The sequence below is a fragment of the Scardinius erythrophthalmus genome, assembly GCF_964197995.2.
Source record: "Scardinius erythrophthalmus genome assembly, chromosome: 22".
Classification (NCBI taxonomy): domain Eukaryota; kingdom Metazoa; phylum Chordata; class Actinopteri; order Cypriniformes; family Leuciscidae; genus Scardinius; species Scardinius erythrophthalmus.
This window is the reverse complement of record NC_138242.1, coordinates 5,646,643-5,790,821: the sequence shown is the minus strand read 5'-3', so window position 1 is coordinate 5,790,821 and position 144,179 is coordinate 5,646,643. Positions and strand designations below refer to the sequence as shown.

The window sequence follows — 144,179 nt, the reverse complement described above, 5'->3', positions numbered from 1 at the left end:
TGTGCTTCCCCCTAATATAGTCCCAAGTCAATATCTGCATAAGAAATCGCCTAGTGTTAATCTGCATCGCTATTTGTACTCGTTGTGAATACGCAGGCCACAAGTAGTAATTAGGTGGGTTTTTTAATTTTTTTATATCACTTTTACTCAGGACATGCTAGCTGGCAACAAAGGATTCCATTCATTATGCTAAGCTAAGCTAGCGCCGACCCTGTCAAACTAAAACAATGCATGCACTGAGACAAAAATGCATTTGCCCACCTATCTAAATGTAGGAAAGAAAGTGAATAAGCCCTATTTCAAAAAACGGTGGAGTGTTCCTTTAAGAGTTAACTGGTTTTAATCAGTGGGAGGAACTGTCCTGTAAAATAGTGATATTAATTTAGTTTATCTTGTTTTGCAGTAGATCCGAAGATGAGATTACAGTACAAGAGATGCAGTCTGTGGGTGGAGGAAGGAAAATTTCCTCTCACACTTTAATTCTCATTCTGTCCCAATTGCATGATTCAGCATCTCTGCGTTTCCTGTGAGGAAAGTAAGGAACTTTTTATGTGGGGATTAGGGTTTGATAGAAGCGGTTCTTATTCAAGCAAATCAAAAAAGTGTTGAGAGATAAAGACTGGCCGCCTCAACACTTTAGGGCCTGGTTTCACAAACAGGGCTCAGATTAAGCCAGGATTAGGCCTTAGTTCAATTAAGACACTTAAGTAGCTTTTATAAATGTGCCTCAGAAAAAGAAAGAAAAAAACTGCTGTGCAACTTGAGACAAAACAATGGCAGTGACATTTTTTTTAAGATGTGTCAGTGCAAGTTGCTTTTATAAAACAGCTCAGACATGCAGTTTAGTCTGGGACTATCTTAAGCCTTGTCTGTGGAACCGGGAGTAGATGTGTTATATTGCTTTGCCCTCACTGGCTGCATGCAATAACAAACACAGATCGCTACCAGTGTGCTCAAAAAGACTTGTTCATGTCAAACATGAAATAAACCAAGAACTGTGTGTTACTGTATGTGTACTTAGTTTCATGAGACTTGAATTTAGTTTCTTAAGTTTAGTTAGTTGCTCACATGACAATATGTAGTCAAAAATAACCACTACCGTTCAAATGTTCAGAGAGATTTTTAAGAAGTCTCTTACAGTATGTTCACCAAGGCTGCACAGTAAAAACAGTAATATTGTGAAATATTACCACTTAAAATAACCGTTTTCTATTGTATACAGTATTTTAAAATGCAATTTATTCCTGTGAATTTTCAGCATCAGAGTCCAGTCTTCAGCGTCGCATGATCCTTCAGAAATCATTCTAATATGATGATTTTCTGCTTAAGAATTTCAATTTTTTATTAATGTTGAAAACAGTTGTGCTGCTTAATATGTTTGTTTGTGGAAACGGTGACCCTTTTTCACCGTTTCATCGCAAGAGAACCATTAGCAATAGGTATCAAGGAGCAAAGTTTTGCACTGGATTTCCTTATAAAAAACGAATAACAGCTTACATTCAGTCTGTTTCTGTTACAAAGCTATACCATAGGAATATTGTGCACAAGATATTTTATGCTTTATGGTGCTTTGAGCTTCAGGTTTGGTTTTGACAGCCGCAAGATCATGAACGCTGTGAGTGTGTGTTAGAAATCAGGAATGATGAGAGAACATTGTGCTTGGTATGTTTTTCGTCAAACCCACCTTGGGTCTTCAGCCGACAAAGTTTAAATCCCGTCTGGCATTCGCGATTCCCATAATCTTTACGCATTAGGTCAGTAGGAGGAGAGCAGACGGTCTTTTGCGGCTGTTCGAACGCATTAGACACTAGCGTTTCCGACAACCTCAGGAAGAGTTTTAAAGTGGACAAGCTCAACCCTGTTTACACCTGTATTTAGCGTCGTCCACTTGTGAACTGATCGACCAAAATGCATCTCAATACCAGCTGTAAACTTGGCCAAAGAAGCACAACGACCAATCAGCAGCATTCGCATTCTTCAAAAGTCATAGGGGTTTTGGAATGAAGGTGAATGATGACAGAATTTTCACTTACGAGTGAAATTTTCCTTTAAATGATTTTGAACCGCAATCATTAAATTCCAAACGATTCCAAGTGAGCCCAGCGAGTCAGAGAAGGTCCGATCACCGGGGCTTCCACTCTTACGCAGTCAAAGTGATTCGACCTCAGTAGTCTGTGGGGGGAAACCGCAACCGCTCTGCATATCTGATCAGAATATTGCGAAGACTGGAGGAATGGAAAGCCTAGGAAATGTGTGCGTTCCTGTTACCTCAGCAATCCTCACTTTGCCTCTTGCCTCCAGTCATATTCACTCCAGCCAGACTGCAGGGTTCTGGATAACTGCAGGCGATATCTTAGCCTGTCTGGCCGTCCGCCCGTCTGAGACTGACGGCAGGAACTTTACCACGGGGCAAATCCACTTCAATCACCCCTGTCCATCTGCAGAATTAACGAGAGCATCACAAGCACAAAACCCTGTTTCTCTGCGACAGCCATCGCTGCTCTGGACGCCGAGCTCATCCTGGACAGTGTGTGGATGAACAGATGGAGCTGAAGCCAGAGGTGCAGGAAAGGTTGTTGCTGCATCCATGAACTTATATATAACCTAATGGTGATACAGTAGTTATTATCAAGCCTGTTAAAGGGATATGAAAATTCCATCATAATTTTCTCTCGAGTCTTTCTTTCATGGAATGCGAAATAAGATATTTAGCAGAACGTGCGGGATACCAATGTGAATGGATGGTGCTCCAAAAAATTACAAAATAAAAATAAAAATAAACAGGTCCTTTCAACTCCTGCATTATATTTTAAGCTTTCTGAAGTCATACGATAGTGTCAAAATGTATATTATATTATATTATATTATATTATATTATATTATATTATATTATATTATATTATATTATATTATATTATATTATATTATATTATATTATATTATATTACATTACATTACATTACATTACATTACATTACATTACATTATACTATATTATATATCAAATTATATATCCATTCTCCAAATTACATGTCCCATGTAGGGTAACATATATTATATTATATTATATTATATTATATTATATTATATTATATTATATTATATTATATTATATTATATTATATTATATTATATTATATTATATTATATTATATTATATTATATTATATTATATATCTATTCTCCAAATTATATGTCCCATGTAGGGTCACATTTATTATATTGTATTGTATTGTGTTGTGTTGTGTTGTGTTGTGTTGTGTTGTGTTGTGTTGTATTGTATTGTATTGTATTGTATTGTATTGTATTGTATTGTATTGTATTGTATTGTATTATATTATATTATATTATATTATTTACTACTACATTTAATCACTAAAATTTATTCACTTTATTTTCTATTATTATTTGCCTTAAGACCTAATTAATATTACATTTGTTTAACATTAATATTAATATGTTTAATGTTTAACAAATCTAATTAACATTGAAGCTATCTAAGAACAAAATTATTTAGTTTATATTATATGTGTTAATTCTGGTAATACTTTACAATAAAGCCTCATTAGTATTACATTAACTAACATTTGTTTTAGTATTTGTTAATCTTAATTAATCGATAAATATGCAATATTCATTTTTAGTTCATGTTAGCTCATGAAAAAATATTAGTGATACAACTTTTGATTTTAATATTTTTTTTAGTAAATCTAGAAATTAATATTCACCAAGATTAAAATGCTTAAAATATTTAAATGCTTTATCTTTATTTATTTAATACAAAAACACAAATAAACCATTAAATACCCATCATCACGAGAAAACTGCTTCAACCAAGCTGACTCTTCCTGGGAAGATGTAAATTGCGGTTATATTTTAGGTCTGTAAAAAAATAAGCATGGCTCCGTGAAACACCATGCAATTACCTTAAAGTGTCCTCCCTTCCTAAGCGGAATTGTTTCCCGTGGCAGTGTTGTTTGAGTAGGATGAGTGGGTTTGTTATGGCTCAGATACACCTGCTTTAGTGTATACTTAGACTGTCAGAGACCCGCCCTGGGACTGAGCGCTTCCACACACTCCTGTCAGATGAGAATTACGGCGCCTACACTGACATTTTTTTCAATATGTTTACTCCGGGCACGTCTGCAACGCTGCCTGTTGATCGTACGGTTATTGCCATACAATAGTGCATGCTAAATGTATGTTTTGTGGGCCCTAAGACTATGAATTTTAAATGAGACACTGTTTTTCTTGTTGGGTTCTTCTTGTAGGAGTTTGTTTCGCTGCTGAAAGGCTACATGAATGCATGAGGCTCTGTGTGTGGATGACCTCTGGGTCAAAGGTTACCATGGTAATCAGGTCAGAGGGGATGTGGCTTCAATTTTCCACGAGCAAAAGAGCTGAGGCAGTGTCCATCTGTCAGACAAACCATACACACATTCACACGGACACTACTATGCTCTCTCTCTCTCTCTCTCTCTCTCTCTCTCTCTCTCTCTCTCTCTCTCTCTCTCTCTCTCTCTCTCTCTCTCTCTCTCTCTCTCTCTCTCACACACACACACACACACACTGACCTGGTGACTTCCATTGAAAAGGGAAAAAAAACTAGTTTATCTGAGATTGTTTAAACCAAATTTATAAAATAAATAGATAATATTTAATATGAAGATAGATTTAAATTAAATAAGATAATAAGATAAGATATATAATTAAATAAAATTAAATACCATAGAATTTTATATAATTAATTTAATTATTTTAAATTTGACATAATATATAAAGTAAGATAAAGCTGCCAAAAAATAATGAAGTTTGGCAATTGTGATTAATAATGACAATAATAATTATTATTAATTCATCATTAGTTGAAATATTAATAACATATTAGATATAATAATATTTAGATTGCATATTTAATTAAATACAATACAAATTAATTAAATATGAAATATTATTAATTTAAATATTATTTTTTACATTTGACATGCTATATAAAGTAAGATAAATCCACCTAAAATGACTCAATACTATTTTAAATAAATAATAAAATATTAAATGTAATTAATTTTATATATTGTTTTACATATAATTCAAATTAAATGTAAATATATATATATATATATATTAGGGCTGTCAAAAGATTAATCGCGATTAATCGCATCCAAAATAAAAGTTTGTGTTTAAATAATATATGTGTGTGTGCTGTGCATAATTAAATTTGTATATATAAATACATACACATGCTTGTATATATTTAAGAAAAATGTGTCATTTATATATATAAAAAATTATATTTATATATAATATAAATTATATATAAATATATACAGTATATGTATGCAAATATTTCTTAAATATATACATGCATGTGTGTGTATTTATATATACAAAATAATTATACAGAGTACACACACATATATTATGTAAACACAAACTTTTATTTTTGGTGCGATTAATCGCGATTAATCTTTTGACAGCCCTAATATATATATATATATAAAATAATTATAAATAAAAATAATTAAATACTAGTTTAAATAAATAATTAAATATTAAATATTAAATATAATTAATTCAAATTTTATTTTATTTTTATTTATTTTTACATTTGGCATAAAGTAAGACAAATCCACCTAAAATATCTCGATACTAGTTTAAATAAATGTAAAATGTGAAAATATTATTAAATGAATTATATTTAATATCTGATTGTTTAATCTGTAAAAAAGGAATGACTTCCCACAATGTAACTTTATAATAATTGAGACAACTGATTAAAAATGAAATATAATTAATTTAATTATATATATATATATATATATATATATATATATATATATATATATATATATATATATATATATATATATAAATTGTCCCATAAAGTAACTTGGTAATAAATGATTCACCAATTAAATATTAAATATAAATAAATCAATAGAAAAACATAATAAGCTGCCTAAAATAACTTGATACTAATTGAAATAATTAATAAAATATGAATTATTATTTTAGCTCATTTTGAAGTTCACAGTTTCAAATTCCATTGTGTTTCAAGGTGAAAACCTATGCAACTACTTGTAATTCCGGGACCCAAGCATGTGCACCCAAACTGCATCGGAAACAGTCTGAAGTCCGAATGCATCCGCGCATACACTCTGTGGCATAATGTGAAATATAAGCTGATGTGGGAAAAGTGTTACGGTGACAGAGAGGGCTGTTTAGAATTGCTAATAGAACATCAGGCCATTTCAAAGGCTTGTCTGCATTCTCTTGCATCCCGTTCCATCACAGAATGAGCGCCCAATCAGATAGCAGAGCCCTGCTTGATTCTGCGGAGGAAACATTAGCGCTGAGGAACGATATGGATTTCTCTGAGTACCGGCGCCAGATAGGAGGCTGCTTTAATCTTCAACCTGGATTCAGATTTCTGTTACAGATGCCTCTCTCACGCTCACGCTCTCTGTCTCCCTATAGCTTCAGAGCTGAAGAGATCTGCAGGCTTGTGATTGGCTGAAAGTGCAGAGGTCAACAGTGGTCTCTCTCCAGAGGAACAAACACCTGTGTGTACCGCGCAGACGTCTTTCGCATTCTGAAACTAAAACCTCGAGCGTTTGTGAGTACACATAGGTGCTTCTACATCTACATGTAAAATGATCGCCAACAGTTTATCTCATTAACCTATAACCTTACAAAAAAAAAAAAAAAATGAACTGAACCTGTTGCTGCTTTCTGAACTACATTAATCACACATTTTGCTGTTTTAATAGCAGGAGATTGTGTGACATTATTATTTTACCAATGATAATATAACAATGATGGAGAACGGAGAACATCACCACCTGCCCCTAAACAAAATCTAAAGGTATAAAGTAGATCACCTCCATTATATTCAACTGAATTGTTTACTCATATCCTAACAATAACAATATTTATTTACTTACTTACTTATATTTTTAAATCATTCCTGACTGCTACATCCAATCCTGTTTGTAATGGCATAAAGACTCTGGTTCATTTTTACTTACAAACTGTAAAACTGTGAGTAAGACTCGTAAAAAAAATGACCTATAAGGCGTATCGGATGATTACACAATCATTTAGTGGCGGTTAGTTGGCTAGTCATTGGTGAATGTGGCTAACTTTGCTACACAAGTTTGTTGGCAACATGCTAATGAGCTTTGCCTAATTAGCAGTCATTTTTTTCAGATCATGAACATTTAAAAATGCCTATATTATATGCAGATGTTCTCATGGCTTTTAAAATGGTAGCTCAACGCTATTCCTCGTTGCACGAACGCCCTGATCAGTCTCTGTTGTTCTAGAGTTGAAAAGGCTCACTCGCTGAGACAAGGCCCAGTGAGGGTCATTGTGTTTGTGTGGATGGTGAGGAGCATGGTGGTCCTGGCCCACAGACAATGGGTCCCATCCTATTAGCGTTGTGTAAGGAGGCCTGCTGGGAGAGGACATGCTGAATTAGCCCCACCGTGTTCACCTCATCTGTCACTGCTGCCAGGCCATACGGCATTAGGACACAGTTGTAAAGTGACAATAGATATTACTAAAGTCTTTTGTTGACCACCAGAGATTGACAGGGGTGGCGGTGCGCTCCGTAGCCGTAGCCGTATGTTTGTTCAATGACGAATGAAAAAGTTTCAGATTGTAACAAACTGTTTCCAAAAGGTCTATACATCTGGTGCGCACGCATCTTTAATCCTCATCAAATTGTCTTTTTCATTCTGCATGCTAATAGTCAGTTAGCACAGTTTTTAAAAACGTCTTGCTAACATATAGTCAAACCAAAAATTAAGACACCATATATCATTTTTGATTTTTTTAGAAACTGTGACATATTATACCCAAAAATTCTTCATACAGTGACTACCAGTAAAATGTATAAAAATTTGGGACCAAATATTATTCACACACTTTGAGCTGACCATGTTTTGCTAAAGTGTTTTTTCTTTAATTGCTAATTGCCTTTTTACACACAGACTGAACGCAATTAAGCATTGCTTGGAAATTTGTTGACCTGAATTGGTGTTATCTAATTGTGTAGTTACATTTAACAGCTGACAGATATTCAACCTAATTCATTTGTGAGACAGTCTAACAGAAGGATTGCCAAAACCAGTGATATATCAACTGATTTGATATTGAGTACTTGTCATATGTTATTACCATTTTCTATATAGCGAATAAACTGTGATAATGTGAGAAATGTCTGAATACATTTTGGTTTGACTGTAAACTGCGTTGTGATGTGTATTAAGCTTATGATGGAATAGTCTGGAATTGGTCTTGTGGTGAGAGAGAGCAACGACGAGGCAACTGATATATACACATTCCAGGCAAAAACCACAAAATGGTTCCGATTTAGTGTTTGTTAAAAACCTAAATCCACCACAGTGATTTCACAGCTTGTTTGTGGTTCATACAATGCTAATCATGATCCATTGAGTCCAAACTGGGGTGCCAAAAGTATTCAGTCATTCACAGTCCAATAAATGTGTCTCCAGAGGTGGCAGTGTCAGAAAGGTGTCTTTTGAAGATTGTGTGATAATCATCCAATTATATATAATTGGTTATGTGTTCACCCTCTAAATTAGGTTCCTTAATAAGACGCCATGACTCGATTTTCAGGGCAACTATAAAAATAATGAAAACAATGTATTAGTCTATATCGGTGTTGCACACCGCCTGAAAGTCATGTAGATACAATCCCAATTAAGACAAAACATCAGGCATCTGAGTAAACACACACACACACACACACACACACACACACACACACACACACACACACACACACACACACCAGGGGGAGGTGAAGCTAAAAGTTCAGGGATCCAATGTTTGCTCTCCTGAGATTGAATATTTAACAAAGCGTGCGGTTAAACAGTAACATAATGCTCCCGCATTGACAGGCTTATTAATTTTTAACCTGTCGCGCTGAGATTCCACTGTGTTGTCTGAAATTGGTTTTGCATAAAGAATTAGAACATGACATGAAAGCTGGGAATTAAAAAAATTATCAAAAGTCCAAATGGACGTGTTGCTCATTTATGGTGTCATCTCTCCCTTCATCTCACACTTTCGGTAACAATGACATTTGCGACTACACTGTGTACTGGCTTGTTGTCTCTTTTGATGTCTTTTGTCGTTGTCCATGTCTCCTGGGCCAATACTGGGCACAAAGATCACCCATCAACCATCAACCAACCATTGATATGTTTCTATCTATGCTTTACCATATCTTTCTCTCTCTCTCTCTCTCTCTCTCTCTCTCTCTCTCTCTCTCTCTCTCTCTCTCTCTCTCTTTTCACATTCACACACATTCCTTTATTCACCAAGCACACTTATCAGACTGATTATATAAAGTGGATCCGGACATTGTTCCATACTATATCTTTGGATTTTCTATTACCAGACAGAGAGAGAACGGTTATATGAATCCATTCTCCAAACCACTTGTCCTATGAAGGGTCCTGGGGATACAGAGAAACCCCTTGGATTTCCCGCCACCCATTTACCTATCTTGCATGTCTTTGGATCAGGTGGGACACGAACCAGGGACCCACTAAGACACTGCACCACCCTTGTAACAGTAACTTGAAACTGAATTACAGGATTAAGGGATGTTCACACTGACAGCTATTTGCAAGCAACTGGAAGTGTCATTTTTAAATGCCATGAGCGACAACGGACATTGATGATGCAACCAACTTGAGCAGAGTTCAACTTGCAAATGAGCTGACGCGGTGACTACCAACAAGTGGAAAAACTGGAGCTCATGTGATCCGCCCCCTAATACAGTTGGATATTGCAGTCGAGTAGGAATACCTACTAGCAAACAACATTACAGGGACTTGGCAATGCCTTTAGGCTGAACTGTGAGTTGTGAGAGTACAGTAAAGCAAACATTTATGAGGTGTGCTTAGCTCAGCATTTTCAGTGGAGTGTGCAGATAACTTGTTTGGGAAGCAGTCCATGTCCAAAGCTGAAACATGGTCCTGGAGTTCATGTTTTTGGATTACTGTAGAAACTGAGATGAGGGGACTGTGCGATGATGTGTTCATATTGTATCTTGCCAACTAGGAGCTCAGCTGTATGCCCAACTTAGGGGAAAATCGGGTCCTTCGGAGACGTCCAATAGATTTCTTAGGAGCGCCAAAAGAACGCCACAGACACAGTGTAATCACCATGGGAAAATCTCAAAGTAGAACTGGGAGTTGTGATACTCAAAAATATGATACACTGGTGTTTTGCCAGATGATAAGTTTATCTTTGTATCATATTGTTACTATTTTAATTCATTTTATAACTGTACCATCTCTTTTAATATCTTTTAGAACTGTTTTAATTTTACCTTGCTTTTATTTTGTGATTATTTAAATCCCTAACTGTAAAGCACTTTGAATTGCCATAGTGTATGAAATGTGCTATATAAATAAACTTGCCTTGCCTTGCCTATGTGCTGAGGGGCCAGTGACCCTGGTGTCAAACTTGCGTTGGAGGCAGAGGACCCTAGGGACTTGGGTGTTCAGTTAAAACTGCACTCTCTGAGAGGACCCTATTTTATGCTTGAACTGTATGCAATTAGAGACCCAGGTGTTCTGATCATGGTGCATGCGTTGAGGGGCCAGGGGGCCCTAACATTCAACTTGAGGTGCACTGAGCTGTCAGGGGTCCCAAGTAGCCAGCTCGCATTGTGTGCAACAAGAAACCCAGTGCCCAAGCGGTCAGCTTGTCCTTTTTTTACCAAGGTGCCTAGGGGCCCTAATTATCATCTTTGGCCATATATGCTGATGTTTCCAGGGGTCTTAGTGGTCAACTTGTGCGTGCCAAAGGGGCCCTAGTAGTCAACTTGCGCTGTACGAGCCATGGGATCTGGGGGCCCTAGTGATTAACTTGTGTCATATGCGCTGAAGGGCCCGAGGTTGTCAGCTACATGGGCCAAGGGGCCTACAGGCCCCAGCAGTCAGCTTGTGATATATGTGCTGAAAGGCCAGTGGACTCATGTAGTCAACTTGCAATGTATGTGCCAAGGGGCCTATGGGCCCGAGTGGATAGTTTGCACTGCATGTGCTCAGGGGCCCAGTCTTCAGACGCACTATATGCACCAAGTTGCCCTTGGGCGGTCATCTTGCTTTGGATACACCAAAGGCATCGGTGGTCAGCTTCCTTTGGCACTCTCGGACCGCCTAAAGGTCCCTAGCTATCGAAAACCCTGGGGCACTAGCACCACTGCCCAGGTTCATACTCCAGCCCTTGCAATGGCAGACACACACAATAACACCCAATATCACAGTGTGCATTTATGTATTAAAGTGTGCACATTTCTGTCATCATGACATTCAGAATTTGAGAGACAGTCAAGCTGAGACATGAGAGGACAAATATTGATGTCCATCCCATCATCACCAGAGAACACATGATCAGAGACGGCCTCCATAGGCCTAGATACCAGCGCATACAGAAAAAAGAAAAAAAAACAACACCCTACAGAATTCAGGGAGCCAACACAAACAGAAAGCACAGGAACCACACCAATAAGGCAATATAAGACACTTCCCTGGGTTTTATGAAAGGAACTCTGTGAGTTTTTCCTTCTGTGGAGCCAGGTGGCCAGGCAGCCTCAAGAATTAAACCAACACTGTTTTCTTACTGGGCTAAAATCTTCAAGGTTTTAACAGACTGTCAGACCCTCAACCCAAACTAAATTATATCAGGGACACAAGAGGGAAGGCTTCTAAAGAAGTCATTTATTTCCACTAGAGCAAATGAGCTAGTGTACTTAGAGGGCCACATAATCATTAGCACCTGCAGACAACAATAGAAGAGGTTACAGGGAGGGTCAAAATAATGAGGCCGAACAGTATCCCCTAATTCTCTCCTTTCAGAAACAAAACACACATCTGCATCCTTGAGGTGCATTCTTAGCTACTGGAATACACACTGCATTGTGAGTTGTATTTGGGGAAAATGTACCTCTAAATACTCTGTTTTGTTCTAAATGACCCTTTAACATCCATAAACCTTTCCTTTGTCAGTGTGTCTGGCACTGTTGCAAACAAAGAAAGCTCCACCTTCCATACTAGACTTTTACATTTTTTGGAGACAACATGAACTGTCCTTGCCCATACGAAAAACACTGACATAATACTAGGATGTTGTTGAGGATAGTTGTCAGTAGGGAAAATGGCTTTGAAACGAATAACAAATTTTACCGAATAATAGAAAAAAATATTCTGCAGACCCATTCACTCCTCGTGTTTGCTGGATAACAGGTGAGCAAGGGGATAGCATAGCATGTATTATTGTCTACATAAACCACTAAAATCACTATGCAATAATGAGTGTGTGAAGTGAATGAGTGTAAACTTTATTAATGAAACGAGCGGAGCGCAATCGCAAATCTAATATTAATATGAATTAGTTGCCGTCTCTGGGTCTCTCAGAAATCAAAGCTTTGACAAGAGCGATATGAACTAATATAATACATCATACACATTTTCTGCTACTACTTGATGTATTTATTAAAATGTATTAAATTATTGTATGATATGATATGTTTTTCTGTCTTACTCTCTCCCTGAGACGGCAAGCATGTATTCTTTATAATATGTTCAAATTTGAATTTGTATGAAGTAAAAGTTGTTTTAGCTATTTTCTTTCAACTTCCATATTCAGCTGTTATATACTGTATAGAGTCCTCTTATTTGAGGTTGTGGATGATTGCCCAGACATAACACATGTTCCTCGGTATGTAAATTAATAATATTCCGGATTTATCAATACAGGTACAGATACAAAGAGTTTTGAGATTATTACAGATACAGATATTGGCCTCGCTGCACACCCCTAGTTGTTAGGGCATTGTTCTGGGGTTGCGAAGGTGTTCTGACTGTTTTTAGCATGTTGCTATGTGGTTGCTTTCCTGCTCATGTCAAAGAGCCCACAAGTCTCTATAATAATCTGGTCACTAGATATGGCTCAGATCCCTGCTCCAGTAATGTTGTATTGTTCACCTCTTAGACCCTCATTATCTGAAATGTTAATAATTTTTATTACATGGCTTGGTTGAATTCTAATGTAGAATGCGGTCTGTTATTTCTTGATAACAATCCGCTGCTAAGTATAACACACCGTTACCATGAAAAACAGAGCGTTGCTATGGATGCAGGATTCTAACCATAGAGACGGAACGGACTATTTTCTTTAGCGGAAGCAATACAATCGTTTTTAAATCAATAAACTCCTTTTTAAATCAATATTTTGTGTCAAATTATTGATTTATTTGGTAGGTAGGGTTGTATTCGCTATGACAACCGCCTCGCTCTACATTATCCCTTACATATAGCACACACATTTAAATTATACACCAATTTTAATACTTTCGGCCTGTTCACACCATATGTTCAGTGCGAAAATTTGGTGAAATAAGCATTTAAATTTGAATGAACGTTAATGTGACTGTTTAGGAAAACACAAACATTCACATGGCATTAATGTGATGAATTAATAGTTGCGCAAAGCTTCTTTGAGTTCAGCAGCTGGAGTATTTTAGCATTTCCATAAACGCCACCTACTGTCAGAGAGTGAATCTGCATTTTCATTCAGGCCTTTTGCTGTTTTTTTTTTATGCATTTAAAGGTACATTATGTAACTTGTTTTTGTTCTAAATTTACAACATTTATATAATCAAGAACATAATGATTCCATCTTCCAAACCATGTTTTTGTCTTACCTTGAATGACTATAATACGCCTATAATAAGTGTTTATATTCTGACTATTTTAGACTGAGCGGGACAACAAACCAGTTCCAGCGTAAATCATCATATACAATATACAAAAATATATAACAGAGAGAAGGAGCTGCGGCAACAATTTTCTTCTGCAAAATGCATGCAGTTTTGTTTATTAACAGCTAAAGCGCAAAGTATGAGCATCAATGAACTTTTTAGTGTACACTGTAAAAAGTTTAACTATTATTTACTCAATTTTATTGGTGAAACATTTTTACACTCAAAAAAATTGAGTAAATTTTAAAGCTGTGAAATCAATGAAATATACTGTATGAATTGAGTAAATGCAAGTAAAAAAATTAAGTAAATCTGAGTAACTGCATCTGGTACATTAACAAATAAAATTGAGTAGAAATAATTTAACATTTAAACATTAAAAAAACAATATTTATGAGTAATATTAACTGTTTTTATTAATGAGTAATATTAACTTTTTTATTTTCTCTAAACCTTTGTAAAATAGTACTCCAGACAACCACCATTATACATTACATTGGCCTTTATTTTCAATGAGTAATGTTACAGCAATACAGCACATTTTAGACTGTTTTTTCATGTATACAATATTGCCTGCATTTAAACTTATTTAACAAGTAAAAATGAAATATTTAAACATTCAGGTAGCCTAATTCAAGTGTAATCAACCACTCTGTTATCCAATATCCACCGAATCTGCGCTGGTCCTCGTGCCGGAGACAGACTCGCGCTCTGCGGGTGAACTTTGAACTTCATACCGCCGTCCTGCGTTTCACTCACAGTCACTGTCTGAGGCACAGCCGAAAGATACTGCGAGCGACTGACATAACCTGCCAATAAACAAAAAGTGATAGTTCTGAGGACATTTTATCATCCAAATGATAATAATTATATTCATTATCATTATGAAAGTCATGTGTTTATGCAAAGCGTTTCAATCACGCAAAAAAACAAACGCGGCTCTCGTCTCGTTTAGGTGTCGAATTACGCCTCTGTATGTTGTTTTGCATTAAATATGATTTAAAGCACAGTAATGATTTTATAGATAAAATAAAACATACACCAACCTGAATTTCACAGTGAAAATGCACCAAATCTGCGACGCTGAGAAGAGAGCTGTTGTTCTGGAGACTGGAGAGTTCAAACAGCCACGCTCACTCCAACCGTCGAGTTTTCGTCACGTCAGAGGGTGGGGGAGGGGGGGGCATTGTTTTAATTGAGTAAACTTACTCAATTTTAAGAGTGTGTTAAATATATTAATAATATTGATTTGAATTAAGTAATTTTTTTGTTTCTTGAAACAGATCAGTTTAATTAAAAATTCTCAAATATTTTGATAGAAATTTCACATATATATTAAGTATATTATAAAGAAATAATTGGTTAGTCAAATACTAAATTATTTTATTGAAAAAAACTTAAATATATCTGTAAATTTTAGATAAAATTAACTGTTGGATTTTTACTCAATTATTTTGGTATGTTTAACTCAAACAATCAAGTAAACGATATACAGAGATTTTATTAAGTTAATAAAGTTAAAAATTTCTGTAATATTTACTAAGCCACAGAATTATTTTTTACAGTGTACCTGTCAGTGGTGCTTGCTTGGTTTGAATTTGAACATGAAATTTGAATGTGAAATTAGTCTGAAATGTACACAAGTAGTGTGATATACACTCCTGGGCAAAAAAAAAAAAAAAAGGCCAACCCAAAGATGGCAAAAAATGTAGTGGTCTTTTAATGTTCTTAACCATTTTAATCACAAATCACTGGCCAGGAAATTAGAGAATTGCACAAATACTGTAGATTTTCTTTAAATGTTTAAGCCATATGAGTAAACTTGCAGAGAGCTTTTTACAGGAGAAGAAGAATCCGTGTTGTTCCACTCAATGTTAATGGCTTCAAACAGTTCATGAGTAGCTGAAAAATGTCTCTCAGTTAGTTTGAGTTTAATGTAAGACCAAATATTCACTATAAGGTTCAAATCTGCCAAAACATGAGTCTGATAGACTTGTTCTCAAGCCACTTCTTGGTTGTCTTTGCAGTTTGGGCAGGAGCATTGTCTTGTTGAAAAATGACATCTGATCATTCCTCTTTAGACAACAACTTTTTATTTGTGGGAAGCAAACCAATCTGCAATATTCCCCTGTACTCCAAAGCATTGAATGACTTTTCACAGTGAAGTAGCCCAGCAACTAAAATGCTCCCCACACAATGACAAAGTCTCTTGCTCCACGCTTCACTGTGGTAGAGATGCATTTATTAATATATTTCTCACCAGATTTCCAAAGACAGCACTCATGTTTCATTGTGAATCAAATCTGAATCAAACTCCCCATATTCTGCCAAAAGCTTCATTCACATCTTTGATGTTTTTTTCTGAGACAGCAATGGCTTTATAAGTAGTGCATTTGCTTATATTTTGCCAATTTCCTGACCAATAATTTGTGGTTAAAATGATTAAAAGCTTAAGGACAGATTTACTAAACAGGGCAAATTAGCGTGAGAGCGCAATTCCAAAAAAGCACAGATGGGAGTGGAAATTTCTGAAATTTCACTCGCAAATGAAAGAACACAGACACAGTCAGAACATTTCTATAATGACCAACGCAATCTAGCAAGAGCAGCGCAAATTAGCGTCTGGTTTAAAATGTTTTTTGGGGGGCGGTATACAATGGCGAAAATAGCAGTAAATTGACTAGCACAAACCTTAGTAAATCACTTTGATTGATTAATTTAAATAATGTCTTCCCATAAATTTTGCGTCTGAAAGGGAAACTCCTTCAAATGCATACGCAATAAGGTCAGCCGTAAAAAATAACCCTATTCGCGCCTTTTCAGCGCTAATTTCTCACTGCGTGTCTTTAGTTAATCCTGACAGTAGTTTTTTAACGCCGAAAGAGGGTTTGCGCTGACGCAAGCTGTTAGTGAATCTGACCCATAGCGTTTAGGCATTTTGGGCTTGTCCCATTGTTTTTTTGCTCATGAGTATACCGTATGGCCTGTTCTGGGGTGTGGCGGAAAGGGTCCGGATGTGTGAGACCTCCACAAAAGGGCACTGATATGTCTGTTCAATGAGGCATGGAGCAGAGGCGCTGGGAAACAGCTTCATGGTCACTCTCTGAAACTGGAGACCACCAGGAGATCCTTCAGAGAGACGAGACATGATACTACTTTCTTTCAATCCTGATACAGGCCAGCCAACAATGCAAAGGACGCTGGCTGCTCCTCTCACCTGTGTTTCTTTCTGCCAGGTCTGGGAACAAAATGGTGGCAGATGTTGTTCTGAATTGAAGGTGGGAGGTTAAAAATTACTGAAACTAATCCCTCAAATCAATGACTAGTTTCAATAGCATATCTGTCAGACACCTTTCCTCCCCTTCAAGCACGTTTAAAGGAATAGTTTAAACGTGTTTTTTAGACCGACTCGCCTTCATGTCTCTCCAAACAAGTTTGAAACAACATGAGGGTGAGTAAATAATGACAGACATTTCATGTCAGGGTGAACTATTACTTGAAAGTATCTCTCGCCTGCATCTCTTACCTATTCATACACACAAGTGGGTGACGGAAGTTTTCACTACTACCTTCCCAGTGTCTACAACCTACTTTCTGTGACAGGATGATGCCTGCAACACGGAATGTAGGTTACTAAAAATTATCTCTTATTACTCCCCATTAAATTGAAAGCCTGTCTGCAAACAGACGAAATTAAGTCAGACGGGAAGCTGCTGTTCCTAAAGTTTGCTGTAAACAAAATGAGATTACCAGGCAACTTCCGAATTTGATTTACTTAGGCTTAATATAAACAGGTTGTCAAACCACTAAAAACTGAGGGAAAACTGCATAAGTAAGAGAGGAATTAATCCGCGGGGTTAGTATTCAGTGGAATTCAGCTTCAAGAGGAATTTGTCAGGGGAACTGACAACTGCGAAGGAAGTGTAACCTTTTTTAGTGTTGTCTGAGATGTATTTATTAATAAAGTGCATAGTGTTGTGCTACGCTTTGACTGATTGCGGATTACAAAAAAAAAAAAGAAAAAAAAAAAGAAAAATTCCCCAGCTAAAAAATTACGAGGGCAAATCATTTAAACATGAGACGTTAAATAAATAAATATGAGCGTGTAGTCATAATTGTCTTGAAAGAGAATCTTGCAGCTCATTACGCACATATATTTTGACATGTTTGCATAATCCAAAAGCTAATCCGAACGCTGCGCCGTCTCCTCCGTAACGACAAAGATAACAAGCGGAAGACAGCATTACTTGTGAGAAGAAATGCTGATAAAGTTTTAGCAGCTGCATTATTTGATAAATAGAATTTTCTGAGTCTGTGGTTTAAGGCACTTTTCATCATACAGTTTTTCTTTTTTTTCTTTTAACATAGCTAAACTATTATATCTGAGCAACAATGAGTGAAAGACTCATCCTTTCACTGAAACTGCAGGAGGAAACTTTGCAGTGGCTCTTGAAAAGAAAGACACGCTAATTACATGTCAATAATTCAATGCTTAATTTTAATGGCCGGGAGAGGTTCGTTTACTGCTGAGTGAGTGATTATCTGCGGTGGGAGATAAAGGGAATAGAGTACAGGGAGAGAGAGGAAAGGGAAGATAAGGTAGAGTATTCTAGTGATGTCTCATCCTTCTCCCTCTCTCGGCTCTTCCGAGGTGGTAAAAGGTCTCATAAACCCCTGACTCGACAGATATGACTGCAATAGACCTGGAACTGTGAACAGAAATTTGTATATGAGCCTGGTTTCCCCCATGGTTCTTTTTTTCTCCAGTTCTGTCACCGATGGCGTTTGGGTTTCTTGCCACTGTCGCCTCTGACTTGCTTAGTTGGGAACACTTAATATTCTGCAGTATAATGCATTGACGCTATTGGATGAAAAATGAACTGAAATGAGTGTTAAAAATAAAAAGAAACCAATTTTAAAAGAAACTGATATAAAAAAAAAGATATAAAAAAATAAAAAAATTATCATATATATATATATATATATATATGTATATATGTATATATTGTATGTTATTTGATTTTTTTATAATTTATATTTGAATGTTATTTTAAAATAACTCTATAAGAAATAGATATTATGAAATATGATATTGATTAAATGTATAAAATGAGAGAGAGAGAGAGAGAGAGAGAGAGAGAGAGAAAGTGTGTGTGTGTGTGTGTGTGTGTGTGTGTGTGTGTGTGTGTGTGTGTGTGTGTGTGTGTGTGTGTGTGTGTGTGTGTGTGTGTGTGTGTGTGTGTGACAGAGAGAGAGCAAAAAAAAAAAAAAAATGAACTAAATGAAAAACCTAAAATTTACAAGCTAAATAAAAAATAAAGAGACTGATTTTATTTATTTTTATCCTTTTTAGTTTAGCTGCAGATACGTGGATATTTGAGGCACGCCGATTATTATTACAATAAAGTTTCCTTTTTAATTTCTCTCCTGACATGTCAGTTTAGGAAAGAGTTTCTATAGTTTTTGTCGAAGCATTATTTCTGAAATGCGTGAAAAAGCAGGAAGTTTCCTTAAGTAGGGAGCTGAAAAGCTCTGGAGAGGGTTTGGATTCTCCCCTGCCTGAGTTGTCCTAAATGAAGGCACGTCTGCATGCATTCCTTATGTCCCTGACAATGGGCCGACATCCTCTGTGCCTAATGGCTGCTGAGCTCTTGCCTTTGTCCCTTGATTAACTGCTCTATTCAGGGCTCAGCCTGCTAATTGCATAGCCTGTATAGCTCCTCTGCATTACTGTAAGAATTAATGAGACACAATTACTGCACCCAGTAAATCTCGGGCCAGTCAATCCCAAAGAGCCCCTCTAAACCCAGCCTGAGAGACTGTAGAGATGCATGAAAAAAAAAAAAACAGAGGTTGTTTCGTAAAATACATGTATTTATTTCAAGCTAGCTCATAATTAGGCCCTAGAGTGAGTGATGGACTGAGAGAGATTGAATTCTATAGTAAAAGAAACAGAGAAACGAAGAAATTACATTTATGATGAAACAGGAAATGAGAACTAGGCCAAACAGCACCATGATACTATAGGGCTTTCTGGAAACAACATACCATGCACTTAACAGTCAAAATTTGGACTCACTGACTTGTTTTGAACCTTTGATTTAAATGCTTCTGCTTAATTGTCTGAAATTAGTTTTGAAGCCAAAATAGTGAAGGAGAAACAGCCAACAAGTAATCAGCATACATGAGTATCCCTTTAAAAAACATTTTTTTGTAAATTTGGAGTGCTGTCAGTACAGAGAACAACAACAAAAATCGGTGTTGCCTACACCGTGTTATCCCCTTTTTAAAATTTGCACCCTGTTGACTTCAATGGGGCAAGTTTTAAACCTGCTTTTAGCCTCTTAACATCCTTGATGTGTCATTACAAGTGCACAGCTAATGTGAGTGATTCCTTCAGAGTGAACACGGGTGAATCTGACTGCAGTAGATGTGAAAGATATTAATAAAAGTGATGTTATTTCAGCCAGTGCTCATACCTGTATTTACATCCTGTTTTCGGTCGAAGTCCACAGTAATCGATTGTCGAGTTCACGCGCGTGATCATAGGTAACTAAGCAACCGTGGAGGCAAACATTACATGCTCCGAATTTGAGTCATAGTTAAATACAACCTATTCCGAAGTATCTCAGGTGGTAATAGTCCAAGCATAGTTAAAAATTGTAGGCCGTTGGATAGCATTGTTGACTGAACAAATCATGTTTAAAGGAGAACTCTGGTCAATTTTAACATTGAGCAATTTTTTTGTAAATTTGGAGTGCTGTCAGTACAGAGAACAACGACAAAAATCGGTGTTGCCTACACCGTGTTATCCTGTTTTTAAAATTTGCACCCTGTTGACTCGGTCGAAGTCCACAGTAGTCGATTGTCGAGTTCACACACGCAACCTATGCGCGTGAACTCGACAATCGACTACTGTGGACTTCGACCGAAAACAGGAAGTAAATACAGGTATGTGCGCTGGCTGAATTAACATCATTTTTATTCATATCTTTCACATCTACTGCAGTCAGATTCACCCGTGTTCACTCTGAAGGAATCACTCACATTAGCTGTGCACTTGTAATGACACATCAAGGATGTTAAGAGGCTAAAAGCTGGTTTAAAACTTGCCCCATTGAAGTCAACAGGGTGCAAATTTTAAAAAGAGGATAACACGGTGTAGGCAACACCGATTTTTGTCGTTGTTCTCTGTACTGACAGCACTCCAAATTTACAAAAAAAATGAGCTCAATGTTAAAATTGACCAGAGTTCTCCTTTAATACGGGTTAAAAAGCATCCCAGGATGCACCTCAAATAAATAAAACCTTTCATTTGTTGAGATATTTGATACATTCAGTTGATCAAAAATCACAGTAAAGATGATTTCCTCAAAAATAATGAGCAGCACAACTGTTTTCAACAGTACGAAAATTTCTTGAGCAGCAAATCGCCATATTAGACTGATTTCTGAAGGATCATGTGACACAGAAGACTGGAGAAATGATGCTGAAAATTCAGCTTTGATCTGATTTTTCCCTCTGATTTTAGGGATAACTTATAATTAAAAAAAATTGCATCTAAAGTTTTGCAAACGTAAAAGCGGTTATCATTATACTGACTGAGCGTTACATGACCAATAGCACACATTCCACTCAAAAGTTACAATCGCTGTATTCAAATTCGCCTACTTATACTATGCCCTAAAAGTACTGTTTTTGTGAGGAAAAAGTACATACTTTTGAGTGTGTATCAGAAGAGTAGGTAAGCTTTGGGACATACTACTTTGTCATAATTGCGTCTTTAACGGACCGCTCTGTCACCGTTTCAACTACCCTGTCAATCATCTTGTCACAGTTCAAATTCTCCACATTCAATTAAATTGAATTTCCTGCCGTATCGAAATAACATTATGTGAATAACATTGAAAAAATATTATTTCTTCAGGTTAGATACTGATTAATGATCACAAGTCAAACCCCTTAACCATCGGTCTCGCATATCCGCCATGTTTGTAGTTTTTTAACACTTTTTATTTGTGTTTGTAGTTCTAATCGAATCCTCATCCACCACGCAATGGGTTGTGGGCAATATCATCTGTTAGTGTGTGCTCGGATCTGCACTTCGGATTCTAACTGCTCATTTTAACACACTACGACTTGGGACACACTAATTCTAATTCTGAATACTATTTAGGACAGATAGTATGCGGATTGGGACGCAGCGTATGTATTTTACAGGCCGTGCCTATCTGGAAGTATAAACTCATTGCAAAGAACTAAAAGAACTAGCCATATGCCTCATCCTCAATATCCCAGGTCTGATTCACTGTGAACACGGAGATAGGTTCACTCTCAGCTCACTTACTCATTATAAACACCTTGTTTGTATATAAAAACACTTCCTTAACCACAGTCGACTTGATAACGTCACTCATAAGAACTAAAAAACATTATCACTCCAAAACAGCAGTGTGAACTTTATCAGCCTGACCCTCATTAACTCTCCAAGCGTGGCTAGCAGCACGCGACCGTTCCCGCTTCAGTGAGGTTTGATGAGGGATATCTTCCTGCAGGCGTTGCGGGTGTTACTGGTGTTACTGGAGCCACAGTATTCCACCTGTTCGCCTGTATAGCAGTCGAAAACTCATTCCTCAATGTAAGTTTGAGAAAGGTTCCTCGGGAACCATATGACTCACAGGCACAAACTCAATAGCTAATCTGTTTCTTTTGTGTAACTGGATATGTAGAAAGTAATCCGGGGTTTCTTTGACGACACTCTGAGCACAAAACAAACTACTACACGCAAACCCCAGATCATCTGTGCTTTTGAAAAATGCTCACCGCAGTTTGTGTCGCTCTGTGCTAACACTGTAAACATCAAGTTAGGGTGCAGAATGATGCTTTTGAGGCAAAGGTGTGTGTGTAACAGAGAGAGAGAGCAAGTGTGTGTGTGTGTGTGTGTGTGTGTGTGCGTGTGCGCGCGTGCGTGTGTGTGCGTGTTCGTTCTGCAATCCTACTTGGTGAAAGGGTGAATTGTATTGTGAATGGGAAGTGAATTAAACGTTAGCTTCTTGACACAAAAGAGGATTATTGCTGCTGCTTATGGCATATTTTCCATACTGTTTGCAATTTCTGGAATGTCTACTCGGATTTGGAGTGTTTACGCACCTGTCAATCACCTCCGTCACCCTTTTTCCGCAGCTGAAAAAGAAAGAAACCCTCTGCTCCATTCATCTTTGTCTTCAATGCTAACAATGCAAACTCTTGTACATTAGCCTCTTCGCCCTTCTTATCAGAGCGGGAGAGTGTCTCGCTCTGTACCTGAATGCTCTTTGTTTCTCCGTGACCCCTCTAGTGCAGGTCACCGCCTGCAGCCATTCCACACTGGATTTGGCCGTCATCAGGTTTCAGGCTCTCACACATAGAGCGGGTCAGGGGCCCCGAGTGGATCCGCCGTGTTCCACGTCAATCAACTTTCTATCGCTACGCTGATGGCTCGCGGGCCTGCGGTTTTGAACCTCACTTATAGCAAGTGTACATTGCTTTGTGATCGGAACTGATGAACCATTTTTTGTGGAAGTGTGGAGCAAATCTCATTAAACCCAAAGTGAAATGGATACTGAACGCTGTGCAGGATATACTGTGCGTACTATTCCTTAAAATAGTTAATGATTGTAATTTTAACAGTAAAAAATAATGCAATTAAACTTTGAGTTTAATTAATCCCAGTTTTGTTTTGTACGATTGTTCGCAGATATAAAGTATGTAAGACGTGACAATTGCAATATAAATATCGTTATTACAGCTAAATAAGGTAAAAGACACACCTAATGTAACTAATTTTGTTTATTATATGAATAAGTACCTTTATTTTCATATTAAACATCACAACAGGCATTTATTACTCAATTTAGTGCTTTCGAACATGACAATGTATATTATTTAAATTAACAATAATTTATATTTATATAAAATACGCATTGATGTACACATCTGTAATACATGAAAGTATGGTAGTTTATATTATATTTATTTACATAATTACAGTAGTGGCCAAAAGTGATGTCCGGGGGGATATTTCTTTTTAATAGCCCTACAAGTTTAACAATTAAAATATGAGAAAAATATAATATAAATATATAATAAAGTATTTTAAATATGAGACTTGGTTTCCAAACTTGGTTAAGGTATTTATCTGACAAAATTATTTGGCAAAACTACAGCTGGAGGTTTTATTTTACTTTGCAAAAAATAAATGCATAGAAAAACAAAAAGCTAACAGGAAAAACATTGACTACAGCATAATCAGTTATTAATATTTCGACCCTGTCAATCTGAACACAACATCTGAAATGAACTAACAGATAGTGGCAGAAGTAGAACTGGGTAAGTTGATTCTTAATGAGTAATGATTTTCCGATTCCAAATCCGCAAACTTTTGGTTTAGTAAATAAGCAAAAAATCACTGATTGAAAATCACAATGAGTGAGCCAAAACAGATTTAAAGTGCCCCTATTAGCTTTTTGGAATAGTACCTTTCACACAGTGTGTAATAACGTTGTTTGTGAAGGTAAAAGTCTGCAAAGTTTTAAAGTGCACAACCAATAAAGTTATTGTCTCATGTTGTGGACATGTCGAGAAGATGCTGCGAATCCACTTTGCATGCACTTTAAAAGTATGAGGACTCGCAACTCGAAAAACCGACGCCATCATTCGTATCACTGTGTGTCAAGTAGGGTGACCAGACGTCCTGAAAAATTCGGGACAGTCCCAAAATCCAAGCTGTTGTCCCGAATCCGGCCCTAATTGTCCCGAAAAATTATATTAAAGCAAAATCTTGAGTAGTTATTGTCTGATAAAACATTAAAACCTGTCCGTGGAGGTTGAGTCGTCCTGCAGACAGCCCCCGCCGGCTGCTCATTGGCTGCAGCATCTTTTTTTTTTTTCTTTTTTTTTTAAGTTCTACAAAGATACCGTAGGCGCGAATTTAGATATGCATTGATAAGCTAATTTTCATTCATTCGTTTCGTTGACATGGATGGTGTACCGGAACCCCAACACACAGCTAAAAATAGGCTACTTTGGCCTAATGTCTGGTGTCGGGTTACACAAAGCAAATCATCTACACAATTATTTAGTTTTCTTATTTAATGACCGACAATTTAGTTGTAATAATTTTGCCATAAGGCTTATTAGCGTTAGGCTCTAGAGAGGTCTGATTTACGCACTGTTACAACAGTCATTGTTTTAGTTTTTTCACAATGACATTTGAGTTCATGATTTTAATGTTGTTGTTTTTTAGGACTAAGGACTAATGACAGACTGTTGATCTTTGAATAAAAATATGTTTGGTTCAGGTTTGAAATTCATTATCTTTTATTATAGGCTATGTAGTCTAAAATCATAGGCATATATATATATATATAAGAAGAGCCATGAAATATCAAAAAATGTCACAAACGTCAAAAAAGTACATTTAGATGTTACCACATCAAGCTATTGTTTATGTTACCTGGCACTAATCATATTTAGAAAAAAAAAAAAAGAAAAAAAGACCCTCATCAATTTAGATTGGTCACTTTTTTGTGGTATTCAAATTTAGTATGGGCTTCGCACCAAACCGACTGCATACTGCCACTTTTCCAGTGGTTAACTGAAGTGGTTGTAAAATTGAATTCATTATTACCAATTAGCATTATTGATTTGAGGTTGAGACATTTTACCCTTCTCTTTCATTACTTATTGTAAAAATACTTTCCTGTTCCATGGTCAGGATTGAGGTTTATGTCGGCCATATACTGCCCTGTGTTGATCATGGCAAAGCTAAATGCTCTTATATGTATGTATATATGATTTAATAATGGGTGCAGAACTAAATGAAAAGAGAGGGTTGTGTAACTAGTGTAATTTTTTATTTGTTCTGGACATATATATGGAGATCTGATTAGATTGAGAAGACAAATGTGTCTTTTATGGCTGTTTTAGTGATACCAACAGTCTAAAACCGGGTTTGGACAGAAGAAAAAAACACTGAAACTTGGCTGAAAAGTGTATATATTGTGGTATATGTAAAGCTCTGTTATTATATAGGCTTAGAATTCTGTATTAAGTATCTTTCATGAGACAAAGTAGCCAGTTTGTGGGTTTAATTTGATTTTTTTTCTCTCACCGCAACCACAGCCACTGTTAATGCTAACAGGACGCTTCAAACAGACAATCTTGCCTTTAGTTCAAGTCAATAAATACACAAAGATATGACGTGTGACTGTTGAAGCCACATCGTATCTCTAAAAGATAAGATCTATTGTCTTAAACAAGTCATTTAGTACTCTCTCTGCTCTCATTTGATGAAATCACACCATATTAAAACACTCAAAGGAAGCCACTGTCATTTGCTAACCTAATTTAGCCAACGCCACACAAAACATAAACACCTCCTGTCGTTATGCAAATTGAAATGGCCTAATTATCATCTGCCAAATCACAATAGGGTGAAATTGAAGCAGCCTGCTTTAATCTAGTATGTTCTTATCTGTGTGTGCGTGTGTGTGTGTGTTTGTGTGTGTGTGTGTGTGTGTGTGTGTGTGTGTGTGTGTGTGTGTGTGTGTGTGTGTGTGTGTGTGTGTGTGTGTGTGTGTGTGTGTGTGTGTGTGTGTGTGTGTTTTGTACTTTCTCATGAAGGCAGTGCAGAGTTGTGGTGCGCTTCATTAATCTTGTATTATCACGCTGATACTGAAATGTAGCATTTATTAAAGAGTAAAAAAATAGCTTTCCCTGGGCTGTATTAGTTTCCCTGTGGTGGTTCATCAGGTCACATTCAGGGACATAACTACCATGGATATTGAGGGGGGGAAGCAACCCCCAATATTTACATTATATTTACAATATTTATATTTATATTACATCTCCACCATTAAAAGTAGTCCAAATGACAAGCATTTATGTTAAACTAAAATATACTTTAATATAATATCTATTGAAACTTGTGTAATATGTGACCCTGGACCACAAAACCAGTCACATTTTGAAATTTTGGGTCAGTGTTTTTGAAATTGAGATTTATACATCATATGAAAGCTGAATAAATAAGCTGTCCATTGATGTATGGTTTATGGTATGGTATGATGGTATGGTTAGGATAGGACAATATTTGGCCGAGATACAACTATTTGAACATCTTAGGGTGCAAAAAAATCGAAACATTGAGAAAATCTCCTTTAAAGTTCTACATTTATGTTCGTGATTTTGCTGCATTCACTCACAAAAAGAAATGTTTTATATATTTATGGTAGGAAATTTACTAAATATATTCATGGAACATGATCTTTACTTAATGTCCTAATGATTTTCGGCAAAAAAGAAAAATCGATAATTTTGACCCATACAATGTATTGTTGGCTATTGCCACAAATATACCCGTGCGACTTGTTACTGGTTTTGCGATCCAAGGGTCACATATGTTTAAAATATACAGAGTGTATATTATTACACATTAGTAATGATGAAGTTACAATTTATTACATTTAAAGTATATAAAATGTAATATCGAAAAACACATAATAGTTAAAATTATAATCAAGTACTTGTACTGTACATGTACTGTTGTAAAAGATTCAACACAATAGAATAATAATTATTTTTTAATACATAATGTTTTAAATTATAGTTTAAAGAAAACGTATTATTACTTTTCAAAAGTATATCTACGTGTGTTAGGCTGATCGATTTCTTTTAAAAATGTACTTTGGTCCCCAATCTTAAATATTTGGATGCATCCATTGTCAAATTGCATCATACTCAATTTAGTTATTGTAGGTGCACTGTTTCTTGAGAAATGGTTTGTGTTCAAAGACAAAATAGGCTCTGCTTTACCTTCTACCATTACATCTTAGCCAACACTCTAAAACATTTCTTTATTGGCATCTATTGTTGTAAAGAAGAACCTTTAACATCCAATGGAAACTCTCCATTGCACTGAAGCTTCTTTAGTGGAAAATGGTTCTTTAGATTATTAAAGAATAAGCAAAGTGGTTCTTTTATCTAAAATGTTCTTTGTGGAACTCAAAGTGGTTCAATGGCATCACTGCGAAAATCCCCTTTGAGAACCTTTACTTGATGACCAGATCATCGAGATCAAGACTCGATCTATGTGGGTTGAATTAGGACACATTTCTCTCTACAGGGAATGAATTTGTAAATGTAAAGCAATCTGTTTTGTTGGAAACTGGTTTTGAACCAATCATCCAAAGCTTGGCAGTGCATGACTGTCATGCTTACTGAACCTGAAGGTCAATGATCTTTATTGGTCTTACTGTTCAAAGGTCGAGAAATACACCTGAAGTTGTAAACTTTCTCTGCTCTGGCAACTTTTATTCCTCCATTTCTTCCTCCTTTCACACCTTTACTCAGTAACCCTCGCTCACCCAGCGATAACGTAGAGTAAATCTATAACGTTTCTTTTCTTATCTCATAAGTACCCGTACTGTAAGACGCAACTACTGGCAATTAGCAAAAGATGAGAGTGAGGCAGTCATATCAACAATAGTTGAACAGGTCTTTGTGCTAGTCATTATCCAGGCAATGTATTATTCAAAAGATGCCAGATCCATCAACAAGCTTCCACTTGAGACGATGTGGGCGTTGAAAACGAAACAGGAATCCAGAGGTGGCTTCATCTCCCGTGTGAAACGGTACACGATCGTGGGCGATTACGGGTCTCCTAGGGATGGGCCTATCTTGACCCCCCTGCCTCTGCGTCACGGGAACGTTACTTTGCTTCCATCACCCCGCAGTCGCGCGGCACCTCAACCCTCGGCAGATATCCCCATGCACACTTCAAACACAGCCTGCATATTCGCATCAATTCCCTCTTATTCAGCCTGTCAAGTGCACTCAACGTTAAGGGTAAATTAATAAATAAGCCCTCCTGTTTACCCACTCACTCTTTTAGCGTGTAAATAAACATGTCTTAATCTTCTTGCTAATGAGCATTAGAAGGGGCCCGGGGTGGATTTGCTGGAGGTTCTTGCCCACGGAGCAGGAAAGGTTTGACAGAATGAAGCAAGAAAACAAATACGCCTGCATAAGCTCGACTCTGCGAGGTCGTCTTATTATACGTCTGCTTCCAGCCTTCCGGACGTTTCTTGTGCTGCTGCCGATACCTCAACTTCTAGTGATGTTTTTTTTTTTCCTTACCTTCTCACTCTTCTCCCTTTCTTTCCTTCTTTGTGTCTCTCCATGTGCGTCTTTTCTCAGATCAGCCTGGCCTTTCGTCAACTGTTCAACTGTCCTGAAATGAAGACAGACAAAAAGAGTAAGTTGAGAGAAGGATTGGGTCAGGATGTTTGATTAGTCATCCACCAATCGTCTAGGTTAACAGATAATGTTCACTAATAACATTCAGATCCATTTCCATTCCGCAGGTAAACACATAGGCTGCATCTAAAATTACATGCTTCCCTAAAAATTAGGTGGGAAAAAAGTATGTAAAAAGCGCATATGTCCGAATTCAAAGTAGACATTGAACAGTAGGGGAAAAGTATGAGATTCTGAAGGACACTTTACTATCCCAGGAGTTGGCAGTGAAGCGACACAACTGATGCTGGTAGGTTACGTGACAATGACAACATTATGGATGTAGTACAGGATTTCATTCAGAATTGGCATTTGTTAGCAGGCGTAAAGTAGTGAGTCATTCTCAGAGAGTATGTGATTTCGGATGCATCCATACTCTGCAAGTGTTCCCAAAGGATAAAATCAAGTCCCACCATCCAAACTCATTAAATATCCTGTTTAACTCAGAAATGCATTACATTCTGAAAGATAAATAGGCTGTGAATTCCAGATACATATGTATAGAGTACTTGTATAGAGAGTATAAGAAAAACTTTGGTTAACGGAAAGTCACTTGGAAAGTTGCAGCCCGTTCTCATCCTAGGGCGTCATATATTGACGCTTTTGACATTTCGTCGACATCGAACACACATGGCACCCTTTAGTGTCAATATGAGACGCAGATAGAAATGGGCCAGAAGGCGCCTCCTGGCGGTCTAACCCTAACCCTACCCCAGACCTAAACCTACCCATAACCGAACAAAGCTCTGTGCGTGTCATATTGACGCTAAAGGGTGCCATGTGCGTTCGATGTAGACGAAATGTCAAAAGCGTCAGTATATGATACCCAAGGATGAGAATGCGTTGAAAGTTAAGGACTAAATAAATGTAGTGCTCTACCATATCAGCTCTATAAGAGCACCTAAATATTCTGTGAATAGAAAATGTATTTAATTAAAAAAGGCATTTTTCCCTTCTTTGAATGCACAATAATCAAACACATTTCAAAGGTAATGATAAGAGTCATATAATATTTATGATTTGGGTTTCACATTATTGAATACATATTTCTTCTAATGGCTGGTGACTGGAGTCAACCTTTGAACCCAATGTGCCGAAACCTCATATAGCATAGTTCAGATAAACAGATACTGAGTGAACCGAGAGTCGGGCTCGTAAAGCAGCTGAAAAAAAAAGAAAAAAAAAAGATATATTATATATATATATATATATATATATATATTACAGAGAGTAAATTAATATACTTCATATACATTAAAATATCTTTAAAAGAAGGATTACTGGGTCATGGTTATGTTATGTTATGTTGTGTTGTACAATAATCAGGCAATATCAAAGTCTTCATCCTTCATTAAGTCCTCTTTTCATTTTACCTGCAGGGTTAATCAAGGCTAAGTAAGATATTTTATACTTATATTTAATATTTATATACTTATAGTTGATTATATATAGTTTTTATAGGTAATTTTGTTTATACTCTCTGAATCGCAGCCATGATATGGCAACCCTGTCACACAAATTGTAAAAAAATAGATCATATTAGTAACTGGTAACTAAGCTTGTTTCCGCCACAGAATAAAAAATAAAAAAGGTAATTGCGACTTTTTATCTCACAATGTTGACTTTTTTTGTCACAATTGCAGGTTTACATCTCACAATTGTGTGTTATAAAGTCAGAATTGCGAGTTTATTTCTCGTAATTGCGAGTTTATATCTCGCAATCATGACTTTATAACACGCAATTGTGACTTTATTTCACACAGTTAAATAAAGTCAGAATTGCGTGATGTAAACTCGCAATTGCGAGATAAAAAGTCGCAATTATCTTTTAAAATGTTTCATTCTGTGGTGGAAACAAGCTTCCATGAGTAACACCTGAAAAATCACTGCATAACTCAAATTAACATTATCCTATCAATTGCAACAAGAGGTTACATACATTCTTAACTTTATGTCAAAACACTGTCAATCGGCCCTCCGTGCTCCATGTTTCTCACTGATGCACGCTGTAAGGTGTGTAATAACCTGCTGATTTGAGGTACACAGACACAACGAGCGGATCTATGAGAAGGATGTCTCGTCTTGTGTGCTCTCAGCGGTGGATTGATTAGCAGGGCCGGCCCCTGTTTGTCAAGGTAATGAGGTGAAGATGAGGGGACACCCAGGGAGCGCGCTCCACCACCTCAGGGGACCGAAGAAGGGATCCAGCCCCACCTGCATCTGATTAGCTGCCAAGCCCAAAGAAAACACGTGCTGATGAGGATGAGGGGATGGGGGGCTGGGCCGCCCTCCCCCACCTCCAGCTCTCCATGGAGAAATGTGGAGGACTGGCCAAAGTCAAAGAACAAACAATTGCTTAACACAGCCTCGTTTCTTAAAACAAGGCTGATAATTGACTTAGCGGCAGGCAAACAACGTGCTAGCTCTGACTTAAAATCTAGTGAGCTGCCTTAAAATATCCTGTTCAATTTAATGTCAGCTGTGGTTGCCAGAAATTCACCGGAATAAAATATACCAGACCTATGTTTCAGGTGTTACAGGATGGCATATTGATGCCTGTGTAACTTATAGCTATATTTCATTAATTGATATAATATTCATATTAAAATCTTCTTTTTACCTTCTAATGTACTGATAACCACAATAACACAGGTGGTAAAACAAAAAAACACATGATGAATCAGAGCTCACTGTAAGTGGCCTGTCCGTAAAACATGGCTAACACTTAAGCGGTGCACAAGATCATTCACGAGACAAAACTAATAATATGAAACAAATAATGCAATAAACATTAACTGATTAACAGAAAATGCAACACAAACACCCTAATATGCATTACTGATAACACAGTTCTTTTTATTCAATATAGTACTCTGTGTTACAAAGAGACTTCTATGAATGTCATTTTACTGTTTCTCACTGTGATGAATCATAGTTTTTCAATTGCAAAAACAACATTGGAACTACATTGTTTACACTGGTGTTAAATCATATACAGATTTTCACCATAAATGGTAAGGTAAACTTAAAGGTAACAAATTACTGTAGCATTTTTACAATCTTTATCTGTAAAAATTTCACAAAATAATTTTTCAAGTGACCTTAGACAGCTAACTTTATGCAAGGCATTCAGCAGACTCAGCTCAGTTGATTTCAGAGCTTGCTGTTAGCATGTTGCTAAGCTAACAATGGCTGTGTCCAAAAGCTTAGGCTGCTGACTTGTTGCCTCGCTGCCCTATCAGGAAATTACTTCGCAAGCGTGTTTACGCGTGAACGTACCTCACAAAAAGGTTTCTGAGGCATCATAATGGTTTAATGATCCACAAAAATAGAGAAAGCTTTGGTGATAACTAACTATAACTAGCCTAATGACATCAGACATCTGTAACTGTCACGGAATCGAACACACAGGATTGTGGTATTTTATCAGCATTGAAGGATAGCCTACATCTATGTTTCCTTCAGAAATTGATCAGATGAAGGGATCTCACTATACAAAATGTGACACGAACACTGGATCCGGACGTGCTATGTAACCTCTGTACGCGGCCCGTGGAGCCGCGTACAGACAGGCAATGTGATACTCTAATAAGCACTGAAAACATAGCCTAGTTAAAATGGGTAAATATATATTTATTAAGTTTATTTATAATCTGCATATATATCAGTTTGTCTGCCATTTTGGAATTATTATTATTATTATTATTATTTTCACTGAGCTTGTTGCAATGGGATGCATCTCGCTGTTTTGGAATGCAAGAAAGTATTGTGTGAATGGCCCCTGTGTTCGGGGAATTTGGCCAAACGAAGGTCTAATGTTGCTAAGCAGGCAGCTCACTACATTTTGGATCAGAGCTACTTACTTTAGTTGAGAAGCAGGATAAGGTACAGAAGAAAATATGTTCTCTGACGCTCTGACAGACAGCATAATTGTCTCAATAGTGTCTCCTCTTGACCTAGGGAAATCAGGTATAAGACAACTAGCCCTGAAGGATCATTTTCACATGCTCTCTGTCACTCAATAACAGCAGCAAGAGCCATAAATCTGAGTTTAGCGGCAGTTCACAGTGAATCATTACCTGTCCACTGAGCGGCCCGCATTAATGGCTGACTCTCTCTCTCCTATCTTACTCCTTCTCACTCTTTATAACCAAGGCAGCTTCAAGATAGATGTTTTCTCTTGTCTAAAGTGTACTAAAGTGCATGGTTCTAGACAAATACACATTCTGCTCTATTAGTCTGGCTGAAAGCCTTAATGAAACGTAAACATCCCTGATAAGATTCTTGCAGATGTAATCACACTGTGCAACCAATCAATACTATGCTAATGGATTACACACAGAGACAGTGTTTCATTAACATGTTCAATGTCATTAGGATTACTATTTTGAGAGGTGATTGATGGAAACAAGATTACTTAAGCTGTTATAGTTAAGTGAAAATTACAAAACAGTAATAATTACACCTTAAAGGAATGTTGCCGGTTCAATGTGTGGCATAATGATGATTATTTCAGAATAGTTTGGACTTCAGGTTTTGCGGTAAGGTACTTACAATGCAAGTAAACAGGGCAATTAGCAATTTTTCAAAAGTAGCATGAGACTACTAAGATAAAGTTAAAGATGATAATAAGCTTGGATGGATGGATGGATGGATGGATAGGTAGTATGTTTAGGCTCAGATTATAGGGGTACATAAGTAAATAAATAAATACTTAGACCATTTACAGCTCAAATAATACATCTTTTTTAAGAAAATTATCATTTAAACAGTTTAACAAAATGAGTTTATGCTTTTTAAGTGGAGCACGTGCCCTGTTTACGTATTGTAAGTGTCCACCGTAATTATAATTTGTAATTTTCACTTAAAAAAAATACTGAGAAAGTTGATCATTTTCTGTGGTAATCAACATTTTTCCACAAACATTGTAAGTGGATCTTAATTTCTTTAATTACTTTTACTTTTAGATTTAGTACAGTCCGGAAACTATTTAAACGGATTGCACAACAACTACAAAATAAATTCACCTAGAGCTCAACGGTATTGGAATACTATTTGGGAAAGAGTTTCCTGCTTCTACAAATGAACTCCCATCTGAAGCTTCATAATCCACGCTTTAGAAATAATAATAATAAGCACACAAAGAATCCGTAGGCCTGTATTACTGCTAGGCGTGTTATTCTGGCTGATAGCCACCGGCCACCATTTCAACTCTTTCTAAAGACTCATTCAATGGTGATTTGAAAATTAACTTTCGAACAGATGCACTAATTCCATTTGTACTCTGGAATGCCCGGGCACTATGTAACCCAAGCCCGGCCGGAGCTGGGATAGAGCCAGGGTAAAAGGTTACGCTCCAACTGCTGGAGACTAGAGTGTGCTCTATCTTCCTGTTAATCAATATGGCTGGGGGAATAATGGACATAATCAGTGAAAGTGATTCTACTTTTCATCTGCCCGCATTTGCCACAAGCCTCAGAGGGCACACCTGTTCCTAAATCCCTACCAGTTTCCCCCAAAGAAAGGAGAAAAATAATTATCAAGATATCGGAGCTCAAAGCGAAGAAAAACAAACCAGCACAACGGGTTTGTGATGTCCCATAACGTCATTGCAGCTTTGTAATGGAAATCATTAAACAGTTGTGGCAGAGGAAAACAGCTTTATACATATTACACGTAGGTACCGTAAATGTAATTACTTCTGATGGACGTGTGGGCCTTTTAAAGCACTGAACAATGGCTCAAAGAGATCACACACACAAAAATCTGTTAAAAAACTCTTTCTATTGAACGTGAATGTACTTGTGAGGGAGCGCTTTAATCATTTGTTTTACGCTCTCTAATTTTACTATGACATTGCATTTCCTTTAAGACGGCCCGTGATAATGAGTTGGGGGAAGGGGTTGCTTGTCCGCTGCCACTGTTTAACAAACTGCTTTGCTTGTTCTTGAGTTTGCAGTAATTACATCCTCTGCAGGAGCTCTGCGCATCCACACCTCCATTAAACCATCAACTCCCCGCTCTGCCAGCGGGACAACCCCCCACCAGGCCCTATCATTCACAAATTAACCCTGATACATTAGGGGGCCCAATGAGATGGACTGTTGCTGTATTTTATACTTTTATCTATGCAGAGTTCCATAAAATAATAGGCTGAGATAATGAGTAAAAGTTTCCTGATGAAACTGCAGCTGGACCCAAAGCCACAAATTCAAACAGTTTCATTTAAAAAAGAAAATGGGTACTTACCAATCAGTGTGGCATGTTATAACCTATCTAAAACTAGTTTGAACTTCATTTTATAAGTCAGCTATTATGCTGTAATCCTAAAAAGTCATTTGTCACACCACAGTTCTTTTTTAAGTGAAAAAAAAAAAAAAGATTATCAGTTGATTTGACGAAAGAAAAAAAAATGTTGTGATAAGTCATGAAAAAAAATGTTTTGTATATATATATATATATATATATATATATATATATATATATATATATATATATATATATATATACGCAAATATTTTCAGATTTTGTTATCACATTTTTTTTTTCTTTTGTCAAATCAACTTAGATAATTTATGTGGTTCAGATAACATAATATTTTGAGTTTCTGTTGATTAAACCAAACTCCTTCATTGTAGTAACTATTTTTTTATTATTATTATTTCAATGAACTTAAAATTAAGGCAAACAGGTTGGTTACTTTAAGTTAAACCAACAATATTTTCCTGTGTGTATATATATATATATATGTATGAATTTATTTTAAATCTCAATGTTCATAAAAGCATTCATTTTCTATGCATCTATTTGTTATAAAAAAGGGTAAAAGCAACAATAATAATAATTGAATAATAGCCTAATATCTTTCAGAAATTTTCTAATTTTAACACAACAAAGAACATCTAAAACACGTTATAATAGGCTGCACAAGGCTAGTAAACATACAAAGACATCAAATAACATATGGGATTCAATACAAACGATAACTTTCAATACAATTGTTAATTTGATTCAGGTGTGATCTGCGCCTCCTTTAGTCATAAACTTGTATTTGGTCTAATTTGTATTTCAAAAACAGCGTTCTGCAATTGTACACCTTGAGCGAACTTGATTGACAGGTCAGGGCAGCCCGCCCCTGCGGCTCTGTGATTGGTGAGTGTCGCGAGGGGGGCGTGTCTATCCGGCTGTCTTTTATACTCAGCGCGTCCTGCTCGACAGCACTGATTTGTATGAGAAAGGCTCTCGTGGACACCACGAATGAAGAAAACGCGTTTACACCGGGAGTTTTCTTGTTAACAGAGAAGTTTTGAACATCGAAACGCGGCTTTATTATTATTATTTTTATTATTATTTTTACAAATCGCCGGAGAAGGAATAAGGAGAGGAAATCCGAAGCGCTTGCATTTATTCTCTCAGCCATTTTGCCCGCGGCTATTTATTCTCGGTATGCAACCCAACCGCAACTCCGTGCCAAACAAGTGAAGCGGAGATGGGTCTGCTCTGCAAGATCTGAACTCAACTATTTCCAGCGCTGCGTTGCTTGTGTTGACAGGGGGGGAAAGGATGGAGTGCTACCTGTTGGGGATTTACCTGTTCCTCGCGCTTGCTCTGCTGCCCCGGTCGAGCGGCACCACGGCCAAGGAGATCACCTGTCAGGAGATAGCCGTTCCTCTGTGCAAGGGCATCGGCTACAACTACACCTACATGCCCAACCAGTTCAACCACGACACGCAGGATGAAGCCGGCTTGGAGGTGCACCAGTTCTGGCCTCTGGTGGAGATCCAGTGCTCCCCGGATCTCAAGTTCTTCCTGTGCAGCATGTACACCCCCATATGCCTGGAGGACTATAAGAAACCCCTGCCGCCGTGCCGGAGCGTATGCGAGCGAGCGAAGGCTGGCTGCGCCCCGCTCATGCGGCAGTACGGCTTCCCTTGGCCGGATCGGATGAGGTGCGATTCGCTGCCGGTGCAGGGCGCGCCAGACACGCTGTGCATGGACTATAACCGAAACGACTCCACCACAGTGTCGCCGGTGCTGTCCAAACCCACCAACTACCCGAGCAAAGCCTTTAACCCGCACAAAAAGAAAAGCGGACGCGCTGGCGTCGGACCCAAAGCGACTAAACCCTGCGAGCCGGGCTGCCAGTGCCGCGCGCCGATGGTGGCGGTGAACAGCGACCGACACCCGCTGTACAACCGCGTCAAGACGGGTCAGATCCCCAACTGCGCCATGCCCTGCCACAACCCGTATTTCACCCAGGACGAGCGGACTTTCACGGCCTTCTGGATCGGACTTTGGTCGGTGTTATGCTTCATATCCACCTTCGCCACCGTCGCTACCTTCCTGATCGACATGGAGCGGTTTAAATACCCCGAGCGCCCGATTATCTTCCTTTCGGCGTGTTACATGTTTGTGTCGATCGGTTACATTGTGCGATTGATCGCCGGGCACGAGAAAGTGGCCTGTAACCGGGAGTATGACGTGGAGCACATTCACTACGAAACCACCGGCCCCGCGCTGTGCACCGTTGTGTTTTTGCTGATTTATTTCTTCGGGATGGCCAGCTCGATATGGTGGGTCATCCTCTCGCTCACCTGGTTTCTCGCAGCGGGCATGAAGTGGGGCAACGAGGCCATCGCGGGGTACTCTCAGTACTTCCACCTGGCCGCTTGGCTCATCCCGTCCATGAAGTCCATCGCCGTGCTCGCGCTGAGCTCGGTGGACGGCGACCCGGTTGCAGGGATCTGCTATGTGGGCAACCAGAACTTGGACAACCTGCGGGGCTTCGTGTTGGCGCCGCTAGTGATCTACCTGTTCATCGGCACCATGTTTCTTTTGGCTGGATTTGTGTCGCTCTTTAGAATCAGAAGTGTCATTAAGCAAGGTGGCACTAAAACCGACAAACTGGAGAAGCTGATGATCCGAATCGGGATCTTCACGGTGCTCTACACGGTTCCCGCCACCATCATCGTGGCGTGTTACTTCTACGAGCAGCACAACAGACAGAGTTGGGAGATCACACATAACTGCTCGTGTTTGTTAGAGCAGGAGATAAAGAGGCCGGACTATGCCGTCTTCATGCTCAAATACTTTATGTGCCTTCTGGTGGGCATCACCTCTGGAGTTTGGACCTGGTCCGGGAAGACCCTGGAGTCCTGGAGGAGTTTCTGCACGCGCTGCTGCTGGGGCAGTAAGGGCTCCGGTGGCTCCATGTACAGTGACGTCAGCACGGGATTAACGTGGAGGTCCGGTACCGCCAGCTCAGTGTCGTGCCCCAAACAGATGCCTTTGTCCCAGGTCTGAAACAAGAAAACCCTATTAATTGTTTGGGGGGTCTCTTAGCCTTTCAGTCATTTGCATACAAATGAACTTGTTGATGGTTTCTATTAGCTGAAGAACTGGTCGAAACAATGCAGAAACAATTGCGTTTCGCTAATTCCATTCTATTGATATGGACATGACATGCAATCAGTCATTCTTAAGGAGAATTTGGGCATTATTGTTCCTAGTGGAGTAACACACGTCCCCAACTTGCAGCATTTGTCTCCTTCACACTCTTTTTTTTTTCCAGATTTACAATAGTAAAATTCCATCCAATTGTAATATTCCTTGCACGTTATTCACATTGTAAAGTAAGAATTTTAAATGAGTAGAAACTAGAGCTTAAAAAACATTTATACTAAAGTATAATTCTTAACGGAACATTTAGGCTAGTTTATGTGATATGTATTCACAAATTAAATAAATCAAATATGACTAAGCTCTAGTTTTTTTTTACTCATTTAAAATTCTTACTTCATAATATGAATAATATGTTCAATTCGATGGAATCTTACTATGAATTGAAATGAAAATCTTGGAAAAAAAAGGCTTAATATTTTTTTGAGTGTACTTTTACACGTTGTTGTAAGACAAGTTTTAAATTGTCTGAACATTCAAAGATGGTTTAAATAAGCCTTAATGTCTTAGTGCCCAATTGTTATTGTTGTTATTGTTATTATATACGGGTTGTTTTTTTCTTTGTTTTGTTTTGTTTTTTTTAATGCGAAATGTATTTATACAAACTTGTAAATGATGTATAAAAGAAGATTTATAAATTTATTGTACATTTGTATATAGTGTAGATGCCACATGAAAAGCAAATATGACTTTTATTTTGACAATAAAAACTTTTTGAGGAATCTGTATTTCTGGATTAACGAGTGCGCCGCATCTCTGCTGCTTTTGTGGTCATTCCCATTGAAGATGCTTTTGTGGAGGAACTCTTTTAGCTATCTGAGGCCTAATTAGAGACAAGGGCCTTGTGCTGGAGAATCTCCGTAATTGTTGAACCCTTCACGTGATGCTTGCTACTTAATTTACTAAAAGAGGGCCGGGGGACCGGGGTTTAAATGCAGGAAACCGGGCCTTTTCATCTGGGCAAACTTTGATCTTTCTTTTAAAGTCTAGAATAAAGGTGCCATGTAGATAGAACCTTTAGACTGATGCGCCAAGTTTTTTCATGTCTAATTTGAGACCGTTGTCCTTTGATCGACGTTATAGAAATGATTTGAAGCTCGGGGCCCCAGCCATGTTTTGTTTGAGAGAACCTGTGACAGTTTAATTTTATTTAACACTATCAAAACGTCTTTTTTGAACTTCAGCTGTGGTATTAATGGTAGCTCGACTCACAGGGACGGTGAATGGAAACCTACAGGTGGTCCCTTGCGTAATCCACAGACTCTTTTTGTGGAGAGTTTCTTAGACAAAGAATGACACAGAAAGTGTTGTAAAATGAAATGGTTAGTTTTGAGTCATTTTATATAATGTAACTTGGAGTGTTTTATTTCTCTGTATTTTTAGCAAATGTAAAAGCGGGTTTAATCAACTTCTCTAACTCATTTCATACTCAGCCTAACTCCAAGGAAACCAGAGCGCTTATGATAAATCATTTACTCAATTAGACTCTAATGCAAAGATCTATGGCCTTTATGAAAGTCAGTAAATAGTGATACTTTTCAAGGAGTGTTTAGCTCAGACATAAGGGCCTGGTTTCACAGACAGGGCTTAGATTAAGCCAGGATTAGGCCTTAGTTCAATTAGGACATTTAAGTAGCTTTGATAAACATGTATATAAAAAAAATGTTGAGACAAAACAATGGCTTAAGATATGTTTTCAGTTAAAACAGCTCAAACATGCAATTCAGTCTGGGACTAACTTAAGCCTGGTCTATGAAACCGGGAGTTCTTTTACTCATTTCTGTTCACATCATTTAAAAACTTGATGTGGTATTTCCATCTTTACCTTTACACATACAAAACAAACTTTTTGTTGCATTTGTGATACTTCAAACCGAGAAGGTAAGAAATTGTGGAAACCGGTGTAAAGTTGTCCTTCATAAAAAAAATAAGATATGGTTAGAAAGCAAAGTACAATATTTGAAAAACAGAGTGCATTCCTATGAATCTTCTGACAACAATGACTACTTATTTTGATGTAATGTGTCTCCACCTAGCGGCCAACGTGAAGAATCACACAAAAATGCCAAGCTTAAAGGGATAGTTCACCCAAAAATGACAATTGTCATCATTTACTCACAAAGTTGTTCCAAACCTGTATGCATTTCTTTCTTCTGCTGAACACATAAGGTATTTTTAAGAATGTTGGTAACCAGACAGTTGCTGCGAGTCCCACTGACTTCCGTAGCATTTTTTTTCCTACTAGAATTAAATGGGGACCAGCAACTGTTTGATTACCAACATTCTTTCAAATTTATTTTGTGTGTGTTCAGAAGAAAAAAGAAATGTATACAGGTTTGGAACAACTTTATGGTGAGAAAATGATTTAATTGCTTTAATTTGCAAGATTTTATCGTCTTAAATAGTGTCACTACACATTATCAGATGATTTCTTAAGTTACACACAGATAGTTCGAGGCTGTAAGTGGTAAAGATATGTAAATTTCTACACATCCGAAAGCAATAAGCGAACATTAAGTGCATTGTGTGTTTTCTTTGTGAAAAGTGTGGAAATGTTTTGCGTTAACTTTTAGGCTACCGATAAATGAATTAATCAAATGTTCTGATCATCCATTATTTCAATGTAAATGTATCGCTGACAGAACATAAAAAGTTAACTATGAGAAAGTGTTGAAAAGTTATATTAAAGAAGGCCTATGCCTATAGTAGGGCCTTGTCCTCACAATCATTATTTACTTTTAATTTATTGTGGCGAGTTCATGGGTATTATGATAATAAAGCCATGAGACTACAACCATTTGTAGTATGTGTTAACAGTTCGCTTTACAGACAGAATTAAACCATTAAGAGGCAAATCTTGCCTACTTTCCCTCAAGTAGAAGCGTTCGCGCTCAGAAACTCTAATCCTCAGAATTTCAGTCTCAGGCCGCTTTATACCAAATTGGTGACATTTTTAAACCAAATAAGATCTTTAAAATGTGAATGCAAAGATTTTTATGTGACGTGTAAATACAATTTTCTATGAAATCAATCAATAAAAGTAAAACAGTCATCGAGAAACCGGAAACGACCGTGATTGGTCTTTACTCTATAGCGCTGAGAAAAGTAACAGATAACACGTGACGACGCCGTCTACGCGCTGCCACTGCAGATGTCTGAATATAAGGTAATTTATACCTGAATAATGAGTCTTAAAATCTTTAATAGAGATTTAATTGATAATCCACATGGAAAAGTTAAAACAATAAAAGTATTATTTATAGCACATTTCATACACTATTGCAATTCAAAGTGCTTTATAAAGGGATTAAAATAATCACAAAATAAAAGCAAGGAAAATTAAAACAGTTTTAAAATAAATTAAAAGAGATATATGGTGCAGTTATAAAATGAATTAAAAGAATAAAAAGATGATACATAGATCATCTGCTCATCTGGCAAAACTGTATCATATTTCAGTATCAACTCCCAGTTTTACTCTGAGATTTTCAAATGGTGATTACACTGTTTCTGTGGTGTTCTTTCGTAACATTATGTGTGTTAAATTTCCTTGATTTAACACAGCCTTACCTGACCAATTAAAGACAACTTCCGGGGCGCTAGATAACGCCCATTTTAGATGTGCATTACCAACTCCTGCCAGCAGAGGGCAGTAAGTCTCAGTGCGAGCAGTAACAGTGGAAGCTGCACACATGGGTGACAGTCAAGTTCCTTGGTTTCAAACCAATTTAGGACAAGATTTCAGCTTGAATGTCATATCAAGAACAAACTCCAAAAACAACCTTAATTTTTTCTCTTTGAAAAAAAAAAAAAAAAAAAACACGTTGTGCAATACAATGCATTAATGCGGTGACAATATGATAACAGCCATTAGAGGGCAATTCTCACACATCATATTTAAAAAATGCAGAGAATTGGCAAATTGCAACAACCACAACAACAAAAGTTTTTAAAAAAGCCTCAAGGATGTGAGTTTACATGCTGGACATATTACAGAATTGTTATAGACCTTCACCTTCCCCTGTTGATAATGTAATGCAATAATTTGCTGTAAAAGGTAAATACTATTTTATAATGTTACAGTGTAGTTTTAGCTTGTTACAATAGGCCTATGGATACAGCAAGCAGTTCATTTATACATTTGATTTATTCCCTGAGTCTACTTTTGAAGCAGTCTATAATGCCTAGCAGCATCAGTGGTGTATAAGGAAACATCATAAATAGACAGGTCTCTGGTGTGTTTAATAAGACACATGACTAACACTGTGAGGACAGAAGGGCTGCGGTCTAGGTGACTGTCCAAAGCTAACATGTCCAATCGTTTGCATGTTGCGGCTAGCTTCTGAGAGTCTGAAATGTGTGCATTGTCTTGCTCTCGTGTTACACCAGATTATGGAGCTCTATTTTAAGTGTTTGTTCTAAAGCTCCAAACCAAAGTCCAGCAGGTCCTTGAAATAGTGTTACAAGCTACCTCCATAAATACAAAAGCAGTCTGGGCAGTAATTGCTTTATAATGGGGTGCTGTTGATTGAGACTTGACAGTCCCTGAGATTTTGCAGGCTAGAGGATTTTGGAGGCCGTTTAAAGCAAGTAGCACCTTCGTACCCTCAGGGTTGTTCTCTTTTGGTGGCCACCCCAGTTGAAACACAAATAATGTCAGTCTTAGCTTTTCATCCTCGCAGATCTTGGGTGGTTCACCTGGTCTGTTTTTAGAACGGCCTTAGCTGTCCCCGGATGGTAGCAGGGTCAAGGCACGTCTGCTTGGTGAAAGAAAGAGCTAACACAAACATAAGAGAGGCAGGTGGATGCGGATAGGCGTAGTTGATCCAAATCTGACGTCTTCTAATAATACCTCGCATTTCACCGTGCAATCTATTCCAGTCAAGTTCCAAACAACTTTTCTTTGCAACTCACGTGCGTTTGAAATGCCACTTCAGAACTTACTATGTATGAGAATACATGCTAAAAATGCCAGTAGCAAAATTCATATGGATAGTCTTCTGGAGTAACATTCAAACCCACTCTGACCTCTTCTCTTGGCCATCTCCACTGCAAGTCGGTATGTCTTCACCATTAGTCATTTCTACCAGAGTATATTGCCCTACTCTTCTGGTACACACCGCGGTTGCTCCCGAGACATCAATTGCTCCTTGAGCAGCTAGTTTGTCCCTTCGTGGAGGGGGCGGAGGTTTAAGACGACTGTGTTTGCTAACTCGGATGGTTTTAGGACTTCCCAAAGGCTCAGTGGGGTACAGTGCCACTTCACTGCCCTCTCTTACCATCCCCTCTTCTTGGGTGGGTTGATAGCTGCTGCTATCATCATTGTTGTTGGAACCAGGCATTCCAGAAATTGCAGACATTCCTCCAAGAGGTACGGGTGGTGGAGTGTCGTCCTCCAAAAGCACAGAAGCAGCTTCATCGCCACTCGAGTTTCTGGTCCCTCTTTTGCGGAACCCTCCCGGTCCCTTCACGTCTTGATTTGGCGGGATGCTGACATCCGCACCTTGATTCCCATTCTCTGACAGGTAGTACTGCTCCTCTGCGTACATCTTCTCCACCAGCATCTTTCTTTTGCCTTTTTGCCTCACGGAGCGCTTGATGGCACAGATAAAGTCGCACGTGTTTAGCAGCAAGGACAAAGCAGCTGTCCCCAACATGAAGTTCAGCAGGATGGTTTTCTCAGTGGGTCTAGAGATGTAGCAGTCCACTATGGTTGTGCAGGGTGTCTGCTGACACATGAAGCGTCTGGGGATGTGGAAGCCAAACAAGTAATAATGGCCAGCTCCAAATCCAGCTTCTACAAGTATCCGAAGCAACAGATGCAAGATGTAGGCTCCTGTGAAGTACTGCACTCGCCCCTTCTCAGCCTTCACAACGGTCTTGCAAAGAGATGCTTTGCCGAACGATTCTTGATAGTCTGCTTTTAGGGACTCAGAAGTTCTGCTATCAGCAGCTATGCTAGAACTTACTTTGTGGATCACATAGATGACAAACATCATGTAGGGGAGGCACAGGGTGGTGAGCTGCACCAGCCAGAATCGGAAAAGGGAAAGAGGGGCAAACATGTCATAGCACACATTGGCACAACCAGGCTGAATGGTGTTACACACAAATCGCTCCTGCTCATCCTGGTAGAGGGGATAACCAGCAAACAGCAAGACAGGGATCCTTAGGAATACCACCAAGATGAGCCATGCTTTCCCTAAGGAAAGAAAGAGAGCATCAAGTTGATACAGATCTTATTCTGAAATAAACTATAATGTTCCTTTTCAAATTGGTCTGGAAATTGACTTAATGTTGTTCAATTGAACAAATAAACTAGCCAGGTATTCTTTTGACAAATGAAAGTTCAGTATTGTTTTAATGTCAATGTATAAGATATGCCTCCATTGTTTTAGAGAATATATAGCAGAACACTGGCAGGATCAAATCAATTTTGTGCTTGATATTCAGTGGATATTATTTTGGATGTACAGACATTTTAGAGAAGATTTATACAAGTAAATCATTTTGTGTTGCACTTTATTTTACAGTAAGCACACTTACAGTTCTGGTAATATAAGGAAACTACATGGATCAAAAGTTAGGTTTAGGGGTAGGTTCAGGGTCAGTTGCTAGTAATTACCCAGGTATAACTATAATAACTGCATCGTATGTACATGGGTAACAGGACTGCAAAATTAAGTGCTGCTTCATCTTTGTTTTACATTATGCATAAACTGTCAAAACTCTGTAAATACTAAACAATGATACAATGGCCCCAAAAAGTATTTGGACAGTATCATATCATTGCATGAGATACAAAATAAATAAATAAACATGTGGCATTTGCCAACAAATTAGCTGTTTTTAAAATGAAGGAACTGGTGTCAAGATGATTCTCAATGGATGAAGTCAGGTATAGTTTATCACATTTATTACCAACACCCACTAATGTTTGACAACCAGCAAGTGTCCTTATCTTCATTATCTTCAAACAGTATATCTATTGTTTTATCATTTAAAATCTAACAAACTTATGTGCATGTAAAAATTTGCTATCTTTAAAATGAATGGTGGTTTTTTAAATCAAATACAATAACATTCAGACATTGTTGGTGTGGTTTAAATGCACAAGTACCTCCTGGAGCTTCTGTATAAATGGGTTTTAAAATAGTAAAAGTGTACGCATACCTGTGAGGGTGACGTTGTGGTTCAGTGTTATGAATATCATGCCTGATGCAGCCAGTTTAGCCATGCCAGCAGATTTAGGCCTCCAAACCCCAAGAGTATAGCACAGAAGATCTCGCTGGTCAAAGCACAGCCCACTTGATTCCACATAAGAAAACGAGTTTTACAGACTGTATTAAACTCAGTCCAGGCAGGCATTAAAAATAAACCCCATTTACAAGCACTCAATATCCTGTTCAGGTCCTTTTGTACCAGGTCTGGTGTAATCCGCAACGGCAAGACTCACGAGTAACCACCAACTTGGCTTCCTATCTCACCTCTTCCTCCGTCCTGACAACAACTGTTCTCAGACAACAGAAGACGAGAGATGTGAGCTCCATTGTGGGGCTATTCTTACCCACCAAAGGCATGTCGGCACGCAGGCCTTGCTGTGATATTTGGGCTCTGTTTGTCCTTACAGGAGAATAACTAGCTGCATCAGGCATCAAATAACCCGTATTAAATCCTCATGTGTGATGGAAAGTATTTCAATGCCAGGTCATAGAGGGTCTTGAGTGGCATAATCCTTAGGAAAGACTTTTTGTGTCGACATGAGTTTTATTTTTGGTGCATTTGTTTGATATTAAGATAATAAGGGCATTTACAACTGTAAGGGTTTTGTTGGGTGTTGAGATTTGTTGGGTTGGTTTCGCTATATTTTGATGGTCCATTTAACACGTTCTGTTGACTATATGTGACGCTGCACCTACACGTCTACTAACTCTCATTAGAGTGTTAGTTGAGTAGTAGTACACTGGTAGGGTTAGTGTTAGAATAAGTTGACATGCATGTAGTTGCAAAGCAACATAATGTTCAAAAGAGACTATCAAACTAAAGTGTTACCAATTTAATTTGAAAACTTTTAATCTGAAAGCTATGAGGTCCCTTTTGGTTGGCTTCTGTTAGCGATGCGCTAGGTTATTATACGTTATTAAAAAGAAGCCCCTCTTTAGCTCTGTCCTTGAGGTGTTTGACATGACTGGATGCCTTGGGATCATAGTAGATCTTGATGGAATCTCTCTAAGCTTTTAGACCTCTCTAAATGACCTCTGAATGTGGGACATAGACAGAGCTTTTGAAGGACTTGCGTTCTAATGAATGGAGACTTATAGATACACAAATTATATACTGGCAGGTGCTAATGAACACTTACTGTAAAACATTTTTTTTTTTTTTTGGAGGCATTGAGGGAAGTTGTAGTGGACCTAAGTCTGTTAGTTTATGTATAATGTTATTCATTAACAAGTTTATTAAAGGCTGTTTTGCATCGTACGTTCTTGGGTTCTGCTTAAATATTATTATTAATCTGTCTTGGGGAATCACGTAGGGAGCTTATTTCTTTTTTTGGAATGTGTTTATAAGATTAATTACACTAGGAGTACAGCAAATTGCATCCTGTTTGAAAAGTGAGTAGGCGAACAACAGTTTAATTTTATGCCTGCATGGAAAAGACAATGCAAATCATTCAGCATTTGCAAGTCTAACCAAATTTGTTCTTTTCAACACACGAATACATTTTCCACATTTGCGGTGATTGACAATTCAGAACAGATGACTGTTAATACAGCCTTAAATATTTCAATAGTTTCTTCTTTCTAGCCTCTGTATCTCTGTAATTGGATTAGCTGGCCAGCTCTGCTATAAAGGTCCATTTTAAGGCAACTAGCAATGGTGTCGTTCACCAGGGACACATTTAGAGGTGCAAAGCCGAAGACTTAGGATGGAAATGAATAGACCATATGCTAAGTACAGAATGACCTGCCTCTATTATAGCTTATGCATTATTTTTGGACATTGAACTATTTATTTCATATAATTCAGTTAATGCAATTGATGGCTATATGACTGGTTTCTAGGGAAATTGTATCGAATAGGCTTTATAGCTCCAACATTCCATTTTTTAAAGCGACAAACTGTATTTTATTCAGATTATTTATTGAATAATAATAATAATAAAACACTTTGATTTCTATATGGTACCTCTGTTAAAGAGGCAGTATGATGCTTTTTAATGGTTTCCTTTTCCTTTATGATCTGTTTGTGCATGATTTGCAAAGTTACAAAGCTCACATTGTCCCACAAACGGGATTTATTTTTACAGAACACTGATCCAGACCTGCCTAAAATGCCCTATCGAAGCCCATAGGCTCTATTATTTCCGCAAACGTCTACGTCACAGTGTGAAATATTAGCACAATGCCCACCTAAAGGCATATGAAAGAATACAAGGCTTCAGTGAATTGTAATGTCGTCACCATGTTGTGGAGATGCTGTGCGTTTTGATGCGAAAGGAAAACCCCTTCATTTATCCTTCTAAAAACGGATGAAATCAGGAATTGCCGAGCTGGTTCCAATCGATCTGCTTGATCATCTGCATTTTCAGAATCTGACATGGGCCCTGATATGGTAAAACTGATGACATTATTAACCGTTTGTGTTTACCATTGCTTTTGAAGCCTTGGAAGCTGAAGCTTGCGGTTATAAGGGGCGTTACATTTCCGACAAACGCTTGAGGTGATTGGCCAATCACAACGCACTGGGTTATATGGCCTATATATCAGAGCACTCTGGACTATTTTTTTTTTTTTTTTTTTTTTTGGAAGCAGGGGCTTTGTAGAAATCAGATCTACAATAAAAAAATAATAATAATTTGCAATAAAAAAGGCTATTATTTTGCACCAAATGTCGACGTTACTTTTTTTCAATTTGAATGTTTATTGACTTTTTAGCCAAGATTTTGTCTGTGCAGAAATGTACATAAAAAAAAAAAAAAAAAAAAAATCTACCCTGAAAAATATTCATTCCCAATATATTGTATATATAATATAGTCCCTAATCCTGCATAATGCAAACAGGCTCAATGAAAACACATCAAATCAGTTTTATTGCAACTTTAAAAGTTTATTCTTGTGGCGGTTTCTAAACATTGCTTCTGAACTGGGAGCATCAGTTAAAATCATAGTCCAAGAAACAAAGAAACTGCATGCAACCATTGTAGCCTCCAGCTCCTGGGCGGATACGACCGCAGGCGCCTGGGTTCACTTAGTTAAACAGAAATTAGAATGAACTAAGATCATACATAGGAGATAGGATTCAGCCTTTGGCACAATGAAAACAGATACAGAGGAAGGGTTTGACCTTTGGAACCGAAACAAATGACAACAACAATGTATTATTCATGAGAACAGGCATACAACCAGTGACTGAATATAAAATTAAAACTCACAACTACAGCAGTTTTCTTATTTTCACAGGAAACCATTTATAGTATAAATGTTCTGAAAGATCTGAATTTGTAATTTCCTAGAAATTGCAATTAAAACGAGAAGGATTACAGAGAGACAGATGGAAAGATCAAGAGAGAGGTATTAAATAAGAATCAAAAAACTCTGCAGAGGTAGAGTTCAGTGCACACGGCTAAAACACGCCACTCGCCTCCAGTTTACAACACCTTCTTCAGATCCAACGCTGGGCTGCTTCCTCGCATGCTCACAGAAAATAAATAGAATAATACAATCTTCGAATGCTTTTAATCAGTCTTTCGATTTATGATTCTGTTTTCCTTCCCAAAGACACTTTCCTTGAATGGTTTCCCAGACTTTAAACCATTTCCAACACTCTTAAAATGTGCAGAGGGAGTCTAAAGCGCCGCCATTTACAAAGAACAGAGAAGAACTTCCTTGAGAAGAACATCCTTCATCTTTAGGAAATCAACCAAAACAAACATCTGTGTTCACTGTCTTAGTTTCACGCTTTGTCCAGAATGCTTGTCACGAGATGTGCTAAACGTAACAAGACACGAGTGCTGAATCTCACGAAACAGTCAAGAACATGTCTGGGTTATATTTCACTTCAAAATCAAAAGAAATTAAAAATGATATATTGTATGAATAAGATAATTAAGCCTATTAACCACATTTCCCCCCAAAAAATGTTAATTCGTATGGAAACTTGTTTATGGCGACTTCTCGCAATTCTAGGTTTGTATCTCACAACTGCGAGAAATAAAGTCAGAATTGTGAAATATAAACTCAAATTTGCTAGAAAAAAACCCTCAGAATGGACTATTCCTTGCAATTCCGAGTTTGTCTCGGAATTCCGATTTTTTTTTTTTTCCTTCACAAGAGTTTGTATTATGACTTTTTTCTCAGAAACTCACAATTGTGAGATAAAAAGTTGCAATTACCTTATGTGTATACATATATATATATACATATATATATATATACATATATATATGTATACCTTATAATTGTAAGGTACATATAAAAGGCTTAATTGTCTTCATGCAAAATATAATTTCCTATTTTGTCTTTTGATTTTGCAAACAATGTATAACCTTCGTATGTCCAGTTTGATGTGTTAACATCACATAGCCGACTCACTGTATTGTATACAAAGACACAAATTGTGCAGATTATATTAGATTAAACTATTAAAGTAAAGTTGTTAAGACTTTTTTGGGCATTGGAAATAAAATACAAAAAAAACAAAATCTAGATTATAATCAATGTAAGAATAAACACACACTGCTTGGAAATAATGGCCATTTTGATGTCATCTGTAGCAAGACGTACGGAAAATTGCTTTCTTTTATCATTGCTGCTATAATGAAAAGTTACATTCATGTCAACATAACCTTGGGAAATTGCTTTACCACTTTCTGTGGTGCATAAAAAAAGGTTTAACTCAACTGGACATTCAATTGAGGACAGAATAAAGAAAAACAACTCAATAACAGCGCTTCGAAACTGTGTCAGATCCCAGAAGATTGACTTATTCCTGACAAAACAACCAACAGATTTATTTTTTTCAAATTCGTATCCATCACTGACCAGAATTGAATAGGAATTAAGAAAACTAAATACTGGTCACATATAAATATCTCAAGATCATAATTAAATTTCTTTAAGTAGGTTTAAGTATGTACAATATACAAAAGATATTTTTGGAAGTCTCACAGATGAATATGTCTCAGTCTCTCTTAGCAGACGGATGACATTATATATAACGAATCATTATCACACACATCTGATAGCGTAATTCAACACTTGCTGATCTTTTGAAGAACCCATTTCAAAACAAACTAACTTCTTTTGCCAAAAACTAATTTTGATGTCTTAATGAGAATGGAAGATAGCATGGCTAATTTTGATATTGTATATCTAAGGCTATATTCCCGCTGAACGCAGGCACCACAGGTGATGGCAGTGGATACAGCAGGAATTCCTCTTCTTCACAAATTCAATTCACTCTCTGGTTTGACGCATTGTAATTGACAAATAAAACACTGCAATCTGTCCAAACATTTGTATCGCAGTGGTACTATTAGCCTCACCTTTAATAGCATGTTTTTGGACTTCAAGACATCAATTGTAAGCAAAAGGAACCAAAGAACCTTTCAAAAATCTTTCTAGCAGGTTTTGTATACAATAGAGCACAGAGCATGTATTGCTTTGAGAATTTGGAAATGACTGACACAGCATGTGTATATCCATCATTTGTTGAAGCGAAGGGTGAGACGGGTATAAAGATAATAAGAATGTGAAGGTTATACAAGGTCATGGAACGTCATTGTTGGCTTTGTAGAAAGAAAAAAAAACTTTGATTACAGTATTAAAACATCCAATTTCAATCTATTTTGACATAGTACATTTTCAATTGAAACATATTTTTTCATGACATCCAATTATTGTAATTTCCGCTTCAAAAGGAAAGTCCCATGGAAACGCACAACACTCTCCTTTTGTAAATACAAAGCCAACTTCCATTAAGACAAAATGACACAAACTGCCTTGATCAAGTATTACAAACTGGAAAAAGGATAAAAAAAAAAAAAATGTAATTAAAAAAATAAATAAAATAATCAGACTAAACAGAGATATCCAAATTTTATATTTGACCATTAATGTGCATTATTAAAGACTAATTTCTGATTTATAAACCGTCATTGAGGATGCTTTTAATTTAATTAAAATAAATCTTAAACAAAATGTTAAATAACAGTATGTATAACTACAGTGGTTATTTAATAGTGTGATCAGCTCACAGAAAAAAAATACTTTTAGGAATGATATCTTGAGAAGTGGTTGATTTTGGCCATCTTGATACGACACATCCGGGTGAAACTTTTCTAACCAGACAAGATCATGGTGCGAACACTTCCTCACCTAGAATGGCAAACACGTATGACACAGAGCTGTTGGAATGCTGTTCCAGTCATTGGGCATCTTTCTCCCTCGTTTATATATCCTCCTCTCTCTCTCTCTCTCCTCTAAGCCACAGGTTGGAAAGTGATCTTTGTGTGGGTGTCTCGTATATACAGCAGCCATACGACCAGCAGGGAGAAAGGCTCAAGAGTCTTGTGGAGGTACGAAGCATGTATGTGTCCTCTTAGAGAACGCTTCTTCTGACAGTTTCTTTTTCTCAGTCTCTCGTGAAAGTCCCCAACGTCCACCGATATTAGGATATGATGGCCGGGGACCATCTGACCACTGTCAGGTTATCTGCACTCACTGAGCGCTTCTTGGCTCCTTTTCTCAAGTCTTTATATTTGTCGTCACAAAGCCTGGAGATCGCCTGTGAGAAACATGAGAAGGGGAGATAGACACAATTTAATTTATTCCTGTGATCAAAGTTGAATTTTCAGCAGCATTCCCTTCAGAAACCATTCTAATATGATGATTTGCCGCTCAAGAAACATTTCTGATTATTATCAATGCTTTATATTTTTTGGTGGAAACCGTGACGCATTTTTCGCGATTCTTTAATGAATAGAAAGTTCAAAAGAACAACTTTCTTATAACATTTTAAAATGTAAAAAAAAAAAAAAAAACATTTAAAACCTCTTAACACTAGAAGTGCCAGAATTCCATAACTACTAGAACTGCCGCAAGCGGTCATTTTGACCGCTAGATTCCAAACTCTATATCTTTAATGATAAATATCCAATTGAGAGATTAATGCATTTATTGTATTAGGATATCTTTTAAAAACAAAACAACACCAAACTGTACATTTAAACAAGTTTAATTATACATATATAAATAATAATATCCGTAGATGTTCTGAACAAAATGACGGAGTAAGGCCTATAGCATGTTTTCATGCACTGTTCGATCGCGCCCGCGCCTTACACACACACACCATATTCCAGCATTGCAATCTTGACATCGCAGCCTGTTCATTATATAGCCATAATAAAATATAATAATAAAATAATCAACCTAACATTCCAAAAAATTCCACTGCTCTGTTTATATAGCCTATAGTCAGTAGTAGCCTACAATTCGTACCATTTTGCGCATGTGAAGAGGATGATTTTTTTCCGTTGATATTGGAACGTGAGTGAAGTGCAAAGCCTATAATAAAGAATAGTTTACCATCCAAATACATCGCAAATGTTGAAACATTTGGATTCTAATTAGAGAGTTAGGTGAGCCCAGCGCCGCTTACTTTCACTTTCCCTTGAAAGTAGCCTATTTCATTTTGGCTTGTTTATAGTTATTTTTTCATTCTTGTTCTGTTCTGAATATCATTATATTTAAATGATTTGTTGTGGAATATGTTTTGTGTATTTTTTACCACATTTTATTGTTGTGTACATTGGTATATGTATAATAATACCGCGAAATTCAGTGCGGTTAATTTGACCGTCTATGGCCGAAATAGGTAAATATGTTAATTAGTTTTTTTTTTTTTGCCTTATGTGTAATTTATATGAAAAACATTTTAACTGAAAATACAGACACTTTTAGGAAAAGTCAGGTACCAGCAGGATTTTATTTATTTTTTCAACAAAGTTATTGCAGATATAAAATTCAAAACGGTCAAAATGACTGCCATGGTAGTTCTAGTGTTAACTGTCACTTTTTCCAATATAGTTTGTTTCGTTTAATTTTATTTTATAAAACTATTTCTTAAAAAAAATCTTCATAAACATTTTAATGATAGTGTATTTCAGTCTATGAACTTTTCAACAATTTCTACATTTGCATTTTCACTCTCTGGGATTTTAATGAGCCCATGGTATTGCCTTTTCTCAGCTACAAATACACCTTTAATTACTTCCATTTAATAACACTGATCATATTAGGAAAAAATAACATTTAAGCATGTAAATTACTGTTAAAGCGTTTCTACATTTCTTTGACTTAGGCCCAGAAAACTATTTTTCATAACTGTGGAACTGGACTAACTGAAGACTTTCCCTGAACTGGGTCTGAATGGAAATAGGCAACAGTTTAAAAGTATAATTATAGTGTATATATCTGTACATGATTCTATTCAATACAGTATTTCTATTCGGTAGAACAAACTACCCAAAGCTTCCCTTACTCAAGTTGTTCCCCAGGGTTCTGTTCTAGGCCCTTTTTCTTTCTAAATTATCTACATTGTTATTAGTATCTGCTGAATTATGAGAGATGACAATGACATTGAGTAGAAACAGAATTAGCAAGATGTACATTTTATACAAGTGAAAGTGTCACAAAAGTATTGGCCAAACCTGTACTTTCGGATGCACAAACCAAATTTCCAAGTACAAACACCTCCAAGAATAAGCCAGAAAAGTTTCAATATTGAGATGGCAGCTGATTGTGTGTGGGAGTGTATAAAGAGGGCCAGTGCAGTATGGAAGTGGGGGGGGGGCTGGTCCTCGTGAAAGAGCTGGATCACAAACCACTGACTGACTGATTGAGCTGTCCACCCACAGACCACTGACTCTAGATAGGCTAGTACACCACCAAAAGCAACCACACACACAAGCAACTGAACTAACATCATTATAGGCCTGGTCTTGTCAGGAGTGTAATTGGGCAGCATTGAGGCTGAACGCTGGGAAAAGACACACATGGGGATTCAGGCGAGGTAATTACTCAGCCCTGCTGCTACTGAACCAATGGACCAATACAACATGTCACCATATTCCTTCTTTTTGAGAGTTGTAACAAAGCAAGCTTTTAAGTTTCACTGCCATATTTCTTAGAACTTGCTGGAATATTCAATTTAACAATCTGCCAAAGATATTGAACTTTCTTTGATAACATAGAAACCGTAGCACACTGGGATGTGAATGTGCTCTTAAATGACAGTCTTAGTTAAATATCATGAGCTATATAATGTGTGTTAGTAATCTGAAGTGGTATTGACCCCCTCACCTCCAGTTTCTGGGCCTTGTCTCTGCTGAGAGGCTCCAGGGGAAAGTTGAGGTTGTTCGCCTCGGAAAGTGAACGCAAGTCAAAATAGTACTTGGCGTAGACGCTCGATGGAACGTTAATATTGAACTGCAGCAGCTCCAGAAACTGCCGCTCCAACTCGTTCCTGGTGGGAGAGAAAGAAAGCAAAGATAATTAGCTTTGTGAATGTTCCTTTTGACATTTGTCAGTGGGCGGAAGTCTTGACAGTCTAGCTATTCAAGAAAAGCATCTTTCAATGAAAATCAATGTCTTTTCATTTTAAAACCTCAATTCTGACAAGAAACAACCAGTCCTGATCATTCATTCATATTAAAAAATCTTCCTTTATACATCCCCAAATTTCACAGCACTAGCAAAAACTTATTTCCTACCAACCACATAATTATTCCAACCGACCAACTAAATATAGCCAACAGTGATGCTTCTGACAAAAAAAAAAGATAACAAACACTGACAAACCCACACTCTCTGGTCCTCTGCTGTTTGTGGTATGCTTTGAGGACAATATAACAGCCTCCGTCACTGAATTTATAGTCAGGACGGTCTTTAAAATAACTGTGTACTCAGCAGGAGTTGAAAGGACAGATGTGACAACATGCTGAAAGTGTCAAGTATTTCTTTTTATTTGTCAGGTCAATTTCTTGTTACGCTGCCTTCAGGGACATTATATATGGCACCTTAATTCTTCAGATGCTAAAAAGTCATATCTTATAAGCATCAATAGCTATGTTTCCATCAAAAGTTGCAAAAGCCATTGTAGCAGTTTTTTTCCAACATAATAAACTACTTGCACCTCAGAGCATGCAGGCGAAAAGCAATGACAAACACTACTGTGTTATCTAGCATTTGGAGGCGGATGCCTGATGTTTGTGAATGCAATCTTGTGTGACTGTTCTGAGAGCCAAATCATTTTGATGGCAGACTTTGGCTCAAACATTTCAGAATGAATAAAACAACAATTGAGGTGGTGTGCAATTTGAATTTGGTCTGCTGGTTAGTTCAGTTCTCCAATTATACGATATGTTGGGACAAAGTCATGCGTGCAAAGGAATTTATTCGGTAAATGTGTTTCTATCATAGTTTATGCACGTCTTCTTATCGGATAAAAAATGATCTGCCTCAATTCAGTGCATGCTTTGTTTATGTGAAATTTGAAGGTTTTATGCACATCTTGCCATTCCATTCAGAATTTTTAAGCGATATGTGGATGGATCAAAAACGAATGTAGTATCTAATTGTTGTTCCACAATATTTAAAGGGTTAGTTCACCCAAAAATGAAAAATTTGTCAGTAATTACTCACCCTCATGTTGTTCCAACCCCGTAAGAGCCAACCCCCCCGTTCATCTTCGGAACACAAATTAAGATATTTTTGATTAAATCTGAGAGCTGGCTCACTCCTCCATATAAGGGACTGAAACTTGCTGGCCCAGAAAATGTATTAAAGACATCGTTAATATAGTCCAAGTGACTCCAGTGGCTCAATCTTAAATGAAATGAATGAATGAACGACTTAAAAATAACGACTTTAATCCACTTTTCATTTCCTTCTCTCTGGGCCTCGAGTCTTTTCACGTAGTGTTTAAGCGTAGCGCTTCTGTGTTGCACGTCACCACGTAGGCTCACTATTGGCCGACGCTGGTCATGTGTGATACGTGGTGACGTGCAACACAGAAGCGCTACGCTTAAACACTACGTGAAAAGACTCAAGGCCCAGAGAGAAGGAAATGAAAAGTGGAATAAAGTTGTTATTTTTTTTTTTTTTTTTGCGCACAAAAAGTATTCTCGTCGCTTTATAAACTTAAGATTGAGCCACTGGAGTCACTTGGACTATATTAACGATGTCTTTATTACATTTTCTGGGCCAGCAAGTTTCAGTCCCTTAGAAGCCTATGGAGGAGTGAGCCAGCTCTCAGATTTAATCAAAAATATCTTAATTTGTGTTCCGAAGATGAACGGGGGGGTTGGCTCTTACGGGGTTGGAACAACATGAGGGTGAGTAATTACTGACAGAATTTTCATTTTTGGGTGAACTAACCCTTTAAGTATTATTACATTTGATTTTAGATTTTTCTTCTGGCACTGAAAGTCTGCCATTAAAAAAAAAAAACACTCACATGTCTTCCACGGTGATGTCTTTGAGGATCTGGCAGTAGTCAACATTCCATACGGCCTGATCATCCCACACCTTTGACGCCAACAGGATGGCACCCAAAACGATCCTCTTCCAGTTAGCAGGACAGATATCAATCTCTGCATATGTTAATAATCTCTCCAGATAAACCTGAGGAAAAAAAAAAAGAGAGAGAGGAAGTGCTTCATTAAGTTTATTCCAGAGAAATTCTCATAATTAGGTTTAAAATAAATTAGAATTGATTAATGGGCATTATTCAAAATCAAAGTAAAGCAGCTTGGCAATTAAATCAGCAGTAAAGAAGAAAGCAATGTTTGTTTTTAGATTCTGGTGTCAGACCCTTGCGTTTCTGTTTATGGAGCAAGGTTATTACAGCGTCACTACAAATATGCGATTACTGCAAGACTGACAGACGGGTCAGGGAGCACGTATGTCGAAAGACAAACACAAACACCTGATGCCTCACTGGTAACAAGCTGCAGACCGAATACCATTCAGTTATACTACGACACTAACATGTACCATGTAAATATAATGATTCTGAAGAACTTCAGTTATGTCATCATTGCACAGAGACAACATTCAGAATTAAAAATGACTTTGCCTCTAGCATATGACTAAGACTGCATTTCACTCCTAGTTCTAGATCTTAGGGCTGCTTTTGACACTATATATCATGGCATATTCTTACATAGATTAGAAATGTACACTGGTAATCAAGGACAGGCATTAAGCTGGTTTAGAGCCTCCTTATCTGACCATTACCAATTTGTTTGTTTACTAGCAGTTCTGAAACTGGTAAACTATGGAGTGCCACAAGGATCTGTGTCAGGCCCACTGCTGTTTTAGTTATACATGCTGCCACTCTGAAATATTATAAAGAAACATGGTTTTTCTCCACCACCAATGTAGTTTTTTCCTTGACATGGTCACCTGTGAAAGCTCACTGGGGCTCAAAGTGATGCAAGATTGCATTTAAATAAGGCCAAATGACACTGTATCTTTGAAACATGTATTTATTTGTAAATATGAATAGAACTAGACAAGTGGATTATACTGAGCCCTCATTACTGTTTTTAAGGCTATTGAAAGCATCTAGCCTTTCTGAAAAATTACAGATAAATCTAGAGCAAACAAGTTTTTTGCTTATTTATAAATAAAAATGAGTGTAGAAGTCACAGCCACAATGCTAGAGTATTTTGGGTGGTTTCCCAGGTGCTGCTATGTTGTTACAAAAGTATTTTTAGCATGTAGCCAAGCTAAAAGGTCTGACTACTTTAACAATGTCACATGCTTCGAGGTATTTGTTTGTGTCTGTAGGATGTTACAAGTCAAAGTCTATTGCTATGTTTAGGGGCCAAGTATGAGCACTAGCAATAGTGATGGTTGCCTTATTAACACCAATAATCTTCCTTTGTGTACTTCGAAAAGACAGTTATAAACATTGCTTATTGAGTGGTTGAATTGTAAGTCTGTTGTGTTCTGTTGACCTTGCGTATGGCAGTATGCTGCAGCCATGGGCGTCTTTAGCATTCAGAAACACTGCTGACGGATGTAGGCGAACAAAGACGCCCTTATGAAATGAAAAGCGCATGATGTATAGAGTTAGAAAAGAGACGTAGAAGCACTAACGCTCACATACACACTCAATGGGGGACAGCAATGTCAAATAATATTAATTTGCCCACAGTGGGAAAGCTATCTAATAAGAAGCCAATTTTGTTTGTAGAAAGTGTCAGACAGAATCACACGTTTAATTGGTTCCACTGCATTGCGGGGCTCCAGCTCACCCGTGGGCAACTGTGTGCAAAATATGTGCTTATGAAAACATGTTTGTATATATAGCTAGCCTCCTGTACGCAACTCAAGATGAACTTTAGGTAGTGCCAGCAAACTACACACCTACTACCATTCACAAATCAACAACTTAATTCATAATTGATTCATTCATAATCATCAACATCAGTCAGACTCAGCCCCTTCCAGAAAAAACACTAACCTGGGTAGAGCTATTAAAACATAATTGAGTTTTTATTCAGTTGAGTCATAAACATTAAGAGTCAAAAACAGTGGAGTCATAAACATTAAATTAATTAACATGAATTACAATAAAGCTGCCCCGGCAGGGTTTTTTGCACGCATTATTTATATATTATTATAGTGTATTTTAATATTTTAAATTAGCTTCAATTTTAATTCAAGTTTTAGTATTTTTTTTATTTTTTTATTCAGCTATAGTTTATTTTTATTTCAGTTTTAGTAATTTTAATACTTTAATTTTGTCCATTTATCCAAATTTAGTTTATTTTATTTTGTTGCCACGGTTGACAATTCTAATTTTTAATCAAAATGTATTTTTAAAAAAAATATTTCAGCTTAATATCTTTAATTGTATAGTGTCATACAGCTTGCCATGAAGATCACAGTATGCAGTGACTCAAAGTTTCCTTTCAATAACTGAAGGAGCAGCAACAGCCAATCAGATTCCACCAGCATCTCTGCACCTGTTGGCCCCTGCAGGTCAAGGAACAGGCTCAGTCTGTCTCAATCCACATTTAGCAACAAAGTCACAAACAATCTGTCTGTCTATCTGAGAAGTCTGTCAATTCACAGATTCCGGGTCTAACTCAGACGCAAATCTCAATCTCACACATAATAGCTACGCTGAAGCTACACTCATAAAAACAGCCCTTATTATTAGTCTCAGACTTTTGACTAAAGTATTACGTTTTTTCCCTGGCCAAGAACAAGCTAACTGATATGGAAAGTGATTAACCACAGTTAGCTTTGTTTAATGAGATGTTTAGGGACGAGCACATCTGAAATAAATGGTACTACAATAATAATGACAATAGTCTACAAGAAAGGTTCTACAGACAATACCGAAATAAGCACAGGGACATTTAAAAAAAAAAAAAAAAAAATTCCAGCCATCTAGAAGTAACAAACGGATTAAATTGCATCAAGCTAGCAAATCAGATCGCAGCTTACAGGTTTAAGAACATGCTTGCCATTTTTGTAAATATTATATACACAACAGATGGTCTATGAACAGTCGATGGGAACCATCTGAGCCATTGGACCATAAGCATAGATTATAACCCTATTAAACACACTACAGCCTCTATAATTAAGCCCATCTCAACCATTCACAGCCTCTTGCATGTCTAGAAATGCTTTAATGACACCTCGTACAAGTATTTGGTTGGGAAAGTGAGAAGGGATGAGCCTTCAAAAGAAGGATGAACAGTCACACACAGACAGCTGCTGGGCTTAGCACCAGCTAATAAAGCAGTAAATATGACAACAATTTTCACTTGAGTGATGGTAAATCCACTTCACTTACAGTAAACCCTATTTTAACTTGTGCTACCAGCCAATCCAAAAAGACAAAGGGGAACTTTCATTGGGCCAGTATTAAGTCACATGACCTATCACTCACCAGAGTAACTACGGCACACTCAGCTGTGAGCTGGGCGGCACTGAAGAGCGTACGGACGAATCGGTAGATCTGTTTCTGTTCCGGGTCGTGCTTCTCGTAGTCTGACGGCACCTCCAGTTTCTGTGGGAAGAGGACGTTTTAGGACATGCGGGATGTAATTAAACAGCTTATAAATGAGCTGCAGAAACTAAACACTTACTGTAAGTGGATGAAGTTTTTCATCAAAAATGTCTAACAGCATTCGCCCGTCCACATTTCTGTAAGGAGAAGGGTTAATGAAATTAGATTAGGGAAGAATTGGCCTTGTTGTCTAAGATTTATCCATATAATGCATTAAAGAACTAGAAAGGAAAGTCTGTCATGATACATTTTCAATGTTTCCAAAACCATTTCAAACCATGTCAAAGTTACATTTCAACAGCTCTGTAGCCTTAAAGTTTGAAGGTTATAAAGCATTAAGGGTTTATGTGGTATTAAGGATTTGAGAGAAAGATAGGCACAAAGTCAGAGTAACAGACAAAGACACAGAACAGAAAAGAAAGAGATATAAAGTATATTGTCAGGTGTAGATGGATGGATGGATGGATAGATAGATAGAGATACTTTTGTTTAATTCAGCAAACTTTAAAAAAAAACATCCAGTCTTTTATATTATATTATATTATATTATATTATATTATATTATATTATATTATATTATATTATATTATATTATATTATATTATATTATATTATATTATATTATATTATATTATATCATATTATATTATATTATATTACAAAACTGGAGTTAGGCAACAAAGACTTGTTTTAACAGTGGCCTGAACCTCGCTGATGTGAGCCAATCAAATAAAAGTTATACAATCGGTCCATTGAAAAAGTCACACACACACACACACACACACACACACACACACACAAATACACAAACAACTACGAAACTTTCAGAAGGGAAGGTAATCAATCTTTCCTTCACCCACAGAGCATTGCAACACATGTGGCTGAGAGTATTTGGATCCCTGAGTCTAAACCCATTTAAGAAACTCCAGCCTGTCTTTGTGAAGCGCGACACACACTGCTGGACTTCACCACACCACACAAAAGCACAGTTTTCCTGCAGTGCCATTCATACTGCCGTGTGTAGTCACTCAAACACACACATCTTTCCCTGAGCGCTCATTGTAACAGCACCTGATCTGATGAGAGGAATGAAAATCATACCTGTTCTTTATATGGTAGTATATTGCGAGGGAGACACTGCAAACAGAAGAAACAATAGAGAGAAGTTGATATAATGTAGTAATCAACGACAAGATGCAACATTAAATTCAATCTAAATGGGACCAGAAGCATTTCTGTGAAGCTGTAGTGTTATCAGTGAATTGTGCTGCTATAATACGTCCTTGCTAACTGCACAATGTGCACATAAAGAATATGCTATTCTTTTAATGAACCAGTAGAACTGACTAGCGAATTAGTACAATCGGAAAACACTACAGTATGTATGATACGTGTAAATTGCTCATAACACTACTATGCCCAAGAGGCCTCGAATACGAAAAACAAATTTCTTAGTAAATGCATATATCATCCCATATCAATTATCACAATATTTTTGGGTTAATTTTGTATATACATTGTCCGATATTTGATATGTAATTGTGCATGTTCATTTGCACTATTTTTTGTATTCATTTGTCACCCATCACTCATTTAGTTAAGTTTAAGTAGTTAAAAACAATAATTTAATAACACTGTTAAATGTAATATTTAGCAAATGTTTGATACTATACATGATAATGTATCATTGATTTTAGATTTTTGTTTTATATCTTTTTTAATTCAGTCAGTATAGAATTTGTAGCAGCCATTATAGGTTATTAGCCATAAAATGAAATTAATTATTGGCTTATTATTGATCAGAACTTTAAATGGTGCATACCTAAACCAATTAAATCCATTAATTATAAAGGCAAAATATATGGAATCAAAAAGAGGAGTCACTGGTTTGAATCAGTCAGACAACTCACATCCTTATTGAATCAGCTCAGATGTCAAACTCACTCATTACACCAATGGTTATTATTTAACAACAATACAACCTAAAAAGTTGTTAAGCCCAATTTCCAAAGGTTTTTCTTTCAAAATTCTCTTTCAACATCCTCAAAGGAATTTTTTTAAACCGTTTCAGCTCATTTAGACCCAGTTTACACCTGAAATTAAGATGTGTTTTTGTCGATCAGATCACAAATGGGTGACGCTAAATACAGGGGTAAACGGGGTCTAAAACGTTTTGAGCTTGCCCACTTTCAACCACTTCCAGAGGTAGTCGGAAACGCATTCGACCGGATTGCTTTCGTAGTGTAAACGCTCATGTGGTCGAATGTGTTCGAACCGCCACAAAAGACCGTCAGCTCTCCGCATACTGACTTAATGCGTAAACATAATGGGAAGTGCACTAGCCAGACGAGATTTAAACTTTGAAGATCCAAGTTTGGTTTGAAGACGAAAAACATACCAAGCACAATGTTCTCTCACCATTCGCATTCACAGCGTTCGACATGGTCAGAGAAGAAACTAAAGCTGCTGCTCTCCGTATGTTTTTCCGTCGTCTCCAGGCGCGTTCATATGTAAATTTCACGAGCTTATTTCGTCCATTAGATCGAAATATCCGAAAAAGCCCAAGGATTTACCCTCCCATAGACCCTCCCCTTGAAGAAATCAGGACAGAAGTGGTTGAAAGTGGACAAAAGACACACAGACCAAAACAGATGTAAACAGGGCGTTAGATATACCAATCATGCACAGCTCAATAACTGTTAGACGGAGGATTCGAGTACCATTTGATGGTGTATTTGAGGTTGGGTTGGCTGACGGTGCTGTCATCCAGGAAGATCGTCGAACAGGAGCTGTACTTGCGTCTCATTGGACCAGACGGATGTTGCTGAAAGACAAGGACACACAGAGTGCAAACTAAAACATCAGTTATTCTCAAATGCACACACTTTCAGCAAACAGGCCACCTGCAGCCCCAAAGAAGCCATTATCATCTCATGTATACCCGAGTGATTCTCACCTAATGTGTGCATTAGTGTGGGTGAGAATCCCAATCCAGTACAACACAAACATAGTAATGTATTATGCAACTTACTAGAAAATGTTTAGCAAGATATCAAACTGATAAGCAGCATTAATAATGCAAATAAATCATTAAAATGTCAAAACAGACACATTATCTAGGAAAATCAATAGAGCAATGAGCAAATATTTACCTTTGACTCCGCAATGTGTGTTAACTTGCAAAGCAAGTAAAAGACATTAAAATAGGAACAAAGCATAAGCTAGTCATAGCAAATTTAGTATGAAGAGCATGCGGTAATGAAATGAATATAATCAAGCCATGCATATTAAATCATTTATATAGAATTAAAACATTGAACGGCAAATAATTGCAGTTACTGATGCAACACAAGCCCAGAGACTCATGCAATATTGGTTTGAGCATTCTCATGTGGTGGTTGACTGTTGGATTCGATTAGTTGTGTGAGTGTTGTGACACTTGAGGGAAATATCTTCATTGCAGACACAAGCATTATGAGAATCGCACTACCAGAAGACACATAACCACTGATGTCATCGCAGCTGCTGCTGCTACTTACATGGTTGACGTACAGACTTTTCCGTTTTTCCCGAACTGTAAAGAGAAACGCATAATTACCAACACTAACACAACAGTCGATACAGTTGATAAGAGTAAGACAAAAAGACAAGGGCCACAATTACTGTTATGTCAGTAACATTAAGAGTGAAGCATCTAACAATCTGAGGTCTTGGTCTGTATTTCATTATCAACAGTTCGGGGGGGCAGAGAAATGAAAAAGAAATGTGTTGTAAATTCAACTTCTCAAAAAAAAAGCTTCTTATTTTTGAGTTTCAGCATGAAGTCTGGTCCACTTATTCTAGCCAAGAACTGCCAAATTAAGATTTGGCAAATTACTGCCGAATGTAGTACGTCCAGATTGCATTAATACTATAAAGAAAATACGTTTTTAGCACTCGTGAAGTAATGACTTGTTCAAAATAAGTACCAACTCAAGAGAGTATGTGATTTGGGACACAGCCATAGCCTTTCAAAGTATACTTCATTTGATTTATGCGTGAACACTAGGGGTGGGCGATTTAGCCTCATCATTATCGCAAATATTATTGAAATATTGTGATATAATTTTATTAATGATGATATAGAAAAAAATATATGGAACAACTTTTATTGGTGATTGCAGCTGGCAGGCAGCAGCATTTTTAAGTGCAAACAAAATGAAGGGCATTTTCCATCCTTTTCCAATGAGCTAAATGCCCAATGGGCAATTTTTAGACAATTTATTTTTATTACTTTAATCTCACCTAAATGTTTGCTCACCCATTGCAATTTTATAATGGCGTAATTGTGTTGTTAAGAGTTTACACAACACAAGGAAGCTTGATTTCAATCTTTGAATTAAATTGAAAAAAGTAGCAAAAATTAATACAAATAAAGAGAATTTTTTTTGGATAGGTCTAACACTAGTATTCAGAAATACTACAGAAACTGAATAAAGTAATCAAATGAAAAATAACACTGATAGTCTTTTAGTCCTGACTAAATTAAATACATAGGCTATTAATTCTGATTCCTTACAATTAAAGGTATCTTTTGTTGTTTTGACGACAACATTAATGACAGACACATATGTCTGCTGTCACTTTTAGAGCTAGTGCACGGATCCATTACCGTTTCATTATTCTGTCTGTCACACTGTCACATTTAAGACATAACCGACTGTATTCACGAGTATACTAACCATAACCGTAATTTTGACACAATTTTGTGTGTTTTTTTTTCGTTAAGGCGATATAATCCGCGAAAAATAACTTTTGTTACTCGCGAGCTGTTTGTGAGGCGGTTTTACTGTATGTGTACACCCATCTCTCAGAGAGCATGCGAGTACTGGAAAAAAATCGCTTGAATGTTTAAACTGATATGACTTAAAGGTGGTATCAGTGATTTCAGGCCCAAAAATATTTTTATTTTTTTTCCTAACGATCCGCTAGCTGCACGCCCCATAAGCATGGCGTCAAAAAAACGCGTCTCTGTAGGCAGCCTAGGCTCTGAGATCTGCACACAAAAACAAATGGTTTAGCCAAACAATCAAAACCAAAACAAATAGTGTTCCAACCAATCACCGACAGGGGGAGGGTGTTGTGAGGATTTGTGCTCGTGCACGGCTGCACGCGAAGTCAGAGCTGAAGAAAAAGCTGGCTCAAAACCTCACAATACCCTCCCCCTGTCTGTGATTGGTTGGAACACTATTTGTTTTGGTTTTGAGTGTTTGGCTAAACCATTTGTTTTTGTGTGCAGATCTCAGAGCCTAGGCTGCCTACAGAGACGCGTTTTTTTGACGGCATGCTTATGGGGCGGGCAGCTAGCGGATTGTTAGGAAAGATTAGATGAATGTGATAAAAATATTTTTGGACCTGAAATCACTGATACCACCTTTAAAAAGACGTGAAAATGATAAACGTTAGTTACGATGCTCTGCTGGCCCGATTGTGCAAGTGACAATTCCGTCATTTCCCGACTCCTAAGCGCATGAGTGCGCCGCCTGCAGCGCGCTTGACTTGTGCAACCCATTTTGAGAGACCTATGCGCCATACGTCATCGCGCCGCTATATCATTGATATCGCGATATGACAAATTTCGATCATGTAAAAATTATCCCGTTGTTATCGTGGACAGTATGATATGGCAGACCCCTAATGAATACAGACATTTGACACATGCGCACTAGAAAGTATTATCATTGTACAGTGTCTGTGCTATTTCTTTCCAGAAGTCATGAGCAATAAAAATGTCTTTATACTCATTTAAATTAGAGTTGTGCATCTCTTAAACCCTTCATATGAGCACATTCTTTTTCGACTCTGAAAAAATAGGTGGGTTCAGTGTTGCCACCTTGTGGACAAACTAATTAGTGTGAAAAAATGTAAGGCACATAAGCGAGCTGAGCGTACGCATAATTAGAAACATCTGGCCAGGGCCATTTCTTGCCTTTTTGGCACCCTAGGCAAGATTTTTGTTGAACTATGCTGGAGGGAGTAAAGTTCATAAATGCTAATTTTTTCCCATAAGATTTTGTAAAACTATGTTGGGTAGACCTTTGTCCCACTAGGGGGGTTGGGGGGCATGCTCCCCCGGAAGATTTTTTTTTACATTTTAAGGTTAAATGCATCAATCTGGTACACTTTGAGAGCTCAAAATTAAGAGCTTCAACTGGCTTCAACCCATGAACTGTGCACATTGAACAAAGAAAAAGCATTGACTTGTACCTCGACATTAAAGAGGGCTCAAACATCTTTTTAGTTATAGAGTCTCAAGTCTATATTACATTATCACTGGTGTTTATGATTTATATAAGTATTACTATGACGTACAATCCATATAGCCTATAAATGTACTGTATAAATTAAAATAAAAAATAAATGAAAATATTTCAAAAGGATATTTTACATTACACTATAGTATAGGAAAATTACAATACTTTTGTCCTGATTTCTTCACTTGCAAGAAATAAACCCTTGAGCTTTTATTTTGGAGAAAACACCAGATCACCATGCTGATTGCGTGAGCAAAATTGATTTTTGGCCGCTTGAGCATGTTGAATTTGTGACTGAGCCCGTCAATGAGATCACTATGATTGGCTGTACAGATTAGCCAACCAGAGTACAAGAAGAAAAGCAGAAGGAGTGATTAGCAAGACTGGTGTGAAAATGGTACACACTGCTTGTCCTAGCTTTTTTGGTTTCATTTTTATAATGACAAATAAAGACTACTGCCACCTGCTGGTATGGAAAATTATTTCCTCTCACACAGACACAGAATGTACATGCTAGTTGGTAATTGGCTGTAGTCTTTGCTGTGTGTTCAAGCTCAACTTTTTGGCCCAGACATGAGGTGACACTAGAGTAGAGTATCGTTTTAATTTTAACAATTCCGATCCTGATTATCAATTCCGATTCTGATAGATTCCTTATTTCAATTCCAATCTGGTAAAAAAAAAAAAAAAAAAAAAAAAAAAAATCTTACTACAAAACATTTCATTGTAGCTGAATACCATCTACAACATCTATAAACCAATTACACAAGGAACTTTTGCCTATGGTTTAAAAAATACCATAGCAAAAACAACTAGCCTAACAAACACTCAGTAATCAAAAAAGAAACAAATTAGAAATTGCACAAATAAATACAACTGAACAAAGATATTATTGAAATAAACTGTTTTAAGATGTTCAGGTATAGAAACTGTCTGTCTGTATAGAAACCCAGAGAAACTGTAATCAAATGTAAAACAACACTGCACTTTATAAATAAAATATACATTACAAAAATGATTCAGTCAAGAACTGCAACTGAATTGTCTCTTTGTCTTTTGTCGTTTGATTATCGTTATTATAGAGACGGCAGCAGGGATTTTAGGCTTCTGTCACTTTAAAAGCTGCATGGATCCAATATACTGTTATGCATTTGTCAACTGTTTACGTTCACTTAAGACATAACCGACTGTGTTTACGAGAATATTTTGGCACATTTTTGTGTGTATTTGTGTGTACAAGTGCAAAAAGACACGGAAGCGCGCAGTATTCAGTGTGAGAGGCGGCATGTTCTGGATGTGTGCGAATCACAGAAAACAGCGCGCAAGTCTTCTTGCGTTTGAATGGTTTAAAATCATATTAAAATGGACAGAAAGGAATCGATGAGAGGAAATCAGAATTTTTGTTTTATAACAAGTATCCGATTCCTGAATTTAAGTATCCGATTCCAGAATTGGCCAACCCTAGGTGACACCACAAATCGCTGCTAGTTCTTTGATGTCGGTTTGGTGTGTCTGGTACAGTAGTTTGTTTAACTGCTTAAATGCAACAACGAAAGACATCTTTACCATAAGATAACTGTCCTTTAGCAACCAGATGATTCGCTTTAAGATAATTTGACATTGTGAAATCGTGATTTCATTTTCAGCGACCTCTATTATATCTGTAGGCGGAGCCAGTTATTTTGACTGACAGGCGATATGTTAAAATCTGACTCATATGACTGCAGGTGAAAATGAAGAGTCGGTTTTTGACGCAATGTGGGATGGAGTCACTTTTGAAATCCCTAGAGTCTGACACCCCTCACGTACACAAACACAAATAACAAAACCAATAAATGACTAATGACTATCCTCAGATTAGGAGTTTGACAATATGTGCATCTATATAATTACTATGTATCTAAACTACAGCACTAAAAGCCTACAGATGACAGCATAGCATACACAAATCTACACAAACAGCTGCGCAGCCAGACACACAGGACAGAATTAACAACATTGTCAACATGCATAACCCCTTAATGGCACTAAATTGAGTGTAAATTAATGTGTTTAATGCTGCTGTGATTTTTAAAACAATACATTAAAGGGGTGGTATAATTTCCTTTTCACAAGATGTAAAATAAGTCTTTGATGTCCCCAGAATGTGTATGTGAAGTTTTAGCTCAAAATACCCCACAGATATTTTTATATAGCATGTTAAAATTGTCACTCTTTGAGGGTGAGCAAAAACACCGTTTTGTGTCTGTTCCTTTAAATGCAAATGAGCTGCTGCTCCCGGCACAGGGGGCGGAGCTTCAACAGCTTGTGTCTTTTTACCTCACACAGACATGCACTGAAAATTTCAAAAACTTTCAGCCTTTTATGTTCAAACCGGAGTCAGACAAAGATGGAGAGACTCAAGAAGAAGTGACAACATGTAGACAACATTTCTGAATGGTTAGTTAGTGAATTTATGTAGCTTATGTGTAGTTATCTTCTAGTCATTGATTAGCATATTCTGTCTTGATGATCTATAAATCGTGTTCAGGGGACAGGGTTTATGTCAACTTTAGGGTTGGTGATGTCACTAACCCAGGAGGAATGTGGTGTAGTCTCTACCAGCCGTTTGTTGTAGTCCTTAAAAATAAATTTCTTTAAAAGCAAATATCTCCCTTTGCTTTGAACTTTGAGCATTGTAACTTTGCAGATGTTGTTTATGCTCAAACAGCAACATTACACACTAACTAAAGTTAGAAAAGTGAATTTATAATCAACCACCCCTTTAATCTGAAAAGCTGTTGCCCCAAATATGCTGCAATGTAGTTAGCTACTTTTAGTTAGCTTGTAGTGTAGCTAACTACAAAGGGTATAGCGTCACTGCGGTTAAACGGAGTAGCTTGTTGCTTATGAAAAGTAGCTTCCTGAACATAAAAAGCAGCTTACAGCATACAATCAAACTACAGGCATTCTGAATCTATAAAGCTTCAGCACAACACAGCAGCAGACTAACAAACACGCTGAGATCAAACGTACCTTTCTTGTTGGGTAAAATAACTGAAAAACAAGAAGGTTTCTAAATTAAATCTGAGCATGGATAACAAGGCTGACATTTACTCGTCCCTGACTTCACAGTTCATACGCCACTAATTGTGTTTTGTCACTGGAACCATGAGGCGTCTGATAGACCAGAGTCACAAAACATCTCGCTAACAATTCCCTGAGAAACAAGGAGAATATCATAACATTTCCCCGGGTAGACATATCACCCACTGGGAAGAGCTGACAGTTAATAAAGCATCATCACCCAGGGGTATCGTGTTAAATCAAACTATTATTGAAAGTTTTCTCTGAGGAGGGAATGTTTGGTCTGACTAAGTTAGGGCCATCTGTGCGCTTCGCTTGGATCCGGCTGAAGCAATCCTGACCGTGGTTTCGTTTTAATTAACGTTCCCTTCCAGCATCCAGTCTTAAGGGGAGACTGTCCCACTCATCATGTCTCTCTCACCGTCTGTTTGAGACTTGCTGAGAAAGATGGTGCTGGCGCGCGGGTGGTCCGAAGGATTGTACTCCATGTTGAGCTCTGAGGAGAGAAAAAGAGAAAGACCATTTGTTATTCAAAACTGAGGATTGAGTTACTATTTAAAGCTACACTGTGTAGGATTTACTCCCATCTAGCGGTGAAATTGTATAGGACTACCAACTGAATATTACTTTCTAGCTCGTCCCATTCCAAAGGCGTTTTAACTCCTACGGTGGCCGTATTATTTCAAATCTGCAGGCAAACGCGAACAAATCTCCCTCTCGCATTCGTCACGGTGCCACTGCGTGTAAAAACGCGAAAGGCGAAGCTTGTATGTCCCTCTTTGGCTAATGTATTTTCAAGATGGATGCGCAACATGGCTTCCACCATTCGAGCGACTCGGTCGTATGTATTCTAAATGGCAGATTATACACTTATGAGAATACTAATTAGTTGGTTGAAGTGATTACACCTTAATGAGAACGTATAATCTTGAAATAACGTGTTTTTTTGCTAAAAATCAACTTCAAATATTACACAGTGTAGCTTTAAGTATTACTAGAATAAGCAAAACCGGGAAACATTTCATCAGGCAAGCCAGACACACAGCCTTGAAAAATGGCGACATGTAAAATAATTAGATGTAGCAAAATACTGACTGTTCAGAACAGTGTCATTTATATACTATTATAGTATTTATTCATATTTGGAGTTAACTTTTATTCATTTGTTTTCATTTTTAGTTCATGTTTTAGTTGTGCTATATTTTTGTAAATATGTTTCATTTAATTTTATTTCAGTTTTTATTTCATTTCAATTTTAAGTCATTTTAGTACTTCAACTTGTTTTATTTCACTTTCCGTTCTAATATTTATGTTATACTTATACAGTATAATTATACAGCTCTTTTTTTCAATTAACCAAGATGATTTTTAATTATTTTATTTAATAACAATAACAACACTAGCATACTCTGTTAGTAAATGGCATATTTTGGCAATTGACACACAAAAAAAACAATAAAAAATAAATCAATCAATACTGCATGCTGCAAAGATGTACAGTAATGTACAGTAATATGTATGTTTTTACTCTGCTATGCCATTATACCAACACTAGGGGGCAGATTTATGATCATGGGAACCGAGGACCATTTGTGCACAATTTCTGAATGAGGGACTAAAACCCATAATCATTTGTATTTAATTTTACAGTACATATACTGCAATAAACATACTATATTTATTCTTATGTTTATATTAAAATTTATATTAGAGTAATGTTTATAACATTTATTGTAAAATATATTTTATTTTATTGTATTGTTGCCTGCCATCAATTCTAGTTATCATCAATACACAGACTTGAAACTTCATTTTTTTATTATAACATTTATTATAAATTCAATTTACATTTTATATTAATACTATATATATTTTTTAAGTATTTAATTGTTTAATTTAATTATTTAATTTATGTAAGAATTTATTTTTAATTTTTTATTTAAGAAACTTCCTTTCTGCACAGATTCCTTCCGACTTTCAGACGGATGTGCGCACACACACACACACACACACACACACACACACACACACACACACACACACACACACACACACACGATGTCATCAGAGGAAACTGGCGTTGTGGCACACCCCGACCAGGAAACAAGGAACCCAGAGCCTCTAAAACCACAACAGCCAATACTAAAGACATCATCATCATCATCATCATCATCATCATCATCATCACTTAATGCAGCGTTTGAGATTTGTGAAACTGAACATAATCGTGACAGTGAAATAACGGCTTCAGAGACAGCCACGTGAGCAGGCAGCTGTATTGTGTTGTAAGTCTTTTGAAGCCGTGTCTTTTTTATGCGGAAGAGCCACTTGAATCTCAAATGAGCCTCGACTGAGAGACGTATGAAGCGCTGTGAGGTGCAGAGGAAAGGCTGATTAATAAAAGATGGAGCTGTGTGGGAGAGAAAGGTGGATGCGGATGAAAAAGTGGAGGGGAGACCAGAGAACTGTGAATGTGCTGCCGGTCTCAGAGAGGTGTATGGGCAGCTGGATACATACACTGTAATATTAATGTGTTTTATTGACGAAGAAAAAAAAGTGCATACTCATGGCAGAACATGTGGCAACCACAGTTTTCAATGGGATTGAGTCATTTCCTCTTTTCCTGAGACCCACCCTCAGTATATTGTGAAGAGGAGGAGGTCTGAACACCCCATGACTTCCTCATACTCGGGAAACAGCTTCTAACACACACTTACCAAGCACACTAGAGCATGTACAAATCCGTATCTTTCAAGCATGTGCAAAACTACATGTTAGGGCCTTATGAAACCGGTTTTATTTTATAATTTTCCAATTTTTTTTTTTTTCTGGATTCCTTTTTTAATAGTTGAATTAAATATAAATAATAAACAAAATCATAAAATTTTAACAGTTTAATAATATATAACATTTTTAACAATAATAAGAAATGGGACTAGGCTTAAGACGGGCATATATTTATTAGTTTAAATTACATCCAATGGCATGGCTCTAAAAAACACTAAAAGTCAGCTTTAAATCTCAAAAAGTTCATTTCAGTAATCAGTTCAAAATAGTGATTCAATGTAACAATGTTTCCAGAGGCCCAATGTGGTATTTTACATTCTATAAATGTTTTAGCAAAGGCATTAAGGATATAAAAGATATGAGCCAATAGCTCATAATTATTCTTAATCAATACTGTAAAATATTGAATTAGGTCAATGAATGTTTCTGTCCTGAATTGCGGCTGTAGCCCAGTTTAACAGCACCAGCTGTGGCCTGTCTCGGGCACGGCTCATTGGACAGCACAGGCTGGCATGAAGCCCTAGAGTCTGCCTGGCATCAGTGCCCACTGCTGTCAACATTCCCCCTGCAGTCACTGACAAATGTGCATGTTCACACTCAAGAAGAGCAAAGCCACATGAAGAGGACATCCAGGACTAGAATAGATGGACGGCCAGTGGCCACTCACTTGCGTATGACAGTGGCCGTATCATTTTTAATCATTCTGCTGTTCTACTAAGATGATTTGCTGCAGAATCAAGCAGTTACTTTGTTTTTTCAACCACCACTTTAAGTTTGATACTTCAAAAAGTTCATAAAAAGATCATAAAACTAATCCTTATGAATCGAGTGGTTTAGTCCAAATTTTCTGAAGAGACTCGATCGTTTTATATGATGAACAGATTGAATTTAAGTAACTTACCAATTGAGTAATTAACTTTTATTTGCATGTAACAATCATTAATCAGTTGTGGTAAACGGAAGCTCAATCATGTTCGCTTGACGTGTGAGAACCAATGAGGTTCATTCTCGTGTTACGCATCACGTTTGAGCTTCAGCACGAACCAATGAGGTTCATTCTCGTGTTACGCATCACGTTTGAGCTTCAGCAAGAACCAATGAGGTTCATTCTCGTGTTACGCATCACGTTTGAGCTTCAGCAAGAACCAATGAGGTTCATTCTCGTGTTACGCATCACGTTTGAGCTTCAGCACGAACCAATGAGGTTCATTCTCGTGTTACGCATCACGTTTGAGCTTCAGCAAGAACCAATGAGGTTCATTCTCGTGTTACGCATCACTTTTGAGCTTCAGCAAGAACCAATGAGGTTCATTCTCGTGTTACGCATCACGTTTGAGCTTCAGCAAGAACCAATGAGGTTCATTCTCGTGTTACGCATCACGTTTGAGCTTCAGCAAGAACCAATGAGGTTCATTCTCGTGTTACGCATCAAGTTTGAGCTTCAGCAAGAACCAATGAGGTTCATTCTCGTGTTACGCATCACTTTTGAGCTTCAGCAAGAACCAATGAGGTTCATTCTCGTGTTACGCATCACGTTTGAGCTTCAGCACGAACCAATGAGGTTCATTCTCGTGTTACGCATCACGTTTGAGCTTCAGCAAGAACCAATGAGGTTCATTCTCGTGTTACGCATCACGTTTGAGTTTCAGCAAGAACCAATGAGGTTCATTCTCGTGTTACGCATCACGTTTGAGCTTCAGCACGAACCAATGAGGTTCATTCTCGTGTTACGCATCGCGTTTGAGCTTCAGCAAGAACCAATGAGGTTCATTCTCGTGTTACGCATCACGTTTGAGCTTCAGCAAGAACCAATGAGGTTCATTCTCGTGTTACGCATCAAGTTTGAGCTTCAGCAAGAACCAATGAGGTTCATTCTCGTGTTACGCATCACTTTTGAGCTTCAGCAAGAACCAATGAGGTTCATTCTCGTGTTACGCATCACGTTTGAGCTTCAGCAAGAACCAATGAGGTTCATTCTCGTGTTACGCATCACGTTTGAGCTTCAGCAAGAACCAATGAGGTTCATTCTCGTGTTACGCATCACTTTTGAGCTTCAGCAAGAACCAATGAGGTTCATTCTCGTGTTACGCATCACGTTTGAGTTTCAGCAAGAACCAATGAGGTTCATTCTCGTGTTACGCATCACGTTTGAGCTTCAGCACGAACCAATGAGGTTCATTCTCGTGTTACGCATCACGTTTGAGCTTCAGCAAGAACCAATGAGGTTCATTCTCGTGTTACGCATCACGTTTGAGCTTCAGCAAGAACCAATGAGGTTCATTCTCGTGTTACGCATCACTTTTGAGCTTCAGCAAGAACCAATGAGGTTCATTCTCGTGTTACGCATCACGTTTGAGTTTCAGCAAGAACCAATGAGGTTCATTCTCGTGTTACGCATCACGTTTGAGCTTCAGCAAGAACCAATGAGGTTCATTCTCGTGTTACGCATCACGTTTGAGCTTCAGCACGAACCAATGAGGTTCATTCTCGTGTTACGCATCACGTTTGAGCTTCAGCAAGAACCAATGAGGTTCATTCTCATGTTACGCAGCACGTTTGAGCTTCAGCAAGAACCAATGAGGTTCATTCTCATGTTACGCAGCACGTTTGAGTTTCAGAAAGAACCAATGAGGTTCATTCTCGTGTTACGCATCACAGTCTGGATTCAGGCCGCATCATAGCACTGAAACTGCGCTCGTTAAAATCACAAATGATTTACTTTTAGCTTCTGACCAAGGCTGTATCTCAATATTAGTTTTACTTGATCTTAGTGCTGCGTTCGATACTATAGATCATACAATACTCTTAGATCGACTACAAAATTATACTGGTGTTCAAGGACAAGCATTAAGCTGGTTTAGATCGTATTTATCTGACCGCTACCATTTTGTTTATTTAAATGGAGAAAAATCTATCATAACTCCAGTAAACTATGGAGTGCCGCAGGGATCTGTGTTAGGCCCTCTATTATTCTCAATATATATGCTGCCACTTGGAAATATTATAAGGAAACATGGAATTAGTTTCCATTGTTATGCTGATGACACTCAAATCTATATTTCATCACGGCCAGATGAAAACGCTAAATTATCCAAATTGACAGAGTGTGTTAAAGATATAAAAGATTGGATGACGCATAATTTTCTTTTATTAAATCCAGACAAGACAGAGGTACTACTTATCGGTTCAAAAAACCACCCACAAAACCTCTCACAATACAACTTTAACATAGTAGGATGTCCTGTTACTTCATCCTCTACAGTAAAAGACCTGGGTGTTATATTAGACTGCAACCTGTCTTTTGAAAATCATATTTCATATGTTACAAGAACAGCCTTTTTCCACCTTAGAAACATTGCTAAGCTACGTAATATGCTATCAGTTTCTGACGCAGAAAAGTTAGTTCATGCATTCATGACCTCGAGACTAGATTACTGTAATGCGTTATTAGCCGGTTGTCCTGCATCCTTAATAAACAAGCTACAGTTAGTCCAAAATGCCGCCGCTAGAGTTCTAACTAGATCAAGAAAATATGATCATATAACACCGATTTTATCATCCCTACATTGGTTACCTATAAAGTCCCGTATTAATTACAAGGTATTGCTACTGACTTATAAAGCCCTAAACGGCTTAGCTCCAGTCTATTTAACCGATCTTCTATCGCCCTATAATCCATCGCGCTCTTTAAGGTCACTAAATTCGAGGCTTTTGGTCATACCTAGGATATCTAGGTCCACCAAAGGAGGGAGAGCATTTTCACATTTAGCACCAAAACTCTGGAATAGTCTTCCGGATACTGTTCGTTGCTCAGACTCGCTCTCCCAGTTTAAAACTAGATTAAAGACGCATCTCTTCAGCCAGGCATTCATATAATACTTTTAATCCTACAGTTAAATCCGACCTCTAGTTCATAAACGCCAGAGGAGAACTGGCCCCCGACTGAGCCCGGGTTCTCCCAAGGTTTTTTTTTTCTCCATTAGGTCACCTGATGGAGTTTTTCGGTTCCTTGCCACTGTTGCCTTTGGCTTGCTCAGTTGGGGATATTTGGGGATATTTAATTAAATTAATCAATCAACGATACTATTGATCAGCATTACCGAACGTAGACGTTCCACTAGAAACAAACATTGATGTATTGTTCTAATTTATTACTGTGAAGCTGCTTTGATACAACCTGTGTTGTGAAAAGCGCTATATAAATAAACTTGACTTGACTTGACTTGACATTTGAGCTTCAGCAAGAGGTTTGTTCTCGCGCATCAAACAGGTTCGGTTGAGCTACGGTTTATGTTTGCTGATCAATGTATATATGTGAATAAAGGCCTAAATTCAACCTGTTCATCTCTTTATTAACTTTTTGAAGCGTCAAAGCGGTAGTTGCGTAGCTGTCAATGGAGGGACAGAAAGCTCTCAGATTTCATTAAAAAGATTTAATTTATTGTGTTCCGAAGACCTTTCAGGTTTGGAACAACATTAGGGTGGGTAATTAATGACAATTAAAATTTTCATGTGAACTAACCCTTTAATAGATATTTAATATGGAAGTTAGAAATGCTCTTTTTCTCCTCCATGCAAGAGGCCACAAAAACACATCATGCTCAACGCCTGCTGTCAGCTCTCAATCTCATCAGCCTTGCCAAGTTCATTCCTGTCACCCAGACGGGTCTGCAAATCCCTGGACGGGAGGAACTGGGGTTTCATGGCTGATGTGAGGCTCAAAAGATGAGAAGTAGTGTTCTGAAGTAACTCAGCACCTCTGCAGAGCATGTAGAAGCCAAATCTGTTCAGCTCAGTGTGAGCAATAGCGCTGTGGTGGTGATTTCACTGGTTCATACAGCAAAAAAACTAATTCATCCACTTTAATAGAAACTGAACGATAAAAGAATGATTGTTTGATACAACCTATTTAAAAATGTTTTCAGTCAATGCCTGATTACATTCTGGAAGATTCATTTCAAAGGTTATTGATTCAGTATTCTCCAATATCATGCAAACAAAGACTCAATGCCTCATAATGATAGCCTGGTCCTACCAGACTCTCATACATTTCATTTCATTTCATTTCATTTCATTGACAAGCGTTAACTTCCTTTAAAGGTGCCGTAGAATGGATTATTTTATTATTTTATAATGTTTCCTGGGGTGCCCTTATAATGTTAGTATGTTTATTAGATCAAAATTTGTTATAATTTAGAAATAAAAGGCATATTTCCTAGCCTGATTTCATACCCTGATCTGGACACTCTGTTTGAAGGGGCGTGTCTGCTGTGAGACTTCAGTGTAAACGCCCTCTGCTGTTATTGGCTGACATGCTTGCATATAAAATATCTGGCATTACATGTAGAGCTATCTGGAAAACATTTACTATTACAGCGATCATACGTTTTTACTATTACAGCTATCGGGATTAACGAATCATGATAAGTTTTTTAAGTATTTAGATCTATTCCAGCATTGAGCAGATGACAGCCTGTCGATCGCGTGAATGAAGATCTTATCACTGCAACGCGATTTACTGATGCATAAACAGTGTTGAACGACTTTGAGAGAAAGATTATCTGTCTGGACTTGAACATTTACACATCAGAAATTCACATAACCCACTGGTTCTCCAGAGGCTCGGATGAAGGAGCTAAAAAAATATTTTTGTGTTCATTTGTAGTTACATCCAAACACTGAACAACTGCCATGCTTCGTTCGCTCGTCTGCAAGCCACGATGTCTCTCGAGGAAAAAACAATATCGCGCTGGATCTAGATAACACAGTGTAAATTATCGTTAATAAAATCACTACTTACCGCTTGCGGGAATATAACGTTAGTTGAAATTGCCCCCTTCGTCCGTTTGAGACGCCGAGAGAAGCCTGGCTGCTTGATATTGTTCCAGGTTAGAAAAACAGTCTGCGGTGAAATGGGCAGAGCAACTAATAACTTCGAATTAAACTGTAGCGGTATCCGATTATAGATAGATTATAGATAGATTATAGATAGATCTGCCATTTTCTCTATGATCCTCACTTGTTTCTTCACCTGCAGAACTTCTGATGATTCGGCTGTGCAGTTTCGCCTGGCACTGAGCATGGGCTGGCTTATGCAAATATTTAGAGGCGTACATATTAATGATCCCAACTGTTGCGTCACAGTTGGTGTTATGTGGAGATTCGCCTGTTTTTCAGGGGTGTTTTTCAAAAACGAGATTTAAATAAGAAAGAGAAAACTATGGTGTTTGAGACTCACTGTATGTCATGTCCATGTACTGAACTCTTGTTATTTAACTATGCCAAGATAAATTCAATTTCACATTCTAGGGCACCTTTAAGGCGGATACTCTGTTGAAGTTTAAAACTATTGGATCTCCCAGAGCCACTCTGGATCTGCCATAACCAATCGCTAGGGTTCGCCTTAGCCAACTCATTCCCCACTAATGGAGCGAGCTGGAAAATCAAACTTTTCCCGAACCCCGTGGGAAGGAGGGCCACAACATCATGGCCTCCAACAAAACTCAGCAAAGATTGTTCTTGCTCCGGCTTTAACTTCTGGATATTCGGTAGCGTTGCCACAACGGACCGAATGGCTTTGCTCGCATCTTTCTCCGCCGCCATTACTGAACTACAACTCAAACTAGCGCACAACCTCAACGTCATCGTTCTCGGCCACTCCCTCTGTTCACTGATTGGACAGGTAAGAATTGGCCGGAGAAAACCCACGAATATACGGCAAACCCAGACGATGTCCTGAAGGAAAATAAAAATTAAGCGGAAGTACGTAGGAGGGTGGAGCCAGGCTATCATAATGATTGAAATCTTTCCAAAATTGGTCTCGGACAGCAAAATCATAGCCGAAACAAGTGTGTACACGCTTAAAGCAACACTATGGAACTTTTCCTCTGCGGTCCCCCTACAGGTTGGAAGCGATATTGTCCATTACCGCTGTCGCAAATCATTTAGCCCACCGCGGCCTACTGTCGCACACACGCCCACTGTTTATCCAGAACCGGCTTTGGAATGAACGATGTCCACAGACAAGGTAGAGTATGATGCATGATTTCATGAAAGTATGATGTATTGTGACATCAAAAACGAAGAAAAACTAAATAATGACTATTGTAACGCTTGCCTTAAAGCAAGTAAAATTTGTAGTTTTCTTATGTCTCATTAGAACTACAGAAACATGACCCGATCTGGCAATCTTACATAGTGTGGTTATAGCAGATAAAGGACCGCAAAGCGTAGGCACAAGTGCCTTTCAACCTGTTATGACTTGATGAACCACAGAAACGATTTTGGAAACATTATTTTAAGGTAAAAAATGTTACATAATGTTGCTTTAAAGGCTCATTCACAGCAAGACCGAGAACTATAACCATAAAGTAAAAAAAAAAGAGACAGACTCTAATTCTAAGAGAATAGCCACACCATACAACGATAACAGCATAGAGTATTAATACGATTAGAATCACTTTCAGAGCTATTTTCAGCTGATGAACAATAAAAACATTGATAGCCAATTGAAATCCACTTTAACTGGCCTGCTGCAGTTGCCTGTACATGGGGCTATATCCTCAGGGACTGATATCAGGATCTACTCCTGGAAATCCATGCAGATGTATGAATGACATGAAGTTAATCCAGATTTACTGTGCAGTGCATTACAACACATTGAAAGAAAGGATCAGCTCTACAAATCCCATCTGATCTGTGCAAGTCGACTGACTGTCTTTTCTCTTGTTTGGAGGGGGCTCATTTTCACCAGGAGGGAGTCGAGGGACATGAAATAATTTAAACAACCTTTTCCAAGAACTGCAATCAAAAGTGCGGTACTTTTTTTCTGGCTGTTAAAATTATGATTTTTTTTTTTTGTTCCAATTGCTTTATGTTTCAGCTTTAAGAGTAGTTAGACGACAGTGTGCGGCTGCGCATAATATTAAAGGGTTAGTTCAAAATATAATTTACTTATTTTTCCCAAGAAGGCAATAAACTCATGCACAGTGAACATGTGTTTAGACTTTAGACAAAAGTCTATATTTAGTCATATTATGCTTTTTTACTCTTAGAGTGTATTGTTGCTGTTTGATCATGAAAAAGTTCTGCAAAGTTACAAAGCACAAAGTCCCTCCAGCGGGAGTTATTCTCTATATCAGTGTCACACTGTTTCTGAACTTTCTGAAACGCCTCCATTGTAGTCTTGAGTTTTCTTCCTAGAACAAACACATCACAATATTCCTCATTTAAATAATTCCCGCCCAAGGCATTCGCAAAAACAAAAAGGGACAAGGCCTGGTTGAGTTAGTTAGTAGTGTGTTGAAACTCGCGGTTATGGTAAGGGCGTGACATTTCCAGTTGACCAATCACAACACACTGGTCCATTCGACCAATCAGAGCACACTGTGTTTTTCAGAAGGAGGGGTTTCATAGAGACAGGAACTAAACAGAGCGTTACTGATAGACTGGGAAGTGAGGAGCTGCAACAATGTCAAATATGGAAAAAAACTAAATCAAGACTTTAAAAAAAGAGCATAATGGGCCCTTTTTAAAATGTAAAGAGGCAACAATTTTAACTAAACATCAATTCAGTTAATTTTTAAAGGCAACATACAATCAAAAGGCATTTAAAATGTGGATATACTTCCATAATCAATAAAACAACAAGAGCAAAATATAGTAATAAAAGATCAAGATGATGGGATAATAAATCCTTCAGTGTGTGTACAGCTGGTGTCAGAGGCGAGATTACAGGACAGTTTATGGCATCATGCCCACAGCACGCAAACACACACAAAAACATACTTACAAACACATAAATACACACACACACACACACACACACACACACACACACACACACACACACACACACACACACACACACAAAGCCCTCAGTGGAAAGTGCCACCTGGACGTCATACGCAAATTCCCAAACACTGACCCAGAGCCACATGACAAGAGCAAAAAAGTCCATTTGTCACATGAGCTACTTACTCAAGGAAGTTTTGAAACATGTACTTCCTTTTTTCATGAGACATAACTGCACTTTTTCATTGACGACCCTCTCTTTCAGTGTCTTTAATGGATTTGGAGGGTTGCACCGTTTACACACAATTCTGAGACAATGTTTTCAGTCAATAGTTATGTTTCCACCCAAAGTTGTGAATTTAACTTCCGACGCAAAATAGAATACTGCTTAAAACTTTTGTGAATAAATCAGTGTTACCATCCCATGTGTTCAAGAGAACAAAATAATCACTTCCTGGGAAATTGGCGCAAAATATCTAATAAAAATGGAACTTGCTGCAATCGGGAAAGCAACTGTGGCTCATTTTTCCTTCACCACAAATTACTTTCGCAGTCGTCTGAGAAGCTTCTGGGAGGGAATTAAAACAAATCAAATTCTGATGACAGACTTTGGCTCGGGCATTTCAGAATGATCAAATCAACATTTGAGATTCTGTGAGATGCAATTAGTCCACTGGTTTGTCCAGATACCCAATCACATCCACTGCTCGGGCAAAGTAGCGCAAGTTTTTTTTCATTAAAAAGTTTTTGTTTTTGTTTTTTTTGCCCATCAAGGGATTTATTTGGTAAATGTGTTTCCATCATAGTAAAAAAAAAAAAAAAATGTGTATGAGCCTCAATTGAGCACATACTTTTTTTATGCACATTTTTTTTAATTTATATGAAATGTGCATAAAAGTGGGTGGAAATAGAGCTATAATTCAAATCATTTAAATGTATCCATCAACTCGTAAAAACTGTTTAAAGTGATGCACATACAAGGCACCAAGATAAACATTAAAAATGTGGATCAAAATGTGGACCCCACTGCTTAATGGGTAATTTAATATTCTTATAATAATATTATTACATGCAAATATTTAATATTAACATACACTATTAATACTAGTACTTTAAAACACAAAATGCACAGTATGCACGTTTTTGTAAACACTTTTGATTTGTTTTTAAAATTGAGGGTAATTTTTTTTAACCCAAAAAATCCTTTGCCATCCACTGAGCTGCACTTTAAAGTCTCCAGGGTGTGAGATGTGTGAGGAAAGCATCCGAGAGCACACGCAGCATAATGGAGGTGTTCAGGCTTCAGTGAACTCTGAGCTGATGCTGAGAGACTGAACACTGAACTCAATGAACTCACACAAGACACTAGCCTGCTTCTCTCTCACTCACACTGGAATGATGCAAATCTTGACAATATCAATCACTAATTCACTAATAGAGCCGGCAAGAGCTGCGACAGCTGGACTGTTTCTCTCTCAGCTCAACATCAACTCATTTTAAAGGGATTGTTTTTTATATTAACAATTTGCTTTCATTTATACCCACTTCAATTTTAGTTTTAGTAATTTTGGTGCACTTCAACTTATTTCAGTTCATTTCCAAGGCTTCATTTCTAATTTGTCAGTCATACTTTTTTCAGGTTTATTTCAACAATTTATTTTTATTTCACTTTATTCCAACCGTTTATTTAACGATTTATAATGGCTTTAGTTCAAGTTAAACATTACAACTCTGGTTTGTGCCTTAAATAATTAGGGATATTAAGAAGAGGCATGCTATTATTTTTATAATAAAAAATTGCAAAAATTGCAAATGCTATTATTTGCAATAATTTTCAGCTGGCACATGATAAAATGGTATTAAATAAATAGTCTAGCTGAATGTATTACTGCATACAATATAAGTGGACTCCACTCTTTGAATTAGGTCATGTACAATACTACTGTTTAATACAATTATTTTTGCCAGCAGTACTTTTCACTATATATTTTTTTCTTTTTAAGTGTTCATTATAAACTGCACAGCATGCCATGCATGAACCAAGTCAACCAGCTACGAGGTGAATTATAACATTACAAACTTTGATTTGAAGCAAAAAAGTATGTAAAAATCTAATGCCTTTATTGAGGTAAAAAGAACTACAATGCCATAAATCACTGCGAACAGCATAATCAAAACATGATGGAGAAATATAAATCTACCCATTTAAAAATGTTGATTATATTTTAAGTATATATTCAAATATGAAAGTATTTTGAGAGCATAGGGAGACCGACTATATTACATTCACAGTCCTCAATGGGAGGGGGCGGAGCTAACAAGATATTTTGGTGCATTTTGTTTGTTTAGACTCTCTGATTGGAGGAATTTTCTGCACGCCGTCATGAGTAATGCAGTTTTTTAACACAAATGCTGCTGTTAAACACAATTATTTCAAAACTAAGTTGAAATAACGCAGGGTGACGGGCCTGACGGCTTAAATAACCTTATCTGCTTTTGTTCATTTTTATTGCAGTTTTATCAATCTTAGAACTTCAACTTAAACTTTTCTAAATATAAAAAAAAGAAATTCCAACTAACTTTTAATATATTAATATTAAACTATATATTATATTAATATATATTAATTAATATTAATTTGTAATTATATTAATATGCATTTTTTCAAGATTTTCAGCATCAATTCAATTAAAAATATATATTTTTAATAGGTTAAGATTTATTTAACAATAACAATGATCCTCAACAGGGTGAAATGGACAACCACAAACACACAGGGTGGTCACAAAAACATCCTAACATGACAGGAAGTGACATAAGAGCCGAGACTGATTGCTGTTTCCCCACTGTGACCCTGCACTGAACCTGAACTGTACTCTGCACAAACAGCACTTTCAGAGAGCGTCTGCAAAGACCGCAAACATCCATATATCAAATATGATAACAAATATGTTAGATTGTGTCTGCATCTTCAATCAACCCTTGTGCCCCAAGTCTAATGGGAAAGACAGTTGGATGGTGATGGTATTTCTGTTTGAGTCATTATCTGGTGCAAATGAGCCATCTGTGGCCTGTCACACTTCCTGTCAGGAGACGACATCATATCCTCTCTTTGGACATAATGTTTCAGTGGTCGCTGAAAGCTGTTGTTGTGTAAACAATGGTTCTTTTCGAGAAAAAGAAAAAGAAAAAGAAAAAAAATACCCCAACTGTGTGCACACTTGATTATTTGGGAACTCTGAAGGAAGGCAATACAACAGACAGGGACCAAAATCCAAACATTCCAGCTTTGCATATGGCAAGGAAAGAGGGATTTAATAGACAGATAATCATAAAAATATATATTTCATCCCAAAAAGAGGTTGTAATTTTTTTTACCCTTATGTTGTTGCAAACTTTATGACAGTCTTTGTTCTCTGCAACACAAAAGGAGAAGTTTTGCAGAATGTCCAAGCTGCTGTTTTCCATACAACAAAAATGGCAGTCACCATGACCAAAAACAGCCCAAACGACATACAGTTGTCAAATTAGCAGGTTACACTTTATTTCAATAGTCCACTTTAGACATTCTACTAACTATAAGTAACTTTGGAGCTAAATGCCAACTAAATATCATTAGAGTATAAGTAGACGGTCTGCTTAATATCTGCTAACACTTTATTGTGTTAGAAGTAACTTGGCAACTACAAATCAACTTATTCTCCTAACCCTAACCGAACAGTCTACTAATACTCTAATGTGAGTTAGTTGACATGTAGTTGAAAAGTTACTTATAGAATGTCTAAGGTGGACTATCGAAATAGAGTGTAACCAATTAGCAAAATTACGATGAAATTTTAATTGCAAAAAAAGTCTTGTCAATAGTGTATGAACGATGTATGAAGCACAGCTCAAACAGAAGTTCATTTGAACCAGCTGGGAAATCTTTCGCCCTCACATGAAATTCCCATTCACTGGGATTCCTCTGGGATTCCATTGGGATTCACTGGGATTCCATTGAAACGGCTGGATATGTAAAATAACTATAGTAGTATAGGATGAATAAAAATAAAGAAGAGAGCAGGGGAGCATGTGGTTGCGTCGGGATACACACCGCACACATTCCCAGCTTCCCTGCAGACTGGCCAACACCCTCTTCATCTCCTGTACGGCTTCTCAAAAAGGGTTGAATAAATCAAAGGATCTCATTGTGAACGCGCTGACGCACTGCAGCCATTAGTGAGGAAGGAAAGTCAATTGTGTTTCCAACGCCAGATTGAGAGACTCTGCTTCATTCAAACGGCTCTTCTGCATCAACTTTATGGCCTATAATTCACAAGAGACTCTCACATACAGTCCATTGAAATGTTTATTGGATATCTAAAGTTATCATCATTATTCTGAAATAGAGATATAATGTAACGTGGATAATAACCTCATCAAGTAAATGTGTGATGCACCCTGACAGCAGGCACATGGATATTGATGCTGAAACAGCAGTGTGTGTGTGTGTGTGTGTGTGTGTGTGTGTGTGTGTGTGTGTGTGTGTGTGTGTGTGTGTGTGTGTGTGTGTGTGTGTGTGTGTGTGTGTGTTCGGCAGGGTGGAGAGCAGTAATTAGCCCGTGTTAATACTTTGTTCAGTCTTGTCGTGGCGTCCTCGCCTGTCGCCTGGGTAGCGGAACCATGGAAACCTCAGATAAAGGACAGCGGACACTATGCACATCTCTATGAGAACACATGTGACCCTGGATCACAAAACCAGTCACAAGGGTCAATTTTCTGAAATTGAGATTTATGCATCATCTGAGAGTTGAATAAATAAGCTTTCAATTGATGAATGGTTTGTTAGGATAGGAGAATATTTGGCCGAGATACAACTATTTGAAAACCTGGAATCTGAGGGTGCAAACAAATCTAAACATTGAGAAAATCTCCTGTAAAGTTGAACATTTATGTCCACGATTGTGCTGCATTCACTCACAAAAATAAATTTTTTATATATTTACGGTGGGAAATTTACAAAATATCTTCATGGAACATGATCTTTACTTAATATCCTAATGATTTTGGGCATAAAAGAAATTTTTTAAATTTTTACCCATACAATGTATTTTTTGCTATTGCCACAAATATACCCGTGCGACATGTGACTGGTTTTGTTGTCCAGGGTCACATATACTCTACTGGGTCACTTTGTGCATCTTGATGATTGGATTTCTGTCTGAGTATGATCATCCATTTATGCTTGGCCATATAAATGTGTACAATATTCAAGATTCTGCACTATTTGAAGGTCATTATCACACAGTATGTAAGCAAATCAACTCTTTTAATAATTGTTCAATCAAAAGGGTGCATTACTCATACTGTGTGTGAACAACATGCCTCTTGTGTTGAATTTAAAGCTGTCAAAGTTAACACAACAACGCATTAACAGTTAAAACATAACAACGTTAAAGCAGGCTTTATTTAACCCTATGAATCAAGCCAGGGTTGCCAGATCTACGGGTTTTCCCTACAACAAACATTATTTGTAGTGCGCATCCCATCCAATAATCGCAAAGAGCTTTGTGCTTTGTAACTTCTGATTAGAAACAAAAGTCTCAGGTCTTTAGGAGTAATAGTAGGAGATATATATATATATATATATATATATATATATATATATATATATATATATATATATATATATATATATATATATATATATATATATATATATATGTATATATATAGGAATAAGTAAATATAGTGTGTTCCTCTCTAGAGTTTATTTTTCTAGCTAACTATCGAGTTTATGGACATTAATGTCTTTCCTGAGGTAAATGTGCCGTTACGTGACATTTTTTACAAGCTGTTTTATTGACGTCTTTGCGGTTGGAACACTGATTGAGCGATTGCATGAGACATGAATCATTTCAGTAAGAATCATTCTGTATCTTTCAACATACCTTCCGATGTTCATTCATGTTTTTTTCATTCTGTAACTAGTAGTAAAGAGGAAATGATGATCGGTTCACTTGTCATTTGAACTGAGGCGATACAGCGATCTGTAACTCCACATTAAAGAGCGCCAAAACCATATTTATCACTTGGATTTTGTAGAAAAATTGACAGAACTTAACCTGCTCTGTCTTGTCTGTCAGAATCCTCTTTGCTCTGCAATGTATTTTTCAGAGAAAATTGACGTGTGACTTTGAGTTTAAGAGTTGGCAGCCCTGCATATGAAGGATTTCTTTTTGTAGTTATGTTAAACGTTCTCACACTCTACTGGTTCGCCTTTATTTGCCCTCTGAAGAGCCATGTCTTCTATTAGATTGCATCCGTGAGGGCTGCTATACATTTGCGCTACAGCGCCCCCACTGGTCAAACCGCATTATTGCAGGCCCTTAAAATAGATAATGTGAGATCAAACGACTATTTGACAACAAAAATATTTTGTTGTCGATCATGTCGTTTCAACCCTACATGAAGACAAGGGTTTGTTACCTTATGTGCAACTGAGTTGTATACACATTTTTTTTACATATTTGAGTGTAATTAAGAAAATCAAACTATCTGCATCAGCAGATATCATTCCAAATAATCGGCTATCGTTATCGGCAAAGATTTGGTTGGATCATGAGATCCAAGTAGGTGGGAAACAAAATTGTTTTGCCCTTCATTAATTCATCCCACTGACAAGTGTCTGCACAATCACTGGGCAAACACACATGAAAGTGGACAACTGGAGCACACAACTATGGATGGATGGATGGGGCTTGGAAATGTAAGGGTTGACTAAACAGATTCTGAAAAACGATGCTAGCTGCTCTACAAGCTCAACGTTCTCAGCTAAAATTAGCGGAAGATCAAGGGAACTTAACCGTCAAAGAATAGAAATCAATACAGTCTCACAGACTTCCAACTAAGCGCTATGAAAAAGGCCCTCATAAATCTGCACAGCTCATATCAGAGAGCTTCCTGAGCGTGATGTAAGCAAGCTGTCCAAACACTGCCCGCGTGTGCCAGTGCAGTGAGGCAGCTGTGAGTGTGTGAATGAGTGGGCAGAAAACAGGCCAGCGGCACCTGCTGAGGGCATTAGAGTCCAGATCAGAATCTGTGCAGTGCTGGAGTGTTAACAGGTGTCTGATCACAACACAGCTCACAAGCTCAATCATGAATCACACATATGCTGAGTGTGCGCGTGTCAATGAAAACTGCCAATTAAGACATTTCATAACTGTAAGAAGACCATCTTGTAATATTTAGTTGAGCAGAAAGCTCAGAAATACAAAGAGAAAGGCATCCTTTATTTTCAAATAATTCATCATTTTAATTAAATGATTATATATAAAATTCTAACAAATTACTTAAATATTAATAATAAAAAAATTAAATAAAAATGTGTGTGTGTGTGTCAAGGAAAAAAGGATAGAGTAAGACTGTAACTGTAATAATGCCATCTTGTAATACCTGGATGGATGGATGGATGGATGGATGACTAGACAGTAAAACACACAATGTATTATGCGATCAGGTGTTAAGCAAATGGCAAATGTTGTACTGATAAGGTTACTATGTTCTTTTAGTGGAGTATCAGCTGACAGTAACCATGTATAATCTGTGAGATCTTGAGTGAATCCTGGAGGCTTTATTTTCAGTAACTTGAGGAATCATTTTCCTACTGCAGTGTGTGAGAATGCGTGTGTGTGTGTGTGTGTGTGTGTGTGTGTGTGTGTGTCATGCTGTTAAGGAAGCAGGTCTGACTGTGATGCCATCTGTGCCAGCACCACCCTGTCTTCCTGACATATAAACTCAGCAACACAATATGCACACTATACACATAAACACATTTAAGAGTAGAGCTGCGGCAATAGCACATATCTCAACACAATCAGAATCACAACACAATCAGAATTACAATTGCCACAGTGAGTGGAAGTCATAAAAGTAACTAACTTGTGTTAGGCTAACTTGTTTTTTCGTTTTTGTTTTAAAAATAGACAAAAAAAAGTTCTATTTTTGCAAACATAAAGGCCCTTTCACAACAAGTGAAATGAATAAGCCTCAGGCTGAAGGAAATGCAAATTCTGTACAGTAGAGAGCGCAGCTCAAACAAACCTTTCAACTGTGCTGCTATCACAGAAGAATAGGACGTAGGAGAAGAAAGTGCATCACTCTTACTTCAGCAATGAAAACAAAAATAAAAAACAGTGTCATATTTGCTTATTAGTATGTTTGAATTGGATCATCGAATGTCAGTGGCAAAGACATTGGTTAATAAAGTGAGATTAAACATGTAAAGTATATTTGTATTAACATTTAATTACTGCCCGTTTGCATAATATTCTGAGTTTCATTTCACTGTTTTTATTCATTTTGAGGAATACTGAATCTGGATTTGTGCAAGTGAGATGAGTGAAAGCATATTCACATTTAGTCTAGAACTACAATATCCATCATGTTCACACAGCGCAGACAACACATCTTCATTTTACTCCTTATTTCTCTCAACATGAGGACAGGAGAGCTGTCAGTCAATAACGGTGAAAACAAAGTAACTTGAGTTACTTATTTAAAAAAGTAAGTCAGATATTTTGTTGTAAATTTAAAAGTTATACATTACTAGTTACTTGAAAAAAGTAATTGATTACATACCTATTCATTTCATTAAATGCATTCATTTGTGTGTGTGTAATGTGTATGCAGGCCCGGATTAAGAGGACTTTGGGCCCTGGGGCTATAGCAACACCATCTGATTGCCACGCCACAGTCTTCTACCACAATAAATATTTTTTTATTGTTATTAATCAATAAAATTACAATAACAGTGTATGTATGTATGATTATGATTTTTTATTCTCACCAAGGCTGGAGCTATTTGATCAAAAATACAAGAAAAACAGTAATATTGTTAAATATAACATTAATTTAATTTAAAATAAATGTTTTCTGATCAAAACTTGCATCCTTACTCCAGTCTTCGGCGTCACATGATCCATCAGAAATCATAATAATATGCTGTTCTGCAGCTCAAGAAACATTTCCTATTATTATCAATGTTGAGAACAGTTGTGCTGCTTCATATTTTTTTGTGGAGACGGAAAAAAAATCTGAATTTCTCTTTTTATCTGTTTAATGCAATTGCTTAAACTTTTGAACAGAAGTGCATTTATATATAAAGTTTCTAGCATACTTATTTTTGCTGTCTTATTTTATACTTATTTTTTCAATTTGTTCTTTCTTGTCCATTTGAACCAATCATTATTTTTTCTTTTATTAAATATATTTAATGCTGATCACGATTCAGGTCATCAGAGGTCCTCCAAACATGTTCAGCGGCCACACCCCCTTTATGCATATTAATAAGGGCTCCCCTTTCATGTGCCATATTCCCACCCAACAACACAGAGCAGCTGCGCTGATGTCATGGGAATAACTCCTGCTCTCATAAAAACACTAATCATCTAAGAATAGTTTCCGCTTCTGTGTGGCAAAGACAAAAAAAAAAAAATTCTTTAATGTCTCACTGCAGTCTTTTCTGAACCTCTTCACGCTAGATATTTAAGTGAATTTAAGCTGAATATTAGACTTGAACTAAACAGGCTGAAGAGTTTAGAGCCAATAAACATGCAAACAATATGAGCAAATATTGACGCAAAAAAAACGCTTTGAGGGAGAAAAATCTGGGCATATATCCTACACTGTCAGCCCAAAGTGCCATGCATAATTACTACAAGCCAAGCTCCGCCCCCTGCAATGCTTGAGGGCCGGGATGGGTTTCCATAGCGCTGTTATGGGAGGAGGGCAGACGCCTTACTGTAGCGATGTAAGAGAGAAAGAGGATACTCAAGGGAAGAGAGGCTAGACAGACAGAAAATAGCTGAGCTCTGAAGGGGGATTTGCCCAGCTGGCTGTTGTCTGTGAGGTTTAATGAAAGGACTGTGTGATATTTATGCACGTCTCTGAAGCTGGTCTATGACTCCAACACCCGCTCAACAATGGCCCTCGTGGATTCGCCTGCGGTGCTTTTGATGCAGCCGTCTGCTTTTCATCGCCCAAACAAAACACACAAACTCTGATAAAGGAGTAGTTGTTTACCCCCCAAAAAAAAGACATTTACTCAAGCTCCAAGTTTGTGCACTATGTTCTAGTGGTCGACCGATATTGATTTTTTTGATGGCGATGCCGAGATCTTAGCTTGTGTTCACACTTGTAGTTCGGTTCTCTTGGATGTTTTGGTCCAAGAAAATGATACATTTAGGGTGTGTTGACTGTGTTCAGCTGTTCACACTTGGTATGTTTGGTTGGATTGAAACAAACCCTGGTGCGATTGCTCTGTTAGTGCGGTTCACTTGAATAAGTGTGAACGCTGACATCTGAACACTGGCGCGCAATAAACAAGAGGGCCGAGACGCTGAAAACATGGATCTCGGTCATCTTCCAAACGAACTCTAGCACGGTTCGAATGAAATATAAACGCAACACAGACCAAAGACAAGTAAACGAACCCAAAACAGGACATTATGTCACAAGATACGACCCTAAAAAGGACAGAATGCTCAAGCATACCAGTTTATTCAGTCGCGATGTTGCCCATCACAGTTCGGTACAGGCATCAAAACCACGCCTCCTCACAGTGATCTTCGTTTGTTTGTGTGACGGAGGGATTCCTGCCGCTGTTTTGACTCCTTTACACATTTTATAAGCTCTTCCCGAGTTCTCAGCTGGTCAGAACACCATCATATGTAGCTACACACACACAGCGAGCGCTTTTAGCCCCGAACACAGCATTGTTTTGGATATTTGGTAAGTTCTAGCAAAATATTCATAATAAAAGCTGACCAATCAGGTTGTGAACATATCCTTATGCCTTTAATTTGGTATCTTCAAGTTAAAATGCCAATGTGAGCGCTAAGCGGACCAGGACTAAATGTTTTTTTTTGGTCTGGAACAAATGAACCAAACTACAAGTGTTAACACTCTTAGTCTTGGATCGCATAGCGTTCACACTGTCACTTTTAACACTGAGCCTAAAAGCACGCGCACACACACACACACACACACACACACACACACACACACACACACACACACACACACACACACACGTCTGGTGCACTATCTTTGTGAGGACTCTCCATAGACGTAATGGTTTTTATACTGTACAAACTGTATATTCTATCCCCTTACACTGCCCCTATCCCTAAACCTACCCATCACAGGAAACATTCTGCATTTTTACATTTTCAAAAAAAATAATTCTGTATGATTTATAAGCTTTTGTACCCATGGGGACCTCAATTTAGGTCCCCACGGTGACACGAGTCCCCATGAGTCTGTGTGCATTCAGGTTTAAGTCCCCACAGGTGTAGAAAAACATGTCCACACACACACACACACACACACACACACACACACACACACACACACACACACACACACACACACAGGGTTTTATGCTGTGTATTTTGCAATGGAAACATCCAAAACGATGCTGTGTACTGGGCTAAACACACTCGTTGTACGTCTGTATATGATGGTTGAGAACCCGTGAAGAGTTTAGATATGTAAAAAGTAAAAGCAGTGGCAGGAACCTTATACTTATACTTATACTTATACTTTAGATGGCGACTTCTTGATTATGTAATCCTTATAGGGTTTTTTTTACAAATAAAGAAATTGTTTAAAAAAATGAATAAAAATGAAGTAAACACTGTAACCAACAAGGCACTCAGTAATCTGGTAAGTTTGTGCGCACTGAGATACATATTTTTTTTCAAATAAAGAGAAGGTGACGCTTACTTTAAATTACATGAATATTACAGTGAATAACTGGATATACTTTGAAATCAAGGGTTTAAAGTGTGTCATCTTGCGTTTCCACGTAATTTCCTATTTCCACGGACCGACCATCACACACTTAATACACTCGTTTTATGCAGTCTATAAATGCACACTTCAGAAGATCTCACAGCTGGATTCAATTAAGTCTGCAAGGTTTGTGAAATTAAATGTTTATTAGATATTCAAAGAATCTTAAGTGATATAAATAAGTGTTTTCTGAACGCTGACAGTAGATGAGTACATAGTGATTGCCATCCTAATGCTTATTAATAATAAAAAAGCAGACACTATAATACTTTTCAGTATACAGTTTACTCTCTTTGTTTAGAAGTTCTGACCAATAAAAGTATTAGACAGAACTGTTAAACGTTCGTTCTCACGGCCGTCAAAATAAAAGTCTGGTGCGCCGTCAAAATAAAAGACACATCTGCCAAACAGTTCAACTTATTTTTGCAGCGTTGAGATTTGTAGCCAATCACAGACATATCTGTTAAGCACGCATATCAGCCAAACAGTTAAATTTATCGGTCGATGATTGAAAAATGTCAAATATCGGGCGATATGTCGGTCTTGACGATATATATATCGGTCGACCACTAATACAATGGCTTAGTGTGAAGAACGGCCCATTATTTTTTATCATACATGTTTGAGTAATAAACATTTTTCATTTTTATTTTTCGACTATCCCTTTAACTACTACATTTTACAGACCAGTCCAAACAAATATGTCTAATGTTTACAGTGCAGATCATAAGAGCTGTCGCTGAACACGTCCCTCCTCCACTCAGCTCACGGTCATTTGGCTTCACAAAACCAAGAGAGAGGTTTGAGAGGATTTATTTGGTTATAGCATATCGGTCTTTTGAAGTAGATACCATTAGCATAATGATTATGCATACAAACAGCCTGATTCTGATTCAATTCTGATTCATTTAGCCGTCAGTGCTGGGCCTTTTGCCCAAAGAAATAAACGAGTCTCTGCTCTCTTGAGAGGAGAAAACATAATAAAAAGACACAGTAGTTGATGTGCTGAAATATACAGACGATTCCAACTCAGAAATATATTTTAATAAGTGTGTGTAAAAATAGTTGTTACATTAATGCACCTAGTCTACATATCGACAACATCACTAATGAGCTATATTAATGAACTATATTACTTGTGCAATATTGTAATTATTATAACACATTTTATGTTGGTCTAAATGAAATGAATGTTTTTTGAAGTGTCTTCTGCTCACCAAGGCTGATTATTTGATCAAAAAACATAACATTGTGAAATATTACTACGATTTAAAATTACTATTTTCTATTGTAATATATATATATATATATATATATATATATATATATATATATATATATATATATATATATATATATATATATATATATATATATATATATATATATATATATATATTTAATGTGAGGATAAAGCTGTCATTTCAGCATCATTACACCAGTCTTCAGTGTCACATGATCCTTCAGAAAGTCTATACTTTCACATTTGATCAATTTAGTGCATGCTAAAGAAAAGTATTAATTTCTTTCCAAAATAAAGGAAGAAACAAAACATACTGAACAAAAACTTTTGAACGGTAGCATATTTATGTTTTATGTTAAATAATTGAATGCAGTCTTTAAGCATGGTAAAATCACAACCACACTTTTGTGGGTTATTGTTTCATTTTCCTTTCTAAATGGCATGCTGTATTTAGCACATAACTTACAACAAAACAGTGCTGCCGCTTTCTGATAACTGATATTATTAGAGTGTATGTTCCGACCGCAAGGTTTCCCACAAAAGATCAAACACTCCATCTCAAATTTCAAATGTTTGATTATGTGTTAGTACGTCAAAAGTCAAACTCCTGAAGCTTAGTCTGAAGGCCTTGTGAAAAATATATCCACGTGTACAGACTGATGCTGAAAGAACACATTCACTGATCTTCCCACGACTGCTTTACAGGAGGATCTCACAAAACCCATCCAGCGAAAATGCAGTGCAATGTTTTTTAAGCGTTCTCTAAGGCCAAGGTCTCATTTATAATGTTACAAAAGATTTCTATTTCAAATTCTTTTGAACTTTCTATTCATCCAGGGTTTTTTTCTGTATTGAAAATATTTCGGTGGCCGCCAAAATGAATCTTTGTCATGCCAGAGATTTATTTGATAATTGAATCTGATGTTCTTCAGTAGCGGTACACACTGATAGCCGGTGTTCAAAAAAGCAAACATAGTGTTGGAAGCACAACATACTTACAGTTGCTTTAAAACGCTCCTCTGAAAGAACGTTTCTATTTACAACATGTTTATGCAGCATTGAGCTTTGTAGCCAATCACAGACATGTCTGTTGAGTGTGTGAACGCAGTGGCCAATCAGATGTGTTTAAGTTAGTCAGAATTTGTTTGGCGCTAATCATTTCATTATATCCAACAAATATAAACATGATGACAATAAAATATTTGTTGCACAGCGTAGACCGCTTCTGCTTCATTGATTATAACAGGAGATTTGTGTATTTTGCATTGTTATTGACAGCTTCAGTGATTATTCATCATTTTAATGTATGCGAGCACACATGAAGTGAGAGTACTGAATTTAAATCTTTTTGCCGCCTATTTGGGATTCAACGGTTAAATACACATACTTGTGTGTCAAAATATCCATCTTTGCAAGTATCCTTGTAAACACTGTAATTTATGTCTCAAGTGAACGTACACATTTGAGAAAGAAAACGCATACGTATATTTGATCCATGCATTCGCTCTTAAAGTGACAGCAGCCTAATAAACCTGTTATCATTAATGTTAATCAAATGAAAAAGAAGAAAATCTCACTGCTCTTCACTGAATCACATTTGTCTCACTTTAATAAGAATAAATGTATATTTAATTTACCTTATAAAGTGTGTTTTATACATTTGATCACTTTCAAAAATGTATGTAGGCTAGTATTTAGTATTCCTACTGCTTGAAGTTTTCCAGGTAGGTATATTTCTTTGTTCCATTGTAGTTTGTTGTCCTATTGCTTGTAATTAGTTAATTTGTCCTTATTGTATCACTGGATTTTTACTGGTCTTCAGTAAGCTTAAAGCTACACTGTGTAGATTTTCTCCCATCTAGTGGTGAAATTGTTTATGACTACCAACTGAATATTACTTTCTAGCCCCTCCCATTCCGAGGGTGTATTAAAGGAGAACTCGGCAACTCTAGCGAACTCTAGTCACTTCTTCGCTGATTTTCCCTTTTGTTGTCGCATGTTTTCCCCACGAGCTCCCCCTACAGCTGTGGGGGGGGCGTATATGTCACAACACGGTCGTAAAAAACTCACTTGCGGCGGCCTCCTCCCCCTCTCTACCGCTGCTCATGTGCGTTTGTTTTGATCGGAGCAAGCCAACTGAATCGTGTGGAGCTTTGTCTACCGAGGTGGGTAATCTGGTAATACATCATACATGCGTGTGTGTTTATGTTGAATTGCCGTAAAGCGATTCGTGTTTCGCGCTCGTTCTCGTTCTCGTTCCCGCTTCTCACGAGACTTCCAATTTCTATTTTGCCGGGACGCTAGTCCCCAAGTTGCAAGGTTGGTTTTCCGCCTGGGAACGCTGGGGGGAGCGGGGAAAGTCACCAGTATCACCAGAACAGGTTGTTTAACCATCCAAATGATTTCTAGACAGTTTTATTAAGTTAAAAAAGTTACCAAGTTCTCCTTTAACTCCTACGGTGGCCGTATTATTTCAAATCTGCCGGCAGCCGCGAGTAATCTCCCCCTCGCATTTGTCACGGTGCCACTGAGTGTAAAAATGCGAAAGGCGAAGCTTGAATTTCCAGGTATGTCCCTATTCGGCTAACGTATTTTCAAGATGGAGGCGCAACATGGCTGCCGCCATTCGAGCGACTCGCTCATATGTATTCTAAATGGCAGATTCTACGCTTACGAGAATACTTGATTAGTTGGTAGAAGTAATTACACATTAATGAGCACATAACATTTTGAAAGAACAAAGTGTTTTTTGCTAAGAATCAACTTTACACAAAAAATTACACAGTGTAGCTTTAAGAGATTTCTTTAGTTTTTTGTGATATTGAAATTGGTTTTAAAATTAAGAACACAATTATTATAAAATTGTGATGATATAAAAACCTTATTTAAAGCAAAAATAAATAACTATATTGTGATATGTATCCTTATCGTGAAATAAAATTACTCATATCGTGATCTAAGATTTTGGTCATATCGCCCACCCCAAGTGGCAGATAAAAAACTAGGGGCATCCACTGTCCTACAAGAGTGAAAAGTGGTTTACAAAGGGGTCAGATGGCCATGTGTATGCAGAGAAGTTCAGCCCAGACTGTCTACAGACATACTTAGAAAAGTAGGCAAAGAAATATAACCATAGATGTGGACAGAATCGCTTTTAAAAGAGCTCCAAATGAAATAAAAGGACACTGAATTATAAAAAAAATAATAATAAATACACCAGAAAAGAGATACAAAGTGAAGCCATTGGGGGGAAGCAGTGCAGTTATGACATACATTATAGTATTTAATTATTACAACATTAAACTACATCATGAATACTGCAATTATTTTAATGTTCTTTTTATTTGGCCATTAAAATTCCCAATGATTGCACTCGCTCCTCCTGACACTCATGAATGTAACAAGACAATTATGTTTTATGTCTCAGAATCAGAAACACCCCCCAGTAGCCAAAATGTATATGGATTTGATTCAGTTAAAGAGTGCAAAACATAAATTCAATGTTTCAATAAAATCTTTACTTGAAAATGTTCACGATAGTCGTAGGTTATATCATTAAACAGATTTAATAATATATAGATTACTGTTCAAAGGTTTGAGCTCATTTTGATTTTATTAATTATTAATACTTTTATTTAGCAAAGATGCATTAAATTGATCAAAAGCGACAGCAGACATTTATAATGTTACTATTTCTATTTATCAAAGAGTCACAAATTAGGCAGCACAATTGTTTTCAATATTGATAGTAAGAAATGTTTCTTGAGCAGCAAATCAGCATATTAGAATGATTTCTGAGGAATCATGTTCAATTTATAATTTTTTTGAACTTTTTTTTTTTTGAACGAGTTCACATAGAAGAAAGTCATTTCAAATCGTATAATACTTCACAATATTTATTTTATTATTTAAAAAAATTGGCGTAGGATTTACTTTGAAACTATTTTTACACAGAAATGGCAAGCAAATTAAACATGATTTTTTTTTTAAAACACTAACAATCTTTGCTTTATTTACAACTTTGATTTTCTTTTCACAGCGGTTTTGATCAAATAAATGCAGCCTTGGAGAGACTTAAGAGTGTAAAAATAATATTGTAAAAAATCTTACCCAAACTGTTTAACGGTAGAGTGTGTGCAAGTAAATATTGAATTATTACAATATTTACAAACTCAAATAATAAAAACTTAATTAAATATAATTATCACAGTGTGAAAAACTCATCTTCATATTTTTTTGCAATATAGATCTTTTATTTACCAAAAACTTTTAATCAACTTCTGAACAAATTTTGAGATTCTGAATCTCATAAAATTGCTAGCTAAAATATAAAACCAACATATTATTAGCTGCATCACCCAGTCCTGTGGAGGACTTTTGAGTGTTTCACAAAACTTCAAACCCGCACATGAAACGATCTGCAACACAACACACGGACACGGAAAACCAATGAACTTCCTGTATGTCATTTCCTTCAGAGGACAAAAATCACAATGAGTAAATCACCACAGGACCCTGCGAAACGTCAAACAGGAGTCCGGTCCATTCATGAGTGAGAGAGAAAATGATTAAGAACGATTAGAGAGCGTTTTTACGGCTGACTCATTTTATGTTGATGCACTTTCATTTCTGCTGAGATTCGTCATCAGCTAAAGCAGTCAGCAGTGTAAGTCAGCAGGCTTTCCACATTCACAACTCATCTCATATCCACGCTCTTATCTAGCTTTGGCACACTTTCCTCCACTACTGCAAACATTCTCTGATTCAAACCTCAGTAGTAAAAATGCTAACAGAATTCTGAATCAGTACTTTAAAACGGTCAATTTTCAATGAACTAGACATGTTCACTCAGAAACGAACATACATTTATATTGCCTACTAGTTTAAAACATTTTAAATCTCGTCTGGAGAGAAATAGCACAGACATCGGGCAAGGATGCGTCCGTCTTAAAAGCTTGCGTTTGAATGGCCATTTGTTCGGCTGTACGCATATGCTAAGAGTTCATGTCGCAACTGTGGTATACTCGGGGCTTAACACTTCACTTGTGTCCGTTCACTTGTCTGTGTGAGTGCTAATCCAGAGGGATTTTCAAACACTACTAATCTCCAGACCTGTGCTCTGTTACAGCAGAAATTAACACAAATCTCCCTATCATTTCTGTCAGAGCAAATATGAGCCCTGACTGCTGGCTAAAATAAGCCTTGTTTGAGCTCACTCCCCCCCCCCCCATGTGACATCAGATGATTTAGAGCAGAATCTTAAAATACATTATGTTTGTCATTTCTTCCAGATTTCTTTGTGTTGGAGTCTTTTCAGTGATTTTGACATCAGTAGCGGTTTAACACACACTCAGAGAAGAAAAGGTTCTTAAGCTTAAAGGGTTCTGTCAGGCACTTCACATATATAACCTTTTAGTGGTTCCAATCATGGGATCATTTTATGGATTTAGTTTTAAATAAAACATTTTATGAATTAAACATCATAGAGCTGCACGATTCTGCATAATCACAATTTTGGGGGTTTCAAACAAAGATCCCGATTGTCCAACGATTCTGAACAGACAACATACAATAACAAGTCATTTACTGGAGGTTCTGACAAATGTTAATTGCTGCAGTCAATTTAAAAAGTAAAAAAAAAAAAAAAGTTAAATGAATGATTCAATGACTCATTCAAAAATGCTTCACTTGTTTCATTACTGGATGAATCAGTGTTTTTTTTCAATGAATCTCTTGAATGAATGATTCAATAACAAATACATTTTTAACAGTCTCCACCTACTGGTGTAACGATGTAATTGACAATCTTTATTAGAAGAGGCAAGTTACTTTCAAAAGGTAATTTTCTCTATTTTGATCGCTTTGAATCACAGAGCTTCGTTCAGTCACAGAAGAACTGGGATAAAAGTTTATAGTTCGGATATAAACACTGATACCAGTGTTTATATCCGAACTATAAACTTTTATCCCCGTTCTTCTGTGATATTATGAATTGATATGATTTATAACACAGAAATAATGATGCTCTGTGGTTGAAAAGACTGTTCATACATGATCTATACATGACAACTGCTCTCTCCGAGGCAGATTTGAATGTTCAAGTGTGATTTTGTCAAAGGTTTAATAGACACAGACAAACCATTGTCGTTTAGGAATAAGATTGCGATCTTTTAACAATTAATCGCGCAGTTTTACATGGCAGTGAGGTGTAATGCATGGTTTATACAGTTATACCTATGGTTAGCATGATCCAAATGGAAGACCAAATTTTACCCTATAAAAATGAGATTTGCATCAGCATCCCAACTCAAGCTACTGTTACTGTAACAACTCAAGCTACTGTCAAATGTGCATGTTTAACAGACAAAACGTAATATTCATTTGTGAAAAGTGTTTAAAATCACTATTAATCACTATTGTCTGGTTTCTACAACTTTCACTCAGGAGTTGAAAAGGACTCTTTAATAAAGAGTAAAATGTGAGAAGGTGAAGCAGGCAGCAAGAGTAATGTTTCACATGGGGGGTGACTTGTGGAAAGTTTTCTGGATAGACGCTTCGGGGTTTAAAGTCAGCAGTTATAATGTCTGACTTCAAGTCACACATTCGGAGGGGTCACAGCTCTAAACACAAGCCTGAGGCAGTGCACTCGCAAACAAACGCCCTACTGTACTGCACTCTCAATCATGCCAGAGTCACATTGCATTGCAGGACTGGGGTCTCAACAGAATATATGTTGAAGGGAATCATATGAAGGAGTGCGGAAACATGTGGAAAAGTGTAAGCCAGGGACGCTTAAATTGTGTAGCTCATGAACCATTCAGGGCGATCAGGGGCCAATGAATTAAATGACCCGTATTAGTAACGATACTTTCATTTCCACATCTAACAACCTCGGCAAAATAACTCATTCATCAAAACAGTCTCAAGTCTACAAAAGGACTTTCATTTCCCAGAAGTAGTCAATAGCTGCTTTCACACATACAACTTTTGTAAAGTTCATTTAAATTGAACTTCTGTAGATTTAATGCAATTTTATTTATGTAGAGGCGTTGTGCGAACAGAACCTGACGTAGAAATGCCGGCGAGTCAGCTGTTGAAAATGAAAAAAAAGAGATGTTTCTTTCCTGAATTTTAATTGAGGATACAAACAGGATCCAGAATTGTAATTCAAATTTGTATTAAATTAATATGAAATTAGTTTCAACTTTCAGGATTAAGTTTGCGTTAGCTTTAAAGCTACACTGTGTAGGATTTTCTCCCATCTAGCGGTGAAATTGTTTATGACTACCGACTGATTATTACTTTTTAGCCCCTCCCATTCGGTGGCCGTATTATTTCAAATCTGCCGGCAGTCGCGAGTAATCTCCCCCTCGCATTCGAATTTCCAGGTATGTCCCTCTTCGGCTAATGTATTTTCAAGATGGAGGCGCAACACCGACTCGGTCTTATGTATTCTAAATGGCAGATTATTCACTTACGCGAATACTTGATTAGTTGGTAGAAGTAATTACACATTAATGAGCACATATGATTATGAAATAACAAAATGTTTTTTGCTAAGAATCAACTTAAAAAAATTACACAGTGTAGCTTTAAAGAGAGACAGACAGATAAACAGACAAACTGATCTGTTTGAAATATGCCCAATAAATTAGTATTTTAGAACACTTCATTTCCCAGAATGCTAGAGATGCACCGGTCGACCATATTTTTGTCTCTATTCCGGACATGCACACAAACTGCATTGCAGTCATTTCCCGAAATGTAATTTGTGTGAAAACCACAACTTTGTCATATAAAATCTACCAATTAAAGGTGTTTACTAGAACTAGAACATTCCTATTATACGTGTTTGATGATATCATAGAAAGTGTCTTTGTATAGGCTAGTTTTGTTGCATCACACATCACGCTAGAATTCTGTGTAGATAGAAGAGGCAGCAACTACTTTTTTGTTTTTAATCAGATAAAAATTCTGAATTGACATGGTGGGACATTTCAACCGTATAGGGGCCTGGATTTGGCCCACAGGCCGGACCTCCAGTATCCCTGGAGTAAACTGTAATCTTACAGTTAAGAACATAAATCAAACTGGAACTGTCTGGAACTCTGACTATTTTATGGTTCCATTCAAAATTCAAACAATATCAAGACTAACAAAGAAACAAACTAGCAGACCATATGGCAAACAACACATAATCCTGTTAGCTCTTAAGACGCGTGCTGTAGTTTCTCGCTCTGCACACTCCCCAGGGCTGGCTATTCTTTAAGAAGAAATATGCAATGGTTCAGGCCTCACCAACTGTGTGCTGCAAAAAAACATGGTATAACCGCCCTCAAAATTGCAAGGTCTAATCTGATGGCAAGCTGCGACTCAATTTTAGGGACAAGTTTTAATCGGTCCATTGGGAAACAATACTGCATTATCAAGGTACCAGGCAGCTACAAAAAGAACCCCAGAGAAGGAATTTGCCAAAAATGTTCATTTTGAAGACACTTTACTTGAGTTTTGTTTAAAGTCATTTCTTTCAAGAAAAATGAATATCCTGTATTATCATACTGAATTATATACCAATAACAGAATTTGCTAAAATCAAAATTTGTACTATTAAGACATCCTGCAAGTGTCATGACTTGAAACGTCCTCCTCATTACAAACATAGCAAGCTCAAAAAACAGCTCGTTTTGACATTAGATGACTATGATGTCACACAGGCAAATACATTTGAATATGACTGCCTCGCCTCCAGAGCAAGACATCGACAAACAGTAATACATCATCACACCGTAAGCTCCGCCCACTGGCGTTTAGTTAACGGCTGACACTTTCCTACACTGGGTTTGAGCGAGTTGTCAAATGCAAACAGAAGCCATTATAATGACTGACGCTGTCTACACTGATACAGTATACAGATGTGAATTCAATTTATGACATTCTCCATGCGTTTGAGTCTGTAGGCAACAGGATAAATAGAAGAGTGAAAGAACATTCGCTTTGGCGCGGCCAGTTTAAACATTCTGGATTGTGTCGGAGGATTTTATGTTTGTTCGAAGCATTTTGTTTTGTAAACGAGGCACAGTGTAATGGAGTTTGCAAAGAAACTTTTGTTGAAAGATGAAGCAGGAACTGTCTTAGATCTGACAGCAGCTGGAAGTACTGGAAGTAAACGATTTCATAATGCTTTGTCTTTAAATTACAGTTTTATATGGATAATGCTTTCAAAACACTTACTCACGTGGAATGGCGAGTGGCCATAAAGTTTCCTATGCAATGACTTTAGCCGATCATAACAGTGGGCGTTTCCTAACAAGCCTTCAGACAGAGGATCGGAATGAGCGTAGAAAATAATTTTTCTTTGCTAATTATTTCTTTACTTTTTCTAAATTCTTCACTAACATACTGTAAGTGAACCTCAAGGAACATATTAAAATAATAAAATCCATATCATGACCCCTTTAAAGCTTCTATATGTAATTTTTCGTCAAGTCGAAGTTAGTTGCGGACGTGGAGCTCTCGGCATCTCGAAAACGCCACGCTGATATTGATCCTCGTTTTAGTTCTCCTTTTGTCCCAAAGTCTGCTTGCCATGATCCATAATGTTTGAACGAAACAACAACAGTGTGAGCGTGCCACTAGACGTAATGCAGTTATCCACATCTGTCGCCATGGTTACTATGGCAGTACGAGCGGAAACCAGGGATAACGCGGATATTACGTCATTGTATTTACAAATTACGTTGAATTTACAAATTCTTGGAAACATTTAGTATAATGTAAGTACATAATTGAAAGAAATATATGCAAGTAGGGGTGTGCGATATGACGATTTTTGATCGTGGACGATTAAAATGTCTCCACAATCTGCTTTTGAAGAAATATCGTAGAATCGTGCATTATATCTGTTCTGGCGCCTCTGTCCCAACATACTGAACAACGCGACGTATATTCACAGAAAACGTTAACGCAGCGGAACAGGAGACGGCAGTTCACAAAAGTTCATAATTTGCATGTGCTTTAATGTCTTGTCGGTTAAACATTTAATTCGCGTGCTGATGCGCTGTTCTAACGTGTGTGTTCCTCAGCGCGTACATGTGAAGCTCACATGCACTTAAAGCCTGTCTACCAGCGCCTGGATACTGGACTAAGTTATCTTTCGAGTCTTATTGTGCTTATACTGTTAAATACACACAAGGTTTACATAAAGTCGGTTATGTCTAAAGTGAAAGCAAACTTGAGAAAATTGAGAGAAAAACTGCTTGTCAAATGCGTGTATATTAGACGCGTCGCGCGCAACTCTTTTAAAGAGACAGTATAGTAAACACGCTGCCGCTTGTCCTTAAAGGGATAGTTCACCCAAAAATAAAAATCTATCATAATTTACGCACTCCAATGTTGTTCCAAACCTGTATTAATTTCCTTCTAATATTTCTAATATTTTTCTAATATTAATATTTTGAAGAATGTGGCTATCCAAACTGTAGCTGGTCCCCATTGACTTCCATAGGAGAAAAATATATATATGGTAGTCACCGGGGTACATCAACTGTTTGGTTACCCACATTCTTCCAAATAACTTTTATTTTCAACAGAAGAAAGAAACTTATTCGAGTTTAAAACAACTTGAGAGAGTAAATTATGATAATTTGAATTTTTAGGAGAACTATCCCTTTAATGTTAATAAAACAGAATGCAAAGAGAAAATCACTCACTGCTCTTGACTGATAACTTTAATAGTAGCTTTAATACGTATCAATGTATAATTTATACAGTGAAGTCTGTTTTTTTTTCATTTGTTCATTTAATTACTTCAATGCTACTGTTAAATACACCTACTGTAGCTGAAAACATAAAGCACTGTTTTGCCTATTTAATTTGTATATTAAGTTGTGTATATGTAATGTGTATCTTTAATCTTAATATATAATAACAAAGAAAATAATGACAAATATTTTTATCTTTGCCCCTGTCTGCCATTTTTTTATTTTTTTACCTAAGGCTTTGTTTTTAAAATATGGACATTAGTTTGGCTGTAATGCTCAGTCACAAAATAGTAAAACCAACATAAAAAGAATCGTGATAAAATCGTTAATCGTGATTTTCCTGAAAAAAATCGTGATATGATATTTTTGCCATATCGCCCACCTCTATATGCAAGTGGTTTTTGGATATTTTGATACAAAATTGTACCTTTAAGGTTTTATGCAAAGATATACAAGCGTGTATATATGATAACGTTGTAAAATCATTACATTATCATGAAGCAGCTTTACATGAATGAGAGATTGAAAATAGAGCTCTGACACTGGTTTATTCAGTAGGATAAAGCTGATTCACACAGCAGCTGTCTGAATCACAATGGACAGTGTTAATCACAGTCCAGCTCCTCTTCCATCACAAGAGACTGGCACAGACTGACCCCGACCGCAGAAAAGAGTATCTTTACCCAACACACACTTCTCATCTCACGGCACACGAGCTAAGCTGCCATTGGTGGGCTAGATATGACGAAATACGGGACTTCCTCAATTTGCAGTGTATCATGGGAGTGTGCGATAAAAGTGTCTGTATGTAAATGCACTATGGGATGGACAGAATTATTATCCTCAGAACTGTGCTTGAGACAAACGGGGATTATGCGCAACAAACTTCTGTATTCTGCAAAAACAGGTCACGTTGCTTCCAGTTCAGGTCTTTTGTATGTGCTTCGGTAAATATAGAGCCGTTTTACTCAAGATGCCCTCAAAGGAGCGAGCAAATATGAGCATAACTGATGTCCATCCATATGCAGATTGATATATAAAAGTTTTTTTTCTTCTTCTCACTAACATTTAGATATTTAAATTAAATAAAACAGTAACAATAAAAATAACTAGCTAGATTAGCTGAGTCCATTGATATCGCTTCAGTTCGTTCTGCCATTAACACTTTCTACAACAAGCGGATGCAGAGACCCGTTTTCCTGTTTGTTCATGTGACATTCGGCATAAAACCTATTTAAAAGGGTATAAATGTGCTGAAATTTGTCATTAGCGGTTAAAGATTGTTTTTTTTTTTATGTTATATAATCACTCACAAAAAATATATATTTCAGAGCTAAACAGGGATATTGAACTGAAATGAAACACGAAACTAGGTTTTGTTACTTGTTTTTGATACTTGTTACTTTGTTACTGAAATAAAATATAAAAAAGCTTAAACTTATTTTATTTCAGAGAGTTGCCAAGGCAACATTCATTATTTTCATTTAGTCTAACTTGACATACTAAAATAAAACTGAAATAAAAAAATTATAAAAACGACAAAATACAAAAGAAATACAAAAAAAATTATATTAAAACAAATTATATATAATAAAAAATATATGGTATATAATAAATATAAAAATAATATAGTATATCATTAACACAACAATAAACAAAAGTTAAACATATATAATCACTATAGAAATTACCCTTGAGTTTATAAGACTTTATTATTTTCCATGCCATTTCCAGTCATTCATGAGTGTTAGTCAATAATTAAAAACAGAAAAACAAGTTCTTGAGATTGTCCTCACAAAGATCAATTTTTAAGTACAGAAATATTTAAAAGCAGATCGATCAAAATGCATGAATGTGACCCTGGATCACAAAACCAGTCACATGTCGCACGAGTATATTTGTGGCAATAGCCAACAATACATTGCATGGGTCAAAATTATCGGTTTCCTTTTATGCCAAAAATCATAAGGATATTAAATAAAGATCATGTTCCATGAAGATATTTTGTAAATTTCCTACCGTAAATATATAAAACATTTATTTTTTGTGAGTGAATGCAGCAAAATCCCGAACATAAATGGACAACTTTACAGGAGATTTTCTCAATGTTTGGATGTTTTTGCACCCTCAGATTCCAGATGTTCAAATAGTTGTGTCTCGGCCAAATATTTTCCTATCCTAACAAACCATACCTCCATAGAAATCTTATTTACTCAGCCTTTAGATGATGTATAAATCTCAAATTTAAAAAACTGACCCATGTGACTGGTTTTGTGGTCCAGGGTCACAAATGAAGCGTTAATAGGCCCTTTATTAAGCCCCTTTATCAAACAAACATTTGATGGCACCAACCTACAGTATAATTATATGTTAGTTATTGATTTTTCATGCTGCACAACTATATAAATAATGATCATGTGGATCAGTAACTGGTCCTGGATCTGCTATATCTCATATACATGAGCTCTGCCTGCTGTCACATGACACTCTCATCAGCCTCCATCTCCTTTTAGATGTTAAATTACATTAGGACATTCATGTATCTGGATCCACTCTCCACTTCAACAGATGTCCAGCGCACCGGCTGCATTAACTGCACAGATCAGATCGACTGCCAGATTCAGCGAACAACAATCAGCTGTGATCCAAGATACCTCTGATCACGCACAAAAACATTCACCTTTAATCCACAATGTGAATCAAACACTGGAACCATTCGACACCCTTGGTAACATCATACCATGGTAGGGTAAGATGGTTATACCATAGAATCAGATGGTAATACCATGATACAGAATGATTACCATATTCAAGTGCCATGACATTTACATGGTTCTTCAAGCACTATGGTATTTTATCAACAAGTGTAACGGACGTAGGTCAGTAAGAGCTGTGAGTGTAAACCTCACTCCCCTGGCCTCAAGAGGCGCGCTAGCGTCTTTAGCATGCTTCTTAGCGTGCCCGTCGGTTCGAATCCTGCTCGCCATAGGTCGATTACCACCGGTTACAATTGCATGAAATTATTATAGTATTTTTTGTTAGTGAGTAAAACTAAGTAACTACAAAGAATATCTTCTATGGTAATACCACAGTATGTAAATATCCGTGTTCTACAAATTATTATTATAGTACATGTCCAATAATATACATTGTGGTAATACCACGGGGTGTCATGTAAATGCTATTGTAAATGAACATGGTTATATTTTGTATGACAGTGATAGTGAAGTTTTCAGAGTTTTACTGCCCAAGCTATGCTGTTTTGTTTAAAAAAATATGATTAGCATGGTATTTTTTTGTAATGTAGGCCTACCAATACGATTAGAGCACTGTAAAAATAATGTGATCAATAAGTTATGAAACCATATGTTTTTATATTGCTTTACTCATCAAAATAAGTTAAGCATTTTTTTTTCTTCATTTTTTAAGTAAGTTTAAATGACTTAAACATCCAAGTTGATTGTACTTAAAAAAATTAATGCAGCAACTTTTTATTTATTTATTTTTTGCAGTGTGGCAGCAAAACACTACAGTGCTATTAACATATGATGTGTGATTCTTTAACGATAAAGTAAGGGCGTTACCATCGTACAGTGGGGTAATACCATGGTACTTCTACCTACTGTATGAATGATGGTAGCCTACTGACGCTCAACAGCACCGGTATTTACGTGGTATTTCCCGTAAAGTGTAAAAAAAAAACGTACTTTTTAAATAGAGAACCCTCATGATGTCTCTTCAGCGAGTTGTTATTCTGGCCAACACTGATTATTGTTAACGGTCGTGAATCTCGGCTGTTATCAGTGTGTGGGTGATGCTGGATGACACCCACCGTCTATGTTCTCCCTGTCGCTGATGTGCTGGAGGTTGCAGCCCGTGTCCTCTCGGCTCAGCTCCGGTTCGGGCCGGTACGGCTCCAGCCTCGAGTGCGCGTTCCTCCGGAGCTTCGGGCTGGACGACACGCAGCATGATGTGCTGTTCCCCATGAGTCCCGGTGTGTGTGCGGATAAACGAACAGATGATGGGCGGAACAGCTGCGGATGACGGGGTGAAACACGGGCTCTGCGATCTGCGAGATCACTCCCGTGCCAAACGGTCGTGTAAAGACATCAGCGTGTTTCAATCACGACTGTCCTCATTAAATCAACACATAATCCACGCTGGCTGCTCTACGGGGTGTTTATATGTGCGTGTGCGCTGGTATCCGTAGGTTATTCCATTCTCACCCGTCGCAGTTACATTGTATCGTACAGCTGTCAGTGTATCGCCGAGCCCACAATCACACACACACACACACACACAGAGAGAGAGAGACTAGAGAACACACGGAACAGCTTCCGGTTCAGCGTCTGACGTCACTCTGAACGATACATTTTGTATCTGCATGCAAGAGATTTAAATGTGGCCTAAACACGATATTGATCTATTTTCTCTGGCATAATTTGGGGTTAGAGTGAAAAACCAGCTCAATTTCATTCAGAGAACCAAACTGAGCAAAATATGCAATTTCCAGCAGTTGCTAATATTATATTGATACAACAATTAAATTCTGATATTTGTAATGTTAATCAATGAGATCAACAGTATAACAGACTATTTACATAAAATGCATATTATTATCAGTTGACACCCATGTCTGCCAATAATATGACTTAGTAAGATAATATTAAATGTTATGAATAAAGCTCTGTACTTATTGCAGGAGCCTAAACATAATGTAATTCAATGATGACTGAGAGATGAACAAATAAACATTCCTCAGAAGCCTGATGGAATACTCACATTTTAACATGATTTATTCATGGATAATCAAGTAAACCTAAGTTGCCTCTGTAAATGTTCATTTTGAAATATTACCAACAATATAAAAGTTAGTATAAGTGGCAAAATGGCACTTATAAAAAAATAAAAAATCTGACAATGGTTGTTTCTATATGCTTTAATATCTTTACACAGTTTCATTCCCTTTTTCAAATACATATAACATGGTTTTGATCTGTTTCATCCCCCCCCCCCCCCCCCTCCACATTGTATTCTACAATGTGGAAAATCATAATCACAGTCAATACGCTATTGAATTTCAACAGTATCTTAACAAAAAGTGGCCATTTAAAATATAAGTTTTGTGACATTTATCAACTACAACAAAACATACTTGATCTGCAAATCTTCACACAAAAGGCCTCAGTAATATATGTTGGCTGCATTGTATTTATGTTATCAGACACTGGTTTGATTTAATGCCATTGGACATGGCATCATATCACAATTAAAAATTCAAAAACGAACAATATCGAAGACTATAAATATACAACCTATGGTCTGAAGGCACCAGAAAATATAGGGACCAATTTAAAGCACAAAATGTCAAATGATAACAATTATGAAACATAAGAGTGTCAGCTTCAGAAAAAATGGAAATTGCTTCCTGTAATTTCTCCCCTATTTGTTGTGTCTTCTTTGATTGGCAGTTACAGGATGATCTGTATTTCATTAGCATTTCTCATTATTTATTTATTCTTTTATTATAAGACTAACTTTTTAGTTTTAGCAACTTATAATATATTGCTGATGTCTGAGAAAAGGTGATATCTATAGTTCTGTGTACAAAACACTATAGTAATAAAAAGAAGAATCTGCTGAGCTGAAATTTATCGAATTTAACAAGGCTGCATCATAAATGATTGACAGAATTAATATGTTGGTAATCTGTAATGGAGCTTTATTGTCTTGTCAGCCATTAATAAGTAATAATACCAACTTTTGTCCTTCAAGACTGTAAGTCAAGGCAAGTTTATTATACACTTTATTGTACTGTAAGTCAAGGTAAAGTAATACATAATGGTAATTCATGAGTTATATAATGAGCATAGTAAAAAGGCAACAGAACATAACGTCGATCCTAAAATAATATAAACTAATCTGGAATGGAATAAAAATACTTGAAAAATAAATGAGGGGTGAATGATTAGGGGAGGGGTTAAGATTAGGGGTGGGGTAAGGATTAGGCAATCAGGTACTGACTTCAACGAGAGGAGTAATAATTTGGCAGGGAGTTGAACAAAGTCTCTTTACAGCTGCATGAACGCCATGGAAACCACTGACAAGTGAAGAACGTTATCAGTCAATACAATACAATACAATACAACAGCGCCCTCTAGTGGTGCAACGTGAGGTTTGCACTAGTTAAATTTAATACAATCCGAGTGTTTTCGAAAGTGAAAATGTTGACAAGAAAGAAAGAAAGAAAGAAAGATTTTATTATTATTATTTTTTTTTTTAAAGAAACTTACTCTAAACTTACACATTAATATAACCGTCCCGTCCATAGACTTTGACCAATTTTGTGGGTTTTGTTCATTTAAATATAAACGTTACAGTGTAGATCTGCACTATGGATTAAAATATCTTTAGATATTCAGATGGGCTTCACTCAAAAATTAATAATACACATAGATCAGTTGGATCAGATGACAAGTAATGATATATAGTCATATTCACCGAGCGACGTAGGTTTTTATATACAGGAGACAAATATGAAATATGTGAATATGTGAAATATGTTGTTGTGAATTTATATAAAGTTACATTTAGATATTAACCATTTAGCCCATTAGACATACAGTACCGTGTAATCATATGGATCCTCCATTAAATATCTGCTGTACTATACCTTACTGGTCATCATACAGCAACAAAACAGTGTCCTACATAGCATTTAATGAAGGCAAACACAATTTATCCATTTTCTAAAATTCCAAGTGCCATTTAGAAGAAAGAGACAATATTGTTGATCACAAAAAAATATTATTATAATAGTATTAACACCATTTATGAATTATGATGACTCCCGTAGATGACTCCCCTATGGCTTGCCACTCTTGTTTAACTGTTTTTCTATCCTCCTGTCAAAGTGCTTCTGCTCACTGATTAAAAAAAAAATGAAACATTAAAAAAAATAAAAAGGACATCCATAGTGAACTTGATCTTCTCACTGTTTGTGTGTGTGCTGTCCAGAACTGATGTCAGGTGAGTGTGGATTGCATCAATTGGCTCCTGATCTTCAAAGTACAACGGTACAGGCACTTGTTGCTGGAACACTTTTGGGAAAAGTGTTAAGCCACTTTGATTTCTTTTGGTCACTGATGATGGACTGTGCAGAGAAAATTGAAAATTACATTAAAACCATGTCCATGTATGTCTCTGTAAGTCATTTATTTACAAGCTATTGGTTTGGAATGCAGTTAAAAAGAGAGAGAGAGAGAGAGAGAGAGAGAGAGAGAGAGAGAGAGAGAGAGAGAGAGAGAGAGAGAGAGAGAGAGAGAGAGAGAGAGAGAGAGAGAGATGGGTGTTTATACAAGTTTAGAGAGAGAGAGATTTTTATTTTCTTAAGTAGCTAAGCAAACACACACCTTTATGAGATGCAAGTTAAAGAGAACCTGGTAAAGACAGAGTATGATAAAACCACTGATCTATAATGTCATTCTACATCAGTGGATAAAACCCACATTAAGTGCACAAAGCCTACATTTTAGTCCAGATCTATTTTAAGAATAATGTATATAAATTAGATAATTAAATCATCTCATTTATAAGAAACAATTCAAACTAGAATCCACATTCAAACAATATGGGAAAAGTTTTTAATGTGGGTTTTATCATGTATAATCAAAATATTTGCAGTTCAACTTTTTACTTAGAGAGATTTACATACATATACAAATATGCCTATTAAATGTGTCTTCTGTGTGTTCACACCATAGACTGTAAAAAAGAAAAAAGTTGACATATTTCCAATATCTACTGTTATGTTGCTCCAGAAACCATGTTGAGTATGTTTTAATGCAAGGAGTAAACAGGGTCTTACCAGAAGAGGCCATCTCACGCAAGCTAAAGACGGGCAACAAAAGAAAATGAAAAAGAAAATTAATTTTGAGGGCGCTTTCACGTTTGGTGTGACTGCCTACCCTAGCTCTATCTAGCCAATTGTTTCTAAATAATAACTATTGCATCATGCTAAACAACAATAACTTTAGCAGATTATATTTAACATAGGCCTACCTCAATTTGTGTCGCTGTACAGTCTCCCCCTACTGGACGCTTCAGGAACAACAGGGGCGTAAAACTGCCTGGGGAGTTATAGTATATCCACCGGCTCCAGTGGCCTGTTTCAGAAAGGAGGTTAAGTGAAAACTCTGAGTATGTTAAGCCTGAAATGAGAGAGAGAGAGACAAGAATATCCGTTTATACTTCGATATAAACTTAGATTCTATAGGCTACAAATCTGAATGTGTAGATTGTTTATAAAAAAATTCTAACCCTCCCAAATCAAAAATTTCAAGTGACCGATTACATCTAAATTTTTCAATTGGCCCAAGTGAAAATCTGTAAATTTAATTTGATAATTTACAGAATTTGACTTGGGCCAATTGAAAAATTTAAATGTTATCGGTCACTTGAAATTTTTGATTTGGGAGGGTTAGAAATTTTTTACAGTGTAGACACATAATATTAACATTACCTCTGTAGGCCTCTCTGTGGCAGCAGAAACTCTTTATCCCCATCGTCCTGTGAAGATGAGCATTTGGTTGAGTACACTTTATAGCACTATTTGTCATAATTTCTGGTGTATTGAGTAGGCTCCTTACAACTGCCTGGGGTTCTGTTGAGACAGGAGGCTCCAAAAGACAGATATTACCATCAGAATCTGTTAGGATCAATAAAGAACCCAACCCAAAGTAAAATAAATGGAAATATCAAAAATAGCCTATATCAAAAATAACACATATGTAAACCTCTTACATTTTATGAAGGCCCTTGGGTCTTCGGGAGTGTCTGGCTCTGCTGCACTGCTAGACACTGGATGCTATTTAGTTATTTAATATGTCAAATGTTTGTAAAGTCAGGTAGCCTACACCCATGATATGCTCAAGCCTTACCTGATTGAATTATGCTTTTATATTTAATTTTCAGCTGCTGCCATGTTCTTTTAATGCCTGCAGGATCGCACCTACATGAAAATTAAAATTAGGTTGAATAACATACTGTTCTTCCAGTTTCACCTCTGATAGTATAACAGTTGGGTAAGTTACAGTGTAATTAGATTCATGTAATAATGACTATCTTTAGAAAAGTATTGGTCTACTTATTACTAATAACTAAATCCCACATCAACCTCAACCACTTGAACAATACAAGGAGAGACAAGCGCCGTGCGCTTTAGACCATGCGCTTAGATTGTTACAGTGCCTAAGTTGTTTAGATTTATGGCTTTGATTTTCAAGTAGTTTTTTAGTTCAAAATGTTTTATTAAATATATATTTTATATAAAATGTTCATATATAATTTTCATAATATTAAACCTCTATAATTTTTGTTTCACTATTTTAACTTTTCCTTTTTACTTCTACAAAAATCGGCCAAGGTTCTTCTTTAAAATGAGACCAAACTTAAGTCTGTGCTCCAAAGCCAAATAATGACAGATTGCAAAATTGGTGCGTTTTATTCAACTCCAGATTTTGAGGGAAATCATAGTTTTCAGCCAGTTGGTTTCAAAATTCCACTTGTTATTTAGAAACTAGAAAGCAGTATTAGAACATGAATGTGGTCTTCATAAACATTCAAAGGATTTTAAACTGCTCACCTGCAAGAAGATGCAAAAGAAGCTCAATTTTGTACACATGCTGGTTTCTGTGCAACAGCACACCATTACTGAACTGAGCTCTCTTTTGTGTCTTGTCACGCTTAAATGAATGAATACACTCAAAATTATGTCAAAATTGCATTATCCTCCTAAGCGCAGAGTTAAAATAAAAAGTCTTAATGTAAACAGTTGGGAGAAAATCATATCCATGTATTTGGTCTTAAACTGAAAGTAGCCTAAAACTCTGCTTAAATCTGCTCATGACTGAATAACTCATTTAGCTTTATTAAAAATTAATATATAAAATGTATACATTCTAAAAAATTTTGGGAAACTATTGGTAAATGGCAGTTGCTGGCACTATAAAGAGTCCCTTCAGGCAACACTAATATATGTTGGAGGTCAAGTATGTTTTATGAATCTTTACTGGTGTTGTTGAGGTGGTTAGTTGTTGTATTTTTGTTTGGCCATGGAGGGTACTAGCCGACTCTTAAGGTATGATGATAAATTGTAGTATTTGGCATTTGTTAACAAGTGGCATTAATCTAATAATTTTTTTATTTTTTTATTTATTTTTTTTACAGTTTTTCTTTGGCACTTCTCAGTTTTTGTGTCTGTGACCATTTTGGAAGTGGTAAGGTTTATCCAGGCAAGTTCTATAATTCATGTTTGCTAGCATGTCTGTTTGATTCTTTCTTTTCCTTTTTTTTATTTTCCTAGTTAGTGGCTTTGTCAGGAGTGGTTATCCTTTATACTATGAGGCTGGTTTCCCCATGCAGGATGTGAAGCCACGAAGTTCCTACAACTGGTATGGTGCTGATGTATCAAATCCCATCAGTCCTCAAAGATCAAGGAGTAACACTTACAGTAATGCACAAGCTAAGGGTGTGTATAGCAGTGTAAGCTATAGTCCTCAAAAAGCTAATAGTCAAGTCAAGTCACCTTTATTTGTATAGCGCTTTTTACAATACAGATTGTATCAAAGCAGCTTCACATTGAAAAAATTAAAATAATACAACATAGTTTGTTTCTAGAAGAAAATTGCATCATTGTCTACCCTAATAAGGCAGATCAATAATATCGTTGAATATTAAATGTCCCCAACTAAGCAAGCCAAAGCCAAGGCAACAGTGGCAAGGAACCAAAACTCCATCAGGTGACAGAATGGAGAAAAAAACCTTGGGAGAACCCAGGCTCAGTCGGGGGCCAGTTCTCCTCTGGCCAACGAGCGAACAGTGTATGATTATGATCCAGGCAGCATTACGGGTCAGAAGTCAGATTCGTCGTGTCGATGAGGCCGGCACTTCAGGGATGAATCATGGTTGGGTCCACGTGCAGATCCACCATCTGATCTGGATACAGCTGGAGTCCACCTCACTTCAGAAACGGAGAGACTGGTTGACACTTCAGTACTGCGTTGTCGTCGTGTCCAGGCGCAGGTCCTTCATCGGATCTGGATACGGCCTGGATCCGGCGGACTGCGGTAAACCTCGGTGTAAGCAGAGAGACTAATATTAACGTAGACGCCATTCTTCTTATGATGTAACGAGTACATCTGGATTCATGGGAAGTGTTCCCGGTTCCGGCTGAACTAATCTATGCAGCCTAATATGGAATTATAGAAGTCTATAATGTGTTATGTGTATGCTAGGTCAAAGAGATGTGTTTTTAGTCTAGCTTTGAACTGACAGAGTGTGTCTGCTTCCCGGACAATGTTAGGAAGACTGTTCCAAAGTTTCGGTGCTAAATAGGAAAAGGATCTACCGCCAGCAGTCGATTTTGATATTCTAGGTATTATCAACTGGCCGCAATTTTGAGATCGCAATAGACGTGAAGGACTATAATGCGTTAAGAGCTCGCTCAAGTACTGCAGAGCTAAACCATTTAGTGCTTTGTAAGTAATCAGCAATATTTTAAAATTTATACGATGTTTAATAGGCAGCCAGTGCAGTGTTGACAGAACCGGGCTAATATGGTCATACTTCCTGGTTCTGGTAAGAACTCGAGCTGCTGCGTTTTGAACCAGCTGTAGTTTGTTTATTAAGCGTGCAGGGCAACCACCCAGTAGAGCATTACAATAATCTAGCCTTGATGTCATGAATGCATGAACTAATTGTTCCGCATTTGTCAATGAGAGCATATGACGTAATTTAGATATATTTTTAAGATGGAAAAATGCGGTTTTACAGATACTAGACACGTGACTTTCAAATGAAAGATTGGTATCAAAGAGCACACCCAGGTTCCTAACCAACGACGAAGACTTAACAGAGCAGCCATCAAGTGTTAGACAGTATTCTAGGTTATTACGTGAGGAAGTTTTTTGTCCAATAATTAGAATCTCTGTTTTTTCAGAATTTAGTAGTAGGAAATTACTAGTCATCCAATTTTTTATATCAGCTATGCATTCCGTTAATTTTGTGAATTGGTAAGTTTCGTCTGGTTTTGAAGAAATATACAGCTGAGTATCGTCGGCATAACAGTGAAAGCTAATTCCATGCTTCCTAATGATATCTCCTAATGGTAGCATGTACAGAGTGAACAGCAGCGGTCCTAGTACTGAGCCTTGTGGTACGCCATACTGAACTTGTGATCGATAAGACATCTCTTCATTTACTGCTACAAACTGATAACGGTCAGATAAGTATGATTTAAACCATGCTAGTGCAATTCCACTAATGCGAACATAGTTTTCAAGTCTATTTAAAAGAATGTTGTGGTCAATGGTGTCAAACGCAGCACTAAGATCGAGTAACACTAATAGAGAGACAAAACCACGATCGGATGATAAGAGCAAATCATTTGTGACTCTAACGAGAGCTGTTTCGGTACTATGGTTCGGTCTAAATCCTGACTGGAAATTCTCACAGATATCATTTCTTTCTAAAAAGGAACATAGTTGTGAAGATACTGCCTTTTCTAGTATCTTTGACAGAAAAGGTGGATTCGAGATCGGCCTAATAGTCCTGACTCTGATGCTAGTTGTCAACTGAGTGGCCAGCAACTAGTGCAGTCACGCTATGGTTCCACAGTTCAGCCTAGTGGTGTGCAGCTAGCACAGGCAAGATACCAACTTGTGGCCCGGCCCAGCCTCCAACAATCATCTCAAGCACGCAGCCAGAACCCTGAGCAAGCTGTCTCACAATCTGTGGACCAGTCCAGTGGCCTGAAATCAGTCCAAGCCAGCTCACAGTCTGTGGACCAGTATGGCATTTAACAACCCGTCCAAGCCAGCTCACAGTCTGTGGACCAGTCTGGCAAACAACAACCTGCCCAAGCCAGCTCACAGTCTGTGGACCAGTCTGGCATCCAACAACCTGCCCAGGCCAGCTCACAGTCTGTGGACCAGCCCAGTGAACTGCAATCAGCACAAGCCCGTTACCAGTCTGTGTCCCGGCAGTCTAGATTCCAGGTCTTTCCTAAGCCAGAGCAGTCAGGTTAAAGGTCTCTTTCCAGTCTTGGTTCCAAACCTTTGGAGCAACCCACTAAAATACCTCTTCAAGCTATGAGTCTGATGCAGTCTGTCCAGCCTGGCTTTCAAGATCCAGCACCTCTGCACTCTCAGACTACTCAAAATAAGCATTTATCTCCAGGTATATTGAGGTTGTTGTATCAAGTGAAGTCATAACATACTTTGCCTTGTTTTCTTCATTTAGTGTTTGCTTTTGATTTTGAAAAATAAACAAACCTGTAATCTCAAGTGTCTACTGGGAGTCTTAATATTGTTTGTACTGCATTCGCATGACCTCATCTTTGTTTAACATGATCTGCTTTGTTCTCTCCTACGTTTACACCTGGAGATGAGTTTTGGTTGATCAGAGCAAGTGTATGCTAAAATCGGGTGTAAAGGTGTCTAAAATGTTGAGCTTATCCACTTTCTACAACTTCTAGAGGTAGTCGAATGCATTTGACTAGATTGCTTACATAGTGTAAACACTCATGTGGTCAACTGCTCAAATGGCCATGAATGACCAACTGACCCAATGCATTAACATTATGGGAAGCATGCCACCCTTACGACAGTTTAAGTGTGCTATTAGTGTACTTTTTAAACAAAGTGTGTGTATGTATAATGTACTTAAAAATAATTAAAATTGCACGAATGTGGTCTTCATAAACATTCAAAGGATTTTAAACTGCTCACCTGCAAGATGACGCGAAAGAACCTCATTTTTGTACACATGCTGGTTTCTGTGCAACAGCACACCATTACTGAACTGAGCTCTCTTTTGTGTCACGCTTAAATGGATGAATACACTCAAAATTATGTCAAAATTGCAGTATCCTCCTAAGCCCACAGTTAAAATAAAAAGTCTTAATGTAAACAGTTGGGGGAAAATCATATCCATGTATTTGGTCTTAAACTGAAAGTAGCCTAAAACTCTGCTTAAATCTGCTCATGACTGAATAACTTCTTTACAGTAGCTTTATTGGTTTCACTTTATTTTGATGGTCCCTTTAACACATTCTGTTGTCTAGAAGTAACGTTGCACCTACATGTCTACTAACTCTCATTAGAGTATTAGAAGAGACTGGTAGGGTTAAAATAAGTTGACATGTAGTTACAAAGTTACTTAGTCAGTAGAGTGTCTGTTGGAGGACCATCACGATAAAGAGTTATCAGATATTAAGCAGACAGTACACTAACAATCTAATGAGAGTTAGTTGACATGTAGTTGCAAAGTTACTTATAGTCAACAGAATGTTCAAAAGGGACCATCAAAATAAAGTGTTTCCGCTTTATTAAAGATTAATATATAAAATGTATGCATAATACAAAAAAACTTCCCAAAAGACAAAAACAACAACAACCTGATGAGGGTCTCATCTGAACACAGCTTTCACCACAGGAAAGCTCGCAAGAATAGTCCTGCGAGATTTTTATGTTGCCATGTATTTACTTACATAAATTACCAGTTTGCTCTAGTTTTCAAACAGTTTCAATAAAGACGAAAAAATATTTGTATTTTCGCATTTGAGAAGTGCAGATAACAATATATTTAGCAACTCCTAAAGATACTCCAAACAAATCTGTTGATTGGTTAACACAACATAAAGCCATAAGTACAAATTTGCAAGAAAAAAACATTTATAACATCTGTTATCATTGAACGGAATAGATTTTAATATAAAAATATATACAGCTGCTTGACCAAATCAATGCCAAGACTTTTGAACAGTGAGCATACTACTGCTTCCTTAAATGCTAAATTGTATTCTCACTGAATAAAAACCTATTAACATCATAACTATGCCAAACCTATGGGCAGCAGTGTAGGGAGAAGCATAAAGCCATGCAAGCCAATCAGAACTGTAAACATAGCGCGCTCACATGATGTTAAGCATTTTCTGGCGCAAAATGTGACGTTTGAGAACCTAAAACCCCATTTCTCCCAGTTGACACGACAACACATAACCGGCGTTATCAGAAATCTCCACTTTGGCCGGAGTTTTTAGAAATAATCGTTTTCTGTGATAAAAACAGGGTTTTCGTGTAAATGATAGGCCAAATCGCAGGGAAATATCTGCATCTTCCCTTTGTGTAAACGGGGCCATAGTATATAAAAAAAAACTATATTTAATGAAATGGCAGCTGTCATGGTAAGAGTTGTAACACCTGAACCTAATAATTGAGTATTACATGTTCCCATGACAACTGATTGTCAGGAAACTATTGGTAAATGGCAGTTGCTGGCACTATAAAGAGTCCCTTCGGGCAACACTAATATGTGTTGGAGGTCAAGTATGTTTTTATGAATCTTTACTGGTGTTGTTGAGGTGGTTAGTTGTATTTTTGTTTGGCCATGGAGGGTACTAGCCGACTCTTAAGGTATGATGATAAATTGTAGTATTTGGCATTTGATAACAAGTGGCATTCATCTAATACTACTTTTTTTTTCTTTTTCTTTTTTTTTTTTTACAGTTTTTCTTTGGCACTTCTCAGTTTTTGTGTCTGTGATCATTTTGGAAGTGGTAAGGTTTATCCAGGCAAGTTCTATAATTCATGTTTGCTAGCATGTCTGTTTGATTCTTTCTTTTCCCTTTTTTATTTTCCTAGTTAGTGGCTTTGTCAGGAGTGGTTATCCTTTATACTATGAGGCTGGGTTCCCTGTGCAGGATGTGAAGCCACGAAGTTCCTACAGCTGGTATGGTGCTGATGTATCAAATCCCATCCGTCCTCAAAGATCAAGGAGTAACACTTACAGTGCTGCACAAGCTAAGGGTGTGTATAGCAGTGTAAGCTATAGTCCTCAAAAAGCTAATAGTCCTGACTCTGATGCTAGTAGTCAACTGAGTGGCCAGCAACTAGTGCAGTCACGCTATGTTTCCACAGTTCAGCCTAGTGGTGTGCAGCTAGCACAGGCAAGATACCAACTTGTGGCCCGGCCCAGCCTCCAACAATCATCTCAAGCCAGCAGCCAGAACTCTGAACAAGCTGTCTCGCAATCTGTGGACCAGTCCAGTGGCCTGCAATCAGCCCAAGCCAGCTCACAGTCTGTGGACCAGTCTGGCATCCAGGAACCAGCCCAAGCCAGCTCACAGTCTGTGGACCAGTCTGGCAACCAACAACCAGCCCAAGCCAGCTCACAGTCTGTGGACCAGTCTGGCATCCAACAACCCGCCCAGGCCAGCTCACAGTCTGTGGACCAGTCTGGCATCCAACAACCCGCCCAAGCCAGCTCACATTCTGTGGACCAGTCTGGCAACCAACAACCAGCCCAAGCCAGCTCACAGTCTGTTGAACTGTCAGGTAGCCTGCTGTCAGCCCAAGCCAGCTCACAGTCTGTGGACCAGTCTGGCATCCAACAACCTGCCCAAGCCAGCTCACAGTCTGTGGACCAGCCCAGTGAACTGCAATCAGCACAAGCCCACTACCAGTCTGTGTCCTGGCCAAGCAGTCTGCAGTCAGCACAGTCCCGTTACCAGTCTGTGTCCCAGCCCAGCAGTCTGCAGTCAGCACAAGCCCGCTACCAGTCTGTGGCCTGGCCAAGCAGTCTGCAGTCAGCACAGTCCCGTTACCAGTCTGTGTCCCAGCCCAGCAGTCTGCAGTCAGCACAAGCCCGTTACCAATCTGTGTCCCAGCCCAGCGGCCTGCAGTCAGCACAAGCCCGTTACCAATCTGTGTCCCAGCCCAGCAGTCTGCAATCAGCACAAGCCGGCTACCAGTCTGTGTCCCAGCCCAGCAGTCTGCAGTCAGCACAAGCCTGTTACCAGTCTATGGACCAGCTCACTGGCCTGCAGTCAGCGCAAATCAGCTCTCAGTCTGTGTCCCAGATCAGTGGCCTGCAGTCAGCACAAGCCCGTTACCAGTCTGTGGACCAGCCCAGCAGTCTGCAGTCAGCACAATCCCTTTACAAGCCTGTGTCCCAGCCCAGCAGTCTGCAGTCAGCACAAACCAGCTCTCAGTCTGTGTCCCAGCTCAGTGGCCTGCAGTCAGCACAATCCCGTTACCAGTCTGTGGACCAGCCCAGCAGTATGCAGTCGGCACAAGCCCGTTACAAGTCTGTGGACCAGACTGGCATCCTACAACCAGCCCAAGCCAGCTCACAATCTGTTGAACTGTCAGGTAGCCTGCTGTCAGCCCAAGCCAGCTCACAGTCTGTGGACCAGTCTGGCATCCAACAACCCGCCCAGGCCAGCTCACAGTCTGTTGACCAGTCTGGCATCCAACAACCTGCCCAGGCCAGCTCACAGTCTGTGGACCAGTCTGGCATCCAACAACCTGCCCAAGCCAGCTCACAGTCTGTGGACCAGTCTGGCATCCAACAACCTGCCCAAGCCAGCTCACAGTCTGTGGACCAGTCTGGCATCCAACAACCAGCCCAAGCCAGCTTACAATCCATTGAACTGTCAGGTAGCCTGCTGTCAGCCCAAGCCAGCTCACAGTCTGTGGACCAGCCCAGTGAACTGCAATCAGCACCAGCCCGTAACCAGTTTGTGTCCCAGCCCAGCAGTCTGCAATCAGCACAAACCCGCTACCAGTCTGTGTCCTGGCCAAGCAGTCTGCACTCAGCACAATCCCGTTACAAGCCTGTGTCCCAGCCCAGCAGTCTGCAGTCAGCACAAGCCCACTACCAGTCTGCGGACCAGCTCACTGGCCTGCAGTCAGCGCAAATCAGCTCTCAGTCTGTGTCCCAGGTCAGTGGCCTGCAGTCAGCACAAGCCCGCTACCAGTCTGTGTCCCAGCCCAGCAGTCTGCAGTCAGCACAAGCCCGCTACCAGTCTGTGTCCTGGCCAAGCAGTCTGCAGTCAGCACAATCCCGTTACCAGTCTGTGGACCAGACTAGCATCCTACAACCAGCCCAAGCCAGCTCACAATCTATTGAACTGTCAGGTAGCCTGCTGTCAGCCCAAGCAAGTTCACAGTCTGTTGACCAGTCTGGCAACCAACAACCAGCCCAAGCCAGCTCACAGTCTGACCAGTCTGGCAACCAACAACCAGCCCAAGCCGGCTCACAGTCTGTTGAATTGTCAGGTAGCCTGCTGTCAGCCCAAGCAAGTTCACAGTCTGTTGACCAGTCTGGCATCCAACAACCCGCCCAAGCCAGCTCACAGTCTGTGGACCAGTCTGGCATCCAACAACAAGCCCAAGTGAGCTTACAATCCATTGAACTGTCAGGTAGCCTGCTGTCAGCCCAAGCCAGCTCACAGTCTGTGGACCAGCCCAGTGAACTGCAATCAGCACCAGCCCGTAACCAGTTTGTGTCCCAGCCCAGCAGTCTGCAATCAGCACAAACCCGCTACCAGTCTGTGTCCTGGCCAAGCAGTCTGCACTCAGCACAATCCCGTTACAAGCCTGTGTCCCAGCCCAGCAGTCTGCAGTCAGCACAATCCCGTTACCAGTCTGTGGACCAGCTCACTGGCCTGCAGTCAGCGCAAATCAGCTCTCAGTCTGTGTCCCAGCCCAGCAGTCTGCAGTCAGCACAAGCCCGCTACCAGTCTGTGTCCTGGCCAAGCAGTCTGCAGTCAGCACAATCCCGTTACCAGTCTGTGGACCAGACTAGCATCCTACAACCAGCCCAAGCCAGCTCACAATCTATTGAACTGTCAGGTAGCCTGCTGTCAGCCCAAGCAAGTTCACAGTCTGTTGACCAGTCTGGCAACCAACAACCAGCCCAAGCCAGCTCACAGTCTGTTGACCAGTCTGGCAACCAACAACCAGCCCAAGCCGGCTCACAGTCTGTTGAACTGTCAGGTAGCCTGCTGTCAGCCCAAGCAAGTTCACAGTCTGTTGACCAGTCTGGCAACCAACAACCAGCCCAAGCCAGCTCACAGTCTGTTGACCAGTCTGGCATCCAACAACCCGCCCAAGCCAGCTCACAATCTGTTGAACTGTCAGGTAGCCTGCTGTCAGCCCAAGCCAGCTCACAGTCTGTGGACCAGTCTGGCATCCAACAACCTGCCCAAGCCAGCTCACAGTCTGTGGACCAGCCCAGCAGTCTGCAATCAGCACAAACCCGCTACCAGTCTGTGTCCTGGCCAAGCAGTCTGCACTCAGCACAATCCCGTTACAAGCCTGTGTCCCAGCCCAGCAAGCTGCAGTCAGCACAAGCCCACTACCAGTCTGTGTCCTGGCCAAGCAGTCTGCAGTCAGCACAATCCCGTTACCAGTCTGTGGACCAGCTCACTGGCCTGCAGTCAGCGCAAATCAGCTCTCAGTCTGTGTCCCAGATCAGTGGCCTGCAGTCAGCACAAGCCCGCTACCAGTCTGTGTCCCAGCCCAGCAGTCTGCAGTCAGCACAAGCCCGCTACCAGTCTGTGGACCAGACTAGCATCCTACAACCAGCCCAAGCCAGCTCACAATCTATTGAACTGTCAGGTAGCCTGCTGTCAGCCCAAGCAAGTTCACAGTCTGTTGACCAGTCTGGCAACCAACAACCAGCCCAAGCCAGCTCACAGTCTGACCAGTCTGGCAACCAACAACCAGCCCAAGCCGGCTCACAGTCTGTGGACCAGTCTGGCATCCAACAACAAGCCCAAGCGAGCTTACAATCCATTGAACTGTCAGGTAGCCTGCTGTCAGCCCAAGCCAGCTCACAGTCTGTGGACCAGCCCAGTGAACTGCAATCAGCACCAGCCCGTAACCAGTTTGTGTCCCAGCCCAGCAGTCTGCAATCAGCACAAACCCGCTACCAGTCTGTGTCCTGGCCAAGCAGTCTGCACTCAGCACAATCCCGTTACAAGCCTGTGTCCCAGCCCAGCAGTCTGCAGTCAGCACAATCCCGTTACCAGTCTGTGGACCAGCTCACTGGCCTGCAGTCAGCGCAAATCAGCTCTCAGTCTGTGTCCCAGGTCAGTGGCCTGCAGTCAGCACAAGCCCGCTACCAGTCTGTGTCCCAGCCCAGCAGTCTGCAGTCAGCACAAGCCCGCTACCAGTCTGTGTCCTGGCCAAGCAGTCTGCAGTCAGCACAATCCCGTTACCAGTCTGTGGACCAGACTAGCATCCTACAACCAGCCCAAGCCAGCTCACAATCTATTGAACTGTCAGGTAGCCTGCTGTCAGCCCAAGCAAGTTCACAGTCTGTTGACCAGTCTGGCAACCAACAACCAGCCCAAGCCAGCTCACAGTCTGTTGACCAGTCTGGCAACCAACAACCAGCCCAAGCCAGCTCACAGTCTGTTGACCAGTCTGGCAACCAACAACCAGCCCAAGCCGGCTCACAGTCTGTTGAACTGTCAGGTAGCCTGCTGTCAGCCCAAGCAAGTTCACAGTCTGTTGACCAGTCTGGCAACCAACAACCAGCCCAAGCCAGCTCACAGTCTGTTGACCAGTCTGGCATCCAACAACCCGCCCAAGCCAGCTCACAATCTGTTGAACTGTCAGGTAGCCTGCTGTCAGCCCAAGCCAGCTCACAGTCTGTGGACCAGTCTGGCATCCAACAACCTGCCCAAGCCAGCTCACAGTCTGTGGACCAGCCCAGCAGTCTGCAATCAGCACAAACCCGCTACCAGTCTGTGTCCTGGCCAAGCAGTCTGCAGTCAGCACAATCCCGTTACCAGTCTGTGGACCAGCTCACTGGCCTGCAGTCAGCGCAAATCAGCTCTCAGTCTGTGTCCCAGATCAGTGGCCTGCAGTCAGCACAAGCCCGCTACCAGTCTGTGTCCCAGCCCAGCAGTCTGCAGTCAGCACAAGCCCGCTACCAGTCTGTGGACCAGACTAGCATCCTACAACCAGCCCAAGCCAGCTCACAATCTATTGAACTGTCAGGTAGCCTGCTGTCAGCCCAAGCAAGCTCACAGTCTGTGGACCAGTCTGGCATCCAACAACCTGCCCAAGCCAGCTCACAGTCTGTGGACCAGTCTGGCATCCAACAACCTGCCCAAGCCAGCTCACAGTCTGTGGACCAGTCTGGCATCCAACAACCAGCCCAAGCCAGCTTCCAATCTGTTGAACTGTCAGGTAGCCTGCTATCAGCCCAAGCCAGCTCACAGTCTGTGGACCAGTCTGGCATCCAACAACCTGCCCAAGTCAGCTCACAATCTGTCGACCAGTTCAGTGAACTGCAATCAGGACAAGCCCGTAACCAGTTTGTGTCCCGGCCCAGCAGTCTGCAATCAGCACAAACCCGCTACCAGTCTGTGTCCTGGCCAAGCAGTCTGCAGTCAGCACAAGCCCGTTACCAGTCTGTGGACCAGCTCACTGGCCTGCAGTCAGCGCAAATCAGCTCTCACTCTGTGTCCCAGATCAGTGGCCTGCAGTCAGCACAAGCCCGCTACCAGTCTGTGTCCCAGCCCAGCAGTCTGCAGTCAGCACAAGCCCGCTACCAGTCTGTGTCCTGGCCAAGCAGTCTGCAGTCAGCACAATCCCGTTACCAGTCTGTGGACCAGACTAGCATCCTACAACCAGCCCAAGCCAGCTCACAGTCTGTTGACCAGTCTGGCAACCAACAACCAGCCCAAGCCGGCTCACAGTCTGTTGAACTTTCAGGTAGCCTGCTGTCAGCCCAAGCAAGTTCACAGTCTGTGGACCAGTCTGGCATCCAACAACCAGCCCAAGCCAGCTCACAGTCTGTTGACCAGTCTGGCAACCAACAACCAGCCCAAGCCGGCTCACAGTCTGTTGAACTGTCAGGTAGCCTGCTGTCAGCCCAAGCAAGTTCACAGTCTGTGGACCAGTCTGGCATCCAACAACCAGCCCAAGCCAGCTCACAGTCTGTTGACCAGTCTGGCAACCAACAACCAGCCCAAGCCGGCTCACAGTCTGTTGAACTGTCAGGTAGCCTGCTGTCAGCCCAAGCAAGCTCACAGTCTGTGGACCAGTCTGGCATCCAACAACCAGGTCAAGCCAGCTCACAGTCTGTTGAACTGTCCGGTAGCCTGCTGTCAGCCCAAGCAAGCTCACAGTCTGTGGACCAGTCTGGCAACCAACAACCAGCCCAAACCAGCTCACAGTCTGTTGAACTGTCCGGTAGCCTGCTGTCAGCCCAAGCAAGCTCACAGTCTGCACAAGCCCGCTACCAGTCTGTGTCCCAGCCCAGCAGTCTGCAGTCAGCACAAGCCCGCTACCAGTCTGTGTCCTGGCCAAGCAGTCTGCAGTCAGCACAATCCCGTTACAAGCCTGTGTCCCAGCCCAGCAGTCTGCAGTCAGCACAAGCCCGCTACCAGTCTGTGTCCTGGCCAAGCAGTCTGCAATCAGCACAAGCCCTTTACCAGTCTGTGTCCCGGCCCAGCAGTCTACAGTCAGCACAAGCCCGTTACCAGACTGTGGACCAGCCCAGTGGCCTGCCGTCAGCGCAAACCAGCTCTCAGTCTGTGTCACAGCTTAATGGACTGCAGTCAGCACAATCCCGTTACCAGTCTGTGTTCCGGCCCACCAGTCTGCAGGAAGCACAAGCCTGTTACCAGTCTGTGGAACAGCCCAGTGGCCTGCAATCAGCACAAACCAGCTCTCAGTCTGTGTCCCAGATCACTGGCCTGCAGTCAGCAAACGCCCGTTACCAGTCTGTGGACCAGCCCAGTGGCCTACAGTCAGCACAAACCAGCTCTCAGTCTGTGTTCCGGCCCAGCAGTCTGCAGGCAGCACAAGCCCGTTACCAGTCTGTGTCCCAGCCCACCAGTCTACAGTCAGCACAAGCCCATTACCAGTCTGTGGACCAGCCCAGTGGCCTGCCGTCAGCGCAAACCAGCTCTCAGTCTGTGTCACAGCTTAATGGACTGCAGTCAGCACAATCCCGTTACCAGTCTGTGTTCCGGCCCACCAGTCTGCAGGAAGCACAAGCCCGTTACCAGTCTGTGGACCAGCCCAGTGGCCTGCAGTCAGCACAAACCAGCTCTCAGTCTGTGTCCCAGATCACTGGCCTGCAGTCAGCAAAAGCCCGTTACCAGTCTGTGTCCCAGCCCACCAGTCTGCAGGCAGCACAAGCCCGTTACCAGTCTGTGGACCAGCCCAGTGGCCTACAGTCAGCACAAACCAGCTCTCAGTCTGTGTTCCGGCCCAGCAGTCTGCAGTCAGCACAAGCCCGTTACCAGTCTGTGGACCAGCCCAGTGGCCTGCAGTCAGCGCAAAGCAACTCTCAGTCTGTGTCCCAGCTCAACGGCCTGCAGTCAGCACAAGCCCGTTACCAGTCTGTGTCCCGGCAGTCTAGATTCCAGGTCTTTCCTAAGCCAGAGCAGTCAGGTTACTGGTCTATTTCCAGTCTTGGTTCCAAACCTTTGGAGCAACCCACTAAAATACCTCTTCAAGCTATAAGTCTGATGCAGTCTGTCCAGCCTGGCTTTCAAGATCCAGCACCTCTGCACTCTCAGACTACTCAAAATAAGCATTTATCTCCAGGTATATTGAGGTTGTTGTATCAAGTGAAGTCATAACTGCATACCTTGCCTTGTTTTCTTCATTTAGTGTTTGCTTTTGATTTTGAAAAATAAACAAACCTGTAATCTCAAGTGTCTACTGGGAGTCTTAATATTGTTTGTACTGCATTCGCATGACCTCATCTTTGTTTAACATGATCTGCTTTGTTCTCTCCTACGTTTACACCTGGAGATGAGTTTTGGTTGATCAGAGCAAGTGTATGCTAAAATTGGGTGTAAAGGTGTCTAAAATGTTGAGCTTATCCACTTTCTACAACTTCTAGAGGTAGTTGAATGCATTTGACTAGATTGCTGACATAATGTAAACACTCATGTGGTCAACTGTTCAAATGGCCATGAATGACCAACTGACATTAACGTTATGGGAAGCATGCCACCCTTATGACAGTTTTAAGTGTGCTATTAGTGTACTTTTTAAACAAAGTGTGTATATATAATGTACTTAAAAATAATTAAAATTGCACGAATGTGGTCTTCATAAACATTCAATGGATTTTAAACTGCTCACCTGCAAGATGATGCAAAAGAACCTCAATTTTGTACACATGCTGGTTTCTGTGCATCAGCACACCATTACTGAACTGAGCTCTCTTTTGTGTCACACTTAAATGGATGAATACACTCAAAATTATGTCAAAATTGCAGTATCCTCCTAAGCCCACAGTTAAAATAAAGTATTAATGTAAACAGTTGGGGGAAAATCATATCCATGTATTTGGTCTTAAACTGAAAGTAGCCTAAAACACTGCTTAAATCTGCTCATGACTGAATAACTTCTTTACAGTAGCTTTATTGGTTTCACTTTATTTTGATGGTCCCTTTAACACATTCTGTTGTCTAGAAGTAACATTGCACCTACATGTGTTCTAACTCTCAGAGTATTAGAAGAGACTGGTAGGGTTAGAATAAGTTGATATGTAGTTACAAAGTTACTTAGTCAGTAGAGTGTCTGTTGGAGGACCATCACAATAAAGAGTTATTAGATATTAAGCAGACAGTACACTAATACTCTAATGAGAGTTAGTTGACATGTAGTTGCAAAGTTACTTATAGTCAACAGAATGTTCAAAAGGGACCATCAAAATAAAGTGTTTCCGCTTTATTAAAGATTAATATATAAAATGTATACATAATACAAAAAACTTCCCAAAAAACAAAAACAACAACAACCTGATAAGGGTCTCATTTGAACACAGCTTTCACCACAGGAAAGCTCGCAGGAATAGTCCTGCGATATTTTTATGTTGCCATGTATTTACTTACATAAATTACCAGTTTGCTCTAGTTTTCAAACAGTTTCAATAAAGACGAAAAAATATTTGTATTTTCGCATTTGAGAAGTGCAGATAACAATATGTTTAGCAACTCCTAAAGATACTCCAAACAAATCTGTTGATTGGTTAACACAACATAAAGCCATAAGTACAAATTTGCAAGAAAAAAACATTTATAACATCTGTTATCATTGAACGGAATAGATTTTAATATAAAAATATATACAGCTGCTTGACCAAATCAATGCCAAGACTTTTGAACAGTGAGCATACTACTGCTAAAATAAAATGCTAAAATGTATTCTCACTGAATAAAAAACTATTAACATCATAACTATGCCAAACCTATGGGCAGCAGTGTAGGGAGAAGCATAAAGCCATGCAAGCCAATCAGAACTGTAAACATAGGGCGCTCACATGACGTTAAGCATTTTCTGGCGCATAATGTGACGTTTGAGAACCTAAAACCCCATTTCTCCCAGTTGACACGACAACACATAACCGGCGTTATCAGAAATCTCCACTTTGGCCGGAGTTTTTAGAAATAATCGTTTTCTGTGATAAAAACAGGGTTTTCGTGTAAATGATAGGCCAAATCGCAAGGAAATATCTGCATCTTCCCTTTGTGTAAACGGGGCCATAGTATATTTAAAAAAAAAAACTATCTTTGATGAAATGGCAGCTGTCATGGTAAGAGTTGTAACACCTGAACCTAATAATTGAGTATTACATGTTCCCATGACAACTGATTGTCAGGAAACTATTGGTAAATGGCAGTTGCTGGCACTATAAAGAGTCCCTTCAGGCAACACTAATATGTGTTGGAGGTCAAGTATGTTTTATGAATCTTTACTGGTGTTGTTGAGGTGGTTAGTTGTTGTATTTTTGTTTGGCCATGGAGGGTACTAGCCGACTCTTAAGGTATGATGATAAATTGTAGTATTTGGCATTTGTTAACAAGTGGCATTCATCTAATACTACTTTTTTTTTTTTTTTTACAGTTTTTCTTTGGCACTTCTCAGTTTTTGTGTCTGTGATCATTTTGGAAGTGGTAAGGTTTATCCAGGCAAGTTCTATAATTCATGTTTGCTAGCATGTCTGTTTGATTCTTTCTTTATCCTTTTTTTTTATTTTCCTAGTTAGTGGCTTTGTCAGGAGTGGTTATCCTTTATACTATGAGGCTGGTTTCCCCATGCAGGATGTGAAGCCACGAAGTTCCTACAGCTGGTATGGTGCTGATGTATCAAATCCCATCAGTCCTCAAAGATCAAGGAGTAACACTTACAGTAATGCACAAGCTAAGGGTGTGTATAGCAGTATAAGCTATAGTCCTCAAAAAGCTAATAGTCCTGACTCTGATGCTAGTAGTCAACTGAGTGGCCAGCAACTAGTGCAGTCACGCTATGTTTCCACGGTTCAGCCTAGTGGTGTGCAGCTAGCACAGGCAAGATACCAACTTGTGGCCCAGCCCAGCCTCCAACAATCATCTCAAGCCAGCAGCCAGAACTCTGAACAAGCTGTCTCGCAATCTGTGGACCAGTCCAGTGGTCTGAAATCAGCCCAAGCCAGCTCACAGTCTGTGGACCAGTATGGCATCCAACAACCTGTCCAAGCCAGCTCACAGTCTGTGGACCAGTCTGGTATCCAACAACCTGCCCAAGCCAGCTCACAGTCTGTGGACCAGCCCAGTGAACTGCAAACAGCACAAGCCCACTACCAGTCTGTGTTCTAGCCCAGCAGTCTGCAGTCAGCACAAGCCCGCCACCAGTCTGTGCCCCAGCCCAGCAGTCTGCAGTCAGCACAAGCCCGCCACCAGTCTGTGCCCCAGCCCAGCAGTCTGCAGTCAGCACAAGCCCGTTACCAGTCATTGTCCCAGCCCAGCGGCCTGCAGTCAGCACAAGCCCGCTACCAGTCTGTGTCCCAGCCCAGCAGTCTGCAGTCAGCACAAACCAGCTCTCAGTCTGTGGACCAGCTGAGTGGCCTGCAGTCAGCACAAGCCCGTTACCAGTCTGTGGACCAGCCCAGCAGTATGCAGTCGGCACAATCCCATTACCAGTCTGTGGACCAGACTTGCATCCTACAACTAGCCCAAGCCAGCTCGCAATCTGTTGAACTGTCAGGTAGCCTGCTGTCAGCCCAAGCCAGTTCACAGTCTGTGGATCAGTCTGGCATCCAACAACCAGGCTGGTTCCCAGCCCAGCAGTCTGCAATCAGCACAAGCCCGCTACCAGTCTGTGTCCTGGCCAAGCAAGCTGCAGTCAGCACAAGCCCGTTACCAGTCTGTGGACCAGCTCACTGGCCTGCAGGCAGCGCAAATCAGCTCTCAGTCTGTGTCCCAGATCAGTGGCCTGCAGTCAGCACAAGCCCGCTACCAGTCTGTGTCCCAGCCCAGCAGTCTGCAATCAGCACAAGCCCGCTACCAGTCTGTGTCCCAGCCCAGCAGTCTGCAGTCAGCACAAGCCCGTTACCAATCTGTGGACCAGACTGGCATCCTACAACCAGCCCAAGCCAGCTCACAATCTGTTGAACTGTCAGGTAACCTGCTGTCAGCCCAAGCCAGCTCACAGTTTGTGGACCAGTCTGGCATCCAACAACCAGGCCAAGAAAGCTCACAGTCTTTTGACCAGTCTGGCATCCAACAACCAGCCCAAGCCAGCTCACAATCTGTTGAACTGTCAGGTAGCCTGCTGTCAGCCTAAGCAAGCTCACAGTGTGTGGACCAGTCTGGCATCCAACAACCAGCCCAAGCCAGCACACAATCTGTTGAACTGTCAGGTAGCCTGCTGTCAGCCCAAGCCAGCTCAGTCTGTGGACCAGCCCAGTGGTCTGTGGACCAGCCCAGTGGTCTGTGGACCAGCCCAGTGGTCTGTGGACCAGCCCAGTGGTCTGTGGACCAGCCCAGTGGTCTGTGGACCAGCCCAGTGGTCTGCAGTCAGCACAAGCCCACTACCAGTCTGTGTCCTGGCCAAGCAGTCTGCAATCAGCACAAGCCCTTTACCAGTCTGTGTCCCGGCCCAGCAGTCTGCAGTCAGCACAAGCCCGTTACGAGACTGTGGACCAACCCAGTGTCCTGCCGTCAGCGCAAACCAGCTCTCAGTCTGTGTCCCAGCTCAATGGACTGCAGTCAGCACAATCCCGTTACCAGTCTGTGTTCCGGCCCAGCAGTCTGCAGGCAGCACAAGCCTGTTACCAGTCTGTGTACCAGCCCAGTGGCCTACAGTCAGCACAAACCAGCTCTCAGTCTGTGTTCCGGTCCAGCAGTCTGCAGGCAGCACAATCCTGTTACCAGTCTGAGGACCAGCCCAGTGGCCTGCAGTCTGCACAAACCAGCTCACAGTCTGTGTCCCAGATCACTGGCCTGCAGTCAGCAAACGCCCGTTATCAGGCTGTGTCCCAGCCCACCAGTCTGCAGTCAGCGCAATCCCGTTACCAGTCTGCGGACCAGACTGGCATCCTACAACCAGCCCAAGCCAGCTCACAATCTGTTGAACTGTCAGGTAGCCTGCTGTCAGCCCAAGCCAGCTCACAGTCTGTGGACCAGCCCAGTGAACTGCAATCAGCACAAGCCCGTAACCAGTCTGTGTCCCAGCCCAGCAGTCTGCAATCAGCACAAGCCCGCTACCAGTCTGTGTCCTGGCCAAGCAGTCTGCAGTCAGCACAAGCCCGTTACCAGTCTGTGGACCAGCTCACTGGCCTGCAGACAGCGCAAATCTGCTCTCAGTCTGTGTGCCAGATCAGTGGCCTGCAGTCAGCACAAGCCCATTACCAGTCTGTGTCCCAGCCCAGCAGTCTGCAGTCAAGGCAAGGCAAGTTTATTTATATAGCACATTTCTTACACAATGGCAATTCAAAGTGCTTTACATAGACGAAATAAAAATAATAAAAATAAATAAGAATAATTAAAACAGTTTAGAAAAATAAACAAAAAAATACAGTACAGATAGTCGGACGAGCATTGGCACAGTGCTCATTCATTAAATGCATAGCTAAACAGATGTCTTTTGAGTCTGGATTTGAAAGTGACTACAGTAGGAGCACGTCTGATCTCCTCTGGAAGCTGGTTCCAGCTGCGGCTGGCATAATGGCTAAAAGCGGACTCGCCAAGCTTAGAGTGAACCCTTGGTATTTCTAGCTGATGTGATCCTAATGATCTGAGTGATCTGTTAGGTTTATATTCAGTGAGAATATCTGCAATATATTGGTCCTAGGCCACTGAATGATTTATATACCAGTAATAATACTTTAAAATCAATCCTAAATTTAACTGGGAGCCAAATTGTGTAAAGACCTGAGGACTGGTGTGATATGTTCAGATTTTCTGGTTCTGCTCAGAATCTTGGCGGCAGCGTTCTGTATGAGCTGCAACTGTCTTATGCCGAGTTCAGACTGCACGATTTTCAAAGTAGTTGGGTCACTGTTCTTTTCACACTGCATGACTATCCAGGGTAACATTCAGTTGCTGGTGTGTTCACACTGCACGATGCATTGGCGACAGGAGGTTTCACACTGCATGACTTTCAGGAGGAAGAATCGCTGACAACTTCTGTCTGGTCCGCAAACTACGTTTCGCAACCAAACACACGCAAGTGATAAGGAAGTAACGCAAAATCCCGCGTGCGTAAGACCGCAGTTCTCGCGCGAGTTTGAAATTATTAAAAAATGATAGCCTGCAAGAAGTTTGCGATCCAAATTGTCTGTGCACTGATTTGCAGCGAAAAGGAGAAAAAGAAAAACATAATGCGTGAGGAAATGGCTGGGAAGACAAGGGGAGCAAGGACTGTGTGTTCTGCAAAGAGTTTGGGGTAAATAATGTTGCAATGTGCTGCTGTTGCTGCTGGTCAAGCAAATATTTGTGCTTTGTTTCTGTTTGATATAATTGTAAATATATCTATTAAAATACTGACATTGTGGTCTATAACTCCTCCCCGAACTCCCCGTTGCTCTGTATCTTGCTCTACATCGGCGATGACCGATAACCAATGAGAGTTTTCAGTCAGAACACTTTTCACACAGCAGGATTTTGAATTGCCGACAGGTCCAGATATTTAGCATGCCAAAATCGGGGCTAAAATCATGCAGTCTGAACTCGGCATTATGGTCTTTTTGGGAAGGCCAGTGAGGAGTCCATTACAATAATCCACCCTGCTGGTGATGAAAGCATGCACAAGTTTCTCTAAGTCTTGTCTGGAAACAAAGCATCTAATTCTTGCAATATTTTTCAGATGATAGTATGCTGATTTAGTTATTGCTTTGACATGACCACTGAAACTAAGGTCTGACTCTAGTGTCACACCAAGATTCCTGACTTGATTTTTAGTTGTTTGACCCCTAGAGTTAAGGTATGCATTCACCTTGAGAACTTCATCTTTGTTTCCAAACGCAATGACTTCAGTTTTGTCTTTGTTTAACTGAAGAAAGTTTGACACATCCAACTGTTGACTTCGTCAATGCATTGGCACAGGGAGTCAATGGGGCTGTAATCGTTAGGCGATAGGGCTAGGTAGAGCTGTGTGTCGTCTGCATAGCTGTGGTAAGCAATTTATTTATTTTTTTATTATTTGGCTCATTGGGAGCATATGCAGGTTGAACAGGAGTGGTGCAAGAATTGAGCCTTGAGGGACTCCGCATGTCATGGATGTCCACTCAGACTTATGATCTCCTATACTCTCATAATATCCTCTCCCATCTAAGTATGACCTGAACCATTTTAGGACTATCCCAGAAAGCCCCACCCAGTTTTCCAGCCTGTCAAGAAGTATGTTATGATCGACAGTGTCAAATGCAGCACTGAGGTCGAGTTGTACCGGCACTGATATTTTGCCTGAATCAGTATTTAAGCGAATATCGTTTATTATCTTTGAGCGCTGTCTCTGTGCTGTGGTGCGGTCGGAAACCATATTGAAAATTGTTAAAGTATCTATTTGAGCATAAGAATTTGTTCAGCTGATTGAAGACAACTTTTTCAATGATCTTGCTTATGAAAGGAAGATTTGAGATTGGCCTATAGTTGCTTAATATGGTCTTATCCAGATTGCTCTTTTTCAGGAGGGGCTTGACAACAGCAGTTTTCAGGGAGTTTGGAAAACTCCCAGAGAAGTGAAGCATTTACCACTTCTAGGAGATCTGCTTCTAAACTGTTTAACACACTTTTGAAAAATGATGTGGGGAGTGTGTCAAGAGCGCAGGTTGATGTTTTAAGGTGCTGTACGGTTTCTTCCAAAATTTTGCCATCAATTTCTTTGAAATCAGACATAGTAACTACTTTTCTCAGGCGGTTTGATCTGTCTGACCCCAGGGCAACTCAAGGATGTGCTGATCACCTTTCTGATATTATTGATTTTCTCAAAGAAGAAAGAAGCAAACTCACTGCACTTGTTGTCTGAGAGCATTTTACTGGGAATCTAGCTTGGGGGGTTTGTAAGTCTCTCTACAGTAGCAAAAAGAGTGCGTGTGTTTAAATTACTGTTTATAATATTTGAGAAGAAAGTCTGTCTAGCTTTGCCTAGTTCCATATTAAAAGCATGGATGCTGTCTTTGTAGATGTTATAATGGACTGCAAGTTTTGTCTTCCGCCACATGTGCTCTACTTTTCTGCATTGCCTTTTCATATTTTGCACTGCTGTTGAGTTTCTCCAAGGTGCTTTTTGTCTGCCACTCTTCTTCCTGACTTTGACAGGAGCAATATCAATTACACTTAACTTTTAAGTTAAAAGAATCAAGGAGAAAATCAAGAGTCTGCAGATATACTTGGTGTTAAGGATATAGCCTTCATAAATGGAACACTAGTGTTCTGAATTTTAAGCATCTCTTCTTGACCAACACAGATTTAGCTTCAATGGCAGGAGAGATCAATATACCAAAGAAAATACAGAAATGATCAGACTGTGCTACATCCTTAACAATTGATGAAATGTTTAGACCCTTACTGATAAGTAAATCTAGAGTGTGTCCACGATTGTGTGTGGGTCCATGTACATGCTGAGTCAGATCAAAAGTTTTTAAAACACTTTTGATTTCTTTAGCCATGTTGTTTTCTGCACTATCGATGAGGATGTTAAAATCCCCAGCAATGGCAAAACAGTCAAACTCTGATGTAATTGTTGATAATAGTTCTGTAAAGTCCTCAGCAAAGGCTTAAGAGTATTTTGGAGGCCTGTAAATAAGTAAAATGTGTGGAGCAACTTTTAATACAATACCCAGATATTTGAAAGACAAGTAATTCCCAAATGATATTTGCTTACATTGATAGATATCTTTAAAAAGAGCAGCTAGACACCCACCTCTCTTACCAGCTCTGCAGACACTCATAAAAGTAAAGTTAGGGGGGGCTACTTCATTGAGGACTGTTGCACTGCAGCTGTCTTCTAGCCAGATTTCATTCAGAAGCATAAAATCCAGATTGTTTGTGGTTAAGTCGTTGACTAGAAGTGATTTATTTTTAAGTGAGCGGATGTTAAAGAGTGTTAACTTAACAGACTTACTTTTCCCCACATCAATCTTAGTTTGACGTGTAATAGGCACCAGATTAGTTAGGTTTGCTGTACGGCTATTGAAGGCCTTAGACTTTCTATCTTGTAATAGAACAGCAATAGAGAAAGATACAGGCACACTGGGTTCCCGTTTGTTCTGTGAACATTTGAGAAAGTTACTGTTATCAAAACGGGGACCCGACACATATCACTGAGAGCTGGTATCAGTTGTTTTTGGTTCACCTCGAGCAGATGGAGGAGGGTGTGGGCCCTGGCGTTGTGGCAGAGGCCGAAGAGCTCTCACAGGAGGGGGAGGGCGAGCTGGGCCCGCAGGCTTTGGTGGTAATGGTGCATGTCTTTTTTTTGGTTGGTGTCTGGGGGCTTGCAGCAAAAGAGTGGGATAGTCTGGTTCCAGCATGCACCAGTTCTTTGATTTTCTGTGAGAAGCACAGAAGTGGCGATGCTGGGGAGAGGGTTAACGTGTCTGGTGAAAGGGGCTGTTGCTCTGGTGTTATCGGAGGCTGTAATATGCTGTCCTGGCTTCCCTGGCTGTTTTCCAGTAAGTCGTCCTTGGGTGCTGAATCTTCAAGCAGTTCTGATATGTCTGTCTGTGGTGAGCTCTATGGGCAGGGCTCAGCTGAGATTGTGTCCGTGAGCAGAGGTTGTTGTGGTGGAGTGGTGTTATCATGTCCATTTTGCTGCTGAAGTGAAGTCCCGTGGTCATCCATACTGTGTCCAGGTGTGTGTGTGCCGTTCAGATTGAGTGGATTGGCACACACTGCAGAAGGATGATTGAGGGAGAAGTAGATATTGTCCTTTAACACTCTTGAACCAAGTTTGTTTGGGTGATGGCCATCCCGATGAAACGGTTGTCTCTGACTCCAGAAAAGATTGAAATTGTCAATAAAGTTCACTGCTTTTATATTGCAGGTTTTTTGCAGCCACGTATTAAGCCCAAGTAACCGTGAAAACCGGTTTGTTCCTCTTGCTGGGAGAGGTCCACTGATGAATGTTTGGACTTTCAGTCTTTTAAGTGTTTCAAAAAGTTCATGGAAATCCTTAAGGAGTTCTGACTGCTCTTTATGAATATCATTCTTCCCCACATGAATGAGTCGATTTGCAGTCTTATGTTTCATCAGAATGTTCTGAAGTTCCCTGTTTACATCAGAAGTTGTTGCTTGTGGAAGGCAGCACGTAGTTGTATCCCTGCTGCTAATGTTTCTGATTATGGAGTCCCCCACTATCAGAGTCCTGGGCTCGGCTGCGCTCTGAGCTGAGTGCCGCTGTCTGCTCGACCTTGAGTGCCAGTTAGCATCAGTGTTAGCTACTGGCCCATTCAGTCTGTGTTCGATCACATTCATCACGTTTGGGGATTCCTCATTTACATTCCTTAGTACTTCAAATCTGAGCTGTATCTGGAGTAGAGGATGCTACTGCGGCAATATGTGTTGCTCGTGACAATCTGATGTCTCGAGTGCCTTTGGGTCTCGCTCCCTGTTTGTGCCATCGATTTGTAGGTCGATCGGCTTGTTTCTCTACCTGTCAAGGAACACTAATTTCATGGGACTCACCGGTATGCTGAGGGTGTCCATGACGGAGCTCTGTTGTGTGCTCCGTCTGGTTTGGTGGTCCCGTAAGTAACTTTGTTTCAAGAACTGCAATCCTTTGTAAAAGTCAGTGCAGCAAGTAGATTCCAGAAGAGGCATGTTCTCTTATCCTTGTAGGCAGTTGTGTTTTCCTTTCCCGGAATGTAAGCTGGTCGGGTAAAAGAATTCTCAATTTTTCTAGTAATCCAAACTTTGTCGTACTGTATGAGCACTGTGCTGATTTGCTGAAGTTAAAATTAGTTGATAAAAGGAAATAAAATAAAGGAAATAAAATATAAAAAAATAGGAGATAAAATGTAAAAGCGATAGAGCAAAGCGCGGAGCAGTAAGCAAGAGCGTCCGAACAGTAGCTGAGCAGGAAATGGGGGGAAAAAAAAGCACAATCCCATTACAAGCCTGTGTCCCAGCCCAGCAGTCTGCAGTCAGCACAAGCCCGTTACCAGTCTGTATCCTGGCTCAGCAGTCTGCAGTCAGCACAAGCCCGTTACCAGACTGTGGACCAGCCCAGTGGCCTGCCGTCAGCGCAAACCAGCTCTCAGTCTGTGTCCCAGCTCAATGGACTGCAGTCAGCACAATCCCGTTACCAGTCTGTGTCCCAGCCCAGCAGTCTGCAGGCAGCACAAGCCTGTTCCCAGTCTGTGGACCAGCCCAGCAGTCTGCAGTCAGCACACGCCCGTTACCAGTCTGTGGACCAGCCCAGTGGCCTGCAGTCAGCACAAACCAGCTCTCAGTCTGTGTTCCGGCCCAGCAGTCTGCAGGCAGCACAAGCCCTTTACCAGAAGATGTTCATTCAAATGTTTAATTGTGTAGAAAAAAAAAAAAAGCACATTATATGCCACAAAACAATTTTCACTGAACAATCCAAACTTCTGGCTGTATAAAACACTTTTTTAAAAAAAAAAAAACAACAAAAAAAAACTATAGTCAATTATAACAGTTTTTACAGATCACACAGAGGAAACAAATATGGAATCACACAAATCTGAGGAAAATTATATGGAATCACCAAATAAAAACACTACTAGTACTTTGTTGCACCACCTCTGGCTTTTATAACAGCTTGAATTCTCTGAGGCATGGATTTAACTAATGACAAACAGTATACTTCATCAATCTGTCTCCAGCTTTGTCTTATTGCAGTTGCCAGTTCAGCTTTGCAGGTTGGAGCCTTGTCGTGGACCATTTTCTTTAATTTCCACCACAGATTTTCAATTGGATTGAGGTCCGGACTATTTGCAGGCCATGCCATTGACATTATATGTCTTTCCTGTAGGAATGTTTTCACAGATTTTGCCCTATGGCACGATGCATTATCATCCTGAAAAATGATGCTACCATCACCAAACTTCCTTTCAATTGATGGAATAAGAAAAGTGTCCAAAATCTCAACATAAACTTGTGCATTTACAGAAGATGTAATGACTGTCATCTCCCCCATACCTTTACCTGACATACAACCCCATATCATTAATGATTGTGGAAATTTGCATGTTTTCTTCAGGCAGTTGTCTTTATAAATTTCATTGGAACGGCACCAAACAAAAGTTCCAGCATCATCACCCTGCCCAATGCAGATTCGTGATTCATCACTGAATATAACTCTCATCCAGTCATTCCAAGATTGTCTTTCTTTAGCCCACTGAAACCTTGTTTTTTTCTGTTTAGATGTTAATGATGGTTTTCGTTTGGCTTTTCTGTATGTAAATCCCATTTCTTTTAGGCGATTTCTTACAGTCCGGTCACAGACATTGACTCCACTTTCTGCCCATTTGTTCCTCATTTGTTTTGTTGTGCATTTTCTGTTTTCAAGGCATATTGCTTTAAGTTTTCTGTCTTGGCGCTTTGATGTCTTTCTTGGTCTACCAGTACGCTTCCCTTTTACAACCTTTCCATTTGATTTGTACTTGGTCCAGATTTTAGACACAGCTGACTGGGAACAACCAACATCTTTTGCAACATTCCGTGAAGATTTACCTTCTTCGAGAAGTTTGATAATCCTCTCCTTTGTTTCAACTGACATCTCTCGTGTTGGAGCCATGAGTTATGTCAATCATCTTGGTTCAACACATCACTAATGTGTGCAAGCACTCTTTTTTTAACTGCAGACTAATTAGCAGTTGTAATCAGATACAGGTGTGTGTTTTAGAAATGCAAAGTGCATGGTGATTCCATATAATTTTCCTCAGATTTGTGTGATTCCATATTTTTTTCCTCTGTGTGATCTGTAAAAACAGTTGTAATTGACTATATTATTATTATTATTATTATTATTATTATTATTATTATTATTATTATTATTATTATTATTATTATTATTATTATTATTATTTTTATTTTTTTTAAGTGTTTTATACAGCCAGAAGTTTGGATTGTTCAGTGAAAATTGTTTTGTGGCATATATGTGCTTGTTTTTTTTTCTACACAATTAAACATTTGAATGAACATCTTCTGAGAGGGGTGATTCCATACTTTTTGCCAGGGGTTGTATAATGCTAGCCTAGAAATCTAGACGCACCCTAGCGGCAGCAAAATGTATTTTGCAGCCATGGCAGTCTAGCAACCCTCCATAGACTTTCGAGTTGGAAAAAAACTAAATTGGGTCAGGCCAATCACGTCGCGTATAGGGCTTAACATATGACGACAGAGTTGCGACGGTTACCTGCTGCTACTTGAAAACAAAGAATGACGGCTACTGGAGAACAGTCTTTCGAATCAGCTTTGGCCGCGACTCTGGAGGACTTGGAGTTAAGTTTTTCTTTGAAAAAAGAGCAAAGAACGGCACTTAAGTCATTCTTAAAAAAAGGAAGATGTGTTCGTCGTTTTGCCGGCCAGATATGGCAAAAGTTGAATCTATCAATTAGCTCGGCTGTTGGGAAAACGCTCTGGTTGGTTGAAGCGCTGTCCTATTGCATGCAGAGGGAATTTGAAAGACAGCCGTTTATCCCACCCCTCGGATTAAACTCGATTAAACTATGGTGAGTTTCCAGACCTAACATCTTGATGTAGGTCTGGCTTGCCAGGCTAGTATAATGCTAGTATACATAGGAATTTACTTCAAATCTACTTCACTCTTTCCCCTCCATTGACTGAATTTTCCAGCCAGCCACGTGTTCACTGTTGTCATGGAAGGGGCGCTATAACATCTTGGAAAGAGTACAGAATCTCCTGATGAAAACAGGGGTAAAGAAGCCACAGTAACAAGTGATAGAAGATTGCTTGGGCAAATGTAAAATAATGTGATAATCAAACATCTAACAGCATACATATGTTCAAAACTGCCTAAAGTTACAGAATGAAATGTCGGCCCAGGAAGGGTTAATGACTCTGAAGCTTTGGGGGTGTTGATGTACTCAAACTACTCCATCTGTTTTGATCATCATTCTGAATCCGATCCGGACGTAGTCTTTGACAAAAGTGTAATTTTCTCAGCTTTTTGTTTAAAATGTTGCTTTTTTAAATGAAACTTACCCACAGTTTTATTAAATATATATTTTATATAAAATAATATTCATACATAATTTTCATTATCTTAAAGGGCAGCACCTATTATGCAAAATTCACTTTTACATGTTGTTTGAACATAAATGTATGTTAGCAGTGTGTGTACACAACCACCCTATAATGATAAAAATCCACCCAGTGTTTTTTTATAATCCCCATAAATCATAAGCACTGTCTCAGAACAAGCTGTCTCAGATTCGGGCCAATGTGACATCACTTTGCACAGGCCCCTCCCACGGCTGTTGATTGACACTGCAGTTTGAGCATAGACCCGCCCTGAGTGAGCTGGACACAGAAGCCGTTTCTCAATACCAAGTACGCAAAGTTCGGACTTGAGTCCTTGGTAGTTCGGACTGACAAGTTCGACTCAGGAGAACGAACTCCCGAGGACGGGAGGACACGAGTCCGATAATTCTGCAAATGGAACAGCGGTGTACTTGATAACGTCACTCAGCTTGCTCTGGCTACTCCGGTTATCTCTTTATAGGCTACAAATAAAACAAAATATGTTATAAACCACCATGTTGCCTCTTTTCATTTTCATTTAAAAAAGATCTTAAACATAATGGCCACACAAATGAGGTTCAGGCAACGCAAGATTATCTTCACTGCATATTTACAACAACACGAAATATAAAGCACAACCCTGACTCTTGTTTTCATTTTTAAAATATGATGAATAAAAAACATTATAATATTGATCATTAAAACGAACATTTAGCAAAAAGAGACAGGGTTGTGTCATATATGTATATACAGTGAAGATAATGTAGGAAACATGTAGGCTATTATAATAAAATATTGTATATGTTTTAAATATATAAAATAAAATGACATAACCTTTTTTGCTAAATGTCAGTTTTAATGATCAATAATAGCCATTCTAAAAGTATAAGTAGCCTAAAAGGTATAAGAAGCTATACAATAATAAAGCCAACGATTCAGTCAAACATAAGTCAGCTCTCTAGGCTACATAGTTAAATAGACTAACGTTAAATAAAGCTATAACTTCACTTTGCCCTCAGCTAAAACGTTTTGCCAGGGAACAAATAATACATTAATGAGACAAATAAAATAAATAAATCGCCTGTTGGATATACACAAGACGATTTAAATCTCATGTTATACCCAGACTGTAAAAGGTTATACCACTAGACTAGAGACATCCAGGCCAACGGCAAGTCAGCAGCAGAAGCCGAGGAAAGGCTGTTCTCGGCGGAGTACGAGCGCCGAGAGTCCGATTGCCTGGTTCTCACAACTCCGAAAACGTCAGATCAAATTTTCAAATAGGCGCTATCTTTATAAATAAACCAAAGATTTGAGCTTTAAACAACTACATTCTCGCCTGAAATAGTCTTAAAACTACATTTCGTGACACATTTATAGCAGTATT

The 144,179-nt window shown here is 38.7% G+C and overlaps 5 protein-coding genes across 7 annotated transcripts; 3 read left to right on the top strand and 2 right to left on the bottom strand.

Annotated features, from left to right (window-relative positions):
- Positions 1 to 36,381: 36,381 nt before the first annotated feature.
- On the top strand, positions 36,382 to 39,330 carry fzd8a (frizzled class receptor 8a). Its single transcript, XM_081352743.1, has one exon. The coding sequence runs from the start codon at positions 36,707 to 36,709 to the stop codon at positions 38,444 to 38,446; it is 1,740 nt and encodes a 579-aa protein (XP_081208869.1). The 5' UTR covers positions 36,382 to 36,706; the 3' UTR covers positions 38,447 to 39,330.
- Positions 39,331 to 43,614: 4,284 nt separating this feature from the next.
- gjd4 (gap junction protein delta 4) lies at positions 43,615 to 45,839 on the bottom strand (the record flags this gene model as incomplete). Its single annotated transcript, XM_081352459.1, has 2 exons — positions 43,615 to 44,804; positions 45,776 to 45,839. 2 exons carry the CDS (start codon positions 45,837 to 45,839, stop codon positions 43,615 to 43,617), a joined length of 1,254 nt encoding a protein of 417 aa, XP_081208585.1.
- Positions 45,840 to 50,570: 4,731 nt separating this feature from the next.
- ccny (cyclin Y) lies at positions 50,571 to 109,831 on the bottom strand. Of its 2 annotated transcripts, XM_081352387.1 has the most exons (11): positions 109,313 to 109,782; positions 70,484 to 70,558; positions 70,012 to 70,032; positions 64,243 to 64,277; positions 63,424 to 63,527; positions 61,805 to 61,840; positions 60,783 to 60,840; positions 60,584 to 60,703; positions 57,125 to 57,291; positions 54,970 to 55,132; positions 50,571 to 52,390 (listed from the first exon to the last, which is right to left on the bottom strand). In XM_081352387.1, exons 1-11 carry the CDS (start codon positions 109,464 to 109,466, stop codon positions 52,274 to 52,276), a joined length of 1,050 nt encoding a protein of 349 aa, XP_081208513.1. In that variant the 5' UTR covers positions 109,467 to 109,782; the 3' UTR covers positions 50,571 to 52,273. The 2 variants fall into 2 exon arrangements, with proteins under 2 accessions (XP_081208513.1, XP_081208514.1); XM_081352388.1 differs by lacking the exon at positions 70,012 to 70,032 and having other exon boundaries at positions 109,313 to 109,831.
- An 11,019-nt stretch (positions 109,832 to 120,850) lies between these two features.
- On the top strand, positions 120,851 to 129,006 carry LOC308683018 (uncharacterized protein). Of its 2 annotated transcripts, XM_081353145.1 has the most exons (5): positions 120,851 to 120,953; positions 121,047 to 121,096; positions 121,182 to 125,703; positions 125,753 to 127,196; positions 127,341 to 129,006. In XM_081353145.1, exons 1-5 carry the CDS (start codon positions 120,928 to 120,930, stop codon positions 128,811 to 128,813), a joined length of 7,515 nt encoding a protein of 2,504 aa, XP_081209271.1. In that variant the 5' UTR covers positions 120,851 to 120,927; the 3' UTR covers positions 128,814 to 129,006. The 2 variants fall into 2 exon arrangements, with proteins under 2 accessions (XP_081209271.1, XP_081209270.1); XM_081353144.1 differs by having other exon boundaries at positions 121,182 to 129,006.
- A 2,000-nt stretch (positions 129,007 to 131,006) lies between these two features.
- On the top strand, positions 131,007 to 133,468 carry LOC308682955 (uncharacterized protein). The gene is made up of 3 exons (XM_081352980.1): positions 131,007 to 131,130; positions 131,211 to 131,260; positions 131,349 to 133,468. Exons 1-3 carry the CDS (start codon positions 131,105 to 131,107, stop codon positions 131,939 to 131,941), a joined length of 669 nt encoding a protein of 222 aa, XP_081209106.1. The 5' UTR covers positions 131,007 to 131,104; the 3' UTR covers positions 131,942 to 133,468.
- Positions 133,469 to 144,179: the final 10,711 nt, after the last annotated feature.

What these genes read in the sequence shown, in the direction of transcription:
- fzd8a (XM_081352743.1), top strand. Translation starts at nt 36,707, where the DNA reads ATGGAGTGCTACCTGTTGGGGATTTACCTGTTCCTCGCGCTTGCTCTG.
- ccny (XM_081352387.1), bottom strand. Translation starts at nt 109,466, where the DNA reads ATGGGGAACAGCACATCATGCTGCGTGTCGTCCAGCCCGAAGCTCCGG. An exon ending in CTCAAATACACCATCAAATG is followed by an intron (nt 61,841 to 63,423) that starts GTACTCGAATCC and finishes TTCTGTTTGCAG; the next exon opens with TGTCTCCCTCGCAATATACT. An exon ending in AAAAACTTCATCCACTTACA is followed by an intron (nt 60,704 to 60,782) that starts GTAAGTGTTTAG and finishes CTCTTCCCACAG; the next exon opens with AAACTGGAGGTGCCGTCAGA.
- LOC308683018 (XM_081353144.1), top strand. Translation starts at nt 120,928, where the DNA reads ATGGAGGGTACTAGCCGACTCTTAAG. An exon ending in GGTACTAGCCGACTCTTAAG is followed by an intron (nt 120,954 to 121,046) that starts GTATGATGATAA and finishes TTTTTTTTACAG; the next exon opens with TTTTTCTTTGGCACTTCTCA. An exon ending in CTGTGATCATTTTGGAAGTG is followed by an intron (nt 121,097 to 121,181) that starts GTAAGGTTTATC and finishes TTATTTTCCTAG; the next exon opens with TTAGTGGCTTTGTCAGGAGT.
- LOC308682955 (XM_081352980.1), top strand. Translation starts at nt 131,105, where the DNA reads ATGGAGGGTACTAGCCGACTCTTAAG. An exon ending in GGTACTAGCCGACTCTTAAG is followed by an intron (nt 131,131 to 131,210) that starts GTATGATGATAA and finishes TTTTTTTTACAG; the next exon opens with TTTTTCTTTGGCACTTCTCA. An exon ending in CTGTGATCATTTTGGAAGTG is followed by an intron (nt 131,261 to 131,348) that starts GTAAGGTTTATC and finishes TTATTTTCCTAG; the next exon opens with TTAGTGGCTTTGTCAGGAGT.